Raw genomic sequence first — 143,851 nt, forward strand, 5'->3', positions numbered from 1 at the left:
TTAAAAAGAGTACTACGAACTCCACGTCGAAGCAGTCTAACAAGAGGAAGTCTAAGGCTCTAAGCTCAGAAGATGACGATGTCACCGATTCTGATGATGAATTTATTATGTCGACCTTATCAAAGAGGAGAAAAATGGCTTAATTATGCCCATCTGTGACAACATTTTTATTTTGACATGATGTTATTTAACTTGTGGAATGTTAACCAGTCTGCTTCAATACTCACATCTCAACTCTCACTCTGACACACGTCTGTGTCTTGTCTGATGTATTACTTTTTCTTTGTGGATTTGGATAGGATGAGGAAGAGAAAGATAAGGGGGGTAAATTATGCACAACTATGGTGGATAGCTGGTGGCAAACTATTCCTTCATTTCTAATTGTTTTCGCTTTTTTATTTTTGTATTTCTTTAATGTTTTTTCCTTTAGCATTCACTTGCACGCTTGGAGTTTCATTAGCAGAGAAATCGAGATCGGTGATTGCTTTTTGATGTGTAACTCTGAGGTATTCATGATTTTTTTTTGTTCTCAGAGGGCATGCATCTTAGAGAGAAATAGACTCTGATGCAAGGAGATTGAGGTTATCTGATGGTTGTTTTTTTTTTCTTTTATCTGTAGGATTTGAGGCGTTTGAGTTTAAGGATTGTGGGATGTTATCAGAGATGAGAGCTTATTATAAGAGTTTAAGGAAAGAGAAGGTTGGAGGGAATCAGAATGTTACAAGTTACATTTGCAAATTCAATTTTATTCAGGTAGCGGGTTATTACATTCTACCCGATTTGGCATTGTTTTTTTAGTTTTACATAGCCAATCGTTTCCTTTTTCATCTAGTGTTTTTTTTTTTATATGACATAGTAGATAGTAGATTTGTCATAATACGTTTTATATGCATATTTAATAGTAATTAAAATATATTTTATGATTGAAAGGACAGAAATGCATTTAATCTGAATGCCGTGGATTCTCAATTCTTTTTAAATAATAAAAAGTGTTAAACTTATCCATATACGTTAATTTTTATAAATACTGGATTCGAAATTTTGTTATACTTGAAAAAATATTAAACTAAAGTCTTTACTCAAGAATGTATAAAGAAATTAGCATAGACAAAATCGGTAACAACTGCGAATGTAAAAATCAATTTACCAAGTTCAACCTATTTACAAATAACCGAAATTTAGAAAACATAAAACAATTTCCCACTATCATAAATTTAAAAAAAAAAATTTGTGATAGTTGAAAATTTCAATTTTAGAAGTTGGATTTGAAATATTATAATAGTGAAATTATAATATTTAAGAAATATAAAAATGTAATTAATTTAATTTTATTAAATATTTGTTATTTATAAATCATGTTTTATCCATTCTATTTAGTTGCGGTCTAAATAATAGGTTTTGAAGAGTAGACTGTTTTACAAAATAATAATTACATCAAGAAAATAATATTTGAAAATAAAAACATAGATTATAATTTATATTTATTCGCATTTCAATATATTGTATATCTAAAATTAAAATTAATTTTATTAACATGTGGATATTTTAATTTTTATTCAAATAATTCATTTGATTTTTTTAAATATTTTAAAACTATATTAAAATATTTTATTGGTCTGAACGAAAAAAAAATAGTCTTTTAAAAAAGTAGTGAAGTTGTCTTTTAAGTACAATATTAATTGGATTAGAAAGAGCAAATGATGCACTTGAATAATCTAGGTCAGTGCAGTGAGAAGCTTAAAACATGTAATTCTGTTGATGGTTGAACTGCAACATTCAATATAATACATGAGTCGTGGATGTTTCCAAAAGATCAAAACAAACCTTCACACAATTATTTATGGATGTTTTCAAACAAAAATCAAGAAAAATAAGAAAAAAAATCTTATTTTTTTGGTTAAGGAGGAAAAGTTTTGCAGCGACAAAAGAAGGTAGAAGATGAAAAAAACTATCCTAAGAAGTTATAAGGTATGATTTAAGATAAAACATAATAATTACTTTGACAATAGTCATGTAGTTAATTCATATATTTGTACTAATAGATGTCTTACAGTGAATTTGTGTTTATTTAAATTATGATTTATATATGAGTATTAAAGATTTTAATAATGAAATAATAATATTATTTCAAAGATTATTAATTGAATTGTTTTTTATAAGTAAAGATGTAATTGATGATGAAACGATAATGCATGCTTTGATGGGTTAAAATCTATTTGAACTGAAATAAATATTATTTGATTACTATATAAAAGAAAAAGTGTTTTAAAAGATAAATACTTACTTTAGTTTAGTTGAAATCAATAGTTTTTATTTTTTTTGTCCATGTCGTTCAATGGATTCTTTAAGTACGGTGAGACTTCAAGTTTTAATTATAACCCAGATTACGTAGATGAAGGTATAAAGAAGGAATGAAAAATTAATAAAGATATATAATAATTGTTCAATATTGAGAGACACCATAATTTTTGTAATGGTTTTAAATAAAAATAATATTTGTAAGGATGAAGATTGTCACTTGATATCAAGGTGACATGTGGTCGTATATCTTATTCTACGGTTGAATTGATAAAATTATAAGATTGAATTAATGGAGATAAAATAATGATAAATTGTTTTAATGAAATATTTATATGATTATTTATTTATATACATTTATGAATTTCAATTAGTTTATCTTATGTTATTTGATTAATACATTGGACGATTATGTTTTTAAAACGTTACTATGTGCGGAGGAGTAATTCTATAGAAAAATTGTCCATATATTTCTATTTTGAGAACTTTTGAAAGTAATTTCTTTTATTTTAAATGTAATGTATTTAAGGAAATATATATATGTATTGCATATAATGAGTTTAAATGTTGGTATGAAATGTATATGTTGGCATGATATAGCGATCGACCTTGCATGAAATGTATAGATGTGTTTATAACTAAATTACATTAGCTTATCTTACTTTCTTGTTTTATCTTATATTGTCCGATCGATTACTTTTTCTCTTGCAATGATCATCCTGTGGATGTGAGCAGAAGGCGATGAGTGTTCGGTGGAACAAACATTGAAAGGCGAGAATCCTGCAGCTTAGATAGGACTGTTCGGTCAATAGGCTTAGCTTATCTTTTATAAACCGATCGGTTTATACAGGGTGTTGTATAACCGTTCGGTTTATGTCTATGTTTTGTATCAAACTTATGGTACTCTATAAAGTGTTTTTAGTTTTATAGTTATTTTGGATAACTGTATTGCTAAATACTTTACTAACTTTTGGAGAACTGATCTATCATATTGTTATATGTGATTAATCTATATGCTATATTTTTGGATGTTACAAAATCAAAATACAAATAAAAAATAATTTAATATATTTAGTTTTAAACAAAAAAAAACTATTATGAATGATTTTTGTAATTTTTTACATTCATATATTATCTATAACTATATATAAGAGTATTTCTTATTTTAATATCATATTTGTTTTTAATTTTATCTCTAAAATATAATTTTTTAAACTAAGAAAACCATTTTATGAATTTTATTGTTTAAATGAATGTTTCTTTATACTTTAATCATTTTTTAATTTGACTGTTTTTCTTAAAATTTAATTATTTTTAATTAAACAATTTCTATAAAATAAATAAAAAATATTTATAATAATATTATAAAAATTAACTAAGTATTTTATAATTTAGAAACTTTAACTATAAAATTATGAGAAATAGTATTATGACACACTTTTACATTCATTTTACACATAATACAAAAATAAAATCATCATAAAAGAATAAAATTTTATATTTAAAAAAAAAAAAATAAGTAAATATAATGTCAAATTAATATAAAAAATTTAGGTATATCAAAAAATACTTTTTCTAAAAGAATTTAATACACCAGTCTGTATAATTTCGCGTCCATCGAGTATTGTTAGTAACTTTTCAAAAGTTAACTAATTAAGCTACAAATCAAAGATAATGTATTATCAACTATCACAAACAAAAAAAAACACTTAATATGTTTTTACTTCTTATATTTAATCGAAATTTATTTTTTATATTCGATTCAAAAATTACTTCTTATGTTATTACTTTTTATTTTTGTGAAAAGAAATAATTTTTTATTTTGCTTTTATCTAAAAGTACTATTTACATTATTGTTTTAGCTGTTGAAAGTGTTATTTAAATTGTCTTTATATAATAACGACCTAAAAGTAGTTAGTCCAAAAGCATATTTAATACTTTAAATAAGGTCGTGTATGTTAGATATCAATATAAATTTTGACTTTCAATTATATATATATATATTTAAATTTTTTTAATTATTTATCATGACATAAAAATTAAAAAAAAATATAAAAGATAGAGATAATAAATGTTTAAAGATATATTAAATGTGGTAAAAAAAAGTATTGAGAGAAATAATATCAGTAGTCTTGTAAAGATCTGCATAAGAAAATGTGATAAGTCTTGTTTGCTAGAATGAACGGCACGACCAATGAATCCTATCGGAATGCAAAAAAGAGCGCGACCAAAAAATCACTCAAAGCAACCATAAACCCTAGTCACCTCAGTTCTTCCACACACGACACGTGTCAACCTTAAGCGCGTGCTGTGGATTTCCAAATTCCCTTTTTATTAAGCAGACGCAGAAGGAGCCTCTTTCTTCCTACCAACACAAAAACCCAAACTCTCTCTCTCTCTTTCCTATCTCTTTCTCATCCTTCTTACTCTATCTATTTCTCTCTTCATCTTTGCCCTCTGCAATGGGAATTCAAATTTAGAGGAACGCCAAACGAAGATTAGTAGGACCAGTGGAGAAAGATTACGAGGATGAAACAGAGGACTGGGTCGAGTGTCTCCTCGTATAGTACGAAGGAGAACGAAGTTGCAGAAATCCTCGTGAAGCTCCGAAGTTTAATATTGGAATTGGAGTGCGGCCACGGAATCCTTCCACAGTCGTGGGGTCGGAAGAAAAAGAGATCTGCGATTAGTGTTAATCCGAAAGCAGAGGAAGCTTCGAGTCCCGCAACCCCTCTCTCCTTCTCTCCCAGTGAATCCGATGAAAACCCAACCTCTCTCTTCAGAAGAAACGTTTCTCTCAAAAGGGTATTTTCCTTTTCCTTTTCCTTTTATTCTATCTTTCAAATCTATGTTTTTTCTTTTGTGTCTCTTTCTTTCGTCCTTGTAATTTCTGGGTTTACTTCAAAACTCACAGAAGAGAGAACACTGTCTGAAGATTATACAGGATTTGAGCAAAGACAACGATTTGCTCTCCGGGGTAACTTCTCGTTCTTTCTCTCTCTGTTTCAATTTAATCGATTGTAAGAGATAGGGTTTAGCGAGTAACCCGGGCTGTTTCCTGAGTTTCCCGTGTTTGGATTTGGACCCTCTTAAATACGAGAGTGAAATTTTGAAAAGGAAAGAAGAAATCTTGCTTAACCATAGTTGATCTGTGAAAATTCTTGACAGGAAATTAAGAACGTCAATTGTTACTTCGACAAGTTGAAAGACTACAATTTGAAGCTGAAAGCTAAAAAACAAGAGGTATTACTGCCGCTACTACTACTCCCACTAGTCTGCCAATCTTCTTTTCTTTTTGTGTTTATCCCCTTTTTTTTCCTTTTTGTTGGGTATTTCTCGTTCTAGTTATATTTATGTTGCTTTATCTTTATTTTCTGATGGTGGGTCCACTTCTTTATTTAGATTTATTAATTATTAAATTGCTATTTTTTTTACAGCTAACTCATGGCCCAAGGCAAGGTGTTGTAGTACACAAGCAACCGCAACAGCAACCGCAATTCCCCGGTGTGGCGCATCATCCACCGTTGATCTCGAATCAGTCGGCGTGTGGAGTTGCAACGACGTCGTCTGGAGTACCATCTTCGAGTAGTAACGATGTGGGTCCAATTGGAATTCCCGATCTGAACCTACCACTTGAAGAGTCCATGACTATGGAGTTTTGTGAACCGTTGGATATGAGTGTGAATGTGGCTAACAGGAATCTGAGTAGGGCCATGGCAGCTCAGGCACGTCAGAATAGGCTTCACATTTACAGGTTCAAGAATTCAATAGGAATTAGTAAACCCCGTTACTCTTGTAGATGATGATATAATTATTATAATATTAATGATAATAATAATAATAATAATATTACTATCGTTATATTAGCCAAATCCTATATTTTCATACACACAGAATTCTTTTTTCTATTCTTTCTCTCACTCTTCCTTTTAAGTTCTTACCTTCAATAATATTTTTATTATTAAGGAATTTCAAGGATGGTACTGTTCACAGACCAGAATGTATATATCGTGGAAACTCCTACACAGATTTTGTCGGAATTTTGTTTCTTGAGTCATGATAATGATAATAACGTTTCTGATTAGAGTTTAAGGCAATTTAAAAGAAATGGTGTATCAGCATTACCTTCTCACTGGTCACTGTGTCTTCTAATTACTTTTTCAAACTATCTACTTTTAAATATAAATATCTTTTTTTATGTCTCATTAACTGTTTTTTTTAGAATCATACGTTTATGTTTGGTTTTTAAACATTTTATTTAGTTGTGTTGTCATAAATGAATGCATGACAATAATGATGATGACAATGCCGTGTTTTTAAATTTATTTATTTTTGGATTGGCTTCAATCTCTCATAGAACTTGTAAAAAATGAACCAAATATTAGCTTGAGCAGAAAGGAATTGGTTGGTGAGAGAAATTGGTGTGTGTTTAACTATATTTTTTTATTCCAAAAGACTATGGAAACTATGAGTATCAATGCACGTGGGATAAGGTTGATGCACTTTAGTAACTCTAGTCTCTTGAGTAAAATAAGATTCAATTCAAAATTTTAAAAAACAAATAAAAATCTAAGTCACGCCGCCTTGTTGTGTTTTGAGTTAGGGTTTGTTTCGGCCTTGTACCTGTTCTAGATTGGGCCTGTTTTGGGCTTATGCATTGACCCCATTTTTTGGGTGTTGCTCCCTCCACCACCACCCTATACTTCCTTCACCTCTCCACATTATTTTAAATACAATTATATCCTTAAGTTAAAAAGATTTTTACTTTTATCCTATTTTAAATAATTTGAAACCCTAATTTCTTTCCCAGCACCCACCCACAGAATTCTCTTCCCCTTTCCCCGTCTCCGTTTCACCTCCCGCACTTTTATTCCTTTTTCTTTCCATTTTTTTTGTTTGAAAACTTCCATTGCCGCTGTGGTGTGAAGGAGTGTTGCCGTCGTGGTGTGGAGGAACATCGATGAGCGTCACTGCTTGCACCACGAGAGCGACACTGCACCACGGGAGGGAGACTGCTTGATAATTCTTTCCATCACCATCAACCTTTGCAACTTGTAGTAGACGAAAGAAAGAAAGAAAAAAATATAATGTTAAAATGAAAGAAAAGTATTTTACTCATCTACAGGTTATTAGTGAAATAGGTTGTGAATGGATAAAAATAAAAAATAATAATCCTAAAAATAAAATTTTACTTAGGGACAAAATAATAAAGGAGAGGTGGAGAGAGAAAGGTGTGGTGGTGGAGGGAGCAACACTCCCTTTTTTTTTTCTTTCTAAACCAAGAAAAGCCCAAATCTATTTGTAGAGAATTGTAATTAGTTTTTACAGAAATTTTGAAATTATTTATGATAAAAATTTTCTTTGGATAATTTTATTAGAAGAAATTAAGATGTTAGAAATTCATCAGATTAATTTAATTATTTATAAATGTTGAAATTCTCTTCAACCAACTAACATTTTTTATTTTCCAATTCTGAAAATGCTTCAAATATTATTTAAAACACTGGCTATTATTTAAAACCTCAGATTGGGGAGGGAATTGTTAGGTGTCATGAATAGCAATAAAACTCTTTTAAGAAAAATGTTACAACAATAGTGGTAAGTTAAATTAAAAGTAAAATAAAATATATTTCTATGGCGATAATTTTTTTTACTGTGCAAATACTAATGCAATATTAACATTATCTGACAATATAATTAATGTTTAGTGAATATAATTATGATTCGCATTCCAAAATATATTTTTATTAAGTATTAAATTAGATATTGTTGCAACACAATGTTCAATCTCACTTAAAATATGTCATTATATACCTTTGGACTCTTCATTCCTTTCCTCGTGTATAAAATATAGCTTTTTCATATAAAATATCAGAGATTTTCTTTTTAAAGATTTTAAAATTAGATTATGTGTAAGTTAATTAATACAAGTTATCTAGTATAATTTTTACAAATTTTTATTTATAAATTGAGTACAAAATAATTTAATTTATAGAAATATTAAACTATTTTTATATTTTCATTTCTTTTTTAGATCTTATTATAATAGTAAGTTTAGATTGTTACTTTATTAAGTAGAAGTGATTACTACCTAATAAATTTCAGTATAATATAATGATAAATGTTGGATGTATAATTGGTCAAAATGTTATTCATAAATGCGAATTTCCTCTAACTGTTTTTTCTTGTAAAGAGTGTACTAGTTTACAGAAATAAAGTCAACCAGTAATCATATCTTTATTTGACGGTTTAATTCAAACAATATGCTTATAATAAAAATCAATTCTTCATCTATCTTTGTAATTTCAGCTTGCATTCCATACAATTTTTAATTTCAAATATAATTTTCTATGTTTCATAAAATATTTTGGAATATAAAATGAAAAATTCATTTTGAATTGTAATATATTTTCAATTATATAGTCTCAAATATGAAAAACATATTTTAAATTATGTACTCTAAAATATAAAAAATTATATTTTGAACCTTATGTTTTGGAATATAAAATAAATGAAAAATATCTTGTAATATAAAATTTTCATTTTATATTACACAATCTGAAACATACAAATTTATGAGGGTACGGGAAAAAATACATGAAGTTCAGATAGAAATATAAAGAGGTTAAGAAAAAAAAAAAGAGAGATTCAAGAAGAAGCTCTGCATAGGAAAACATGCATAAAACATTCATGGGTCAGAATACCATAGCCAACGACTATTTGTTTTGATGACGAGATTTAGTCCAAGATAGGATTTTCTTTTTAGGGTTTTAGATACCCTACTGCTTAGTGAACTTTTGGATGCAACATTTTAAATGTAATTGAAGTTCTGTTAGTATATCAGCACAACTTAGAACAGTTAGAAAAAAAAAAGTCTTTGCTATAAAGTATGTTTGATATAACTAATTACTAAGTGTAAATCACTCTCATCAATTAAAAAAAAGTACATAAAAATATGATAACGCTAGTTTATTTAATTTTTTTGTATTACTATCTCTTATATTTTAATATATTCTTATTTTTAATGTTTCATATACATAAGATTGTTTGCTTCATTAGCTTTAGTTAATATAAAAATATATTTTTTTAAATATATTGAATAATTACTTTAATTATAGCACTACTTTTAGTATTCATTGGGTTATTTTTAATTTTTATTTAATTTAACTCTTACAAAAATTAACATTGCAAATAGAAGTAACCAAATTATGGAAAAGAAACTCATAGTAGTTTAAGATGTCAAATTCAAATATTTAAATTAAAAAAAAAATTGATTAATACCATTCAATCAGTCAGTTTAAAATTTGACCAATTAATTTAAATAAAATGAATCATTTTAATAATATATATAATTAAAAAAATAAAAATAATGAATTTAAGAACTTAGAAAATGGTTTAAGTTTGGTATTAAAGATCACACTTGATTATTTTATCCATAAAAAATTTTATATTAATTGAGTTTCATTCAATAAAATTCAATCTCTTTATATTATTTTTTTAAAGTTTTCTCTATATTCTCTCTAATTTTTTAGATTTGTCTCTCATATGTGTGACTATTAAAGGCCACTAGTAAATTCACAATGGAGTGATCTACACTTCTGATCGATTGCAATCTTAAACACATTTTAGTTTAACATTTTGAGACACACGTAGTTATAGGATTCATGCATGTGACTCAAAATAGTTCAAAGTAAATATATATTTAGTTGTAATTGTTATAATATTCTTAAATCTATAATTTGATGTTTGTAGGCAGTAGGAACATATGTGAGAACTAAAGCTTTAGGAGTAGCTAGTTGAATTATGTTTGGTGAGTGATATTATTTGCATGTTTAATTGAATTTATATTATTATTTGTTCTTATTGAATTGAAGTTGAGTATATGTGGAATTGATTAGCTATAAAAAAAATTGTTCATTTTGTTTTACTGAAAATTATTTTGAACTAAACTATGATATTTTTAACTAAGAAAGAGCTAAAATTTTCTAGATAATCAAATATGATAACTTGTTATAGCTAGTTAAGGTTTAAGCATTTATATAATGTTGGACAGAACCATAAAACAGTTTGGTGTAAAGCGAAAAATTAAAGTTAAAGAGCTTAAACTCTTGTTCACTTGAATGAATTTGGGGAATAGTGATTGAATAGATTTGGGGAATAGTGATTAAATAGATTTGAAGGTAATTTTTTTGTTGTTTATTTGAGTCGATTGTGGAAGTAAGTGAGACTGAATTTGGAAGTAAATTTTTTTAATCTGTCACATCAATCAAATTCTACACTAATTCTCACAAACTTTACTTTTAAATCCACTCTCAGTTACCTCCAAAATCCACTCAAATAAACAACAAAAAATTACCTTCAAATCCTCTCAAATCCATTCAATCACTCTTCTTCAAATCCATTCAAGTGAACAAAGTGATCTATGACATCGAGCACCAGTTAAGGACCACGCCGATCTTAAAGGATATAGGGTGCTCGGTACCCATCCACATTGTTGAGCACTCCACTATAGCGTTGACCGTCAAATGATGATGTTGGTCACCATATGGAACTAAATTCTAAGAAATTAAGGCTTAGTATGTTAGATGCTACATGTGTTCTATTGGACGTTATGTGAGGGATTTAGGTGCTTATATGATCCAAGTTTTAAATTTTAATGGGCCTCTGTGTTACTTTTGTTGAGCGAAAATGGTTGACATTGGTTACAAATATGTAAATTGACATGTTTTACATTTTATATTTATGTTATATGTGTTGGAAAATTGTTGAGAAGAGTAATGTGATGTATGATTTGTATTAGTAACATTAAATTTTTTTTTAATGTATATAAGTGATAATGTATGGTTTAAATGTGGAAAAGATTGTAATGTTAAGTATGAATTGTGTAAACAGTCTTATTAAAATGTTTTGTATTGCCTATATGTGATAATGGATGTTTAAAATATGAAAAAGATTATGTCTGGATCGTGTGAATGAGAAATATGGTTTTAAAATCTTTATAAATAATACTGTGATATAAATTATATGAAATAAGAAGGTAGTGATTTTTAAAGTAAAAATATTATAAAGTATGTTTTGATAAGTGAATTGTTGATGTATTGACGTTGAAATTTGTATTAAAATTATCCTTACACATGCACACACAAACATACAAATTTTGTTATAAAAAAAAATTGAATTTATAGTGTATTAATACATATATGTAATAATAAAATAAAGTAATTTGAACTATCACCTCCTTAACATTGTTAAAAAATATATAAGATATTTGACTGCACTCATTTGTAAGTTAGATCATCTTATTATGTATATCTTTATTGATGTATGGTTACAGTAAAATTAATTTATATTATTAAATTCATTTAAATAAAAATAGATTAAATTAAAATTTAATGTTATAAAGTGTATATTATTTAACATATGAATTAATCATAGTTATTAGTATAGTGGTTTAGAGTGTTTTTAATATTTAAGGAGTCATGAATTTAAATCTTAACAAAAGCTTACTGTATATGTTTTTTGATACAATTTATTTTTAACGAATATTCACAGACGAATAGCTTTTGTGATGATAAATGAATTAATATCATATTTTATGTTGACTTTAATTGTTATGTAATTAGTATTATTTTTGGAGAGCATAAGGTAAATTTTGATGGGAAAGTGGGCAAATGTTTTTATTATAAAAACTTAGTTTGTGAGCTATGTTATGTTTATTTTTGTACTCACATAACATGATTCTGGTGCACTAATATAATTAAAACTATGCCAATCTAAATTAGTTTGGGATTGAAAATATATTATTATTGTCACGATAGTCTCAATCCAACAACTTTCATTGTTTTCAAAATCAAATTTTCAAAAGCAGATTGTAAGTGGGGAGTTTATCAATACAAGGGGTTAGTCATTAAATAAAACCTTATTTTAAAAAATATTTGTTTATAACTTTTTATCTAGTTTAAATATTATAAAAGAAGTAGAAAAAATCTATATTCTTTAATATTTACAAGATGATATAAATTTGTTATAATTTATTTTTTTGTAAAACATATCATTTATTCATGTATCAATTTTGTCTTATTTATATAATTTTAAATTTATATTAATTTTATTACTATTTATTTTTTAAGTAATTTTTTGCTTATAATAGAAATTATTTCTATTTAATGATTAACAAAATTATTATAATTTATATTTTTAATATTTTTTGTCGTTAAAAATCAAATATAATGATCTTACAGAGAGTCCAAAAAACACCCATTAGGATGCCACATTGCTCACTTGTATATGTGAAAGCATTCAAATATAGAGTGAATGTTCATAGCATAAGTGTTAACAACAGGGCTTTATCATAGCTTAAATTGAGTTCTATTTATGTCTAAAGCTATTCTCTCAAGTCAACACTTTTTTGATTAATACAGTACAGACTTAGAAGTCTAAAAGGACGAGGTTACTTTCTAAACAATAATAACTGATGATGATTGAAAAATGATTAATAGAGTAAATGATAGACTAGAATATTACCCTTTTTCTGCACCAAACACTCTTGGGAAGAGCAAAAAGACAAAAATACAAGTGATAGAAGAAAAGTTAACTTGGGTTTTTGCTACTCTGTAGAGCTAAAACAGACAAAATAATTATTTCACCACCATTGCTAAAATTTTATCAACCAATCATTTCCGTTAGAGAGAAACCACAGCCTCAGCAAATGTGTTCAATGAAGTTAATATTCTACTTCAGAATAAAATTTTATATTCTAATTCTTTATGTTAATATTTAAACATAGTCAGTATAATTTATAGTTAATTGAATGTGTTCCAAAATATATGATATTTAAAAAAATTACAAAAGCCGATCATACCATAATTGCATGCCAATGCAAAATAAACTTCCTTGTCCATTTTAATTAAATTCTAGTAAAGTAAAAATCCACACTGAAATAAAAAATAATTAATAGTGACTTGAAGCTTTTGGATAAACAGATAGAATAATCGACTATTGTCCCACCGCGCACATTCCAAACAATTCAACAGCAGTACATTTAACAACGAAATTGGCAAAATGTAACAGATAAATGGGAATGAAAGTGAAAGTTCATAGGTTGTAGATACACGAATAGCAGCAAAGGTAGATCATGCATTGGTAGTTACCATTAGGCATAGCCTAAGTTTGATCCAGCTAATGCTCAGCATACTGGTCATCCTCAGCTTCTTCATCAAATTCTTCTTCCTCATCTGCAGTTGCATCTTGGTACTGCTGGTACTCTGCCACCAAATCATTCATATTGCTCTCTGCCTCTGTGAACTCCATCTCGTCCATTCCTTCCCCAGTGTACCAGTGCAAAAAGGCCTTGCGCCTGTACATAGCAGTGAACTGCTCACTCACCCTCCTAAACATCTCCTGGATTGATGTTGAGTTCCCAATAAAAGTAGATGACATCTTTAAATTCTTGGGAGGAATATCACACACACTCGACTTCACATTGTTGGGAATCCATTCAACAAAGTAAGACGAGTTCTTGTTCTGAACATTGATCATCTGTTCATCTACCTCTTTGGTGCTCATCTTTCCCCTGAACATAGCAGATGCAGTCAAGTATCGGCCATGCCTAGGATCAGCAGCACACATCATATTTTTGGCATCCCACATCTGCTGAGTCAGCTCTGGGACCGTAAGGGAGACATACTGCTGAGACCCACGAGAAGTGAGAGGTGCAAACCCCACCATAAAGAAGTGCAGACGGGGAAATGGAATCAGATTGACAGCCAGCTTCCTGAGGTCAGAGTTCAGTTGTCCAGGAAACCTCAGACAACATGTAACCCCACTCATGGTTGCAGAAATAAGATGGTTGAGATCGCCAACTGCAATACACCATGAGGAGATAAATCAGCATAATTTATTTGTATGCCTAATCTTAGAAAAAATGTGTCACTACAAGACAATACTTACAGCTAGGTGTGCTGAGTTTCAATGTCCTAAAGCAAATGTCATAAAGAGCTTCATTATCAAGAACCATGCACTCGTCTGCATTTTCAACCAGTTGGTGTACAGATAAAGTGGCATTGTACGGCTCCACAACTGTGTCAGAAACCTTGGGAGATGGGAAAACAGAAAAAGTGAGCATCATTCGATCTGGGTATTCCTCCCTAATCTTTGATATCAACAGTGTTCCCATGCCCGAACCTGTGCCTCCTCCAAGAGAGTGGCACACTTGAAAACCTGAGGAAATTAAATTAGCCTTATAGCATTAGTGAAACGAACTCTGATTCCCGGCTTCAGGTACCAAGTATGAGACAAATGACATTTAAGCATTTTAAACCCCATTACAAGACAATGAAAGCATACCAAACACATTCTGTTGTGGGTCATGCTCATGAAAACAGTTGCATCATTGGCACAACCCTATCCAAGACAATTGTGTTTTTTTTCTGAAAACAACTTCAAGATTCTTGCCTCCTAGATTAATATTATGAGTTGGCTATGTAATAACTCAGCTGAACATAAATAAGCAAAACTTGTTTCATGAATCTGCATTGCTAGTATGCAGGTGTTTTCCAATTGAATCTATGAATTCAGATGCAAGGGGTAAATTAATATACTGCAGTAACTTGCTCTCAGAATTAAAGATCCAATTTGAATACATACTTTCATGTAGTCTGTGCAGTGTCTGAGAACCAGCAAAAGAAAATGAGAAAAATTACATTTACACATCAAAATAACAATTTAGACAGTTGCTTAATTGAGAGAAAATACAGATAGAGAGTATCAATGTTTGATTATCATCAATGTTACTATTATTATTAAGAAATAGTCAAATATCATCACCCAAAATGTAAGTAGAAATATAACCAGATTTCAAAAATGTTCTATTTAATTAATTATTAAAAAAAAAAAGTTAAGATGGTCCCTACCTGTCATCATTGTAGACGACAGGGGTCATATTTAACAGCTCAGCCCAGTCATATTCTCCCAAAAACAAGCAATACAATTGCATAATGTCAACAAGAAAGATAAAATAAAATAAATAATTAAGATTTGAGAAAGCAATTATTGCACTAGAAAGATAGCATAAAAAAAAATTGATTCCCGATACAGTGATACAACTCCAGATCTAATATAGTATTCTTTGATTAAGATAGATCCAAAAAACAATTAAACATTATGCAAAGAGAGTGAATGTAGTACTATTATTCCCTCGCATCCAAGTAACAGGGAAGGGGAAGAGTAGATCGATGTTCAACAATTGTGTCTAATATTCAATATATAGGGTCCATTATCAAGACAAAAAACCACACATGACCAGTCCCTAAACATCAGTCACCAAATATACAACAGTGGAGCCAAAACTAACAGCAGCTTTTTATGCAGGTTGAGTTCTACTAGTACATTGGATCTCATAGAACCAAATACATAATCAATTTCAGTAAACCCATTCTTTCATTAGGATTTATCAGGCATATGCTGGATCTTAGGCTCCATTTATCATTAAGCTCAAAATCCATTATCATTCAGATCTAAATCTTCAACATCCATAAGACAGAGAGAAACACACAGATCCGGTCCATAACAGTCTACTCTAAATGAAAAACAAATTTCCGAGCAATACAGTTTTTGAAAACAAGAATCAAGGAAGTTCGAAACAATTGCAATACACGACATTAAAAGACAGAGAGATGCCTCAATAGTCAACACAGAAACTATACAGATCTGAAGATCTATCCTTGTTCGGGTATTAAGGCATTCCAAAATAGAAAGACATAAAAAGACAAATGCGGACATTACATGTGAAGGTTTGAAATGGGAAGTGAATAAATATGTGTATAAAAACATACCTTGCAAGCAATCACAGTTCTCAGCCTCTTTACGAACAACATCGAGGACGGAATCGATCAATTCAGCGCCTTCGGTATAATGACCTTTCGCCCAATTGTTACCGGCACCGGACTGTCCGAAGACAAAGTTATCGGGACGGAAGATCTTGCCGTAGGGGCCAGATCTGATGCTGTCCATGGTTCCAGGTTCGAGATCCATAAGCACAGCTCTAGGAACGTACCTTCCACCAGAGGCCTCATTGTAATAGACATTGATCCTCTCGAGTTGGATATCAGAGTTTCCAAGACCGTTGTACTTTCCGGTTGGATCTATGCCGTGCTCGTCGCAGATAACCTCCCAGAATTTGGAACCGATTTGGTTGCCGCATTGGCCTCCCTGAACGTGCAAGATCTCTCTCATGGTTCCGATGAAGAGAGGAAGAGAGAAATTTAGGATTTGGAGTTTTGTTTGACGGTGAGAGGGAAAGGGAACCAAATGCAGTGCGATGCGTTCAGGAGAGTGCAGTCATTTATGGAATTGGGAAGAGATGAGAGAGGTATATTCGGAGGTTAAGATGGTAATAATGGAGGGCGGGATATTTTGTTTTCGAGTGAGGTATCCTGTGCCGTTCATTCTTCAAGGGTGACAGCCATGTTACCGCTACCAACCATACCAGCGCATAACTTCGTTCACGTTATCTCTCAGACCCCACTTCTTCATTCTTCATTTACATTCTTACCCATCCATCATTGCCTATATTCGGTGCATTTTCTATTCAGATCAAATCCATTGCAACACCCAATCATAATTTTCTGTCCTTTTTTTCTTTAAAACTATACAAACTTAAATTCATCCTCTTTCAAGTACCCATTATTCTATTCTAATTTTAACTTTTGTGGATAAAAAAATTAATTTTACTGTTTTAGGTCCAATTAGGTTTTATGTAAGAATTTGGTTTATTTTTCAATTTTGTGTTTTGACATTATCTAACTTAACTGATTTACTGTTCTTACAGTGTATCTACCTTTTAAAATATAACTCCTTTCTAAAATTTCAAATTTACAATGTGATTTAGGATTTATAATGGATTATAGGAAGTATCCAAACATACACTTAGCTACTTATTAACATGTTGTTTAATAATAAATTATAACATATGTTACTATTAAGAATGCATTGCCATTTTTGTTGTGTAGATTAATGTACAATTCACATCTTTCTATACTTACATTTAACACCTGTTTTTATAGATACATCATATATTAAAAACACAATATTTATGTAAGTATCATTAAGGGTATTCTTCAAATAAACCTGTAATTATTATATTTGAATAAATAAATTACATCTGATTTATAAATTTATGAAAACACCTAAACAAAATCTAAAGTAAAATTATGATACTATATTAATGTTAGAACAAAATAACTTGGTTTGAACAATGTATAATAAATTGTTATAACAATTACAATTGAATATATATTATACTAGGATGTGAGAATAATTTTAGTATATATTTATGTGTATCTAAATTTTTTATTATAATAAATAAATATTTTTATCATAATTATTAAAAGAAAAGATGTATAAAATAAATTACATTTATAATTTTATTTTACCTTATCAGTTAAATTTTGAAAAATAATTATAAAATTTTAAAAAAATAATATATAATAATTATAATCATCGCACAATTAGTATACAAATAATTTACCAATGAACTCACACTAAAATTAATTAAATATTAAAATATCTTAATAAATATGTAAATATATATATATATATATATATATAAATTTATAATTTATTAAGATTATAACTTCTTTCAATATTACTTCTACTCACCATCATATATTTTTCAAGTATAATACATGTCATCACATGTAATATCAATATCACAAAAGTAAAAGATAAACTAGTGAAAATTTATAAGTAATTATCTAAAATAACATCATTATGAACTTAAAACAATTCACATTTAAAATAAGACATGTATCATACAACACAATCATCTTGACTTAACAAAACATAAACGTTTGACTAAAGTTGTGCAAGATGTGTATATGAAACAAAGTACAAGACTTTACATCTCTCATAACTCAATATGCATTTCAAGACTATAGCTAAATATATTAGGACACAAGGTCCATATCGAGTATGACAGTATTGAGTTTCTTATATAAGTGAAGTATAATCTTTTTTCAAACAAACCATTTAGTTTGTAAAAACTTATTTTGATTCTCACAACTATAAATTTTTTTTACGCAAGTTTGATACTAATAGAGTCAGAATAAACTATTCACAAGATTTTTTTTTCAACACACCACCTAACATCATTTTAACATAGTATCCCTTATAAGTCATTAGATTTTCAACATCCACACACACCACAAAACATAACACATCCTAAAACAAATTAAAAATAAATTGAAATACAATATTTTTCTCAAACAATTATTCAAATGTTTACATGTGAATTCAAAAGCATCAAAAACATTTTTAAAATTGTTGAAGCATTGTTTGGCTCAACCAAAAATCATGTTTTCCAAATTAAAGATTTTGCTTGTCCAACAAACATTTTCTAAGACAAAGCTCATCTATACAAATAAAGTGAAAGTTCCATTGAATTTAAGTTATAGTTTGTGCCTAAAAATACAAAGATAACGTACAACAACATCTAGTTCACACCAAACATTCCAAACTTATGTAACTCATTGAAAATTTATTACTCTTTAACATCTAGTGACACACCATATTTGTTAAACGACCAGAGTACTAAAAGTCGAAATCAACAAACTCACTCAATGTCGAAGCGAACCTAACAAACATATGTTTTCATTGGAAGAATGAATTTTCACTTACATCCAATGTGTCTGAGGTCTCGCTCAATAATGTTGCAAAAATTTAGAGTTTGATATGCATATTAGGTTAGTCTATTATTTCTATGAGTTACTTTACATTTTTCTTATACCAAAATGAGTCTAAATTAATTAATAATCTAATTAATAATATCAATTAATCAATTTGATACATTATACTCATGTATTAAAACTTTTACTCAGTTTTATTTTTATAAAAAAAAAACAATTCAATTTATGTATCAACAATCACTACACAAACATACTTAAGTATCACATGTATTATCATCATAAATTTGAAACAACAATATTTTAATTTTTTGTAGTCTCCCTTATCTTAAATACTCCTAAAGCTAAAGTCTCTCAATTGTTTTTATTAATATTAGTTTCTAAAAGAAAATTATAAAATAAAAAAAAAACTTGTTGTATTTTGAATTCAAATTTATGCAAGATGTTTTTCAATTCTCAATTAAACGTGGTGCATGTGGATTGTGAAATAGAAATGAAATTGAAGGAAAGAGGGAAGAAGATTTGGAAGGTGCAAAGAACAGCAGAGATAAAATGTTAAAAGTAAAATGTTAAAAATAATATAGTTGCAAAGTTTTCATTATGTAAATAAAATTTTCATTTTTAGACAAAAACAATGTATTATTATGTAATTATAATATATATTTAATTATTTTGATTATTGAGTTTGTAAGTAAAAAAAAACATACATAAAATATAATTGTAGTTTTTAAATTAATGATAAATGCTCAATCTAATAACTAATATAAAATTCAAGGTAAACACAGCTTTTCTTACCATCAATAAGAAAAATATTATTACATATGACAATGAATATCCCATAACAAAGGTAAGGTACATCATATTAAATTCAAACGATGATATTTAGACCGTTACATAATCAAATCAAATTGTAGTATTTGTAGTTTACATTTTCAAATAAAAGGAATTATAATGTTATTATTAATTATAATTTATAATTTAATAATATAGCTTATTTTAATACTAACCGAAACATTGATTAAAAAAAACAGTTTTTCACTTGAAAAAGTGAGAAGAGATTGAATGAAGAAGGAATAAGATTAAATTAACTTCTTAAAGCTATTTAATTGGAGGATCGAATAGTTTGGTTTATAAATTTAAATATAATTTGTAAACAAATATACAGATAAAGGTCTTGTATATAAATCAAAATTTTGAATGATATATAAACACTAATTTAGTTTATTTACTTTATAAATTGTGTAGTTCAATTACCTGATCTAAACTTTATTTTAGCTAGAGAACTAATTTTGAATTAAAGTACAGTTTAGAAATGGATTATAAGTGATAAAGGTGTAGTTAATGTTAGAAATAAATAAAAAATTGAATACACCGACAAACAAACGGACAAACAAGAGAGAAATATTTCCAAGAGAGAGGGAAAAAAATGACCCCCCACCCTCCCATAGATATTTATCCATGTCAATTAATATATTATTATTTTCTATTTTACTAAGGGTATTTTGTAGTTATTAAATTATAGACTAATTTCGTTTCTTGATGTTACGTGTATTGTGACGTGATACGGGATATTCTTAATATAAAATCAATATGTGCATGTTTTGGGTGTTTATTTTAAGGGATCTTATTTTTATGATTAACAGAGAGGTTTTTAAAAATAACATGAATTAAAATTTTACGATATGTTATATATATATATATATATATATATATATATATATATATATATATATATATATATATATATATATATATATTTTGCAGTTTTAATGATTTAGTTTTATTAATAAAAATTATACTCTCCTTTTTTCTTTTTTTATTGTTTTCTTTAAGATTTTGAAGTAATTCGTAAAATTTTCTTTTATTAAAAATTGCGATGTAAAAGATAATCATTTTTCTAAATTTAAGTATAAGTATGGGTTGTTCAAGAATTTGAAACTTCTAAAAAAAATTTAAAAACATTTTTATTTACTAATAAAATAATCTATATTAAAATATATCATAATTTTTTTAATTTTTTTTTTTAGTTTTCGAAGGTTTTTTTTTTCTCTTTAAGATTTAAAATAATTAGTATTAACCAAATTTTTAGATTATTTTTTTCTTGGAGACCTGAAGAATTTAGTACTAGATAAAATATTTTGAGGTATTTTTTTTCTTAAGTCTAAAACAATTAGTATTAAATATAACTTTTTTAGACTTTTTTTTAGGTCTAAAATAATGACATTGTATGTTTGAACTTGAGTCTATGTCAAACATGTTAATTTTTATAATTTAGGAATTTGCTAACTTTTAAGATTACAATAATATGTTATATATATATGTGATATCTTTGTAAATAAGCTGTAACATTTCTAATTATATATATATATATATATATATATATATATATATATATATATATATATATATATATATATATTAATGTGTTATGGGAGAGGAATGAAAGTTAATATATACACAGTTTAGTGAATTTTGGAAAATATGTTAAGTAGTTGTTATTGAAGATGATCTGAGATTAAAAACTAAAAAGATGCGAAGTTAATAGAATTTGGATAATTGTAATGTTTACTTTTTTTTACTTTTCAATTTGTTATTGATTAGATGGTAAGTAGTTGTTATTAAGTATTGAATATATACTTGAGTTTAATTGCTTTAATACCGAGATAAATAATATCATAAGCGGGTGTTTGAAGTATAGATAAGTTATATTTTTTTATGATAAAGATACTTGTGTTTGTGAATATTTATAGATAAATTTAGTCATGACTAATTGATATTTGGTGGGATTTATTATTTTTAAGTGGGTATTTTAATACTAGTTTATAAACGGTATTATTTATATTTGTAAGTATTGTTTATCTATAAAAAATAAAAATAATTTTTTTATATTATATTAAGTTTAAATTTAATTAAAATTGAAATTAAATTATTTTATTAAGATAAATTTAATAAAATTAAATTTTAATTTATATTATATTTTATATATTTTTTATAATTTTATTTAAATTTTATTTTAAAATTTTATAAAATATATATTTTTAAATATTTTGCAGGTATCTACGTATATTCGTAGTTTTAAAATATTTGTGATTGTCTTTTATATGGATATTCACACGAATAGCAGCGGATAACGAATGAAATTTTTTGTTTTCGGTCACGTAGCATATAGACACTATTTGTGTCGACTCGACTCGTTATCATCCTTAGTTATATAACTTTAAATTTGTAATTTTTTTTTCATTATTTAAATTAATTTTATTTCAATTTTGAGATATTGTGCTTATTGTTTATTTTAATTTATTAAACACATTATGATTAATAGGATAATAATTTATAATTTGGTAAGTTTTTCAAAAATTTGAGTTGTTGTATAATTGAATTTAGGTTTAATCAAGTTTCAAGTTACTAATAGATTTGGAAATATTTATAATTTATTAAGTATTTAAAAAAATTATATTTTTAATTGAGAGTGTAGTTTAATTTTTTTTTTAATTTGGTGTGGTAGTTGTTAATTGAGTCATGTAACTCTTATTTTATTTCCTTAGTTATTACCACATATTATTTTATGACATTTTGACTGTGTAATCATGTAATATTATAATTTTATAATCTTATAATTTTACAATCATATAAGTATATAATTTATTATCTTATAATCTCATAATTTATACTTTTTATAATTTTGTATGATACACTATTTTTTAATATTTTAGTTGTTGTATCAAGGAGTTTATGTGTATTGTGTTTATGGTTTATGGTTTATTTTTATCAAAAACAAATTTACTGTGCAAGCGATTGTTTTTAAGTAAAAAATAAGACAAAAATATTGCACATTTCTTTATTATTTTTTTACTCAAGTAAAAATGTATTTCATTAAGACAGAAATTATCACTAAAACTAAAATAATATATAAAATAACCATTCTTTTTTTCTCTATTAACGTGTAAGAAAATACACTTAGAAAATGTAACTTTATTAACCCAAGATGTTATTCATGTTATTTAACATACTTTTTAAAGATTTTATAGGTTCGGACATTAAGAATTAAATTCATTAAAAAATTAGAATATCCTAATTTTATCAACGGCATGAAATTCATAAAAAAAATGAAATATTTTAATTTTATTAACAACATTATTATATATCATAACTATCAAACAATCCATAATTTTTGAATAACTTCTCAAAATCAAAAATAATAAAATCAAAAGTATTTATGAGAACAATACAAGACAAAGACGATAAATGTAAAGGAAACACGCACCACAACTAGGGGTGGGCATAGTTCATCTAACTCTATTGTTTTATACTTAAAAAAACTAAACTGTTTTTACTAAAAACTAATTAAATTATTTTACAGTTTTCATCTTTCTTCGTCGGAATCTCTCTTTATCACCACTGCACCTCACACAGATTTTGCCAAGGTTCGTTGCTCTCTTCCTTCCTACCGCTGCCCATCCCGCCGTCGCTCATCCCGCCGTCGCCCATCCCGCCGTCGCCCATCCCGCCGTCGACCATCCCACTGTCGCCCATCTCCCTCTATTAGCCCTCTAGGGTTTCGTCATCGGCTCTCTTTTCGCTCCAGCGTCAATTTACATTCAATAAACACCTTTGGCTTCTTACCACAAACCACTCTCAAGGTTTCCAAACACGTTAGCTTCGATACCCCTCAAAAGCCCGACTCAGTCATCGCTTTTTTCAACAGAAATGGATTCACCCACGCTCACATCAACAACATCGTCAATAGAAATGGATTCACCCACGCTCACATGCAACGCTGACGAGAGGTTTTCGCCAAAGTTTCAATTTTTACGCTCAAAAGGTGCTTCTGTTTCTGATATCGTTCACCTTGTTAATAGGTGCCCCAGAATCCTCGTATCCAGCCTCAAGAACAACGTGATCCCCTCCTTCGAATTGGTGAGAATCGAGAAGATTGAAAGAAGACAGTGGGTAATTTGATTTGATGAATTATTAGATTGAAGAGTTTTGTGAGTTGTTTCTGCACCGCTAGTTTGAAGCATAAATTGACCATTGCATTTGTCTATTTCCATTACTGAACGTGAAAGAGAAATATATGAAGAAGAGTGTTTTTGATGCAAACTGAACTGTACTGCAGTATGAACTAAAAAAATAGTTTAGTTCAGTTATTCTGAACTATTTTTTAGTTCAGTGCAGTTTTGTTGAAATAGTTTATAATTATCTATAGATTGTAATAGTGCAGTACACTGTAGGGCAGTTTGCCCACCCCTAACCACAACAGAGTTTGGAGTTTTAAGGGCGGGCCAATGCGGTGGAGGTTAGGGTTTTAGGAAAGGTCAATGCGAAGAAGATGCACGGTAGAGTTTAGGGTTTCAAGTGATGGTCAATACAAAGGAAACAAATGTGGCGGAGGAGCACATGATAGAGGTTAAGGTTATAGGAAGGACCAATGCGATAAAGACGAACGACAAAGGCTATGGTTTTAGGTGATACAATGTGGAGGAGACGAGCGTTGTGAAAGCTATAATTTTAGAGGAGACAATGCAGATGACGAGTACGAGATAGAGAGTCATTAAAGAGGAACGCAATAATAACTTCTCTATGAATATATGCAACTGTGCGAGAAAGTTTTAGGAAAAGAGTTGAAAAAGTTTGTGAAAAAATTAAGCAAGAAAATCAAGGAGTAACCTGAGTAATCCGAGTGAAACGAGTGCAGTGGGAGAGTACGAGAAACTAGAAGAGTGAAAGTTCTTTGAATGAGTTTAGGATTCAATGAAAAATATCGAGGGATGATATGATAAAAATATTTATTCTTTTACAATTTTATGTAAAATTGATAGGTAATTTTTTTTTCAGTTACCCACTGATATTATATATTATATACGGATCTATCTTTTACAAATTTTTACTCAAACCCACAAATATTAGATACAAAAATCCGTAGATAAATTTCTTTAAAATTAAATGCAAAAAAAAATCAGTATGTAATTTTATTTTCAAAATCAGTACGTAAGAGACTATTTATCTACAAATCATAATCCGTATAATAATCAGTAAATAATTTACATTTTTTTATAATATATAAATTAATATTATGAGAAAAACAAACCAAGATTTTACACCATATTTTGATATAATAGAAATGTACCATCTTGAAATGAAACGGTTGAAAAAGTAATTTAAAATATTGTTAAGTGTTAATTTTAGTATAACATAAATAATATAAATGTTTCGTTAACATTAAATGTGAGAAAAAATATTAACATAAATAATGAATATATCAGTGGATTAAATTATATATATATATATATATATATATATATATATATATATATATATATTAAATCTATAACATTAGTGTGTCTTTGTTATAAGTATGTATTATCTTTTAATTTTTAAAATAAAATATTTATATATTAAATTATAATTATATTATAATTTTTAGAATCTCCTCCATTCCACATATATTATAATGATGTATTGACAAAGTAAAAAAAGAAGAAGCTCTCATATTGATATTTTTAGTTTTATATGTTTTTATATTATTTGAAAAGTTTAATTCAAATATTTTGCAAATCTTTTCACTATTGGATGGGCACACGAATTGATCATGAACCCTTTCATTATTATTTATAGTTTCATGTAATTCTGTTACATATTATTTTAGATACTTTAGTTCAATATTAATACAAAGTTGTAAAAATAAAGTTACTACGTGATATATGTACATCAAGGTGTGGAAACTTTTTACCATGCATGCGTAATCTTACATTTATTGTAAAGAGCTTAACACATTTATTAAAATTATCGATACATCAATGACTTGTTCATTGACTAACATAGTAGACTCAACACAAGCAACAACTTTATTTATATTTTAATTACCATCTTATTGTTAATTTTTACCAATTATGTTATTGATTTTAAAATTTGGGTCAAATTTATTTTTTAATTGCTCAATTTTATTTTTTATTTTAGCATCTCTTATTAAAAAAACTAAAAAAAATATAATTTATACATATTTCAAAAGTTTGTCTCATATTAATTAGCTTTGACTGAAACAAATATTTTATTCCACAAAAAAGGACACGACATGAGTCCACATGGTCACATTATTGTTTTTTTTATTATTCATTTTAGCTAATACCATGTGAGTCTATAAATTAAAGTTTTAGAAAAATGGAGATTCATTTCCTGTTTTTATTTATTTTGTAGATCAAGATCATGTGCATGGTTGCCATCTCCATGAATGGCATTTAGTGTGACTTTACCTATTATTCTAAAAAAAGACAATGCATGACTGAATTCACCAGAACTTAAGGTTAAAAGAAGGTGACAGATTCTTTCTGCATTTCTTTACATCTCAATCTGAACTCTTATTATAAATACGTGAAATTATCTATACATTGTTATTTTTTTCACCATCTCTTTTTTCTACAGTGATTTTTTTATTTTCTATGTTTCAATATTTATATTTCATTTTCTTCTTCTTATAGAAATGTACATTTTAGAGAATACAATTCAAAATATAAAACTTGTTTTAAAATTATATTATAAATTGTGTACTATAGAAATTTATAAATAACTTATTTTGAAATTCAAAATGAAAATTCCAAATCACAACCTAAACTGAAATTTCCAAGTATATAAGATGTCGAACGAAGTTATGAAAGTGTAAAGAGAATCCACCAAAAAAAATAATCTTAAATTGAGCTAAACAAATTTCAGTTTGAATTGTTTAATGTAGAATTTATATAAACTTAGGTTAATCTATACACTAATGGGTTCAATCGTTTTTAAAATAATAAGTGTTTTTATAAAAACTAAAAAGTATTATGATTTTATTAGTATATTTTTATTATAATTACAATATATATATATATATATATATATATATATATATATATATATATATATATTATAAAATTAAAACTCAGTCTTTTATCTATCAAAATGTAGCATGTTTTCTCCAAAAATTATTTGACTTATATAGTTAAATACAGCTAGTTAACATGTTTTCTTTTTATAAAATATACAAAATCTTTTTAAAAACTATTCTGAGAAAGGGTGAAAAGTTTGATTCACTGATTAACTTCTTTTGTCGGTGGAAAACTAAGTCCCAGTTTTTCTGAAAATTAGGTGTCTTCTCTGATTGTTTTGTTTATATGTCGACACATCATTATTTAAGATATATGTATTTAGAAAATAAAAAAAAAAAACTAAATTTTTGTTGTACAAATTTCAAAGACTTGTCTTTTGGAAGGTGGAAAATTCTATTGGATATATTATTACAAAAATTGAAATGTACCATTTTATCTCATAAGATTTACATGTATTTTTACATTTTTTTTTCTTATCTGGATAGATATTAATGAATAACATATTTTCATTTAAAAATAAAAAATAAAGTCTATGTTTGTTGTGCAAATTAAAAAAAAAAATCTATTTGATTTAAGAAAAAAAGGTAATAAATGAGATTGATTATTTCATTAAATTAAGAGATTCGAGCATGTCCTCTCCGGATTTATTTTGATTATTTGACTATATATATAGTCAATAAAAACGTGTTTATTTTTGGAAAGTAAAAAAGAAGTCTAATGTTAAAATTTGTCTTGTTTTGAGAAAGGCGAGAAATTTCGTTTTTTATGTCATTAAATTTCTGCTTATTTAATTGCAAATATTAAAGTCCTATGATGTTTTTTATATTATGAATTATATGATGTTAGAATGTGGGAGATTAAATTTTATTCGGATGAATGAGAACATGATCAAATATAAACTATTTTTTCTTCTTAAAAATATTTTATTTGAAGGAAAAATTAATTTAACTTAAGCAAGTAAACAAGTTATGTATTGAAAATTTAAAATGAGTTAGAAATTTTTATATTGAGTAAATATGAGTAAAATGAATAAATAAATAAAAATTATAAGTTTCTTATATATAAATATCTTAATATTTTATATTAGAACGCAAGTAATGATTTGTAGTTGATGTCAGTATATACACTTATTAATTGCTATTATATGTAATGTAAATAGGAGGGAAATCAAACACTTCATAAAACAAGTATTGTTTTTAGAGTTGTATGAAAATTGATAGTTTAATCAGTATTTGTAAAAAAATGTAGTTGAGTCCTATATACAATATTAAAACAAGTTTAAATATTGACAATTTCATGATACATTATCAGTGATAAAATAAATTTAAATTCTCCTTGTATGGAAAATAAAAGTGTATGAATCCAAAAGCTTTTCCAAAGTTCCACACTTAATAACACGATTACAAAAGCTAACACACTTATTGTTTTTGATAGAAAGGGTAAAATTACATAACAAATTGGTAGTCTGGTTGCTACAATTTGTTTGGATGGAAGAAAAAGTAAATAAATAAATAAAATTAAAAGTTACTGTAGATGTGAACTAATGTGATAAGATTATTTTTGGTAAGTATTTATTTAAATTTATAAGTAAAGGATTTGTATAATTTTTTTGTCCGGTGAATTATTAGTTGGACAATCAATTATTATATTAGACGGTCTAAAGTTATAATTAGTTTTGTTTGGATATGTACCGTCCGGTCCTCCCGACCCATAAATCGAGCGGTTCCAGAAGGTCGACTCTTCTAAGGTTGACCGATGGCTCCCCCAGGACCGGTCTCCCACGACAGACTCCTTTAAGGTCGTCCCAGAACCGACCATTCATAAACCGAACGGTTGCCCCAATGCCGCCCACCCAGGTCACCATCATGACCGAGCGTCCAAGCTAACGCTGTCCTTTGACCGACCATACATAGACCGAGCGATCCTCCAAGGTCGCCCATCCAGGTCGACCATCAAGACCGAGCGTCCAATATCAGCAGAACCGAGTGGCTGCCCACCCAGGTTGACATCCCTGGCCGACCACCCTTCTGACCGACCGTCTCGACCGACCCTCACTAGGTCGACTACACGGTTAAACACTAATGACTCATTAAATCCCTTAATGAAGATTAAGGTATGATTGGGCCGTTATCAGGCCCACGAAAGGTAAAAGCCCATTACAATCAGTATAAATAAAGGTTCCAGGTATGATTTCTGGACATATTGCTCACGATGCAATATATATGCATTACAGACCACTCGGTCATGTTACTGACTTAAGCGTCAGAGTGCCTTTGACATGTACCCGACCGCCCGGCTTGGAGAACGAGGAGAGAACGAAGACTACAACCAGGACTTGAAGACGAGAGAGCCCGTTCGGCCCTTCCCAGCGCGTCCAGCCCTCAGCAAAGAGGTAACTGTCCGGTTTTCGCTAGCTTCTAGTGCCCCCTAGAGACAGAGCCGCTCGATTTTCTTCAGTTCGTGGGATTCAACAACGTTTGCCCGGTCTTCGATAAACTCTTGAGTGTTTTAGCAGGGTCGAACCAGATCCGACCGAAACAGAATCATAATTAAATTGATCTTAATCTAAAACTTATCACAAATTTTATAAAGAATCCTTTAAAGTAAAGAGATAGATTACGTGCTAATTATCCTTACAATTTAAATCAAGCTAATTTTGATATCAGAAAGTAACTTAATTTTATGAACTGTTGAAGATAAATGTGTTGGACTAAAAGACTCTGACATTATTCGAAACAGAATTAAATCAGATAATAATTGGAATTTGTAAACGAAACAAACGAGGATGATGAAATTAAATAATATTATGTTACAGACATTTATATCCCTATGAGACTATATGCTGAAAGTTTTCATTTGACATTAATCCATGCGATCTCCAGATCGAATGCTCAAATTTCTCCTTGTCACCGATACGCTATCAATGTCACAGATAACAATGACGATATCGAGACAGATTCATAGATGAATGCATACGTGAATACTATGTTTTTCGGATAGTTTGAGGAAAAAAAATTGTAGGATGGAAAAACTCGTTGTATGTTGATTTCCAAGTATATTTGTTCGTGACAATAATGCTATAGGGTGACGACCAAGGGGAGTTGAATTTTCTCTTGGTAGGTTTCATTATGTTCCTGCATGTATTGGAAAAAGAGAAAGCATGCAGGTCATTTAAAAGTACTAAACCAGTCCATGGAATAATACCCAACTTTTCAACAATCATGTTACGCTTTAAGATTGTTGAATAATGATACAAAATTCATATAAACAATTACAACTGAAACCCATTGCTATTTGTTTCTTTATTGTCAACAAGCTCAATGTCAAAGCATTTGCATGCATCCACCAACCCATGGAACATTCCTTTATTTAAGTACAAATCTTGGCTGCTATTAGAAATAACAACTCAATTCAATATAATTTAACTCTATTTTTTAACATTAAATTACACATATCCACTGATTTTTGACTTAGATGGAGACAAGTAAGTTTCGTTATGATATAAGATACCATTATAAATAAATTGAGTAAAAATTTGTTAAGATAAATGGTAAGATAAGTATGATGATGTATTCACATATGTGGAGAGTCTCAAATTCAAATATCCGTAAAAGTTCTCACATTAGTGAATAAATATAAGAAAATCGAGTAATATATAACAAAAATATAATTCATAAATATTTAACCTAATATTTCATGTTGAAAATAATGTTAAGTATCTTCTTTGGTCAATTCCTACCTAAAAAGAAGAAAGACTACCTTGATGAAACAGTCATTTACAAAATCAGTAGAATTAAAATATTAAAGTGATACTGTAATTGAATAAAAAAAATCCATACGTTACAAATAAAGGTAGGACGATATGGTAGATATTATGGTATCATGTGTTGAATTAAGTGATGAAATTAAGTAATTGAGAGTGTTTAATTAATAATGTATTTTGAATTAATCTCAAAAAAGGGGTAACATAAGACGCAATTAAAGTGTTGTTGAGACACGGGAGTGTAAATTAGCACGGTGGTGGTCCACATGGTGGGCGCGACTAGGATTTGCTGTGTTTTCACGTTTAGGTGTCTGATGGGAAGAAACGTGGCTGGCATTGATGGTGGGAGTGCCACGTCGCCTCCTTTTCCCCAGAGTCAAACACTTCATTCCATTTGCGCGTTTCCTCTTTTCATTAATTGCTTACTTTTACTATTTTATTTATGATTCATTCAAATATTTCAACCATATGAATAAATGAATGAATGACACCAACAAGAACGTAATGTCTTCATTCATCTCTATCTTTCCAGGTTTTAGTCAAACTCCAGCGTCGTAAATTCGCGGCCACTTTCCCCTTTTTACACCTTCTCGCCATTCCCAATCCCAATCTTCTTCTCCATTCTCAGCACTCTCTGTAAATAGGTACGCTCCCCTTCTAAAGCTACCAATCCAACAATCCTCCTTTCTTCAACTTCAGTTACGCTCTTTATTTTTCGCGCAGGCGTTAGGTTTTCATTTCCTCTGTTCTGTTTCATTTTTTTTCTTGGTCATTGTCGAGGACAGCAATAATGGGAGCGGTTTGTTCGGCTGGCATGGTGGAGAGAAATGCTGAACTTGGAGGGAAGAGTTTCGGGTTTTCTGGTAACCTTAAGAAGGAAAATAGCTTTGTGAATCGTGGAGATGCTACTTCAGATTCCAGGTCTGATAGTGGTCAAGGTAGAAAGCAAAAGAGGCACGACTCTGGGTTTTCCTTTGAACTTGGGTTATCGACTCCTACGTCAACTGGAGGAAAGCAGGTCTGGTTTTGCTCCGCTTGCATCTTTTTTCTATGTTCTTATTGAGAAGGTTTGAAAATATGCGTATCCTTAGGGCTGTTTCTGTGGAAATTCATTGGTTGGAATGGGGGCTTTCGTGTTATTCTAGAATTGGATGTTGAGGGGTGTTACATTAGTGCCTGCAATTTCTGAATGGCCGCCAGTTGTGAATAGTTTAATATATTAGTGGTACGCCTCTGTAGTTTGTGTGTGAAATAGAGTTTCGGGATGCATCTCATGGTATGTTAGGGATCTTCTAAATTGGAATCTTAATGGTTCATGATCGACGTCATTTTTTTGATAGGTGAGCCAAAGGGGTTCTTTCCTGGGAAAAGCTGGCGAGAGGGCTGTGGGAGTTTTGGACACAATTGGAAGTGGCATGCCAAAGTTAAATACTAATAGTGGGTTTGTCTCTGGCGTGACTTCCAGAGGGAAAAAAATATCAATACTAGCATTTGAAGTAGCTAATACAATAACCAAAGGAGCAATTTTGTTTCAATCACTTTCTGAAGAAAATATCCAGATTCTTAAAAAGGATGTTTTACAATCGGAGGGGGTTCAACTCTTAGTCTCGACTGACATGAAGGAGTTAATAACTCTTGCTGAGGCTGACAAAAGGTTCTAGCTTGTTCAAATAATAGAATTTTTGTTTCTCATTGCTGGGAATTTTCTTTATGTTCTTTGTTTATGATTTTTCTGGGGAAACTTGTAGGGGAGAACTCAATGTCTTCTCACGGGAAGTAGCTAGATTTGGAAATATGTGTAAAGATCCGCAGTGGCACAACCTACACAGATATTTTTCACGGTGAGTTTCCATGTACATTGTTATTGACAATGTTAAGCTAAAAATGTCATGATTGAATTCCTAGCTGATTACAATCACACAAATTTCACTTTCAAACCTTTGACTAAAAAATTATCAGACTAGACTTAGAAGTTCTGGATGACAAACAATATCAGGCAGAGGCAGAAAAGACAATGCAGGAGTTTACCACTCTAGTTCGGAATACCGCTGTAAGCTCATTGTCATTTTAAATAAAGTTCTGCATATTTTTTAATTTTCTCAGTGAATTGATAACTGAGTAAAGCTGTTGTCATCATTTTGGTTTCTTGGTGTTTATTTATATTGGTTCACACTATTTGTTTCCTAATTCTGATGTGCTTTCTAAGCTGTTTATTGGTTATAGTTTGAGTTTCAATTGAATTATTTTAGCAGTTTCTTCCTTACGGATTTTCTCCTTGTTGTGTAGGAATTATACCATGAATTGAATGCTTATGAGCGTTTTGAACAAGATTATCTGCAAAAGATTAAGGAAATGGAGTCCTTAAATCTTCCTCTAAAAGGTTAGAAATTTCATAATATAGTTTTCCTCATATCTTTCCAAATAAATAAATAATATTTCTAGAGGACTTAGTTTCGGATGACCAGTTTGGATTTTCAGTTTGACGTAAGTACTATCTGCAGCACGCTTCAAAATGTAATTCTGCTGAAGTTAACCTATCATTGACAGCTACATTCTCTTTAAAATCGCAGGGGAGAGTATCACAATGTTTCAAAGTGAGCTAAAGCACCAAAGAAAGCTTGTGAGGAGCTTGAAGAAGAAGTCTCTTTGGTCCAGAACTTTGGAAGAGGTATGTTTCCACTCAACGAACTGTTCCTAATTTGCATTTACTATTGTTGAATTTCGTATTTCCACATGTTTACTTCTTTGAAGTGAATGTTTTATAGCCGCGGATTCATAACAACGGACTTATTTTGTTGGAACTCAATTTGATTATTGCAGATAGTTGAGAAGCTCGTTGATATTGTTACCTATATAAATCAAGCAATTTATGAGCTCCTGGGAAACCATGGTATGGGATTGTATCTCTTAAGGATAAAAACCAATGCTGTACCAAATGTAGCTAGAAAATATGCCTCCCTATTTTGCACTAGGAGCCTAGGAATTAACTAAGGGTTTGAAATCTGAACTTTCATTTAATCCTGTTATCGAGAAAAAAAAATCAAATGGAAGGCGTTCTAATTCTTGACATGATTATTTTTAGACTAAGCAGATCGTAGATGAAATTTTCCAATGTTTTCTATGCTCTTGTTTTTTATTCAGATGTAACTGGAAATAACCAGCGGCTTTTTTCTTTGTGGTTGAGCTACTTGAAATTAAAGACAATTTGTTTTTTGATAGGCCAAGATTAAATGCATATTTGCATTAGAAAGAAACAACTCTTGAAATGAAACACTTCATACAGTCTAGGGTATATTCTTGTTGCTGAATATCAATATGGAATCATGTTATGCATCCCTTACAGCAAACGTCATGTGACTTTAATAAACTAATGACATTACAACTGTTCTCCTCCTAAATCATCTGTTCCGCTTGGATTGACTTTTTGAGAAAAAGCACTTGGGAGAACTACAATACAATCAAGTGAATTTCTTCATCATTTTTAATATTTGTGTTTCAGTCATGTATTGACTCGTGGAATCTACCTTTTTTTGTGTTTTCTATTGTGTAGATTTATACCTTGTTGCCTGGTCATAATAATAAGAAACGTGAAATCGTGGATTCGTGGCAGGTACAATCACAACCAATCACTGTAAGGGTCATGAAAGACTAGGAGAAGCTGGTCTTGCGCTGCACTATGCTAACATCATCAATCAAATAAATATGATTGTAAGTATCATGCTGAACAAGATTGTAATGACCGTACAAATAGAAATATTTTTGATAAAATAACAATTGTTTATACCAGGCATCTCGTCCGACAGCACTTCCTCCAAACATGAGAGACACATTGTATCATGGTTTGCCCAACAATATTAAGACTGCTCTTCCATCCCAGTTGCAAACAGTTGCTGACATGAAAGAGGTATACTCTCCCTACGCCGAATATCCATGACCTTCCATTTTCTAGTCTATTTTATGGTGCCATTTTCTTCTCGCGAGTAATCACATTGACTTGATGGGAACAGTTTTATTTTGTTTTGGATTATGTTAATTGACATGAATTTTCTGTAGCTCTCCATCACTCAGATGAAAGCAGAAACGGAGAAGATTCTTCAGTGGCTTGTGCCGGCTGCCACAAATACTGTCAAGTAAGATGTGTAATATATTTGTTGGGATTGGCTTATACTTCCATTTTTCTCTTCTTCGTGTTGGTCTTATTTCCTTTTGTGAAAATAGGATAAAAACTCCCGGCAATTGTTTATGTATTTATTTTATCTATTGATATTCATGACAGAGCACATCAAGGTTTCGGATGGGTTGGTGAATGGGCAAACACAAGGTTTGTTGTAAACTTGGATATCTTAATATTTGTTGGAAATTACTGTCGTGTTTACATATGCAGTTAAAAGAAAAGTTCACAACACTCTCTGATATTGCAGTAATGACTTCGATGATAACACCTCCAGAGAAAGTAACCTGATTCGTCTGCAGACGCTTTATTATGCCGACAAGAGGAAGATAGATGTTTACATAATTGAATTGTTGGCATGGCTTCACCACTTGATTAGCTTTGTAAAATCTAAACAAAACACCTTGAGATCCATGCCTACGCGGTCTCCTCCCAAGGTACTTGAACTTCATTCCAAGATGCGACAATTTTTAATTCTTTCCGTGGACAGTGGAAACAAGCCATTAGGAACTCAAATTTCTCAAGAGGATAGGAAATTATTGGAGGAGGTTATTGCTAGGAGAAACAACTCAGGACTCAGCAAAAGCGAGGATCTTGGTTTGGCCAAGAAAAGACAAGTGAAGGATTTACATGGGACCAAAAGTGCTGGGAGTTCACCTGCCAAGGAAATCTTCGGTACAAGAGTTGTCATAAACCACCAAAACTATAACGTTTTGGATATTATGGATGGGTTGAGTCACTGATCACTCTATTTTTCTGCTGAAATTCTTGCTTATAGATAATACTCATCATTCATTTTTATATAGTTCTAGTTATGTACATATCTATATAAACAACTAACACCAGATCTTTATTTTTTACTCATTAATTTTGTACAGCGGGTGAGGGAAGTAGTTGAGTTCCTTCTACTGTTCAATTTATTATTTTTGTGCGAATACACCGCTTTCAAAGTTCGTTGGAAAATAATTGAATTCCTTTAAGACTTTTTTGTCTGTAAATGTGTCACTTGCAGCAGTTTCACTGTTTGGTGCTTATAGAATATTTATAGAATCTTATCTGTGACAAAAGTGTTAAAATGCAGCCTTAATAAATGAACAAAAATATTTCACATTATTTTGGATCTGCACAAGAATCAGATTGGTAAAAGGGAAATTGTCCAAGGTTGTCCTAACCACTTGCTGGTAGAAGATGAGAACCACCACCCACTCCTCATATCCTCTACACCGCCTGATGGATCATCAATCAAATCGTATGGAAATCGAATCAGTTTTCTCTAACAATTTCGCATGTGTGGGACATAACATAAGTTGTACGCAATTACGAAAGTTAAGATTAACTTGCTTCAGTTGCTTGGTCACACATCTCAATCTAACACCTATTATCTTTACAAAAGTTATTTTTTATTTAAAAACTAAGAGAAGGGAATTTTAATTTTTTAAAATAAAAATATTATCTTGAAAAATATATATTTTAAAAAATTAAAGTTTAGAGAACTACTTATATTGAAGAATAATATTTCAGAAAAATAAATTCATTAATAATATAATAATTTAGAAAAATAATTATATTAAGAACAAATTATTTTAAAAATATTATAACTTAAAAGATAATTATTTAGAAAATTAATCGTTTTAAAAACTAATTAATTCAAAAATTTTAAATGTGAAAATTTAATCTGTTAGAAAATGAACTATTTAGAGTGGTGATTATTTAGTTTTGTATTAAATTAAAAAATGTAATATTAAGTAAATGTAAATGTTAAAATGTAAAAAAAATCTATATTAAGAATTATTCTAAACTAATTTTCATTTTTTTTTATAAAATTTAATGTTTATTAAATAACTATGATGATGATAATAATATGAATAAAAAATAGAAAGTAGAAATTTTAAAAAAAATGTTTATAAACTATTGATTTATTTACGAGGCTTAAATCTCCAAAACTTCAATATCACACAATATCAAAATTATCAATTTTATGACTTAATGACAAGTGCACCAAATTGATTGTAAGAGAGTCTTCTACATAAATTTAACAAAATCGATGATTTGTTGTTCTAAATTTTTGTGTGAAAATACTGATACTAATATATATTATATAGTCTGAGTGGATGAAGTTTATAATTGAATTATCTTTTAATTTATATTAATTTTTTTTTGTAAAATAAATAAATAAATTGTAATTAAGTTAAAAATGATTTATTAATAAAATAAATTGTCTTTAACTTGAATTAAATTAAGGGTTTTTCAATAAAAAAATTTATTTAACTTATTTTTTTGCTGAAGATACGATAATAGTTCGTGTATATAAAATTCGTATCAAGTAAACGTTTATTTAAATATTATATGATAATGGACTTCGGAAGACTTTCTATTCATGACATTGAGAAACCCATTTTAGCGACAAAATGGGCCACACCGATTTGGGCCCATGAGCTTCTCCCATGCATTTTGCATTTATTTTTGAACCGATAAGAAATTTCCTTACAAAGAACTCTAAATTAAGAAAATAAAATTGTATAAAAATTTTTGGAAATAAAGTTACGAATAAATAAAAACACTAAAATTACATAGTTTGTAAAAGTTAGGATGAAAATTACATTGAAATTTAATTATAATTATATAAGAGTGCAAATTATTTTACATTATCATTGTTAGGGGTAACAAGTAGCGGAAGACGTAGGAATGAAATAGAAAACGAGTCTGCATGAAAATTAAATTTCAACCAACAGTGTTCACATATCATTTGCAAGTTGGGTAATCCACGATATTAAATTGTATGACATTTTTCAATTAAATTAAGAAAAATGATTTACTAATAATGGTGGAAGATTTGTTTATCGATTTGGGCCTTAGCATGAGGCATGCTTGCAGGACTGGCTGATAATGTTTATAGAAGATATAAGAAAGTGATGAGTTTGTCACCACTGCACACTACAAAAGCTTGCTGGTAGGAAATCTCAATCTTGCTATAAATTATTATTAGTATAAATACCAACTTCAAATTCATGCATTTTCTTTATGCATCATCTTCATGTCATCCACAGCGTTGGAAGCATGCGAGACAATGGGAGTTGCTTAAACATTCTTATCACTTCGATTCGTCTTCGATCAATTCATGGTATTTTACGAACCAAACGTGTCCGTTCCATTTGGATTATGTGAATAAGCACAAGAAAAGCTTCGGCTAATTCTTATTTTCATGTCACTCTCGTCTTCTGTTTTCAGCTCATTCCGATACTAGCCCTTCCAAGTCCTCTATTTTCAAGCATACATCAATAATTACAGAGAAATCATACGGTAGATCTTGTTTGATATTGATGTTGATTAGATATAAGATGAGTTTATAATATAAAAAAATGTAAATATTATTTTATAAGTTGATTTTATAGAGTTTAGTTAAGTTTAAAATTTACTTTTTTAACTAATTTTTTTTATCTTATTTTAGAGTTTAATAATAATTTAAAATTAAAGATTTGTTAATACTCACTAAAATAAAATATAGTTGTATTGTTTATGCTGGAAAACAAATTCGTATTAACAAAAATCAGAAAATTGAAGGGCACGAAAGCTGCTATTTTGATGTAAATGAAACTTAATCAGTATCATTAACAGTGTTCCTTGAAAGTTAACAATGTTACAAATAGAGAAATAATAAATGAATCCAGGTTAGGGATATTTGAATTGATTTGATATAAATGAGTAATATTTTATTTTTTAAATTAACTATGTAGGTAGATATGAGTAGTTATATATACTCATTCATTTTTTCAAGTCCATATATGTTCTCATATCTATTTTAAATTATTAAAAAAATTATTTTAACTTTTTTTAAACTTAATTTTGTAACTTAGGATTAAGATACACATTGTATCAATTTTACTCTTTATAGTTAATGTTGAGAATTCAAGTGTGAGAATGCTCTCTTAATAAATTTATAAAAGGCTTTCAATATAAAGAAACCTTATATATATATGATTATTCACCTCTAAGTATTATCAGAGTAAATAATTTGTTTTAGCGACTTTCAGACAAATAGAATTTAGGTTAAAAATTTTATATATGAGGACTTTTCATATAAGAAGTCTTCATAACAAAGATTTGAGATAAGAGTGTTTCTTGTTATGATAAAACATGAGTATAAAAGGTTATTATTGAGGTACTGGTGGAAAATGTTTCTACTTAAGAAGAAATGTACAGATATAAAAGCAACTCATTCTAGAAAGATGTAATAAGAGCCAAAAGGTGAGTTGGAAATATAAATACGAATATAAATCCCACATTAAATAAAAATTAAAAAATTAAAAAATATAAAATATAAGACTCATAAACGCATAATCTTTTTTTTTTTTGAATTTGAAATGATGTTAATATCTTATTTTAATTAGATAGAAGCTTTATTGGTAACGTCTCTTCCAACTAAATCTTCTCAAAAAGATCCATTTTTTTTATTCAAATGTTATGTTATTGAAACTCCTATTTAATATTATATTATTAAAATTTTTTATTAATGTTATTACAGTTTAGACCGACAACCGATCAGTCATACAAGGACGATGGAAGTGTTACTACTAAGGTTAGACCGACAACCGATCGGTCATGCAAGGACGATGGAAGTGTTACTACTGAGGAGGTTAGACCGACCGGACACGCAGGGGCGATGGAAGCGAATCATTCCTGGTCGGACACTAGAATAATTCGTGAACTCTCCATCTGTTTGCTAGAGACAATCTTTGAATGTCAATGAAATAATGATGTAACCTTTGAAGGCGGAGCATTCCCGAGTGGAAGCAGCAGGCGTTTTCCTCGTCCCATTTCAGCAGAAACAATTAATATTTTATATTTGAATATTTTTACATATAATAATTATAATATTATGTTTTATTTGTTGTGATTTTTATTTTTATTTATAAAAAAATCATTTAATTAATATTTAAAATAATAAAAGTTTGCGTAAAAGAATATATATTCCAATAAAGTGATTTTTACAAGTTATGAAGTGATCAATGACTATATCATAATTTTTACATAATTAGTACTTAGTAATATGTGTTACATAGAAATTAGCAGAGACCATAATTCTCTTGAACAAAAACCAATCCAATACCACGTGTTTGGTTTGAGATTATAGCAAATGAGATGGAGTTTGCAATCTCATACGATAAATTATTGCAGTCAATTTAATTCAGTAATAGTAAGTTAAAATGACCTATCTGAGGTGTTTTGTGAGTTTATAATATTTTTTACATGAAAGATAACTCTGGTAAAACTTAATATAAAATTCTTGCTAATGCAAAAGTTACTTTTTTGAGACCAGAACACAAAACGATCCCCCAACCATAAACACTGATTTTGAGATTTTTTTTTACATCTTATTTTTCATCTATCTCCAATGATGGTTTTATACTTAAAACTGTTTAGGATAAGATGAAAAAGAGAAATATATAAGTGAGAGGAAAACTTTAATTTACTTTTTGAGAAGACAAATAAATTCATAACTTTTAGTGAGGCTTTCAAATACTTACTTGTATCCTCATTTAATGTTAAAGTATTTTACAGAGTTAATTCTTTTTAAATTTGTATTTGATCCAATTGAAGCTCGATGATATATGAAACAAAATCAAATGAACTAATTTGTTAACGTGATATATTACTTCTACTAATATTTCGTGAAATTGTAAAATTCAAAAGAACAGTTTTAGTCGAAACATATTTTTATGGTATATATTTATTCTTTCTTTTAAAATCTAAATTAACCAAAAATAATTATAACGTATTTCATGAGAAGATAGATAAAACAAATTATTAATTAACTATTTGAAAAATAGAATAACTAAAATAAGGTAGTACGTGTTGGTTCGCACAACTCATGAAATAGAAGCATGTAAAATGTCCAGTGAGATTCTCAAAGGTAGGCATTACTTGACAATATGAGGCCATTTTTGTCTCATTGGCTAATATACTTTATATTTATTTTTTATGGTGATGATGTAATTTTATTATTAAAGGTACAAGTAAAGAACTTTTAGAAAAAAAAAAGAGAAAAAGAATGAAAGAGTGTAGGATTTGATTGAGGTGATATATTAAAAAAAATTATTTTTATTTATTTTTAAATTCATTTAAATAAATAACAAAAAATTTATTTTTAAATTTTTTTAAATTCTTTAAATCAGTTTTCTTCAAAATCGATTCAAGTAAAGAAAGTGTAAGTGTTTTTTTACGATGCAATCGATCAATTGATACGAAAGTCTAAGTAATGAAGTTGAAGACTTGCAGGAGATGGCAATTTGTTAGTAGGTAGTAATTAGTAGGAGATGTTTCACAATAAACTTTAATGATTTTATGTCCAAAAAGATTTCGTGTGTACGTGCTCCATACTTGGTTGTCCTTGAAGCTTGTGGTAATTGTGTCGTGTCTCCCATCTTTCTTCCTCTCAACTCTTTATGACGTGATTGAGTTGAATTAGACATCATTTTAATATAAACTAACTAGTACAAGTAGAAATCATAAAGAAAGAAAACATTTATTTAGACAGTGGAATGGAGGGTTGAAAAATGAATATCTTTATTAAAAAAACTTTTTTTATCCACTGAAAATATTATTTTACACTGCTATTTGTATCTAAAATTTAAGTCATTTTTTATTTAAAAGAATGTTTTTAACAAAGTTTCATTCTTTTAGAAACTAAAACAAAATTATGTGAAAGATAATTTCTCTTTCATTTTACGACATTTTGGACAGGTATTTTCTGATGAATCCTATAAAAAAGTAACACTTCTCTTTCTCAATGTTTTTCTTTTTCATTAAAATAATAGAATGTTGATATTCTTTTTTTCTATATTTCTTTTGATTATATTTATACTTCATCAAATAGAAGGTTTGGTAATCACTGTCCACGTGTTTGAATATAATAACTTAATCGTTTTGGTCATTTTTGTTGAATATTTGCTACTATCTTAATAGATATATACACTCTATATTTTAAATTAACTAGATATTTTTAATTAAGTAATCTTACACTTGAAATTTATCTATATTTTACAAAAATATAAATTACAAGTTGACTTACACTTATTTAAATGAAAAATACGGAAAGTACACTTCTAAAATTAACTTAATAGAAGAAATTAATTTAGTTGTTTGATGGTCCTAATTTATTGTATAAAAATATATTAAAGGAAACAATGAATTAATTGTTACAAGTATTAAGATATTTTTAAAGTAGCTTAATATATTAAAGCTAGGGTTCTAATTCCACCCATATACTTTTTTTTTTGTCTTAGCTCGGTTTTTATTCGATATTTCAATACTATATAAAATAATAGTTCTATACCAAATTATTGTTTTAAAAAAAAAACTTATATACCAAGCAAAATATAACATACTCCACTGGGCAAACACATGAATCTACAACCTAATTTTTGTTAGTCCTGAAGAAACAAGTTGTACCAGTAGGGATCGGGCATCCGCATAACCATAATGGTCCAATCACGTTACCTTGCCGCTCGTCATCAGGAGTGGTCAGGCAGTGATAGGTCGGACGTCCGTAGGTCCATGATTATCCAATTACGCAACCTTACCGCTTGCCATCCAGATATCGCCAATTAACCAGATTGCCTATATGGGCCGGCCGGTCGTAGGACCAAACTTCGGGAGACCGGACGACCATATCGCTAATTAACCAAATCAGGATTATGATTAAGGTAAGTAGTTGCTAAAAGCTATTGAGCTGAATTTGGGTCGTGATTAACTTTTCACTAATCCCAAGTCCATAGCAAAAACTATAAATACAAATGCAGGGTAAGTGGTAGATAGGTTGCATTTACTACACATTTATTACTGTTCTATTGAAAACGCTATTGTTCTCAAACTGACTTTGCATCAGAGAATCTTTGACAGGTCTCCCACCCGAACATAGAGGAGGAAATCGAAGAGTAAGGAGCAGGAACCGGACCACCGAGAAACGAGAAGAAAAAGACTTGGAGGTATTAGACGACTCAGCTCCTGTAACTGAAACACAAGTGTATTTTGGATTTTGAATTTTTGGTAGTTTGAATTGAATGAGATGAATTTATTACAGGAGGTATAATTGATATACTGTTAATACTTTCATTCACAATATTAAAATTTTAAAAATAAACTTCCTGTTTCTAAGATCAGCACGGTTGGTATATATTTCGTATTGTTAGAATTGACCGTTCACATGTTTCTTGTGGGAACAATTTAAAATGAATTTACAATGTTATTATGATATTTGTTCTGTGCATCACCCTTTCAATATTTCATTGTTTTCTTCTCATAACAGTCAACTAGTAATAAGTTGGGCGCGTGGTAAATATTTTTTTTTTAAACAACACTATAATATTTTTTCATACAGTTATCTAATAATAATAGACTTATATAGATATACATTTATTGACTTTCACCATAATTATGTCGAAATTAAACGAATAAAAACTCTTTATTAATTGGTAATATAGATTTATACTCAATTTTCTAGTCAACCATAATTGAAATGTGTGTTTGGCACACACGTCTTCCGAAACAAAAACGGTCATATAGAAGGTTAAAAACTTAGAAATAAAACCACAACTTACGTGAAAATTCACGTAAAAAAAGTGTATGTAAACATGCTAACTTTGTTCTAAAACTGAACTGAAAATTCACGCGTTTTTGTAACGTTATTTTAGGGGACAGATGTTCTTAATGTAATTAAAAGGAAAATGCATGTTCCAAAACGTTTTTACCCACCATGTTTACCTGTACAACGTTATGGGTCCCCTGAAAGAAAATCATTTGTTTGGAGGGAATGATAGACATTTTCTGTAGTTTTTTGTCTTTTAATAATCAGAATTCGTTTTGATAATTTTACAAAATAAGTTCTACAAACATAGTCATATTCCCCTATAAATATCCCTATCCTCGTCCGCTCCGAATTTCATTTCAGAAACACCGGAGTAGAAGCATTTTCGTAACTTTTACATTTTATTATTTCGTTCTTTAATTTTTAGCGAAGATTCAATTCTTTTAACATGGAACAGCTCAAACTATCACTTCAATTTTTACTAACACTTCATCTATTAGCATCAGGTAAATAATTCACCAACAAATTCACAAGTAACTAGATGACGGAAACTATGAAATTAAACCGTAACAAATTTTGGTGCAGGTGCAGTATCAACAACAACGTTCACCGTGGTTAACAAATGCGACTACTCGGTGTGGCCAGGCATTCTCTCAAACGCAGGAATCGCGCCGCTTCCAACAACCGGTTTCCTTCTCCAAAATGGTGAGTCCAAAACCGTAACCGCTCCAACCTCTTGGGGTGGCCGTTTATGGGGCCGCACTCTCTGCTCCCAAGACTCCGCCGGAAAATTCTTCTGCCTCACAGGCGATTGTGGCTCCGGCACGATCGAATGTGCGGGCAAGGGCGCCGTGCCGCCGGCGACCTTGGCCGAGTTCACTCTCGACGGCGACGGAGGCCTCGATTTCTTCGACGTGAGCCTCGTGGACGGTTACAACGTGCCGATGCTGGTGGCTCCCCGGGGTGGCTCCGGCGATAACTGCACCAGCACGGGGTGCGTTGGGGACCTCAACGGGGCGTGCCCTTCGGAGCTTAGGGTTACAAGCGTGGATGGAAAACAGAGCGTGGCGTGTAGGAGCGCGTGCGAGGCGTTCGGGTCCCCTCAGTATTGCTGCAAAGGCGCGTATGGGTCTCCCAACACTTGCAAGCCTACGGCATATTCGCGGATTTTCAAGAACGCTTGCCCACGCGCCTACAGCTACGCGTATGATGACAGGACCAGCACTTTTACATGTGGACACTCTGCGGATTACACCATCACCTTCTGCCCTTCCCCTAAAGATAACCCCAGGTAATTTTAGTTTTACTTTCACTTGCACTTGAACAGTTAAAAGGGTAATTGCGTCTTTCACATAAATATGAACGTTGGGTTGGGTGGTAACTGGGATTATGTTTCGCCCATTTTCTGCTGTGTTTTTTATTTTTTCATTTTGCGCTACAACTTTTCATTTGCATAATGACAGACTAGCGGCTTTTTGTATAGTGATGAAGAGAAGGACAACTAATAATGAACGACAAGCTATTTAAAATATATATATATATATATATATATATATTAATTATAATTCCTTTTATGTTGAATTCGAATTAAAATATATAAATAATGTGATTTAAAAATATGTTTGGGTTAACTGTGTGAAAATAAAAGAGCTAGTACAGAGTACATATAATTAGTTTAACTCAGGAAACTCTAAATTAAAAGATAATGAAATCTTACTCTTGTTGTCTACTTGAAGGTAACATTTTGTTGGAATAACACTTCGTTTGTCGGAAGTTGAAGTCGAAGTTGAGTTTTATAATTGAGTAGAAAATTAGTCTCAAACTATAACCATATTTCAGACAATCTACTCAGCACTAAGCAGGCAATATAACATTTGTTAGAGGGAATTACTAATAGATTTATCAAAATATTCAATTAGCATAATCAATAATTTTTTTGTTCAAACTTAAAACAGGAGAGTTTATCTCCCAAAAGAAAAATCAATGATTAACCTTTAGAGAAATTAAAATTCATTTAAGAATGTACTTTCTCCTAATCCTTTTTTCTATATTCCTTCCCTATAATTTTTTTCTCAAGGTTTTTATGTAAAAACCTTTGATGTGTTATAAATCTTAATTCTATTAAAACAAGAGTGTTGGTTCTATTTTATAGTGTATATACCGATTAAAAATTACTTAAATAGTAAGAGTATTATTATTGGTAAAAGAGTAATTACAATCGTTTTATTTTATTTTTCAAAAATATGATAAATAAAAAGGAATGGAGTGAGTAATGGATAATAGATCTTTAGATTTGATACTAAATGGTGGTACACAGATAGATGCCAGGTTCTTAAATAAATCTTAGTACTGTTAGTATTTTGGTTTCATTCAATGAATATTTTGTGTTGTGGAAAAAAAGAATTCTTTTGAGATAAATGTTAACCATTATGAACTCTTCTAACTCTGTTTAATTTTTTAATAAATATCACATTGTCTTGATTTTTAATAAATAATTGTGAGGTACCTTTTAGTGTTTAAAATAATTAAACATTGAGAGGCAGGGGACAATACTTTTATGGAAGTCGAATCTCAATGAGTTGAATTTAGCATGATATCATATAATTTAATGCACATGATGATCACTCATCTTTTGGCAAAACTCGCAAAATAAGGCAGCTCTGTCTGGTACTCAATTATTTTGGAATTACATGTTGATGAGTGTCTCGTTTTCATTTTTTATCTTCGAAATAGTGTTCACCAATTTATTTATCTCATAATCGTTATTCTGGATTTGCAGTCAGAAATCGTGGCAGGGGCAAAACCCGAAATCAGATAGCAGCAGTAGTTGTTCTTCTTCTTCTGAGTCGCCGCCAGTTAACAATGGCACAATGGTGTATATGGATGAAAGTGAATTTCCATGGTCAGTAGGTACCCATGTGACTATGAAGGAATCTCAAGCCATTGCTGGTTTTGTCAGTATCACCATTGCTCTCTGGCTCTTGTGCAACTTATAGTAACTACTTCCTCCTCCACCTTTTTTCTAAATATTACGCCCATCATCAACCCATGTTTCTATGCCTAGGAAAGTGGTCGGATCCTATCCATCACTTGTCTGGTTTAATATGTCCTCGTGGCCCACGTGAGTTGAGCAGGGCCCACAAGCAGCAACCATGATCACAACTCACAAGCATGCGGGTCATTTTAAATGCACCCCTCGATGGAACTCCACCACCTTCCAAGTTGTTTTTTTGTGCCAAAAAGAAGAATCCGATGTTGTAGCTATGGTTATTCTTGCTCAATGGTGAAGATATATAAATAGGGAGTGGGGCATTTGAATGATCTTTTTCCTTGTAGTTTTCTTGTTTAGTTAAATAGGTATACTGCATTCATTTACTGCCATCTCTACTTTCACCATGCTACTAGCGTCACAGAATTGGTGATGTTTTTTGAAGCCTGTCACCCTAACACATTCATCACTTTCAAGTACACCTTTCATTTTCGTCGTTGTTCCTCTCTCTTTCCTTATAAGATAATTTGACGTTTCATACCAAGTGTATGTTAAAGAAGTATATAAAACAAAAATAATACAAATGGTACCACGAGTTTGATTAAAATTGTCTGGCCTCAAATTATTCAAAGAAAACTAAGTGTGACGAATCTACTTTATTAAATATAATATATTATCATTAAAATTTATTAGGTGAAAATATTTAAAAATAAACAAATATTACTTGTAAGGCATGATCTGACCCACAATCTATTTATGGAGCAACCTTATTGAAATGTTTTGGTATTAGGTGTGTATACAAATAATCTTGAATCCATTAAGAAGAAAGTGGTGTGGTGGTGGCCATGGTTTGGTTTGGCATTCAGTGATGTAATCTAGCAAATCGTCTACAACCAAGCGTTTATCAATTTGATATCTCTAACAATTTGATTCTGTCATCGGATTTTTGGATCAGCAATTTACTCCTTGTGGTTGGTGCTTCTGCTATATCTTATCCCCTTTTTACATCTCAACTTCATAGGGGCTACCAAATATTTTGTTTATTGTTCATAATTTACACCTACCATCAGTTGTGAGCATTGGGGGTTCACAATAAGGACATTTAGCAAGCAAGCATTGCATACTTTATATTATCCTTTATCGTTTTAGTAAACACCATTATACAATTTTGTTTCTGCCGTCTGCAGAATATACAAAAAATAAAATATAATAATAATAATATATAGGTAGACACTTTTTATATTTATTAATATAAAAAAACTAATATTTTCTCAAATCATACAAACTTCTCATTATTAGTTTGAGTATATCTTTTGAAACTGAAGTTAATTTTCTCGTTAGTTTTTTTTTTTCAATGATTGTCTTGTCTTATTTATAAAATATATATAGACATCTTTTATTAAATAAACACCCACCTGACAAATTTATTTTAATGACATAATCATACATGTGTCAATTAAAAAAAACTTAACAAATGGTTTCTTTTTTGTTATGGATTGTTAAAATATGAAGGCTATTTATTTATATAACTCTAATAAAAAATTTAAATAGATGGTTTGACTTTTGGCACACTCAATTAATTTAGCAGTTGAAATTGGCATATCATCCATCCAAAGGGATTACACAAATGGCCATAATTGGGTTTTCTTGTTAAAATGGTCCATCCTATTGTTGGGGCACTTCTGAACCACCGTGCATATAAAAGTGAGAAGAAAAAGGCTCAAATTCCAAAGTAAAATTGTTTGGGTTTTTCGATTGGAAAATTTTCTTTTAACAATTTTTCATAACTAACATTTTAACAATTGTTTAAGTAGCAACATTTAAAATATTTTTTTTAAATATTTAAAATAAATCAATAAATTTTTGACATGTAGTTATTGTTAAAAAAATTTTAACTTTTAGTTGTTAAAATATCATATCCAAATGTTCAACATTCGTAACGTAACCCACCCTATTCTTAATGATAATGCACTCGGATTTTGATTAAGGAATTAAATTTAATTCAACTTAACTAAAGTTCAAAAAAAAATATTATAATCCTTAAAAATCAACTTGAAGTTAAGATAAATTTTTAAAATTATTTTATTGTAATTCTTAACAATTACCTTTTTTTTTCAAAAAATTGCTAAACATATTACCACATTTATGTCACTACTCCGAAGTTTGTTTTGACTTTTAAATTACACAATGTAAAAATCACAAATTGGGACGTTTGCTTTTATGTGAGTGTGCAAGAAGAAACATACGGAGGTCTATGAAGGTGCACAATATCTCGTTTGGTGAAATTGGGCCAGGCCCATTTTTAGTACTTTTAATTCAGTTTCAACACGGGCCTAAATTATTGTACGGAGAATGACGCTCCCTCCATCACCCCATCTTCTCCCTACATTAATTTTTTTAAAATTTCAAATTTATCCTTTTTACTTTTATCAATTTTACTTTTTATTTTTTAAAACCCTAATCTTAATCCCCTTTCACTTTCACAATAGCAAGTCCCCATCCCCACTATCACTTCCTCTCTTTCTCTTAATTTCCACTTCCATTAACACAACATTTTCCATTTCCTTTCAAATTCCGCGAGATTCACCGAACACTTAGTGATAAACTAAACTAACTATTTTTTCTTTTATTCACTTTTTATTTCGTACTCAACAAACATACTTCTCTTTAATTGCACCATTGTAAGCACGGATGTAATTTTAAGTATAGATTTTCAAGTTCGATTATTTAAAGACAAGGAACTCAGGAATAAATTTTTAGCATATTATATTATGGAATCATGATACTTCAAAACTCATCAGAAGTTATAAATGTTTTAAATTTATATCATGCAAAATTTGATTTTTCTATCAAATTTTGTGTTAACGGAAGTGAAAATTAAGAGAAAGAGAGAAAGTGACAGCGGGGGTGGGAGTTTGCTGCTGAGAGTGAGAGGAAAAGTGAAAGTGAGAGGAGATTGAGATTACGATTTTAAAAAGTAAAAAGTAAAATTGGTAAAAGTAGAAAGTAAAAAAGATAAATTTAAAATTTAGAAAAAATTGGAAAAATATATAGAGAAGATGGGGTGGTGGAGGGAACAACGGTGGAAAACAGCGCCTTACAAATAAATGGGCCTAATTTCAAATTGTTGAATCCTACTCATACCTACAAAAGGAAAAAGTAAATGTAACTGCACTAACAGGAATTGGGGTTTGGACATCAGCGAAAAAAAAGCTTGGTTTTATGTAAATTACAAAAATCAGCTTCAAAAACTATGATTTTAGATCAATTCACGCATTTTTTATTTTGTAATGAAAAAATATTATAAATTCAAAGATGATTTTTAGTAAAAAAAATTAAATAAACGTTGAACTAATAAAAGCATAAAGTTCAGAAAAATAAAAAATAGAAGTTATAGAACACTAAAAAATTTAAATAAACGTTGAATTTATAAAAGCATAAAATTCAGAAAATAAAATAAAACAAAACATAGAACTTATAGAAATAAAAAAAAAACATAGAACTTATAGAAATTAAAAAAAAAGCAAAAAAGTACAATTTTTGTCAGAAGTGGGATTTGAACCCACGCCCTCGTTAGAGGACCAGAACTTGAGTCTGGCGCCTTAGACCACTCGGCCATCCTGACTTGCTTGTTAAACTTTGTTTCCACTCTAATATGATTAAATATGTCTCAATATTTTATTCATTGTATTTTAAAAACCATTCTGCCTCTTATTTCTTTTATTTGGTATATAATAGATATTTTAATTATGTTAAGAGTGAGTATTGTTTGAAATTAATTTTATATCACGTCCAGAATCTTTTATGAAAAAAAACTATCGGTTCAACCTTGTAGGATATAAAAGGAAGAAAAAGATAATTGATGTGTTTAATTATATAATCCGATGAAAAAATATAAGAAAAAGAAAAAAAGTAAATATTTGTTAAATGGAGGTAGCATATTTAAGCAAATTAACAAATATATATTGTAAGTCTCTCTCTATGTATAGAGAGAGAGATTAATAATAATTGTACAGTTTTCTATTTCACCTTTTCTCCCTCCATCCCACACAATAAACATACATATATTAGTATTGAAGAGCTAAATAAATTTGCAAGTGCTTTTTAATTGATCCCTGTAACAATTGGTAACCCTATTTTTGTTTTTAGTTTTAACCGAGCTACATGATAGCATGCCTGCAAATGTTTGATTAAGATGATTACGATTAATTATTAACCTAACTGTAATAAAGCCACCTTGAGAACCAAATTTATATATTTATTAAATGTTAAGTATAAAATATAGAGATATAAATTCCAATATCAATCAATTAAAGGTATTGAAACCTATTCAACTCATTGTTTAAAGATTAGAAAACATATATATAATTAAAAGACTAACTGATGCGATGTTAAATAAAACAAAAATTAGAATTCTTCAAGCACTCTCACACGCGAAAAAAATGGAGTGATATAATTAATTAGATGGTTAGGTATTTTTCCATCAGTTGATTTTTAACAAAAATAATATTATTAAAATTAATTGGTAAATTAGGTAGCCTTTATGTTTTGTGTTAGCTGGTTTATTGACATATATTTATTGATTTGAGTATAAGTAATAGAACAGCATTGAATTAATTCGATTTCAGTGACTTTACATGTTATAGGAAGCAGTCATTCAGATACGTATTTTGTTAATTAATCACTTCATTTTTTAATTTGAGTACAATACAACATATATTTATTGATTTTAGTGAACTTAAATTCAATACAATTTTTTTCACTTTCTTGTTGGGCTTCAAGGTTACGGGCTTCAACTCTTCGAGCCCGCTATGCTGTATTTAGAATATGCCAGCTACTTGCTGCACCTATATAAATTTCTCTCAGCACCCCCACATAGAAAACTCCCTATTTTGTTTTTCAATTGTATAATATGAAAAATGACTTTCAATGTAATTCAGAATCTTTCCAAATTATGGAATTGAAAATTAAAAAATGACTTATAAACTGTACAATTCAATTTTTATTTTAAAAAGAATGGCTTATAGATTTCACCATTAAAAAATTAATACTAACTTTCATATTGTGTAATATGGAAGTCAGATTTCGGATTATACAATTAAAAAAATAACTTTCAAATTATACACTTATTTTTTATTTCTAAATTATAGTACCTAAAGTTTTCTTTTAAGAGAAAAAATAGCTTTTGTATTTCGGAAAGAATAAAATAAAAATAAAATTTATATGAGTACATGAAAAAAGTTATCGAGATGCAGAAACAAACTTTCTTAGAACAAACAACAGTCTGCCTTTAAACCCAAACCACCTTAGTTAGTTACGACGTTTAAAAACCATATCCTTTGACGAAACAGCTAATAAAAGTTTAACAAGGTTAAAACATATAGACGTCAAGTTTTTAGTTATTATAGAATGAGTTTAGCGTAAATAATCGTGTAAAACTTATGTTGTGGACCCGTTCTAAATTATTAATACCTAAAATATTTCTCTACCACACTACTCATATGAGCGTTATTTCTTTAATTAACATTTAATTTTAGATGTAATTTGTAGTTTTGGATGTTTCCATGACACGAACATTTTATAGTTCAATTTTTTTTTCATGTAAAAAGTAAAGTTTTAATATAATCATACCAACATAAGTGTATATTTCGTTAATTTAGTTTAGAAATCGTACCAACATAAAATTAAAGGTCTATAATAAAACAAAAATAAGTATAATCAAACTCACATCCAACGGTATTTTTGTTTTTGTTTTTTCTACTAATAAAGAAGATTATTAATTTATAGTTTTGCAAATTATTACTACTTATATGAGAATTATCATCGACTAGGAAAGTATTTAAGATTCAGTGATGTACAATTAACGAGACATTAATTTATTGAAAAAAAAATTGTTGATTCTTTTAAAAGAAAATAGGTATTTTGGTGCAAATAAAATAATCAGATCAGAAAAGAGTACTTTTCTAAAATTGAAATTAAAATGTTATTAGGCTAAATTAAAACTGGTTAGTTGTTTAAGTAAGGATAATGATACTTTCATAATATCTTTTTTACAATATTTTAATATCAATTATGTGTTATTATGTGATTGGTCTAAAATTATTTTATAATTAATAATAATAATCATAAATTTCAACATGAACTAATCACATAATAACACATGTAACATCCCGATTATATAATAACCAATATTACATAACAAAGACGTTAATATCCAAATATAGAGAACAGTCGGAGTATGACGTGTAATAAAATGTGAAATTACAGTCATCCAGAAATAAAAGAAACTGAAAATTTAAACTTAAACAGTTGAAAGGATTAAACACTACAAGTGTTCAATCAGGAAATTCAAAGAAGACTAATCTGCAATATCAGCAACCTCCAGCTCTTGCTCCAAGGGAATCACTTCGACAACGTCTGCTCCCATCCAAGTGGATGATCATCGCCAAAGAAACATACCCAAACAGCACATAACAAGAACAATGCAAGGGTGAGCTAGATATAAAAGCATGTTATACATATAGCATAGGTAATTCATATAATCATACTTAGATTCGTATAAAAGAACAATTAGAGCATACTCATTAAACCACAATTCACCTACTTACACGACATGCAAAAGTCATTCAAACATGGTAGACTAACATTACAATACTTGTTACTTTATAGACCGACTTGTTACTTTATAGATCGACTCGTCCGGACTAGAATGTATGTAGAGCTGGGGCGGGTTGTGCACTTGTGATGGACCCTACTGCTTTGCAAAGCCATTGCCGAGGGGTTTCACCCGACCATACACAAGGTTAGTCCGTTACCGCGGAATAGACCTCCAGTGATAGCGTCTACCCTGGGACCTCCCTCTACTCCCACCACACGCGTCAATCCTCTCTAAGTGAGAATGAAAGACCGTTGGAGTGTAGGGATAACCCCCCATATGGAAGCCTCTTACATTCATTCAATACACTAACCGATCCCACCGAGAGATCTTAATTTCCGATTTAATCCCACCATTTTAATCTCATGATATTTCTTTTGGAACCATGTACATCATAAACCACTTATAACCATACCCTTTCAACCAATCTGGATTACATGAACATGCATTCATAAATTGCAACCGAAATATTTAAATAACATAACTTACTGTTACTTTGAACCTTAACCCCAATTATGAAAAATCAGATACCACCATATTATCCCAGCAATTCCAACATATTTCATACATTCACATAATTCATGTCATAGATAATATTCCAAACATTGGTACACATAATTCAATCCAAAAGCAAAGGAACTTAAAATTCAACATATTTGTAAAATACTATTTGGACGAGCACTATTCACTGGACACTATTGGACGAACGCTCACTCAATGTTTTAAGGACGAACGCTCAACTATTCGGACGAACGCTCAACTATTTGGACGAACGCTCAACTATTTGGACGAACGCTCAACAATTTGGACGAACGCTCAACAATTCGGATGAACGCTCAACTATTTGGACGAACGCTCAACTATTTGGACGAACGCTTAACTGTTTGGACGAACGCTCAACTATTTGGACGAACGCTCAACATGTAACTTAAGGACGAACGCTCACTAGGACGAACGCTCACTGGACGAACACTCACTGGAACGAACGCTCACTGGAACGAACGCTCGCTGGGAAGGACGAACGCTCACTGGGACGAACACTATTTGGACGAACGCTCAAAAACACGGACGAACATTATTTGGACGAACGCTCAAAATAACAACGAACGCGAACGTTCGTTTCATCAAAACCGAACGCGCATAATATTTGGCCGACCACTAATTGGTCGAGCCATTTGGAACGAACGCGCGTTCTGCAGAATTCTGCAGAAACGCACCAGATTTCCAGAAAACCCAGAAAACCCCAATTTTTCATCCCCTTCTTCCCAGATTTTCTCCAACAACACAATTTTACAACCACTCATGCAGATTTACATACAACCAGGTCACTCTGAATACGAAAATTGTTCATGAACGAAGCTATATTATAGATTTCCCTAAACACATACATGATTCATACAATCTAAAGAAAAGGATCTAGCTCCCCTTACCTCTTGAAGACTTCCTTTGCAAAAACTTTGAATCTCCCTCCCACGGTCTCCTTGCAAATCCAGAGCTCTCAACCTCACCTTTCAGATTTTTGCAGTCCAAAACTCTATTTTCTCCTCTCTACAGTTTTAAAGTCATGCCTCAGCTCCCTTGTTACTCTTGGACGGTGCAGGTTGAAGGAAAGGGACCCTCTGAGTGCTGCTCCCCATTAGCAATAAAATAGAAGCCCACTTCTGATATTGGGGCGGCTGGTGCTTCTAAGCATGATGACTGCCGCCCCCCTCCAACTGAGAACGTGCGGCCTTACAACACATAGATGATATTAAAATATTGTAAAAAAAATATTATGAAATAGATGATATTAAAATATTGTAAAAAAAATATTATGAAATATCATTAAAATATATTGAGTTAAACCATAGTAAAATGATTGATCGAAAAAAGTTGGAGTGGGGAACGTAGTTTCTGAGTATCGAAAAGTGGGGAAAAGGAGGTTGGAGAAGTGGTAAAGGGACGGATGAATGATTGGTGAGATTGATAGCGTGGTGTTGAGTGTCGCTAAAAAAGCCTTTAACAGCGGTCAAATGCTCTGAATTATGTCTAAAAAGGTAAAAAGAAAGTGTCCAAAACTTTTTACGTGGCTTCTCAAGACGTTACAGATGCATGCCCCCTTATAGGGAAGTGAGAAATCTGATAAAACTGCAGTGTTCTCCCATATCATGTACTCTCTTATTATACTTTCATGAACACAATGCATGCTACATTAATGGTCTGGAACCACCTAGTTTATTTATTTATGAAAGGAAACAACAAACACCTAATTACCAATCTCACACTAATTTGTGTCTTAGATGATATCAAGTAAATTTTAATGTTAACTCAATTTTTTATAAAAAAATATTTTTATTAGTTTATATATTTTAAATTAATTTTAATTTTAATTGATGTGAAACTTTTAATATATTTTTTCAAATTAAATAATATATATCTTAAACGTGACTTAAAACATTAACAAGTAATTTGATGATAATATATGAAACAATATAAATTTAAGAGTGACTCTAATATCGTCATGTCAAGAAATTAATTTTAACTCTAACTTAATATTTATTTATATATTTTAATTTAATCTTATATTTATTTAACATAAAACCTCCAAAATTAAAATTAGGTTACCAATAATTCTTTGTCAAAAAAAATATATACGAAGACTCATAGTTTATTTAAGTCTTAAAAAATTCTATCAAATAATAATAATATGGTTTAATAAACTTTTTTCAATATTTGTAAAACTTATTTAAGGTAATTTTCTTTTATATTTTTTCTCTTTCATTTTAATTTCAATTTTATATAAAAAATTCATCGTAAATTTTTTTATTATATTTATGTTGATGTAATTGAGAAAGTATTATAAAATAAGTTTAAAAAAATAAAAAATCATTTTAAATGTTTAAAATGTCATATTACAATTTATATTTTCACGTTGTGTCATCTTAAAAATAATTAGCACAATATAAAATTTTATACGAACTGTTTTAAATAAATCATAGATATACCTATGATATTTCGATGTGTTATAATTTTTTGATGTTTGAAACTATACTATTTAACATCATATTTGAATAAATTTTCACTTGACAAATATTTACATCAAATTTTCTTGATATGACATTATAAATTAAAAATTTCAAACGTTAAAATTAAATATTTATTTACAAAAATTTCATCAAAAGTTGATTTTTTTCTATTACGAGATCAAAGTCTTTTTTGTATTAGTTATAAAGTATATATTTTATGTTAAATTATTAATGGTATAATTTTAATAATTTTTTATGTAATAGATTTTCAGTTTCAATATATTTTAAGTTAAATTTCATCCAATCACAAAGAAACTTAAATTAAAATGGTAAGATTAAATAAAGAGGCTTGATATCAAGGCACTCTTAAGAAACAAACAAACGCATGAAAATCCCAAATATTAATATATATTATTTACTTTTTAATTTTTCAATTAAAATACTGCTATTAAAACAGGTGTAAGATGAGTGTAATATTAGTGGATAAGTGTCAAATACCTTTCCCTTAAATAAAAGGAGGAGAATCATGTTATTTATGACCGCTTACCTAGCTGGTTTAACCCACCTCAATATCGTGTGTACTTATTCGTTTGTATTAAAGCCAATACACACATGCCGAATTTATACTCACTCTCAATAAATTCCCGATATCAAGTAACTTCTTTTTATTCTTTTCACGGACTTCATTTTCTATTATTTTAATTACGTAATTTTCATAATGTTAACAGTAATAGGCATAACATTTATTTAATATATATTAAAAAAGTAAAATAATTATAAAAAAATGAATTTCTGTACTTGTAAAAGAATAATGAATTTTAGTATCATTGAATACATATTGTAAGAAAAAAGAAAGAAATAAAAATAATAAATGATATCAAAATATAAAGAAATATGTATGAAAATACATAATTGAAGAAATTGAGAAGAAAACACGTGGAGGGTTATGATTGGACATGTAGGTGTTTTTGGGCATTCACAACCCAAATCTGCACCGCTGAAAAGAGAGAGTAGAGAGGGGACAGAAAGAGAGAGAGACTGAGGGACCCGTTTCGGCAACTAAAAGAGAGTAAGAGAGGTTTCAACGTTAGCACCACCATTCAGGATTCTTCCCATTAAAGCCTGCACATTCTTCAACTCTTCTCTACATGGCCATATCTGATGTGGTGGCGCGGAACCTCACCACCATCTTCCTTGCGCTAATGGCCTCTTTTGAGGCCTACGGATTTATCTGCGGCCACAGCTTCAACGGCGCTTATCTCCTCGTCGTCTCCACCGCCGCTGTCATTCTCATCCTCCTCACCACGCTCACGTGGGACGTATCGCGCAAAGCAACCTGCGCCTTTCACCGCGACCAGCGTGACAGCCGGGAGGTGTGCAAGGGAGGTATCTGCTGGCACGGCGTGGCGCCCCGATCGCCAGCTTCTCAGGTCCGTTTCAGACTCCCTCGCCAGCTTCCCTTAGCCCCTTTGTGATTGAAATCATGATAATAACACCTTCTTTTTATTTTTTTTTACTTAATAAATATATAATCCTCCTCCTCCTCGTAATAATAATAATAATAATTTGGTAAAGATAGTTTGTGTGAAAAGGACTCTCTTAATTTATCCTCTTCTTCCTTTTCTCCCTGTTTGTAAGTTGTACAGAGTGTGTTTTTGTTCTAATTGGAACTCATTTTGTATATAACCTATATGCCTGTTATTCCTTGTAATGATAGTTTATATATATAAGAATTATTGAAGTTATTTTTGTGTTTGTAGTTGAAATGAAAGAGTATAGTGGCTTGGTTGGTCGATGTTAGGGATCTGGGATAATTTGTTTTGGGGTTAGTTAATATTAAATAGAGTGTGGACAACAAAGTTTAGTGTGTCAGCTAAGTTAGGTGTGGAGAATTCATGAGACCTCAGAAATCCTGGTTTGATGTGAGATACCAACATCATTCTTATCAACTAAGCTATAGCCCCTTCACTGTCCCACCTCTCTACATGCATACATCATCAGTAAATTTATTTTAAACAGATCCAATTCCTATAAAATTGACATTTAAGAACACAAAATGTGAATACAAAATAAGAATCAGTAAGTCCACAAATAAGAAACATATATATGATTTTAATTTTTAAATAAACTATATACTTTATTTCATTTATATATGTTTCACTTTATTCATATCCCCTGCATATCTATTCTTTGTTTCTCTTTTCTCTTATTTTTCAAGATATATCAATCAGTGTTACCCGGTCCGGCAAATTTCTCCTTCAATTCTTATTTTGATTTACGTTAAATTCATCTAACGTGAATTAAATTAATATTTTTCATTATTAAATTACTTTGTATTCTTGTGTTTTTATAAATTCGTCTAAATATATTCTTATAAAGTTAAAAATAAATAACCATATTACGGGCGTGATTAAGAAGAACCATTTGGCAATAATAAGATGTAATTGTTTGGAAGTTCTCCATGAGGCAACTAAGGAAATTAGTAATGGATGAAGAGGCACTAAAGCTTATTATTTACAGAATAGAAAGTAAAAGGAAGGAGGGAGACAAGTTGGTCTGATGCAGGAAAAAAAAAAATAGAAAATCAGGTCATTGATGAAGATTCTGAGCAGGGCAAAGATATGAAGAAGAGACGCATTAATTATCTTTGTAACTTGTTTCACTATGGGTTATTTTTTAATATTATTTATTTTAATAATAATAGTAATAGTAAGTAATTAAAAAGATTATATTATTAATAAACAAAACATGTTCCCTTTATTTTTCAACTAAATAATTTTTTTATGAATTTTTTAATTAGTAATTTAGTTTTATATTTAGGTTTTTTTATCATTTTTATTTTTATATTTTTTTATTCAATTGAATTCATAATTTTTTTAAATATTCAATTGAGTCTTAAAATAAATGCAATGTTCTCTTTTCTGATAAATTGACATTAATGAAGTTTGGAAGTATAATGCGAAAATATGTTATGAATGAAAATTTGGGTCATAGAAAAGTTTCAAAATAAAATGTAACATAAATTTTGATACAATGACAAACCAATATTTTGACATATGGTATTTTTAAATTGTGAATCTTTTATAAAAATGGAAATTTAATTGAATCAAAATTATATATAAGAATCAAATCAAAAATCAAAATATAAAAAGAAAATTATTAAGAATCTCTTTGAATCTTATAAAGGATGAAGACACTTATCTTAAGTCAAGATGAATAAAAACCTTTTTTGAAAAATGAATTAAATTATTAAAGTTAAATATTTTTAATTCTTCATCCTTAATGTATTATAACATTCTGATTTTAAATTAAATGTTTTTACCATAATACATCATCATATTTCAATAAGATTTTGTTTATAAAATATAAGAAAATATCTAAGGAGATAATCCAATGTCATCATGTTTGCTTAAAACTTGTTTTCAACTCAAGAATGCACCAAATATGAGAATTAAAATATTTCTACTTTCTAGTCTCCCTAATTAAAAATTAATGTTATTTTTTCTCCTAATTAAAGATTACCGCGAGATAAAAGAGTAATCGTTACAAACGATCATACAAATAAATTTGTCTCTTTTAACTATTAGTTTTCTTTGACTTGCTGCTTTATTATTATAATCATCATCACCATCATGATTATTATTAATTAATTATAAGAGAATACTGACGGAGGACATAAAGGTGAAATAAGTGGTTTGCATCATGAACGTAATCCTAAAAAAAATGTTCTCTCGTGCACTTTTGCTATAACGATTTTTCTGGAGCTCGGTGACATAAACTGAACCCAAGCTATTTCTTCCACCCTGTGTTCCAAATGCACAAAAAAGGTTAATCATTTAGGATGTGATAAATCAAAATTGGAATTCTTGTTTAGAAAAGTGTCCATATTTAATGCTGGGTTGTTTCAAAGATAGGTTGAGTCAAAAGACAACTTAAATACAGTATAAATATATCACTCACTAACCTACCAGTGAACCACTTGAGAAGGACAACATTTTAAATGCTAATTGTATATAATTTAAAAAACAAAAAAAAAAATATTTTTCATGTCTCAAATTCAAGGTGTTCTTTTACAATTCTTATAAATTTAAAAGGTATTTATTTTAATCGGTCTCATTCTGTTAAAAATTTCACCTGTTCCACAGCATAAAGTTTTGCTTGAATAAAGAGATTATAACTATTTCTTTTCAAATTAAAGAAGCTAAAGAATTTGAAGAACCAAAATCAAACCTAATTCAAATTTAAGAAAGTAGAATACCGGTTTAAAAGTCATTTTAAAGATTATTTTTTTCATTTAAATTTGGTGAGACCGGTCTCGAAATTTGAAAATGCAAGAATAGGCTCACAATAACTGAACATGGATCAATTAACAGACACCAGCACCATTTGCCATCACCAACGTTGTGAATTGAGAAGGAGGGTGGGTTGAATCGATTCGGTCAAAATTCTAAAAGACTAAGCTAATCAATCTGTAATAAAAAAAAATGCCATTGAAGATCCGCGTAGACTTAAAAGTGAATCAATAAACCTGACTTGTCCTGTAGAAGAGGACTCACCACGAATCCTCGTATAATAATAAATTAGAAAATTTAACAGAATTAACAAAGTATTATGTAAACAGAAATATTGAACTGAGGCCATTCTAGGTCGGCGACTTCTACCTTCTTTTTGCAGGTTATTAACTTGATAATGAAAACTAACAAAATAGTGGTAACATAAGAAAGCACCACCCAGAAAATGAGACATGATACTCTGCCTATAAATTTCTTTGACATACGAAAAAAAAATACAGCTAAACGCACCAAGACTTTCTGTGCTTTGTAATGCTTTTCTATGAAGCTATAGTAAATGATAAACAACGGAAGAGAAAAAAAAATAACAATATGAAAACCCAATTTCTGCCCCCTTTAACCATTAATAGTTTGAATCATACTACATCCATCTTCCCCCAGCATTTATTGAATTTGAGATCTTCAGTCGCTAAAGGTTGCCAGTGCTCTTGAGGATAATTTCGGATAATAAAACATTAATTGGAAAGGTGTGTGTTTATGAACAATTCAGAAGAGGTGTAATAGGCTACTTCCATGGAGGTTGCGAATGTTTGTAGCTATATGGGTAGGGTTCCCAACTGCTATCTGGTTCCTTTCGTTTCCCACCAACCACTGAACTTGACGGCTGCGGCATGGTTCTTACTTGCTCCTCCACAGCCCTTCCCTGACCAGGAAAGGAAAACTGCCTGGCTGCAAATGTCTCTCTATTCCCACCCTCAATCATGAACCCAGAGTTCAGGTCAAAATTAGGACGTGAAGGCCCAAATCCATTCAAACCGAGTTGTGTACCCGTCACGTTCATAAAGAACGGTGGTGGCTGAGAGTAAGATGATGAAAGTATATTTAATGAAGGTCCACCCACTTGAGGGACAGCTGGAGCTCCTCTTGAGTCAACCATATATGGAACTGTGCCACCTGACCCGTACATGGCTGATGAAAAAGGCATTGAGGGTGCTGCTGATGCTGATGTCACTCCATTATACCCAAAAACAGATGACTGATTGAAGGAGGCAGCAGGAGCCATCCCTATAGTGCCACCGGTCCTTGACATCGTAAGATCTATTGCAGGTTCAACAGCATTTCCATTTGGCAAAAAGGATTGAGGAACACGTTCTTTTTTACCAACTTCTACCTTGGCGCCCAAAAGAGAGATAACAGGAGCATCTGGTGATTTAGAACAATCATATCCATTGGTTATATGAGAAGACTTACAGGACCCCAGGTCTACCAAATCAGTTTGAAGGCATGGCCTGTCATTCAAATCAATGTTTCTAACATAAGGCTGCATTGATGATGATGACGATGTACGTGATGGGCTCCAATAGCCATTTCTTCCAAGAAAGAGTTGTCCCTCCATCCTGTGATCTGAAGGTTGGACGTGGCCGTCATCACCAGTACTGTTCAAATCAAATCCAAGCATGCTTGAACTTTTAGAACTAAATTCAACAGTGGATTGCTCAGAACGCCTGCCTGAAGATTCGGCAATAGGTTTTGCATTTCCTTCTTCACCCTCAGCAACGTTTAGATCAATATCAAGCCAGTCCTGCCTCGGCCTTGAAGTGTCAATGTTCGTATCCGAAAGATTCCTCTCATTATCACAATATTTACGAGGAGATGCAGGGCGAAAGGCACTGGTGGCAGCTGATCCTTTCCAACCAAGTGTTCCCTCAAACTGCAAAGGGACACCAGGCAACCCAGGAGTTGGCGTAGGCCTTGAAGCAGAGACAACAGGAATGGGGGTAGATGTAGTATTTACACAAACATCCATATCGTCAGAACCAACTTCGTTGAGATCAAAGCCCCAAGGTTGTTTCTCTGAATTACCTCCTGAATCTTGAGCTGTTTCAGTCACCTCCAAGCACACCACATCAGGTCTGCATTCAGGCTCCGCCACACTATTGTCAGGAATACTTGCACGCCCATCCATTGAACATGCCTCAGTAGCAAGGCTGTGTCTGGAGGAAACCTCCTCAGGTGGGACAGGAGTGAGCTCATCCTCTTTTCTTACAGAATCTGGACTGCCTGGTTGCCTGATTCTGCCATATGAGAATTTTTCGGAAGAACTGCTGACTTCTCTATTAACTTCCTGAGCAACTTGTCGAGCAAATTCTAAAGGATCGACAATGCCACAGTCAAGTTCATTGCCAGAAACTCTCTTGTCAACTATGTTAGACCTTCTGAAATCTATTTCAGGTTTACAAGAATCAGAACCAACAGATGTAACTTCTTTGTTGTTATCAACATGACGCTTTCCTTCCTTTGATGGAGTGACATATCCGGCTCCACAGACAGACATATCTGACACCTCAGTCTTTCCCAATTTACTGTCACTGACTGATGTATCTTGTAAGGCATTAGAGCAGTCATTGTCATTCTCTGCAGCTCTGGAAACTTGTGAAGAGCCAGTTACAGTTCTAACATCATCTTCCCCACTGTTCCTACCAGATGCAGGCGTCTTCATACTAGTAGAAATAGGCAAGTTATGACAAACATCATCCTCATTGTGTTCAACATTTTGCTCCAAAGCTGGTTCTTTAACAGATTCTGGTGCTTTTACTTCACAGGAAACAACGGAAACAGACTCGGGCTCTGGCTCAGCGGACACAGAACAGATCTCCGGTGCTCCAAGTTTTTCTGGAGGGACATTAACGTTTTGCTCCTGCTTTTCCAGTTTAGCCAACTCAATTAACTGAACCATATCTGACTGTCCTTCAACCGAAGTGATCACATCTGCAGGGCATAAAGGCAGTGCTACTTGAGCAGAAGATGGAACACCAGCACCATGGTTTACTGATCCTTCTTTGATACCATCACATTGCAAACTGGAGGATGAGTGACACACATTATCAGAACTATGTACAAGCAAATTATCTGAGCTTTTCGATAGACAATTTACAGTTCCATTTAGTCCTGATGCATTATCATTATCATTGCCAGCTTCATCCACAGCAGATGGCTGGCTTTCCTCCTTGACAATCTCATTGGTTGCACAATCAACCTTAGCAAGCTCCACATCATAAGATTCAGTATCAACATTTTCAGCTCTCTTCCAGCTGTCAAACAATGCCATTGCTCTATCCTGAACCTTAGCGCTATGATGGCCAATAAGATTACTTACAGTGATGCGAATTCCAGATGAAATTGACATCTCAAAGTCTAGATGAAGCTTTTCAACTGCACGTAACATTGCAGTAATTGATTCTTCAACAAAACTGTCTTTTGCATCAACCTCAAAATTTTGGGCATCCTTTAACCATCCGTTGATGAAGCAAAGTCCATCCAATTGAATAAAAAGATCAAGGCAATCTTTATTCTCTGTAGCGGTAATAGTGCTTGCAACAGCAGCCCACTGCCTAGTCGCATCAGCAGAATTTTTAACATCGCAACTTTTTTCTTTCTGCATCACAGAGACCAGCTCCTGCACACGAGAAGGTGCTGTGAGCCCATCTTTCATCTCGGTCAAGGTAAAGAAGTCTTCAAGAGTCATATTGCTTCACAAAATCTTCCTCAGAGCATCAAGGTCATCCTTTTGGGGTGCCAGAACTTTTCCTCCCATTAAGAATTTCCAATAGAATTTCTGGAAAAAAAAGTTCACAAGCATCCACTGCAAAAACAGTAAAAAAAAAATATTCATTTTGAGGACTTATAGATTCCTACCAAGAAACAGATCACACATAAATTAAGCCCCAAGTTTACCGCAACAGTTGGTAAAATAATAAATATACCCGACATTTTTCAGTCTTAGACTAATTTTGCGACTGACTCTATTCATAGTGCCGGTCATAGATCTTATATCACTGTTGCCATAAATAAAAGCAACGACGGTTCCATAGAAGGTAGGATATATCATAACTGATTTGTTTATGAAAAGACACTTAAATAAAATATCCAAATCTTGTCAAAGGAATATCAAGTTACATGTAAAATAACTGCTTCATATACCATTGCACAAATCATTATAGATTTCAATTTTCTCAAGAAACATATAAGCAGTATTTTTTCAATCTAAGGACCGACTTGACAGGCACAAGCTTGTGCTATAACAAAATGAAAGCTGCAGTACGCTAAAATACACACGGGAAGAAATTGAATGTAACTTTTTACAACTCTTCTAAACCCAGGGTTGTCTTCACAAAACCCAGGCATTAAAAAATGATAGTTCATAACCACACTGATCACTTCCTAAATACACGTACAAAACATCAACTTCAAGAATTTTTATTGTAGTAAAACATAAAATATGAATTGCACTGTAATCAAATTTTTTTTAACAAAATCTTTTTCGTTTAAGTAGATATTTTTTAAAATCTGCCGAGGGTTGAGTAGACCTGCTGGCTTTCTGAGAAATATTTTAAACACATCAAACAAACCTGATAGCAATTACTATCAAACAGGGGGCAGATTAAGGTATTGGAATTGAATACATTAAGTACTATTTTGAGGATTCAAAATTAAAAAAAAAAAGAAATAGCAAAATGTAAAACGTAAATAAGATTACCAGTCGCTCTGACGGCTGGTTGCAACTGTCAAAAAAGAATTGTAAACTTCCAATCACGATCAGTGAACAGATTTTACTCAATCCCTGAAACGCCGAATTAAGAAATAAAATTAGAATCCCATACACACAATGCAAGCAAATTAAATACCAAAGGTATAAATTAATGATTATGCATGAACCCAACAAGCACAGGAAAGAACACTAATCCTTAATTTCCAAAAGCAGTAGCTTTTATAAAATTAAAAAAAAAAAAACACACACACACACACACACAGTATCCAAAACCCTAAAAATTGATTTAAGATATAGAAAAACCCTAAAACAAAAAACTAATACTCTATAGCTTCGACGCCCAAATTCAGTTGTATGAAAAGAGATGAATAATCCAAGAGGGGGTACCCAGCGTAACACGGCGAAAACGCGGACACACCTTACAGAGGGAAAGGAATAAGAGAAAGAAGGGGAAAAGAAGTGAGCGGAAAAAAGGGAGGGGAAGAGAATGAGAACCTGAGAGAGTGAAATTAAAACCCTAGCTGTGACAGCTTTCAGCAATTCATGAATGTTGCGCGAGAAAGGAACAGAAAGAGAGAGATGTTGGCGTTGTGCGTTTCGTTTTTATGGTGGTGCCTGCTCTGCTCTGTGCTGCGTTAACAAACTAAAAAGTGAGGGTCTGTGTGTTTGTTTGTATGCGTTTTTGTTGTTGAAAGCACACAACACAAGCACAGGTGAGAAGAGAATAAGAGAAAACGTTTTTGGCTCTTGGGATTTTTAATTGGTTTTTCTTTCACAGATTTCTGAAATTTCTGGTCGATTTTAGTTCGTAGGTTGGGCATCAACACGTGCGACGCCAGAGGCTGTTCCGGGTTAATGGGGCCACTCCCCACCACAACACAACACTCATGCCGTTCTCTTCAATTTCAATCTTTTCTGGGTTCCCACTCCACACTCCGACCCGTACTCCTTTATCTCCTTTCTACCCGACCCGTATATCATCACACCGCCCGAACCTTGTTAACAACTCCAACCAATTTAAAAATGCTATCATCTGATTCTATCATTATTGACATGCCAAAATTTTCGGAAATTATGGATTTCGAAAAATAAAATAAATTCAGTTTCTGAAATTTGGAATATTTTCTTGATTTCAAAAATATTCACTTATTTAGAATTTCAAAAGTATAATTTTAGGATGTTGAAAATAGTTTAAAAAATCACTGTAGTTCGTCAAATTTATCTTTTAGAGATTAAGAATTTATTTTTTTCAAATCTAGAAAATTATATTTCAACCGAATCTTAAACCGAAAATAAATTACAACAGACAAATATCAAGTATCCCAATCACTCTCTGATATTGTAATTATTTGTGGGTTATATGATTTAATTGCAATAATTTAAATTATCTAAGGTTATATTGATGAACAATGTGAATTAGAAATTTAAAATAATTGTCAATTACTAAGAAGAAAAAAAGGATATTGATGAAGAAATTGAAAAGAAAAATGACCGCCCTTTAAAAATCCAGAGAAATATCTATATTTAAATAATTTCTTTTAATGTTAAAATAATTATTTTGTTAATTTTGTTGTTTTATAAAATTTAATAGGTTTTTACTACTCCCAATAACTATGATCCAATTCGTTTTTTAAAATTTAATAAAATTTTACTACTTTCAATAATTATGATCAAACGCAGTTTTTTTTTTCATTGTTTTAAGTGTTTTTTAAGAATAAAATTATAGTATATAATACTCTAAAACGAATCATACCTGATATGTATATTAATTAACCTAACATATTACTTGACGAACTTAGGATAGTACCATAATATTTTTTTAATTTAACTATGGTTAAATTTAATTATCTTTTAATTATAAAACTATCTATAAAATAAATAGAAACGATTTACAATAAAATTATAAAAATTACTTATATTTAATTTCATAATTAAAACCATAATAATAATAATTTATTATTATCATAAAAAGGTGATAGATATGTTTTCATCAGTATATTAAATATGATTATTTATTTATTTATTTATTTATTTTATTATTCAAAGCGAGTAATATTGTTTTTTCAAAATATGTATATTTCAATGCTTCAACATTCACGTGTAATTAAATTAAATCCAATCTTCCCTTTAAATATTTGTTCAAAATAAATAAGATAAGTTTACTCCATCAAAATCCGTTTTTAATCTGTATAAAATTAATGAGGCGGTAATTATTATACTTGAATTCTGATAATATTTCCTCCTATCTTGATTTTTCTTAGTTTAAGAAATTTAATTAATGAGTCGTTGATCTTAAAACAGAAAAGATTTATCCTAACTGAGTATTTTTAATTAAAAAAAAAAACTCATACAAATTTGGAAAATACTTATTTTAAAAGCAAAGTTTTGACATTAAATACGCAAAAAAAAATATATAGAATTTTAATGTAATGAGTTAAATATTAAATCACGTAATAAAATATTATTATGACAATTATGAATACCAAATTTAAAATAAATAGATAATTAATAGATATATAGTTTGACTTTATTATGTTTTAAATGGATAATTGATAAATATATAGTGTGACTTTCTTGTGTTATAATAATAATTAATTAATTGAGAATATAATTTATTAATGAAATAAATTAGTTTTGGGTTAAATATTTTGTATTCGTAAATTTAGAAGTAAAATTAAATCTAAAATAATTTACACAGAAACAAATTTTAATTTTACTTTCAAATTAATTGATTAAAAATATAATTTATCTTTCTCTCTTCTGTTTTTATTATTTTTTTTCTCCTTCATACATCGTATGTTTTAAAATTTGATCACATTTCAAAGTAATTGAGAACATAAAGATAAAATTTAGTCGATCAATTACTAAAAAATTATATTAACTTTATAAATTATTTGTTTTCATAAAAGTATATCTCAAACTTGCTATGACACATACTAAAATAACATCTAAATCTAAATTTGTTTGAGTGAATTCATGTTTGAACTACATGGGGAAACAACTTCTGTCTTTAAAAAAAGTTTAGGATAAATTATTTAGAAAAGTTTGATTGTTTAGACTTGAGTGTCACTAGATTTTTCTTTTTAATTTTGTTTGATGAGCGATTATTTTGTTTTTAAGTTAGATAGTCTAATTAATATGTTGATTTACATACTAGATTATGCATGTTAGTTATATTTTTTTTTAAGTTGACTTTTGAACATGATTTAGATAAGAAGATTAAATTTCCATAACTTTCCTCATGAAAGTTTATAAAATTATATGCCACAAAACATATAAGCTAAGAAACTAAGATGTTTTCGGAATTATTCTTAAAATTTGGTCTAATTTAGTTATTGAGACTAAATTATGATAATTTCACTCAAGCAAATGACTTTTGCTTGAATGAAAATATAACATAGACCTAGACGTTGTTTTTGGTTCCATTTTCACACATAACCAAAGATTTTACACTCATGTAAAATTATAGTTGAAATTACTTTATTTTCAACTTAGTTTTTAAGCGAAAATAACATTGCAACTTAACCCATATTTTGTTCAATTTTTGCTCGAGTAAGCATATGTTATCTCGAGCTAAAAAAAATGCTAGTTTCTTTTAACTCGTTGAATGTGAATGTTTTTATTAATGAAAATGAAATATTAATTTCTATATTGATTTATGATTTTATTTAAATGAGTTATATTATATAATAATGTTTATTATAATATTGATGAAATTTGTATGTTATATGAATATGGTTATCAAGACTGAAGATAATTAAGTGAATTTATGATCACATATACCTATGATGATATGTGAATTGTTATTTGATTTAAGTATTATAATATTGACAATTATATTGTAATAGAGACGATGAGAATATGAGAGGAGTTTTTGCACATCATAACATTGTAGATATTCGATTTAGGTTATATTGAAGTTACCATAATACTTTCTTTTAGATTTTTTGTAAATATAAATAGAGTATTTGATCATATGTTAGTCTCTGGTAGGACTTACTCAATACGTGTCTTTTAGAATTGACGTATAAAACCATGTGTTGATTTATTTGGATGGAAGTGAATTGTTGTGACTAAAGGTGTCAATTTGGCAAATGGCCATGGACGAGTCGTAACCCACCTTTCATTAAGCCATTTTTTAGAGGTTTTCCTAGGATAACAATGGGTTAGGTCAAGCACAAACATTGTTTATATGCTATCTAACCCACAACAACAAAATTCACCTATTTTCCATTCTGTTATCTGTCGGATACTCGTTTAAAAAATATTGGGAAATATTTAAAAAAAACATAATTTATAAATTTTAAAATAAAATCTAATAAAATTACAAAAATATATATATATAATATAAATTAATTAAATATAAACTAAATTTTAATTTTAATTAAATTTAACTTAAAAAATATAAATTAAATTTTAATGTTAATTTCTTTACTGATAATGGAAACACATGGGTATAGGTAGTATGATACTCGCATTTTGACCCATTTAGAAACATGTATTAAAATATATGCTACTCGCTAAGTCACAAAGCCCATTATCAAGTGTAAGGTAGGTTACACTCCACTAAAAGACTTAAATTAACTCCTAAAAATAATACTTTGAGTGTAAGTCAAAGATTGAGCAGAGTAATATCAGGTTAACTTGAGTCGAAGGCAAAGAAGGATCGGCTAAATTGAAGGCCGAGACGGATCAGTCTAGGTCAAATGCAAAAACTGGTCAACTCGAATCAAAGACCTTGATGGACTTGCCCAAGTCAAAGGTCAAGACGGGTTAATCCGGATCAAAGCGAAAACATGTCAGTCAAGACAAAAGTCAAAATAAACCAACTCGAGTCGAAAGTCAAAACAGATTGACCCAAACTAAATATCAAGAATGACGATCAAAAATAAAAAATAGTTGAGATGGATTGATGTTCGAGACAATAATTTATAATTTTGTGGTTTTGAAATTAGGTTAAAAAAATATTTTTTTAAATCTTGATTAAATTGAATATATCACCTTCAATAATCCGCAAGTTAAACAAATTTAAAATAAATTGACATGCTATTTTATCAACAACAAAAATTCGCACTGAACCAAATCAATTTACAAAAAAATTCAAATTCTTCGAGGAGTAAGTCGGACCGAGCTTATTCGTACTTAAGTCAACTGACCCATATAAATTGGATTGGTCCACTTTGTAAAAAAGAAAAGAAGCTTAAAATGGTATGATTAAAATAAAATATGAATGCATGGATAATATAAGATAAAAAAACAAAAAATGATGGATGATATGAAGCAACGTTTGGAAGAGATGAAGACATTGTCCAACCTCAGAAGGAAACGTCACCTTCACGTCTCTCTCACCCATTCTATGCATCGCATCTTCCTTTCTTCACTCACTTCACACCATTTTCTCCACCAAAACCAATCATATCACCAACCTTTTATTAACAAATCAAATTATCTCCATCAAAACTATCTACCTTATTTCCTCCAGAAATATCAATTTACTTCTTTTTTTCTTTTTTAAGAAATAATTTAAAGATTGCACGACAAAATTATAGTATTTGGTTTAAGTTCAATTTTAAAACTTAAAACTTAAAACTTAAAGTGGTGTGGTGTCCTAGAGGAAGATGTAACGTTGACCTATTTTCTCAAATTTTCTTGGTAAAACCAACAACAATGACATATTACCAATAAGACATAAATAATGAGAAAACAAATCCCCCAAAATTAATAGAATAGAGGCAAAAAAAAAAATACTGACAATAGCTCTGGATTAATTTTTGAAGAACTTGTACAAACTATATTTTAAAATTATGATTACTGAAGTGATTTTTTAAAGTGTAAATTCAGTTTTTTCTTATCATGGTTTTGTGAATGTACAAGTTTGAATAATAAAATTTAAATTCATTGACTTTTTACTTTTGTTTAGTTAAAATAGTCTAATTATCATCAAATGAAAAAAATATATTATTTAAACTTTAAATATGTGTTAATAACTAAAACTAGTAATGTTGGTAATTTTTTTAGCCAATTTGAATCGATATTAATTTTCAATTAAAGTTTATAAAAAATTAAGGATATTGATATTTTTTTACTGTTATATTATAACAAAATAAAAACTTATTGACAAAGAATAAAATTACTTTAATTGATAAAAAAATTAATCATTACAAATATTGATAAAAAAAATTACAAAAGATGTTAATAGAAAAATTTAATCGGCAAAGACAAAAAAATAAGTTTATCGACATTGGTGAAGAAAACACTAACTAATGTTGAACTTAAAATAATACTAGTTTACAATGTGATTCCTGACGATAACATCAATAAAAAAAATCATACTCAACATTAAAACTAAAAACATCTTAAATAATATGGATTAAAAAGTAACTCTAACTTTGTCAAAAAATAAATTGATTTGATATTAATTAAAAGAAGTCTAATTATCTGAAAATAAACTAAGTGCACATAAATTTAAAAATAATGAGTTTGACATTAATAAAATAAGATTATTAATATTGGTTGAAAAATAACTTTGTCTAATATTTTGATGTGCGTTAAGACGAGGACAAAAAATTGTGGGTTTTCTGAATGTCTCATTCAGTGATCATAGAAACACTGTTTCTCTGCTTGTATTTCACTCACAGACATAGAAAATCTCTATTATCAATTCTGTAACCTATTTCCAGAAAACTGTGGGTACAACTTCTGTGCTTAAATAAATATTTGAAAAAGACAAACACTCACTCACGTTAGATTAGTCTTGCTTATTTTTGTAGATGGAAAAATTAGGATAAATATATTCTGAATCTTTCTAAAATTTTTTATTTAATTTTAGCTCTTCAAAACTTAAAATATATCATAGATCATTATTAACATTTGTTATAATGATTAGTATTTAATTGATTATTCACATACAATAATATATTAAATGGGTAATATTGAAAGTTATTAATGGACTTCGACCTTATCCTAGCTATAACACGTTTATGGTTTGGGAAGATATAAAAAATATAAGAAATTTTAAGAAGACGGTGAATATATTTTATCAAAACATTTAATAGAAATAAGATTTTATTAACGGTGAGTCAAATTTATAGAAATAAATAATTTATTAATAAAACAACCAGAGAGAACGCAGTAAAGTTACACGAGGATCCAAAACTGGTATCATTCAGCATAAAATGCATAGCTAATAAATTTGAAAACTTTTGAACTTGATGGCTCTTACATAGACTTATAGTTACGAACACTTAAATATAATTGTATATTAATGAAGAAACATTTAATTAAAGTAAAAGCTTTCAGAAGTGAGTTTTTTGCTTTAAAGTTATTATTCTTTTTATGATCCATTCATACTTACATGTGGGCTTTCCCTTTTTGGACAGTAAGAATTATTATACGCAGCTTCTTCCTACACAACTCCATACGTTTAGAAATTATAATTTTATTCTCTCTCTTTTTTTTCATTTTGAATTTTGGAATACAAAATCTGGAAAATTTCTGAAATACAAAACAAAAAATGTATTTTAGATTATACATTTTGAAATGTAAAATAAAAAATATAAATTTTAGATTGTACAATCTAAAATGTATATTTTATTTTACATTCTAAATTATTTTCAAAGAAGAAGGAGACGAAGGGTGGAGAAAAGTAGATAGAAAAAGAAGGTAATGAGTGGGGCCATTGAAAATGGAGGAAGGGGCTTCAATGGAGGTGGAGGAAGAAGAGACGTTGGTGGAGGTGGAGAAATAAGAAGGGAAAAAAGAATGCGTTGATGGAGAGGAAAAAGATCTTTTCACATGGTCAATGAAGGTGCAAGGATAAAGGTATGGAGGTGCAAGAAAAAGTACTCTTTGTTTCCACAAACAAAATAATACCAGTGAACAAAAAAATATTTATCTATATATATATATATATATATATATATATAATATTAAACAATTATATTATCATTATTTTCAAAAGAAAATTTACTTAGTTATTTTAAAATAAAAAAGAAGTTATTTTATTATTTATTCTATTAAATAAATAAATAAACTCTGCTTTAAAAGTTTCCTTGAATAAGCTTTATGTGAAAATTGATAATTTTTGGTTTATACTTTATACGAGGCCTTATTGAATTGAAAAAAAACAATTAATGTTAAAGGTTTAGAAACCGTCTTTTTTCTCAACTCAGCAAACAAATACGCCACGTGCTAGTCATTAGGTAATATAACTTTTCTAAGTAATAAATCAAATATTGTGTCAGGAGAAATAATCAAAGAAAAAAAAATATTTAATCATAACAAGTTAGATACGATTCGAAATATATATTTTTCCAAACCTCTTTCACATTTGAACAGTTTTTACACATAACATACTGAGCAAATATATTTATATTTTAAGATTTAACATTAATCAATATGTTCACAGTAGCATTACATTCTATAATATTGATATAGGTAAAATAAAAGTTGGTATTCCTCATATCTTCGTTCTCAGACAACTGCTGAAAAGTAAATAAACATTTCTTGAATGGCAAACCAACGATACTTCGTATATACAGTTTACCCTGTGCAGTGTAACTTAAAAGTGAAGGTTGTGATGGATACACGAGGATTTTGGTTTGTTCCTCGTTATCATCACTGTCAAAGAAAAACAAGATTACCAGCGAAAAACTAACTTTGTCAGCGGTAATTGGCTAACTGCAACTGCAAGGCAGAAGATACATTCCAGAGAGGCAAGTCGACACACTGCACAACAAGAAGTTGACATATCTATCCCTTACTCTTTTTTTTAGAAACAAAAAAGGGTTAAATGGTTAAGCTAGCGATGAAGATTGCTTTTTCTAACTTGCAACAAGTGTAGCAGAGAGATGCTTCCATTTGATCTTTGAGGTTCATGTGCAGATAACTTCCTCGTGCCCCGATTCCCCTGCAAATGCACGACAGTGTTGTGTGTTTACTCCTAATTCACTGTCCTTTCTAGGACTCTAACATAATAGTGTTGGATAAAGGTTTGTAATTTCGTGCTGTGCGCTTTAGTTGAAACTGAATTGACAAATTCAAATATTAAATTGTATGTGGTACCTTTGATTTCTCAGATTCGTCACAGAGATCAAAGGTACTCAAGTCCCTTGATAGCATGGAAGAGGAAGGCATAAGTGTCCTGAATTTGACAACCACAAAAAGAAAATTGAAAACTTCGTTAATGCTGAGGAAAAACAAAATGTACAAGGTTAGAATGTTAAACACCACTCCATACTCTTCTACCAGAAACACCACTGACCTTTTTGGCTTAGGAGGTTTGCGAGAGATATCGACACCAATCTTATCACGTGGATCCACAAGGTTGTCTATTTTAGTAGATGAAGCATCTTTGGGTGGTGACAAAGGATCCAACTTGTCATCTTCTGTCGATGATGACGAAACGAACAATTCCTAAAAGGCGAAAAAAGCAGGGAAACAAATGTCATGTAAGATTTTCATGTTGAATTAATATGAACAATGATTGTTGGATTACACGGTAGGACCACAATTTATAAACATTGGGTTTTTCATCAGTCTAGGTCAATTCTGCAGTGTCCTTTTCTTTTCATGAATTTCCATTCAAAAAAGAATAGTAGGTGAAATTAGTTCATAAAATTATTTGCACCATTTAATTTAATTTTATAATTACCAAGCGTCCATTACTTTAGTCTTTATCTTGGTAATTTCATGGAGTAAAATGATTCATTATTTGATAATTTCAGGAACAAATGCGATTTTTTTTTTTGTAATTTCTGACACCAAATTGACCGGCACCTATCATTTCAAAGGTTGATTTATCAGTCAAAAAGTGAATTAGAAAGCCATAATTGGATGAACAATAGAAACATATCTAATCCCGCCATCCCCACCCAATTTTCATTTCCCTTATATTCATATTTAGATTCCAGATAAAAAATATCACTTATAAAAGTCTAGGTTCTTTTTTAAATATATAGAAATATTCATGAAACTTTAATTAGCATTTAAACTATGATAACCACCCCTTTGTGACAAACTAATTCGTTGTTTGGTCCTTAGTGAATTAACCTAGGCCGTTTCCAATCTTTCAAATAACTGAGTAGTTAGTTATTAACAATATATTAAGAGATCAAGCTAACCTAGCATTCTCACTAGCTGAGTTTTTTTCATGTCACCCTAATTTCCTGAACTATATGCATACACATTCTGAATCCCAGTTCACCATTGAAATGAAAAATTAGAAGTCAGCTAAGGCACAATTCATCCTTCAATGAAGCAACGTATAAAATATTGACTAATACGCATTAACATAATAGAATTTCAACTTACACTTGGTATCTTGCGCACAGCCTCAATCTCTGAAGCATTATGATCCTCTGCTTTTGACAAGGAGATTGAAATTTCCCTGTAACGTCACAACAAGCAAGAAATAATGAGTAAGTATATTAGTTCACAGCCAAGAAAAAAAATGAACCAACCATTCTTCATAATACTAACCTATCCGACTTTTCACAATCTAACTGGCTACAGGAAGTACCAAGTGTAAGCTCTTCATCTGACAGGTCAAGTCTAACCTCAGACAATGACTGCGCATCAAATGATTCCTAGAAAGAATGGACAAGCAAATATTTTTAAGAAAGAACTAATGGGTGATCCTCTAAGTAAATTGTAAACTTAAGAGAATTGACTCATTTAACATATAGAATGTCAACTTACACTTGATCTCTTGCGCACAGCCTCAACCTCCAAAGTATTATGGTCCTCAGCATTTAACAAGGAGGTTGAAAGTTTCCTATAACATTACAACAAGCAAGAATGAAGGAATCAGTGTATTAGCTCAAAGCCAAGAAAAAATGCATGGGCTCATCATTCCATAATATGAACCTATCTGACATGTTGGCATCTGGCTGTGTACAGGAAGTGCCAAGTGTAGGCCGTTCATCGGAGTGGTCAAGTCTAGCATCAGACGATGACTGTGCATCAGATGATTCCTAGAAAGAACGAACAATCAAACCAATCCATACATGATTACTTCGCAATAAAAATACAGCTTGCACAAAGTTTCAAGAAAGAACTGCGGATGAACCTTCTTCCCAAATAAATACACAAAGTATGATAGCTAAGTTAATTCAAACACGAGATGAGGTACCCCAAGCAGTATAACAGTTTTCTTCTGATCTGCTGAGGCCTAATTTAACTAAAAACAAGACATTAAACCGAAAACCAAAAACTATATTTAATAAATCATTAAGCCTAATTTAGCTCATAATAGCAACAACTATATGATAGAGGAAAGTAGGATTTGGGAAACATGTTAGTTTATCAATTCAAGCTAACTTAGCTTGCCGCTGATATGATTTATTTTATGTCAGTCTCAATTCCTTAACAATATGAAGGATCAGTCTCAAGCTAAAGCACAGTTCATCGTTTAACTATCGAACCCGACATATGGAGACAATAATTCAAGCAAAATGGAAAAGTCAACTCACACTAAGTATCTTGCTCCCATCATCAACCTCCGAAGCACTATGATGCTCAGGCTTTGTCAAGGAAAAAGCCTCCCTGTATTATTATTCCAGGTAGAAATTAGGAATAAGAATATTTGTCGAAACTCCAAAGCCAAGAAAGATAACCGGGAGTTACATTTGAACGATTACACTGTTCACAACAATACTAACCTATCTGAGTTTTCAGAACATAACTGCGTACACGAAGTACTGAGCACCAGCCCATCTTCATCAGACTGGTCAACTCTAGCCAAAAATGAGGACTCTGAATGAAATGTTTCCTGGAAAGAATGGAAACCAGTTACATATAAAATTGTTATCTGACTAATGTTTGTACATATTTTTGGTGAAGAAAAAAGCTAGTGGTTGATTCATTTCATATAATATGCACAAAATATTCACATATTAGATGGGATGATTTTAGTAGTATAATTGTGTTAATCTAATCAAGCGAAGCCTAAATTAGCCCGCTAACAAAACATTAAACCATTACCTAGCAATAACCACATGTCAGAGGGAAGTAAGAATCAGCAAAACAGGTTAGCCAATTATTAGGTTCAAGGTAACACAGGTTTCCACTACATGAAATCATTTCATGTCAAACCAACTTCCTCAACTACATGAACAACACCCATTCTCAGACTAAATTTATTATTGAAACAGCAAAATCAGGAATAAATCAACAAATATGGTTCAAGCAGATTGGCACTTGCACTACGTAGTTACCAAATACTAATAAAAAATAGTCATTGCATAAAATGAAGCCAAAACATAACTAATTTCCAGAGCTGACAGCCTAGTTTCCCCTTATGCTCAGTAAGTTATTTGATACAGTAACCTTGCACCCCATCCAAAATAGCAGCTCTTGACGAACATATTTAAGGTGAACGAGCAATGAAGTTGCACCTCACTAATCTTCATACAAGGAAGCAGGAATTCAGGAAAACTGTACTCAACCTGTTGCTCTGCAATATGTGGTTGAACCAGACTGACTGACGAACAATATTCAGGATCATTTTTTATATTTCCTACTTTGCAGCAAGTACAATTTGCCTTAAACTCGTTCAACTGTGTTTCTATCTTCCAGTATTTTGTCTTTTCATTCACAATGCTTTCTTTAAGACTTTCTATTTCCATTTCTGCAACCTGATTATGAATAAATAAATACATTATGTGCTGATACATGGATTGCCAACAAACACCACAGTCACATGTAATGAACGAGAAAATAAATTAATGATCACTTTAAGCAAACATACTTCCTTTTTCTTATTACCTTCAGCTTGGAATTATATTGCTTCAGAACATTCCATATAACTTTTGCAAAATTCTGCATTATAATGTGGCTCCTCTCACTCGGGACTTGCCTATCAAACTCCGACTTTAAAGAGACAGAACTATTAACATCTAATTTGCCGAGTGCTGAAGAGTCTGCACAAAATCAAAGTTAGGACCCAGACATTAATTACCAGACCAAAGGATCGAAAAATTCTAAATTAGAACATTGTAAGAACTGCCTAGTTTTAGAATGCAAAAAATTAAATCTCACACCAATGTTTGAACATTGGGTCCTCCTTCTTGAAGGTCCAATGTTCAAATTGATATGTATAAGAAAAGGCATTGGGTTATGCTATCCTTGACCTTGTTGTGCAGCCTGCCGCTAAGGGAAAAAACAGAACAGATAAATTTAACACAGTTTTTAGATGTCCTGTACTACCTTCTGTAATGTTCTCCCTTTCTTCGGCACTGTTTTTATCATTCTGAGGGAAAAAAAAAACTTATATTCAATTAGTAAGTAAAAGTCAAATAAAAACAAAAAATTTATTCAGTCCATAATCTACAATTAAGATTTTTCCACAAATGGAACATCCTAACAACAAACACGTGTTCATACAAGTGACAAGATGATGATCATTAACAAATTTCAAAATTGGTGAAAGTGAAGGACACACAAAGTATACAGGGTATATCAACAGTCAAGAGCAAAGTTTATCATAATTAGTCACGAGCACACCATGCTAAGACCTATTTACTTTCACACAAAAACACAATGTACTTAACACAAAGATGAAGTTCTCTGACCTTTGTGTAATCTATTTAAGCCTCTCTATGCACAATGTTAATTTATTCATGTTAGTTAAACCACAAAGTATATCTAAATGTTAAACAATGACCCCCCACCATATGCTCCCATATCCCAAGTCCCAATGCTCCTTTTCTTGAATTAACATCTGATTCCCTTTCCTTTTTGTCTTCATTACATAGATGTTCTTAATTTTAAATATTCACGTCAACAAAATCCTGAATAGTTTTCATGCAGATTTCTGACAATTTATAGATGTAAATTGTCTTGTAATACCCGAGTTATAAAACCTCACTACCTATTCAAATAGAAAAATTGCTTATGCTAAGAGGCCAATGTCAATGTCATCCACTATAAAAGAATGTTTATGCTACCTATTCATATACCATTTCTTATATGTATGACCAACATATTCAAAAGCAATTTTTATGACAATCTCAACAAGATTTTCTATTTTAAAGAAGGATTCAAGCTAGGATGTAGAAGAAAACCTGCTTGGTATGTTCACTAACAAGTCTCATTCTCTTCAAATTTTCTGATAAAGGTGATAGTTTTGAATCATCCATTATTGATGAACCTTGGTAATGCCTTTTTTTTGGAACTATATTTGATGGTTCAACTTCATTGTACCTAAAAAAAACAAATATAGATACTTAGAAATCAATCAGAGGCAAACATGAAATCCAAGTAAGATCATGCAATGAAAATGAAGAGTTTCACTTGATCTGCATGTAAGGAGAAGCTTGTCTCAGTAGATAAGAAGTATCAAGATAATCTTCTTCTCCAGGTTTTGCGGTTAAAATCTATAGACAAAAGATGTAAAAGTTAACAAAAGAAACTAGTAAAATTGATGATTTTGAAAAAAAAAAATTATACCAGAAATGCATAGGATTCTCATGAACGGAAAACACCATATGGGTAAGTATAACTTTGATAAGCTTGGAGAATGAAGTTTGAAAGCAGTATATACATACCAAGGACATGCGCTTCTTGCCCTCCAAATAATCTCGCAGGTACCTGGTTAACTGCAGTAGCGTTAGACAAAGTCAAATTTGTTAAGTAGTAACCCATCCCCATTTCATTATCTAAAAGACATTCCTAAGCAGATAAAATGAATAAGCTTTTAGCCTATTTTTGTTGATATAAAATTTGCAAATGACAAACAAAGTACATAAAAAAAAAATTACCATGGAGCTCTGGAAGTGCTTCTGCAATGGTTTCTTGCGATTTTTTTGGTGCTCCAATAATGACTTAAAACAGCACAAATAATTCATAAGTAAGAAGAATGTAAACGCAGAAGAAAAAATATATTCAAAATTTTCTAAATTTATTGATAGCAGTATAATAGTAAATATAATTTATATCTACTAAAAGCACAATAAATTGGATTCATGGCTTGAAGTATAGGCTACATACTCTTAAGCATAACCCAAACACCATTAATGTGTTGTTGATAAAATTGCTTTCATGCAATCTTGCTCCCTACAACATCACAGAAAAAGGTTGAGATGGAGTAAAAATATATATACAATAGCAACCAACCATATTATTCCAGGCCAGATATAGATTCACTGCAAGGATCAACTAGCCCCACTAAAAAAATCGTAGTAAAACGTGCAAATTGGATTCAAGAAATGATGACACACTTGTTATTTGAAATTGCACACAAATATATTATAATTAAGAGGCTTTGCCTTTCTATTAGATATTAAATTGTTAAATTTTATCCAGACACTGAAGAATTTCACTCTAGTAATTAGTAAAGGCTTATACTTTTCAAAAATTATGAAAGCTCCAAAGTAAAATTGATAGAAATCAAGAGCAATTTCTTATTGGAGCACAAAAATCATGGTTCATAGAATATAAAGGCGGTAATTTCTCTAAGCTAACGGCTACAAAAGATAATAAATCTGTTATACAAGAGACAACAAAGAGGGTAATGATATGACATGTAAGAGATCATTCATATTACATTCCAGAAATGAAAACAGCACAATAGCCCCAAATAAATCCTATTTACTCAACAGTAAGGAAAGAACGAAAAGAACCTGATTCCCTGTTCTTTTTTCTCTTTCAGCCCCAGCAAGGTCAATGATAGTCAAAACAGCACTGTTTGACTTAGGATTGACCACCCCTTTACATTTTGGGGGAGCATCACAAATGTTAATAATGCACTGTGATCGGCTGCAAGTACAAAAGAGAAGAAAAATAAAAACCTTAAGATTACATTATTGGTTGCATAATCTCAAAGCTACTAGCAAGTCATTATCTTGTAACCCATCCTACAAAAATTTAACTGGACTACCACCTACTTCCAGCTCATTTATTCGGAAGAAATACTCAGTTGCACTTCAAGGTCAGTCCTTTTCTTTTCTTCCCATTTCTGGATGAAATCAACTATGGTTTAGCATCCTAAAAGGTCAATGATAGGAACTAACTGAATTCAAGTAAAACTTCAGGGATCATCAACCCTGAAAGTTGACATCTCTATCATAGCATTGCACATGAAAGTTAACATCTCGCAGCTTTCACTCTATCAAACTAACCCAATGGTAATTCTTATCTCTTTTTGATGGCTTCACTCATATACAATTATCTATTTTACACCTTAATTCAGCCTATAATAACCCTTTTCGTAGTCCAAACCTAAATAAAGCACCCATTATTAGGACTTAGGTACACGAGAGGAGTTCATCCAAGAAGATTAGTTCAATAGATAAGAAAATTTCAAGATTTAAGTACCACACCAAGCAACATTGTCACACCCCTAATACCCAAGTCCCTATAATATAATTTGAAACACTCTACTATCAGGGGTTGTGATGTTGTAGTTTTTAATACATTTTAACTTGTGATACAAAGAACATTAGAAGAGGTATTATTAGCATTCCTTTCTTTTATTTTTATATTATTTTAGAGAAAGATGAGACATTCCTACATCCCTATGTAACATCATACCTCGACTGACTGTTAGTGTTTGTCATTGCAGTAGCACGTTTAAGCGTTGCTTGTGCAATCAAGGATTCTGCCTGTTCCTTATTAGAGATGGGAACCTGTTCAGACAATCACAACAAACATAAAATCAACACCAATCATATTACACAGCAGGGAAAAGCAAATACACAGATTTAGCTCTATACCTCTTTCAATCCCTTCACAGAAGATTGCTGCATGCTTATTTCACCTCCATCTGATAACAAATCGAACAGTTTCTCTGCTTTACCTCGTTCAGAACATATCTCAAATATTGACATGTAAAAGGTTCTGCAAATTACACAATGGCAAAAAATTGACATTTTATTCAACCAAACAACAAACTGAACCAAAGTTGCATAGTGTTTTTCAAACTCTAAATCTTGACACTGTACTACCATGTTTATGTTGACAGTGATAAGAATATTGTGCTATCAATTTTACCCATTACATAAGTTTAGTGTGTGTGGGTCAGTACTGCAAATTTGATTTTGAATGAAATTGGTTTTAAAGTGAAGCAATTTATGCATGAGTAAAACCAAACTCAGAGAAAAACGAATTATAAAATCTTTTTATCAATACAAAGTCAGTTAAAGTTGCTTCTACTCAAATATTTCTGGACACAACCAAACATGTGATCATTTGCATTATATCTCATTAGCTAACATTTCAATGTAATTTAGATAACTCAATATAAAACCAAACAGGAACTTATTGCGTGTTTGATTTAGTGTTCACAGCTTTGGATCTAAGTTTAGAATCGGAAAGAATAGAAGTTATTCAAAGTAACTCCAGTTGATATGTGGATCGTGAATCTGCGTTCGATTATCCTACAGCAATTAGGTATCTATTGCGTTCAAATATCACGTTTGACATAAATTAATTGTGATTGTAATCAAATATATAAGGCATGCTATGTCCTAAGTCATAATCGAACATTGATACTTGTGCTGCTTAACTTAAGTTTATATGTAACAAGTAAATCGGAATTAATGCAATGTACCTAGATGGTTGTTTGACATGTGGCTCAGCGTCCTCAAAAATATGGCGTAGGGCAAGAGGTACCATTCCAGGATCCCTAGGGGTTCCAAACACGGTGTGAGTCTTCCCAGACCCACTAGGTCCCAATGCAGCAAGCATTCCACTTTTACCCCCAAGAAACTCCTCCACCAAAGGTTTCATCATTCTCTCGTACACTTGAAACTAAATTCTCCATCACACCGCTACTGTTAACTAAGGGAAATAAAAAGAAAAAAGAAACGCCAATGACGAAAAACTGAAAATGGAGAGAACATCACTACCTGAGATGAACCCGAAGAGAAAACGTGCGAGAAGCCTCCGTAAGTCTCCGATTTGATTCGCTTCGATTCATGCCAGCTAACGGGAGTTGATAACGTCACTGACTGCGAGTCGTTGACCGTTACACACGTGCTAGAGTTCTTGCTCTTCGAAATTTTAGCCCCCGCCGCGGGCACGTTCTTTTTCGCGGGGTTCTGAGGCCACGCACTCTTACCTCTCACGCGCGGTGCCTGAATGGGCGAAGAGGAAAGGGGTCGAATTCGGAGGAAAACCTTTAGATTTTCGTTCTCCGGTGACGTTGAGGGCTTTTGTGGCGGCAAAACGTCGTCGTTTGGAAATACCGATATTTCAGGTAAGTCGAAGCTTTTCGGCGTCATTTGGGGAGTGGCGCGAGCTCTCCGGGGAGGATTCCGACGAACGGTGATGATGCCGGGGCACGGTGGCGAAGTGTTTGAATCCATGGTATTGGTCCGTTGAACTCGAAAGAGCGGAAGTTTGAGGTTTAAATTAGGTACTTTTTAAACTTATGTTTTAGTTCATACTGAAAATTCAAAATTCAAAACTTTAATTGTCACGCCATTTTTTAAATTTTTATTATAAATTTTTTATTTGAATACAAAAACTTTTATGAACTTTCAATTTAGTATTTTTTTTAAGTAAAAACTTCTTAAATGAATAGTTATATTTAATATAAAAATAGTTTTTATTCTTAAAAAGTCAATGTTAAATCTTATATAATATCAGCGTATTTCATTACGGACAAAAATTAAAACACTCCGATGTTAAAGTTATAATTTAGATATGACTTTACAGAAAGTGTTCTTGTATGAAATATGATGGAATGTGAAAAATTAACTAATCCTATTTATAAATATTAATTTTGTATATAAACAAATACTTTTTTTCATTGGCGTTAATAGAAATGATGTAATTGTGGATATGCTTATATGTGTTTATTTTATGTTCCAATTTTATAAAAAAAAATGTCTGGAAAGTCAAACATATAAACAATTAATTATGTTATTACATTATACGCTATATAATCTATTATGGGGATTTTTTTATTGTAATAATAATAAAAGTAATGTATAATTAAAAATAATAAATAAAATTGTAAACAGCTTCAGTTTTATATTCAATTTCATTAGCAAATTACACGAGATATTCAATCTTAAATCTGATTCGAAAATTTAGTGCTTAGATAACCTTTGGGGTCTTTTTTTTCATGCACCTACATACATCTAAATTTTTAAATTTACTTATTTTATTTATTTTGAAACTTTAATATGATAACATGTTATAACTACAATTCAAACAGTCAACCATTAAACCGTGTATTATATAGTCATTTAGTTAGTTACAACTTAGATGGTTAATCGTCCATAAAAAACAAATTATTAAGATCAAATAGTTATTTAAGGACCGAACTGATAGTTTATTAGATCATATTGTTTAAATAAGAGCATAGTAGACCAATCATAAAATTGTTTTACTTCATATCAAAATAAGCCCATTCACAGTAATCAAAGTAGATCAATCCAAAATCTGTTTTATTCAAAGTCAAAACAAAATTACTCACGTTTAAATAATAATTAAACCAACTTTAATTAAAAATTTACCACAAAATTTATAAAAAAAAAGTTTGAGACAAAAAAAATATAAATTTTGTATTTCAAAATATGTTATATTTCAAATAGTATAATTTGAATATAAAATATATTTTATTTTATATAATCTAAAATATAATTTTTTATATCATATAATTTAAATTATGTTTTTTACTTTACGAATAGAATTATATAATTTATAATACAAATTTTATTTCAAATTATATAATCCAAGACATAAAATAAAAATATCTGTACAATTCAACATGTAAAATAAAAAATATATTTTAAATTACAGAATTAAAATTATATTTTTTTAAATGTAAAATAAACTCTGTCTGGAATTGTAGGAAAAATGAAGGTCTTGCTTGAATGAATTACACCCCTACTCCATGAAATGAAGGGGATACGGGAGGAAGAAAAAGACAAACTTTTCTCGTAACAAAATAAATTGTAACTTTTATTCAGGTAATAATGTTAAAATAAAACTGGCTACATTAAGATTGTTATTTTAATCTTGATTAAATATGTAAAATGAATATTACTATTTAAATATATTTCCATCAATCCTTTTAGTTATGGGTTTAAGGTTTTTGAATATTATTTTTAAAATAAACATGATTTTGACTTTTTAATTTTTAATTATCTCATCAAACGAGCTAAATGAGAGATACTTGATCATTAAGGCTTTGTTCACTTAAATGAATTCGGGGAACAGTAATTGAATAGATTTGAGAGAATTTGAAGGTAAATTTTTTGTTGTTTATTTGAATGGATTTGGAGGTAAGTGAGAGTGAATTTAGAAGTAAAATTTGTGAGAATTAGTGTAGAATTTGATAGATGTAACAGATTAAAAAAATTTACTTCTAAATTCACTCTCACTTACCTCCAAATTCACTCAAATAAGCAATAAAAAATTTATCTTCAAATTTATTCAATCACTCTTTCCGAAATCTATTTAACTAAAGAAAGTAACAACAAACTTTTGAATCTTTTTCTTTTCCTTCTATAATAATTGTTATAGCTTAAATTCGAATAAATTTTCGGTTGAAATACATTCAACTTGTCTTAAAAAAATGTTAGGTCATGAAAGAAGAACTAGTATTTTTCTATTAACTGGAAAGCTATTTTCAGAAAATTAAAATAAAATATATAGAACATCGTAAACACTGTATATTATTGTGTTGTGATTGAATGGTTTAACCTAAATTCAAAGTGCATATCGGGTGACAACGATGCCAAGAGTCAAGTAACCGACCAAGAAGAAAATCAAGACTGTTCATTATAAAGAAGTTAGTCTTTTATTAAAATTATGTATAATATCATTGTTTCTATTTCAAGAAACAGTCACACGTTTTTCATTGACCTGTTTTTCCTCTTTTTAAGTGACTTTTTTCTCTCCTTAGATCTAATTCAGGTTAAACAAAAAAACTTTATCCCAAATAATTTATAAATGAAAGTAGTGACTAATTGGCTCTTATTTATAGAATGGGTATGAATAACGTATGATATTCAATCTGAAAAAAAAAAATACATGTTACCACTTTCTTAGTGGTTAAATATTCGTTTAAAAATTTCTCACGAATATTTTAAAACTCGTTAATATTTAAAAAAATATTTTATAGATTTTTAAAATAAAATTACAAAACAAAATATAAAATATAACATAAATAAAAAGTTTATTTAAATTTAATAAAACATAAATTAAACTTTTATTTTATTTTTTTAGATAATAAATATCAATAAATACAAATAATATAATACTTATATTTAACCTATTTATAAATAAATATTAAAATATTCATGTGAATAATAAATTTTTGAAAATACTAATTATTCATACAAATATTCACACACACGTATGAATATTTTGTCCATCAAATTGCCATGGTCCACTTTTAATAAATTGCAGTAAATATTAAGAAAAATCAATTTGAGTCTTTGCTGTGGCTGTTTGCTAGACTTGGAAAATCTAATCATTGGTCGGTGAACTCACGTCATTCTTTTGCTACCCACTTCCACCAAATTATTCTCTGCACTAATCAAACAACTTATATTTACATTTTATTTAGTGAGTGAAAACTAAAGGGGATAATGAGTTATTTTAAAATTTAATCAAGGCTTCAAACCTACGTATTTTGTTATAATACAGAATAACTTTTTATAATCTATACCATAACGTAAATACTAAAGATAATATGGTAACTTTTAAAGAACAAAGTTTATTAGTCATATCAGACAGATGTTCAACAAATATTTTTTACGATATCAAAATCATTATATAGATATATATAACAAACTTTAAAATGTCAAATATATTACATTTATTAAAATTTTAATTATATATTAATTTATATATATATATAAAAAGGGGAGTGAAGACCCCTCAGCCACCAGAATGATCTGCTACTTTTGATGGTTCAACTATAACATGTTTAATTACCATTGTCTTCACAATTTTTGTAACTATTATTGTTCCATTTTATATTATGTTTATTAACTTGCCTAATTTATTAAACTTTAAAGAGTACGCAGTCGAACTATAATCTTATTAGTACAGAAAACAGGTTCATAGATGTAAATTATATAAGAGTCCCATTATACAATAAAAATATCAACATACTTTGTAATCATAAAGGTGGTATGTAGCAATAAAAGCGGTATATTTTTTATTTTAGAAAAGACATCATTTTAATTAAAGAATAAGCGAAAATATGTACGAGTATTTCACAACACATGCTTATAGAGGCTTGTATTGTCTATGTAGTTCTTATTTCATTAAGAAATAAATTTGGCTGTTGCATATCAAAACATAAATATAATTTTGAATAAAAAATTTAAATACAATATATTATTTTTTGTATTTTAATTTTAAGTGACATTTATGCATTTTACTCGTGGTTTAAAACTGCAAGAGTTGTTTTAAGTTAAAGACTTTAATCATATCAATTGAGATGTCTAGGCCTAAATAGGAATTTATAGATTATAGATTATAATATTATAATTAAAGGTTGGAGTGTTGGAAGTCTTACCTCGACTAGAGATAAAGATAATTTATATGAAGTATAAACCTCACTTTACAAGTCGGTTTTGTGAGATTGACTTTAGTTTAAACACATTTATGATATCAGAATCATGGTTAGAGTTAAGTTTAAATCCATTTACTAGGAGTTGTAGGTTTTTGAAGTTGCCTTCGGAAATTATTAAGGATCAAGGTAGCTGAAATTTTCAAAGATATTGGATTATTGCTCTGGGCCAATTGAATTGCAAGAGGTGTTCAAAACAAATTGTTAAGGTTTGACATGCAATCTGTTTTCTAAAGCTTTGTCTCCACATAGCATGGCTGACACGAATTATAACATATTTTTAGATATAATGTAACATAAAAGAGGAACAGTGATGATGTTGTTGTTGTGCTGCCGTTGGGTCCCAAAATGATTTGCGATGTTTAGACGCCTTAAGTTTTTCCAGTTTCTTTTATTTATTTTTAATTAATGTAATTAATTAATGCTTTATTTTATTCAATAAAACTTCGACACACATAGCGTTATCTGTTTACTGTGTGTGTAGAAACGAGCAAGATGTTTGTTTCAATAGTTTTGAAAGGAAATGAATGAACAAATTTACTATTCATGCAGAGATTTGCATCATCGCAAAACGAAGATATATGCGCTGAATTACTGTTCATACAACGTGATTTTACCGATTTTTTCCAATTATTAGACTACCAAAACCCTTGCTAGGAATTTACATACAAAACATGTTTGTTTATAAATTTAATTGTAAAGATTCAAAGGAGACAATTTTAAAATATTAGAGATCTAAAAGCCAAAATATCTCACAATAATCAGAACTAAAATTTTCATATTTAATAATATATATATATAATAAGATAGCGATAGCCAACTCAAAGTCCCGCAGTTTTTTTTTTTTTTTTAAAGAAGAGAATGGGAAGCACAGAGTTATTCCCGGCACATGAGGTCACGGGGCAATAAACAAATATCAAAAAGGCAGGCCCACCATATTAGCCACGTGTATGGCTAGGATTTCTCCCTTTTGGAGGACCCCGATGAAGTTATCGACATCGCTTTCTTCACCCAACGGATATATATATTTACAAAGACAGCATCCAACGGTCCTCAACGCCCCGGCGGTTGCCGCCCTTCAAACCATTCCACTGTATTCGATTACCGCAACGGTTCTCACTAATATAAGAGAAATCGTCACCAAACAAAATAACAATTATTAAAATAATTACAAATATCCTATCACCAACGTTCACTAAAAAAAAAAAAACTTTGAGCAGTTGCTGTTGCCATATATTAAAGGCATAGGAGCGTGTTTATAATCGTTTAGTGGCTCAGACCCATCTCTTCTCAAAGCCAGGGTCTCTACTCCTATTATGTTCATATGTTTTATGGTCTATGATAACTATATCATAAAGTTCTTCCTCTGATATGATTTTAAGAGATCAAGTTCTAGTAAACTAATTCAAAGGCCACTGATCGGTTTGTTTTGAAGAAGATCAACGCCTGTTTAGCTTCTTTTCTTTTCTTTATTAACTGTTTGATCCGAATTCGGTGTCGTTTTGTTTGATCCGTTAAATCTGAATGGACGCCGTTCTGACGCCTCAGCCTCCCAACAAGAATACCAGAATCAAAACCCCGAAGAAAAAAGGAGGAGGTAATTTCAATTCTTATAAACGCTCTGAGAATTTTGACGCCTATGCAGGTCTCTTGAACCCTCCTCCTTCACGCGCCATGTCATTCTCCTACTCTCAACCGCTCTCCGCTTCTTCTATCTTCAATCACCACCGCCACGCGCAACAACAACCACCTCTGCTTCCTCTTCCTCACGCTTCCGGAGGCATTCGAAGCAGAGACAAGTCTCTGACACCGAAGAAATCGAAGCCAACGAAGCGAGAGGAAGCGAAGAAGAGATCGGGCACGCAGTTTCTTATTGTGGCCTCTCAAAACCCCTGGGGTCCGGATCCCAAGGACCTTCCCAGACTGGTCCCGGGGATGGGAAACGTCAACGACGTCGTCTCGGCCGCCGTTTTTAATTTGGCTCCGCCGCCCAGTAGTTTGCCGTTACCCAACTTTTCTCTCAGATCGAAACTCGGTTGCAAAGCGGAAGCCGCTGCCGGTAGTGGCGTTGACGACGGAGCAACCAACAATCTCCGGCGACTTCTACGCCTCCGGTGACGTTGTAACCCTCTCTTTCTGTCTCTCTACCTCTCTCCCGGTTTCGTGGTCGATCGTGTGTAACATGATCGAATATGCTTGGTGTGTTGGGTCACGTTACTCGATGCTTGCACCTACTATTATCTTTCTACAGTGTTATTATGTGTAAATAAAAACATCGGCGAGGGTAAATTGCTGATGCGGGGGTGTTGGTGAATATGCTTTGTTTTGTTTTGTCGTGTGGTGTTAGTTGAAGTTGTGCACCGCCTATGGTTTTTTGAATGGGATGCACATAATGATGATTGGTAGTTCTTTGGATGTGAACTTTTGTATGTACCATCCGTTTGGGCTAAAAAGTCCGTTTCATATGTGTTTAAATTATCAGGTTATTATTATCCTTGTTATTATCTATCTAATTTCTCTCTGCATCTTTTTTCTTCTAATTAACGTGTAATCTTCTTGTTAAACAGTTAGATTAGGCTTTGTATTAGCTAGCAGCGTTAGGGAGTTGAGAGAATATATAAAATCATAGAAAGGTTGACTTGATTAAATGTAAGGTGGTGAGAGATCTGGGAAGGGTAAGAATTTTCCGTGTATGATTTAATAATTTTAGAAAAAAATTATTTACAATCAAAAGACGACACTCTTTGCTTGTTTTAATACGTCTGAAATTTTGTCAAATTATTAATTAGCCTAATTTTACATAAATGTTAAGAAAATTTTACATTGATGATTAATTTTAAGTTGGAAGAAGTTTTAAATAAAATTTTAAATAAAATTTTAAATAAAAAATTATAATAAATTTAATACTTGTTTTAGAACACTTTAGAGAAAAAGAATTTATAAGTACTCACTCCAGATTTAATCAAGTAGGTGCACCTCCTATGGTTCCAGTGTTATTCAAAATTTGTGTGTTATGCTTTTCTTTATATTATTTTTCTCTTGAGGTTGTTTTAAATTACAAAAATGAAGAGTAACTCCCTTCACATATAAAAAACACAGTTAGATTATATTTTTTTATTTACCCAGACCATGTTTAAAAACGTTGTATTAATCTAAAGTTATTTGTATGCATCAAATTTCATGTAATATACATTGCTAAAAAATATATAAGTATGAATATTTAACTACTAATATTATAATTATATATTTTGTTTTGTTTTAAAACTAAATTGCAGATACACAACCATATTACTTAAAAATTTATTTTGTATAAAATTATTATGATAATATTTGAATTTCAATTCTTCTTTTGAATTTAGTTAAAAATGATAATTTACATACCACTAATGTTGATTAATAGTTGAGATTTAAGTTTTATGGAATTACATGACTAAAAAAATGATGTAGTCGTGATCCGGCCATATTGAAGATGGAAAAATATGTTGTGATGTCCCTAGGTTTTCTTGCAGTGAAAAGTTAACTCAACTTAAAAGATAGTTTCAAAATATAAAATGGAGAGAATCTCACCTTAAAAGCATAAGAAACGCATAAAAGAAAATTACATTAATATCAAAATGAATAAATAACCATGGGTTTTTCCATATTTTTAACACAATTTAAGCATTTTACCGACAGATATACCAAGTAATTAGGGTGATAAAAAAGCACACTTTTCAATATTATTGTTGCATGCATGTGATGTTTCTTCTCTCAACATCGGGGTGTGTTTTTGTGGTGGTTGTGCACCAACTTGGTATATGAAATTTACTCATTTATCCTAGTTTCATGACAAATTAGTAACAATAAATGCACCGAAATTCACTATAAGATTAATGGAATCAACCCCTGAAAAAGTACATGCAAAACTTTGTTTTAGTAAAAGATAATATAATAATATATATATATATATATATATATATATATATATATATATATATATATATATATATATATATAATAGCATACGTGTTTTTAGTAATTAGGAATTGAGACTAGGAAACTACCGATCTTATCTGAATGCACTTTTTAGTTAGAAGACGAAGATAAAAGGTATTCCATTTTCCCTCAGTTGAGTTTTGAAGAGAGGAAGAAAACAAAAATGGCAACCGTGTTTGATTCAGAGACGAAGGTTGTTAAAAGTTAATCTCGTTCTTAATTATTAATCAGAGATGAGTAAAACTCTTTTATCAATTAAAAACTAGTTTTGACGCGTGAGAATAATAATAAAAAAACGAGAGAGTAACTTTAAAATTTAAATTATGAATAAACGACGAGAAATCCAGACAATCATTCGCCTGTCCAATAATGTTTTTTCTTTTGTAATGAATGAGGTGTGTCCACTAACCTTACGTTTGTGCCTTTTGTTGATTTGAAATTTTACTTTGACATTTTAAAATAAACAAAGGATATTGGAAATAAAATATACGAGATTCGTCGTAGATAAGATTATAATCGCTATCAGATTTATTGTTAAAGTATCAAAGGCTTTAAACTAATAATTTATAATTAAGAACATTTTTACAGTGTAATTAATAATTTACACATTCAGTGCAAAGTTTCTGTTTCTGAAGATTCTAAGGAGCAGTGAAAAACTCTCCGCTTACCTATTTTCAGAATAGAGAACAAAGTAATTTTTTAACTTTTAATTGAATAATATTAAATTATTATTTTTAATCCAAGTAATACATTGATTGAATAAATAAAACATTGGTGTGTGGTTATATGGTTAAATTATTTTATTAATTAAGTGTAGGGGTGAGGAATTATTATTTGGCAAATAGTAGGGTATGAAGAGAAGGAGGACCTAATGGTCACATGAATTATAGATAGCTGGCAAAAGGTTGTCTCTGGGTCAGTCATAGTCAGCCTTTCTTTTGAATTTCATTTCAATTTCATTTCATTTCCTCTCTCTCTCTGCACCTGCAACAACTCGTTAGGGGTTTCAAGTTCGTTGGAGCCATTGTTGTTTGTGCAGATCCTTGATCTGAAAATGAGTGCGTCCAGGTTCATAAAGTGCGTCACCGTCGGAGACGGCGCTGTCGGCAAAACCTGCTTGTTAATTTCCTACACCAGCAACACTTTTCCCACGGTTTCTTTCTTTCTTTCTTTGCCCTTTTACATTTTCCCCTTCTCAATTGTAGCTCTTTTGCTGTTGAAATTACAGATATATGCGGTGGAATTATTTGAAGTTTCCAGGTGGACTTTGACTTGGTTTCCCACTTTCCTAATATGGAGATTCACTACACTGTCGTCGTTATTTTTATTTTGAAGCATTCTTCATTAACCAATCGAGTGTTTCGATATTACTCTTACTAACAGATGCTCTTTGTTCTCTTTAGTGCTTAATCTATTGATTTTGGTTTTCTTCTTCAATGAGTTATGTAATGCATTCCGGTTTCACCGTTTGTCGTATTATGATTACAGGACTACGTGCCTACCGTTTTTGACAATTTCAGTGCTAATGTTGTTGTGGATGGAAGCACAGTAAACCTGGGATTGTGGGATACTGCTGGTAACATGGCAACCGATTCAGTTTATATTGAATTGGGTATTTTTCTTTTTTAGCATATTGTTTGTTTGTTGTGGTTAACATATTTTTTGATTTACAGGTCAGGAGGATTATAATAGACTAAGACCCTTGAGCTATCGAGGAGCTGATGTTTTTATACTTGCTTTTTCTCTCATAAGCAAGGCTAGCTATGAGAACATTGCCAAGAAGGTTTATTTCTTTACTTTTATGTGCACAATTCAATTAGGACGGTCACCATTTGAATCGATTTCTTCACTTAGTATGATATAACTGATGAGGTTGCTGTTCTCTTTTATTTCTTCTCAGTGGATTCCTGAACTAAGGCACTACGCTCCCGGTGTTCCAATAATTCTCGTTGGAACGAAGTTAGGTAAGTGTTCACTCCTTTCCTTCGTTCAATCATATGGTCCTAGGTTAACAACCAATGCAGACGATTCTGTTAGAGCTACCTGCTGAACTTTGGATACTGAAAGGGTTTTCTTGACTTCAAAACCCAGTTCTTCACATCAGTTTACTTTCTTATCCTATCAAAGCTATTCTATTTTTTTCATTTTTGTTTTTCTACAAGGTCATATGGTTCTTAATTTCTTTCATGCACACACCAACCTAGAGCGTAAAATGGTTTAAACAGCGTCTTAGACACATTGCTTTTCTCATTTTCATAAGTAGTTATTATTTCTTTTAGCTAAGGGATTATTAATGCCCTGGTGTATAATGCTTTCAGAAGTTGGTATAAAGTGTCTACCAAAAATAACATGTTCTCATTTCTCAATGCTGAGCGCTTGTTACTGAAATGAAAAGGAAAGAACTATTGAGTTTGAATCAATGTTATGGAGTTGAGAAAATCCTAGAATTTGTTTTTGTGAGAAGAAAATAGATGCAGGACACATAGTTCACAAGACTTATATCTAGATTGTGCATAACAAAAGTAGCAATTTTTTTTCTTCACCAGGACTTAGTTCACTATCAATTCTTTTTCTATGGTCAATACTGCTTAAAAACAGTTTTCGGCAAATTCAACACCTCCAATGTTGAATGGTTTATTAAGTGTAAACCCATAATCTTGTCTGCAGATCTTCGGGAAGATAAGCAATTTTTCATGGACCACCCTGGTGCAGTGCCAATAACTACAGCACAGGTACAAAGTACCATAAATTTTCTTAGCCCCTCCCCCTTTCTCTTGCTAGAGGGGAAGTTACGAGTTCTTCATTCAGAAGTTACATGGATCTTGACTTTGATATTTGTTGTGAATTTGGTTGAAGGGAGAAGAATTAAGAAAACTAATTGGTGCTCCTGCCTACATCGAGTGTAGTTCAAAAACGCAGCAGGTGCGGTTGTCACTTAACACATGCAGTGATTTTTTGTTTTCATGTTGTGTATATCACGAGTGCTAATGTACCCTTAATACCAGAATGTGAAAGCCGTGTTTGACGCTGCCATCAAAGTGGTTCTTCAACCACCAAAGCAAAAGAAAAAAAAGAGAAAAGCGCAGAAGTCTTGCTCAATATTGTGATTAAGAATCAGAGGCTTGCTGAACATTGTGGTTAAGAATCAGAAATGAGTAGGTGGTAGTGACTATTCGGCCAACCTCTGGTGCTGCCTCTCATTGGTTTGTCTTGTTTTGATCCCTATCCTATGTAGCTGAGATCAGGAAGCTGTGTATAGTTTGGACTGACTTCTTAGGCCTTTATAATCACATGATTACTGGCTTGTCTCGTTTCATACTCTGTAATTACAACTAGCTCAATTACATAACTCAGTGCCGACCTATTTCCTTCTACTACTGTTATTACTATTATTGTATGTTAGTAGCCTTCTAAAATACTGCTTGCTTTGTGAATGCGGTCATATTCATAAGGCCTTTGTGGTGTCTTATTTGGATTTATTTAATGGTTTGGACAGTTGTCGCACATTTTACGTTTTAACAATTATGGATGTGGTTCTGATTGAAGGATAAAATTCCATTTTGGACCATGGGATGTTCCATTTAAATATTTACACTGTTCTACGTGTTATTGCATATGTGGATCCAGAGCCTGGCGTGACTTTTTTAACCGCACAGATCTTAACTGTTGAAATTTCTTCATTTTGTATTCGAATAAAGGGGTAGAGGTTACTAGTCAACTATAGTGGATCTGGTTTCAAATTCAAACTAAGCTTTAACTTATTTTCTTAGCTCAAAGACTCGTCATAAAATAGGGGGTTTCTTGGAACATGATGGATATTCAACGTAAGCCCCTCCTTTTCCAATACAAATAGTATATTACACTAAAAGAATTAAAATAAGGCATAATGGCATACTAACCTATTTTTCTCTTTGGAATTGTATAAGTTTTGATATAACACACACACACACATATATATATATATATATATATATATATATATATATATATATATAAAGATTAACATGATCTTTTAAAAATTACACGGATTGCAAAAGTAGTTGAGTTTGAAAGGTAAAAAGAAACTTATTTTAAATTTGATGGATTGAAAGGGTAGTTGAGTGGAGTATTTTTGTTATTTTAAATTATACAATATAAAATAAACATTTATTTTTCACACAAAGACACCCCAGCAAAGCCTTGTAATTAATTTGATGTAGCTGTATTCTTGCTTTGGGAATACAAATATCTCATTTTCCTTCTCCAATACGTCACTTTTCGTGCAAGTGGATAGAAAGTTTATGTAACCATGTATTTCTCTGACAACAATTCAGCAGAGAAATTTATTTGGTTTTTAATGACGTCCAATTAAAATTAAAATTTCATCTTTAATAACTCATTGGACGCCATTAAAATAATGTGAACCTACAGGAGGACCACTGCAGTATCATCCATAGTTACACTCTGAAATAAATATGACGAGACGTGATATAATTATATTTACCATAAAAGGGTGGAATTGTATTCTGATTTTTTTGTCATGGATGCATATCAGAGCAATTACGGGAATCTTCAGCCTTAACAAAATCCAGAAAAAGTAATATATTTCACTATTGTTTAGCAAAGAATATCTAGAAGCTGTACACTAAAAAACAGGAGCATAATCACATTATGTAGAACAAGTTGAAATAATTTTCTTGGTATCATAGGACCTTATCTCACAACATCACCCACAATTGCTTAACCAACTACAGCAAAACATTGTTCACAGAGGACAGAATAAGTCAGAGAAGGTTGGGTTTTCTTCTGTCCTATACCATCGCTAGAAGCAGATCCCTAAGCAGAGTTTCTGCTCAAGAAACTTCCAAATCAAAAGGAAATGCAAACATGTTTTTGGTACAACCAAATGTCCAAGAATTGACGAAAACAGACGGAGAGAGTTAAACAACTTCAAACATCCTTATACTCTAAAATATGTTTTTGTCTATCAATCGTGTTTTTTACTCCCAAAATCAACTACAGATTGAGAAATTTCTTTTCTTAATACAGTATTGGAGGTTTATGGCTTTTACCTTAATACAATGAATGCTTACCTACATATGTATTCCATTTGTTGCCATTCTTTTACCGTAACAAAAAAAAAGTATAATAATAAATTATAATTAAACTTTCAGTGGAGTAAATTCTTTTTTTAAATATTTAGTTCGGCTTGAATATATGCAGTTTTTATATAAATGAAATTACTTATGAAACTTAAAATAAAATATTAAGAAATCATAAACCACAAATCTTTAAATTCAAATTTCTCTGCGTTTTTAACCTTCTAATTCAAGAGAAATAATACAAGACGGAAAGTTACACTTTTTCTTTGTGCTTTTATATTTCTTTATATTTCTAGACTGTTCCTTTATGACTTTCTTTATACCAGCTTTTGAAAAATAGAAGGGGGAAGCATAATAGTGGGCGAGCCTATATTCTTCTTATTTCATTAAAAAACACAAAAATAATTTGCAAATACCACTTTTGCTTATAAGAGGTTGCTTCATCTAATGTCGATTGAAATGTAATATTTGATATGTTAAAATTCTTACATTATTGTTATGGTTCATATTGTTAACTTTACTTGTTAACTTTTTGACAAGTATACCAAATCGTTACAAGTAATATAGAGAAAGTTTAGAGTATTGTTTTCCCAAAAGATTTGTGCAACACATGATAAATCTTTCTTTTATAACTCAATTAGATATCAAAATGCACAAAACAACACAAAAGAAACTTTTTTTTGGTATTTTATCAAACAGTTGGTGTGCAAGAAATTATATTTAAAAGAAACTTTGTTGGAATTGGGTTCTGTAAAATATATCATTATTTCATTCAAACATTCACATCAAACCATACTAGTCCTAATCCCTTAGCAACTAGTTCTAAATTTATATATCAAAATGTTAATCCCTTAGTCAATTTAACATACAATTGTATTAAGTCCGATGTTAAGAATGACCAAGTTATTGAGTCTATCCCTAGATCCCAAATCACTTAGGTGCTCTATCTATATCCATGTTCAAAGTTACTTTCCATTAATTAGAAACATTCAAATAACATTATATTTCCATATAGTAAATTCAAGAAAGAGCATATAAACGAATAACGATATATTGAACATGAAAATTACATCAGAGTGAGTTCATTACATCAAATTCCAACGAAAAGAAAAATTTAACTACTCATAATCATATAGAACGTACACATTTGACGCAATCTCTTGCGATAATGGTGTCTTAATAACTCGAAGTAGTCTCCTGAAGTTCCTCATATGTTTTTGTTTCTTTCCTGTGTCCGGAACTTCTCTCGTTCTTTCTGTCTATTTCGCACTTTAAAAGCCAATTGAAAAAATAACTAATTCGCTAAGCCCACAACTCTTTATGCGCTAAGCAAATATTCAACTGCAGCATATCTTTAATTGTCCGCTCAGCGAGTTGTGCTGGTGTGCTGAGCACTCATGTATAAATTCTTGTACAATTTATTACACAATTTCCTACTTCTAATTATAACTTTTCAATAGAAAAAACACATTATTTCATGAATAAATACAAATTTTAAGTTAATTAATAAATCTAAAAACATGTATTTTTCTTTCTTATCACATATTTCGTTTATACGAAAGCAAAGTATGCATATTGTACGTTGAAATCTTAACTTTTTAAAACACAATTTTCCTTGAAATATCGATTTTTCAAATTTGAGATTTTTTTCTTAAATATGAAAGTGTAATAATGATCGATTTCAAATACTAACTGCCAAATTGTCTTTTGTGCTGTGGTGTGGCTCAATCGCAGTAGTTATAGTCCGTGTTTACAACCTTTTATTTTCCCCCTTCTCTTTTTTCTTTATTTCTTTTGAATTTGATTCTGCAAAGTTCAGTTCAATTCAATATAATTTTCCCTCTTTTCCCTCTACGTTTGTGTTTGCAGTTGCATATAACGATTAGGGTTCATGCTACACTGACCTTGGTTTCGGTGTTTCAAGTTCAGACACATTCTTGTCTGCGTACATCATTCCTCTGAAAATGAGTGCATCCAGATTCATAAAGTGCGTCACCGTCGGTGACGGTGCTGTCGGCAAAACCTGCATGTTGATCTCCTACACCAGCAACACTTTCCCCACGGTTGCTTTCTTTCTACTTTGCTCTTTCACTCTCTCTCTGAACTGTAACTATTTGAAGTTCAAATTGGAGATATATGCGGTGGATTTGTAGTTTCCAAGTAGAGTTTGAGTTGGTCACCTACTTTCCTGATATGGAGATTCAATATACTGTCATCGTTATTGTTATTTTTAAGCATCCTTAAAAACCAATCGAGTGCTTCGCAGTTATTTAATACTGTCTGTTACTCTCATTAACATATGGTCTTTGTTCTGTTTGATGTTTATCCTTTCCAATTGATTTTAGTTTTCTTCTTCGATGAGTTATGCTATGGCTTTCTGATTTCACCGTTTTTCATATCATGATGACAGGACTACGTGCCCACCGTGTTTGACAATTTCAGTGCCAATGTTGATGTGGATGGAAGCACCGTAAACCTGGGTTTGTGGGATACTGCTGGTAACATGGCTACTAACTCAGTTTATGTAGAATTGAGTGTTGTTTTCTGCATTTTTTATTTTTTTTGGTTTAACATATTGTTTGATTTAGGTCAGGAGGATTATAATAGACTGAGACCCTTGAGCTATCGAGGAGCTGACGTTTTTATACTTGCCTTTTCTCTCATAAGCAAGGCTAGCTATGAAAATATTGCTAAGAAGGTTTGTTTCTTTTCTTTCATGTGAAAAATTCGGTTAAGATGCTTTCCCTTTAAATCAATTTGTTCACTTATTATAATATAACCGATGAAGTTGTTCTTTTTATTTCTTCTGTCAGTGGATCCCTGAACTAAGACATTACGCCCCTGGTGTTCCAATAATTCTCGTCGGAACCAAGTTAGGTAAGCATTTAACTCCACCCTTCGTTGAATGGATTGGCATAGGCTATTGTTTAACCACTGTGATCATGTTACTGTTAGAGCTTCCTGCTTAGCTTTATTTAATTAAAGGCTCTGTTAGTTTTCCTTTTTCAACGTCAAAGGACGCCTCGTATCAGTTTATTTATTACCCAATCACATCATGTATATTCTAATTTGTTGGATTTTTTGGTGACATTTGCTTCTTAGTTTCGTTATTCTTGTAACGACTTAGAGTATGAAATGTTTTTTTTTGTGTGAATTCTAATTTGATTTGTTCTGTGTGAAGAAAAGGAAATCAGTACAGTGTTCATAAAACTTTTATGTAACTTTTTTATTGATGGAACATAACAAACGTGGCAATTTCTCCTCTTGCTATGATAGTAATTCACAGTTAAATTTCTACGTGTGGTGAATGGTGCTTTTAACAGTTTTTGCCAATCCATATCTTGAGTTGGAATGATTTGACAACTAAAAATGCATGATTTGTCTGCAGATCTTCGGGATGATAAGCATTTTTTTATGGATCACCCTGGCGCTGTTCCAATCACGACAGCACAGGTAAGATATATAACAAATTTTCCTAATCCCCCATCTTTTGATAGAGGGGGAGGTACGAGTTCTTGATTCAGAAATAAGATTGATCCCCCGTTGATATTTGTTTTCACTTGGTTGAAGGGAGAAGAATTGAGAAAGCTGATTGGTGCTCCAGCCTACATTGAGTGTAGTTCAAAAACACAACAGGTGAACTTTCTATCTTTTGCTAAAATATTTTGTAGCGATTTTTTCTGTCTTAATACACAGATTGTCATGTACTCTTGGGATGGCAGAATGTGAAAGCTGTCTTTGACGCTGCCATCAAAGTGGTTCTCCAACCACCAAAGCAAAAGAAAAAGAAGAGGAAGGCTCAGAAAGCTTGCTCCATATTATGATCGAGAATCAGAAATTAATATTAGGCAGTGACTGTCTGACCAACTCTTACTGCTGCATCTCATCAATTTGTATTATTTTGTTCCTTGTCCCCCTTCTGAAGCGAGCAGGAAGACGTGTACAGTTTGAACTTGCACTGTTTGGATCATCCATCATTTCATATTCTGTAACTGAAATTAACTTAATTATATAACTGTCCATTTCCTTGTGTCATTTTTTGTTTTTTTGTAAACAAAAGGTGTTTAAGGCTTGTACTTGGGATTTAACTCTCATTTTGATTTTTGTTGCCTTGATATGCAATTTAAAGTAGTTGTACAATAGAAGAGTCGAATTCAAAACATATACGAGGGAGGAGAGTAGACCTAAGTATTACACATATTTTTAATATTTTATAGAATATATATTTAATTAATTCAGTTTTTATTTTAATTATCATATATAATTTATTTTTAAACCTAGGGAAAGTGTAACATTGTTTTTGTTGATTGTATATTTTATAATTAAAATAAAAATATGATGAATTATTCACACCAACCCAACCAAAAGAGGTGGGTTGATATAACATTTTCAATCTGAAAGTTTAAACTAACTTGATTTGTCAAACTTTGACATGCTAACTCCACGAGTCAGTTGGGCCAATTCGTTAACTCATTAGAAAAATTTGAATTGAATAATTTGACTAAAGTTTGATATAGTCCAATCAATATTTGATCCATATCAGTTGAAGTCTAATACAATTCGGCCAAAATTTGAAACAACTCAAAACAATAGCTCTTTCATATTGAAATTAGTCCATCCACCTGTTTTTATGTAAAAAATAAAATAATTCAGTTGGTTTCTATTTGATATTATATTTTCGATAATCGGACAAAAAATAGGTGAACTAATATGTTAGTTGAGATATAATGTTTAACCGATATGTTAGCTGAGATATAAAGTTTAACCGATTTTTAATTGGTGAATTAATCCGACTAAACCTACTTTTGATGGGCCAATGTCATGTTTAGCTTAAAGAGATCGAATTAACCCATTTTATCATTCCTATTTGTAATGATTTCTTTTTCAACTATTTTCTGTCCCTTGTCTTTTATTATTTTATTATTTACAATTGAAGAACAGAATTAAAAACATAATCTTAAAAATACAAGATATCAAACTAAATTTAATAAAAGAGAAGTAAGGAGTACATTAATTATTTAGCTATACAATTTTTTAACACATAATAATATTATTATTAGAGATTTTCTAATTGAAATAGAGTAATAAATACACAATTTTAAGATTTCTACAATAAATTTGTTGAAAGAGAAACTAACCATAGTTCAAATTGTTGTTAAATAGTAGTTATTTTATACTCCTCTCTATGTTTTATGATTGCTGTAAGAATAATAAGAGACTCAATCTTTACTTAAAGAGTTATAAATGTAATTATGATTTTATAATTTTAATAAGGGTTAAATATGTTTTTAGTCCCTTAAGTATCACACGATTTTGGATTTAATCCCTACTCAAAACTTTGATGGCTTTTAGTCCTCATAGTTTTGAAACTATTATAAATAGTCCTTAATTTTGGATGGCGTTAACTTTTGTTTGACGTGGCTAACGGCCAGCCCACGTCTGATGCCAGGTATGAGTTTATTCTCTGTCACGTTTTCCATTTTTTTTATTCCAAATTTGCACACAAGTCCCTAACTTCTTCAATGTTTACACTTCAGAAGGAACACTGAAATTAGGGTTGCTTAGATGGGGCGAGTTGCTACGCAAATCTCTCTTAGGTTTGGAGGTTGATGACTTGCGAGAATAGGGATAGTGGCTTCGTGATGGGTTTTTTGTGTCTCTGGCTCCTTGGTTTGATTCCTGCAGGTTTTTGGAGGTTGACGCGTTGGCTTGCACGAGGTGGTCCGATGAAGATGAAACCACCATCTGGTGGCTCTGGTTTTCTCTCTTGACGATGACGGTGCGATTTGAAGGAGATGTCGCTGGCGCTTCCACTTCACCAGGTAATGGCGGCAGCTCAAAATTCACAGCACCACCATGACTACTACACTGCTGAATTCCACCTTTTTGAATAGTCTGCATAAAGTTGAAGTCACCATAGCATATTTGGCCACCATTATTAGCCTCAGCAGAATGTGTGGATGGTTGTTCTAGATGATTCAAACACCCAGTAAGAGCAATTTCTTCAGGCAAAGTACCTGGATTAGAAACATCTGTGTTTGATAGCCTTGAATTATTCTCCAGAGAAGGATCAAAAGCCGTTCGAACTTGATCTGGATTACTGCTCTCAATCCCAAAATTGGACCTCAAAATAGAGTTGATCTGGATTACTGCTCTTATTCTGTTCAACCTCAAAATTCTTCATTGGAGTCCCTTTGATTTGGGTTTCGCCTTCTTGGACCTCATTGCGGTGTTCCTTCTGAACCCTAACAGTGTTCCTTCTAAAGTGTAAACATTGAAGAAATTAGGGACTTGTGTGTAAATTTGGAATAAAAAGAAAAAAAAACGTGGCAGAGAATAAACTCATACCTGGCATCAGACGTAGGCTGGCCGTTAGCCACGTTTAAACAAAAGTAAACGCCATCCAAAATTAAGGACTATTTATAATAGTTTCAAAACTATGAAGACTAAAAGCCATCAAAATTTCGAGTAGAAACTAAATCTAAAATCGTGTGATACTTAAAGGACTAAAAACATATTTAACCCTTTTAATAAACTATACATTAAAAAAAAGTATAATTAACGGTGACGATAGATAAAATTAGACGAGAGGGAGTATACGTATACCCCGAAAAACAAACTCCAGTTATTATAGTATAAAAATTAGACTTGACATGTTAACAATTTTTTTATAATAACATTTTGACAAGTCGAGCATGTCATTATTCTATTGGTCATTTAAATTTATTTTTAAAAAAATATTTAAAACGAATTAACTACAAATCATCACTTGTAAGTGGTCAAAATATTGTTAAAAAAATATTTTTCTAAAAATTAATGGTAGCTGTTGGAAGAATTAAAACCCTAAACCCTGAAGTTGTATGATATCGGGGCTGTAAAAGAAGTTGTCTGTCTGTGACGGTGATTTGGGTGGAAGATGAGAGGGCTGAACAGAGCAGTGCTTCTAAGCAGAGCCCTTAGAAGCAATTTCACCGCCGTGTCTAGTGCTACTGCCACCCTTCAACGAGCGGTTCCCCATGGCACGATCACCGTGAGAGGCAACAATCCTTCTGTGAATGGGTTTAGATACGTTTCGTCTTCTTCCACTTCTCTGGCTTATGATGCCCAGACCAAGGCCTTCAACCCCAAAGAACTTGTCCTATTTCAGTACCAGGCCTGTCCATTCTGCAATAAGGTTGCAGGTGAATTCCCCTTTTAATTCTCCATTTCTCCCTTTTTTTCTACTTAGATTTTCAGTCCTTAATCTTAAACACAAAATTAGAAAATTTATCTCTTTTAAATTTTAATACATTTTAATCCTCAAATTTTAAAAATAAATCAATATAGTGTTTTTAACTCAATAACCGGAACAGAATTAGTTCTTTTTCGGCTGTTAAATGGCTTTATTTGACATTTGAGATGCATCAAAAGGTTAAATAGTTTAAACGCTAGAAATAAAAATGTATGAGACATCGACAAATTCTAATGGTAAGTTAGATTTTGAGACTAAAAACATTTCAACCTTGTAATTATCAAGGGTTCAAAATTTCAGAACATAAGTTGCTATTTTATTGGTTTGGTTTTGCAGCGTTTCTGGACTATTACGATATTCCGTTCAAAGTTGTTGAGGTGAATCCCATCAACAAGAAGGAGATCAAATGGTCCGACTACAAGAAAGTGCCCATCCTCACTGTTGACGGTGAACAGATGGTTGATTCTTCAGGTTCTTAAGAAACTCTGTTATTAATGTTTTCGTTTATGTGTTCTATGCATTTTAGTAAAACCAATAAAACCAACAGTAGTTGAGACGAGTAATTCGACTCTCCAGTCTCGTAACTATTGCGTAAATTCACTATTGTGGACATTACTTCATTCTACAACCGGTCAATTTGGTGTGAGAGAGGTTAATTAAGTGTAAAAGAAAGAAAGAAGTTTCAGATACCTTATGTTGCAACAACAGAAACTGTTAACAAATGTGGTTGTAACTAAACTCGCCTTCCTTTTTTGGCAGACATAATTGATAAGTTGATCAAGAGGATACATCCAGATTATGATCTAAATGCTGAAGAAGAGAAGAAGTGGCGAGAGTATGTTTGCTATCGTCCTTCTCTGATTATTTATTCTAGATTTTTTTATTCTTTACTACATTGTTGCATTGCTATCTTAGTTCTTTGGTAACACAAGGTTACACCTCTGGTGCCCCATTTTTAGGAGTACTGTTTTATTGCATCGTAGCTATTGGTTGTCTTTTTTTGTAATATTTGATGCAAGATTAAGTACCTGTATATATAACCGACTGCTTCCATAGATATGAACATTATGTTGTGACATGTTATATAGGTGGGTGGATAATCACTTGGTGCATGTCTTGTCACCAAATATATATCGAAATGTTCCTGAAGCTCTTGAATCATTTGATTATATCACCACCCAAGGTAAGATTTTGACTAAAAGTCTGTCTGTTATAAACTATTATTTTATTTATTTCAAAACACGAAAAGGATAGTTTTACATATTAGCAAACATGATAGTGTGTTGTTTATCGTTGGTTACATCTAACAGATGAACTATAGGCTGATAATGTTTTTATGGCCGACATTGTGCTTCTCCGCATCTCTTTGAGCCATATTTCATTTCTAAAAAAAAAATGGTTGACAAATACTGACCATATTTCATTTCACCTCAATTTTTTGGTGTCATTTTCTGAATATGGAGGAAAATCATTATTGGATCCTGATAAATCTTTGTTATTTTCAGTTACTTGATGCTTATTTGATTAATCTGTATTGACCATAAAATATGTAAAATGAAATGGGTACTAACTTACCCTATTAATGCATGACAGTAAACATACCTCTTGATCCATCAACCTATTTTTCTTCTTCAAATTTAAGTATTCCTTGTTAAATTGTATCCGCATGGCTGTGAATAGTGACACTTATTTAAGGCACACCAACGGAGGGACGGAGGGGAAGCTTTAATTCAATTGCTGTTAAAATATACACTAGGTGTATGCCTTTTGTAAGCCAATGCTTATCAAACCTTTCAAGCCTTATTATTTTAATTATACCTCCTCACTGTTTGCTAACTTTCCTTCTCACTCTCTCCTATTTAACCTCAATTTCTTTTAATCCCTAAGTCTGTTGTGTGATACTATGTAAACAATTTTGTTTCCTTCTACATGCAGGAAATTTCAGTTTTTCTGAGAGGTTAGTGGCAAAGTATGGTGGGGCTGCAGCTATGTATTTTGTGTCAAAGAAATTGAAGAAGAAACACAACATCACCGATGAGCGAGCAGCACTGTATGGAGCTGCCGAACAATGGGTTGATGCTTTGAACGGCCGTAAATTTCTTGGTATGTTCAAATAACTTGATCCAAAACATGCTGGGTATGTAAGTTACCACGAGGACTCAACAAGCTCTTATATTCTTGATTTTTGCAGGTGGGTTGTATCCTAATTTAGCAGATCTTGCTGTGTTTGGTGTTCTGAGACCCATCCGCCATCTCCAGTCAGGTAGAGATATGGTAGAGCACACCAGGATTGGGAAATGGTTTTCTGAAATGGATCGTGCAGTAGGACAGTCTTCTAGGGTGAGTGAGCACAGCTAGAAAAACTGGAGGAGTAAGTTTTCAGTCAATGAATTGGTTAAGCAATCCCATACGAAGAAATGAAATTAGTTTTATTTTACTGAGTTTGTTGAGTGTTAGTAAACACGACAAACACTTATAATTCATCCTGTGGGTGTAGTGATGTGTGATCACATGCTATTCTGGTAAATCCGGGTATATGTATACAATAAATGTTTATTTGACGCTGCGGCAAGCGCAACAATATCTCTTTTTGCTTCATCTTGTTTAATCATGCAATTATTGGACTGTAAAAATTGACCTTTTTCTTCTAGTTTAGCCTAGTTAGTAAGTATCATGATGATCTACGCTCAAATATTGTTATGGAGAGTGAGATGAGAAACACACGGGTACAGCTGCATGCATACCTCCTAACAGTTAAATTGACCCGTTCTGTCATCCGTACTTACAGTGGTTTCCTTTTCATCTACTTTCTTTCACTTATCTTTTATTTCTTTACAATTCAAGCAAGAACATTAAAGAATTAATCTCAAAAATACAATATATCAACTAAATTTGATAAAAAAAAAAGTAGGGACTAAATTAATAATTTAGCTATACAATTTTTTAACACATAATAATTATAATAATATTATTATTATTAGAGATTTTGTAATTGAACGAGAGTAATACATACACAATCCTAAGATTCTACAATAAACTTGTTGAAAGCGAAACTAACCAAATGGTAGTTCAAATTCTTGTTAAACAGTAGTTATTTTATACTCCTCTCTCTGTATTATGATTGCTGCAAGAATAATAAGAGACTCAGTCTTTACTAAAAGAGTTATAACTGTTGTAAAATCTCACAATAAAACAATAAAGATCCTGAAGCGTGTAGATCATTGTCCTTAACAGGATATAACAAGAACTTCTTAGAATTTCTAAGGATATCAGCACTAGCAAGGATCTCTAAAAAGAGAATGAAATAAACCCAGAATATTAGGAAAAAAAGAAGAAGAAAAGAGAAAGAATGAAACCAAGAGAAGAAAGAATGAGAGAAGAATGATTTTTTATGATGTGTTTTTGAGTAAATGAAATGCTTTACTTATAGAGTTGGTGAACCAAGCCCAAGATCCAAAATATCAGCTAGAAAAAATGATTTTTTTAATAAATTAAAACGTTGCAACCTAAAAAGTAAAACGTTGGCAACAACATTTGCTGGGAGACTTCGGATTGTAACGTTCCAACACTTCTTGCGGAACATGCAAAATCAAACCCAAGATATTTTGCAATATCAGTATAACGGTACTCTTTTTATAACAATCCCCCACATATTGCAAAATATATATACAAACGAAAGAGAAAATAAATTATTTTGGGTTTCACAAGATGTATAGCATCAGAACTGGTATAACAAGCTATATGAACCAGTCTTAAATCAAGAAACTTAACACACAATATAGTTGGTATAGCAAGCTATATGAACCAAAGACACTTGAGTGTGTTAGAGGTTTATTAATCACAGTACATCCCCACAATCCTTGCTGTTATCGATGTGATGCGCTTACTAGGCCATGCGCGTGCCCGGTATTCATGAGTGCTCTAAAGATCATGCCAATATCTCATGCAAACAGTTCTACTTGACACTCATATAGGTGATTTCATCAAGTGCATGCTGCAAATCATATATCACCCATAAGGGATATGAAAATCATTAAAAACTTTGTTTAAGTATAAAGTTTAACCTCTCAATAATGCAATCTCTAGCACTTTCGCACACACCATACGAATGAACATATTTGATTTAAAATCAAATTATCAGAATTAACAAATGACTTGTTTTTACCCATATGAACCTTATTTATGGGATCTCCAATAACAAAGGTTGGGTTACCATCACTTGTTTGTTTGCTAGTGGCTTAAATCTCATTCCCCTCGATGTTTCTAAGGTTATATTTCTTCCCTAGAGTTTTGTCATAAGATATGCTAGATTTCGTTCTGACTTCACATAGTCAATGAAAATAGTTCCATTCTTTAACTACTGGTTCACCAAATTGTGTCTCAATCGGATATGTCTATTCTTTCCATTCTAAGGATCATGATGATCTACACTCGAATATTGTCATGGAGATTGAGATAAGAAACACACACAAACAAACACAAGGATAAAGCACCTTTGGAATTTTTTAGCTTGATTTACATTTTTATGTATATGACCCATGACTCGAATTTTTCATGGTAATATGTGACTATTATGTTACAAAAATTAAATAAAATATCGTAGCATGCAAATCTACGACTAAATGGATCGAAATGTCTATGCTAAAAATTCTTGTTTCATATTAGAAAATGAGATAATATTATACAGAAAAAACTCAATCGGTTGTATAAGAACAAATCACTCACTACTAAACTACAAAGTTTGAGATTTTTTGTTGGAGGGAAAATAAATTCTGCCTCCAAACCTAAAATAATGGAGCTTTAAACTAAACGAGCAGGACACGGGTCGGTGAAATTAAGCTGTAAACACTATGTTAAGGTTTATATATTTTATAATTAAAATATATATATATATATATATATATATATATATATATATATATATATATATATATATATATTTATTTATTTTACGTATTACAAATTGAGTAAGATATGATATAATAAAAAGTTTAATTAAGATATCAATAAAAGTGTCAAATTAAGTTATGGCCATAATTAATTCTAACTCGCCTATTTGTATAAGATCACTAAATGAAAGTGAGAAAAACAGGAGTCGAAACCCAATTGAAAATATAATTAGAAAACATTCAAATTGAAAAAAAATCATTTAAATCTTAAGAAATATTGTTTAAAGAGTGAAATTGATAAAATAATTATTTAATTTGAAATTTTTTATTTAAAAGATAAAATTAGAAAACAAATATAGAAAAAATATTTTATATATTAACACAGGTATTATATATATATATATATATATATATATATATATATATATTATATTTGTATTGTACGAGGATGGATTAAGTTAATATATAAAAATAAGTTAATATATAAGAGAAAAAATAGGATAATAAAAATTATTTGAATAATAACAATAAAAAAAGAAAAAAAATAAAATTTTTATACAAAATTTTCCAAAATAATAATAATAGTAAAAACTATAAATAGAATAATAATAAAAAAGTAACAGTTTTGTACAAAATATTTCAAAACAACAATTATTTCTAAAAAATCGTTAACAATTATATTTTTCTATAAAGTCAGTTAATAATAATATTATAAAAGAAAAATAAAAATAAAAACTGTTACACAAAGTGGTATTTATCATTTGATATAGATATAAATAAACTATCAACTCACATAAAAAAATGGTTGGACAGGTTATATTTCTCTTTAGTAAGATTGGACCAATTACTCCTATCTATCATTATATAAAAACAATTTATTTTTTTCTCTATATATTTATTTTTTATTTTAATAAATAATTATTTTTTAAACTAAAATAATTAACTTACTAATTTTATCTTTCAAATAATTATTTTTTCAATTTTATTATTTTACATGCATTTTCATTAGTATATAAGAAAAAAGTTTTTTATAGTAACACTTTGATCATGTCTGTATGTTTTTTGTATCATGGTTTTGGTCATACTATGAACAATTTTTTGTTCTAGTTTTGGTATTATAGTTCATTAGCTCGTTACTTGTCATATAATCTAAATTGGGATAAAGAATGTTAGCAACCTTCCTTTTACCTCTTTCATGTGAATGTTATTAATTTACATACTTCACACATTACTTTTTTTAGTTAGACATTTTCTGTTATTATATCAGAATATTATAGATATAGATAATGATATATTATATTTTTAAAAAGATAGGGAGTAAATAACAAATAAAGTGATAAAAATAATTTTGTATTGAGCAACAAACCCATGGAGTTGGCCCAATAATTAGTTTCCACTATTTATTTACAGTATTCCTCTCTTTCTCTTTCCCTTAGCCCAGTGAAGGACATTGCGCAGCACCCAAGTTACTTCTACAGCATCATTCAAACCACTTCACATATTCTATTCTCCTTTTCCAAACCCTTCTCAGAGAGTCTTTAGAATCGGTCAATTCAATCAATCATCGCGATTTTCTACCTCACACTTCTCAAGAACCCTAATCCCAATTTAACCAGCTGCAGTTAACGATGCAGCAAGGAGATTTCACCTCTGTTCCTCCGTATTATCAATTTTCTCATCCCCAAAACCCCATCCCCATCCCCAACCCCAATCCCAACCCTTCCGATCCGAACACCAACAACCTCTACGCTTCTGCACCTCCCTTTACCCCCAGTTACGCTCCTTCAGATTACACCAGCTATCATCCTTCTTACCCTCAAAATCCGGATCCTATTCCACCAACTGCTCCTCCTTCTTTTGCTCCCTCTTCCTCCAACCCTAATTTCAACTCGCACTTCGAATCAAACCCTTCCTACCAACAACCACAACAACAGCCCTATTTCCCACCACACGATCAGCATCAAACACATCCCAATTACGCCCCTCCCAACCCCAATCCCGCTCCCTCCCTATACAACTCTGCTCCCTACAGCTACACCGGAGGCTCCTCCGTTCCGCCTATTCCGACCTACGAACCAGCCGCCTACGAGCCTCCCGTGAGGCCTGATCACGGCGGCGGATATTTAGACGACAGTTACGGAGGCAGCTTCAACAATCGGAGTCGTTCTGAGTTGGGATCGGATTATTATGGAAAGAGCGGTGGTAATTCGAGGTACGAAGGTGGAGGAGGCGGCAGTGATGATGGCTACGGAGATGGGGTGTATGCTTATCAGGGAGGGAAGGTGGAACCCTATGGGGCACGTGGCACGGCGCCGAAATCATCGACTTGGGCGTCGTTTGATGATTACGGGAGGTCCATCAGTTTCCCCTCGCATAAGGAATCTTCTGGTGGGGGTAAGATTGTGAAAGCTGTGCCCAAGGTTGATACCCATGAAGACGTTAAAGGCGGTGGCGTGCAAAAGTTTCGGGTCAAGTTATTGGCGGAAAGTGGGGGTCAGAGCACCATGGATGTTCTCTGTCAGGTGCGAAAATTACAGCTAGAGTCATATGTTATGGTTGTGTGTTTTATTCTGTTGGTTTTTGCTTCAATATCACATATTGATCGGACTAAATCTGACTTGCTCATGTTCAATGTTCATTGAAAGTCTAATTAACTTTAATCAAACAGTTAACTAAATTGTTTCCTTTGTTCTGTTATTGTAAAAATTAGTCAGGCTTGGGGCTAGGGGTAGGCATGTGGCACAGGACATGGGTTTTGGGATAGCATTTTGCATATTTTTTTAAAGATAGCTACAATATTAAATATGTATCATTTATCTAATTGTTATAGTATTTTGTCTTTTTTTTTATGGAATTTGAAATAACAATTGCAAAATGTGGTAATGACTAAGATTGCCGTGACAGTACTTTAATGCTAAATAAAATTAAACTTTACATAAATGGTCAGATCATATATAAAAGTTCACAAAAACAAATTCGTAAGTTAAACATTTTAAAATGGCCTAATTTCTTCTAATAGTTTGTGTCGGAATAAAATACTATCACTTCAGGATCAATGAAGAGCCCAAATTCATTAATTTCAAATTCATTGACCTCTTTTTGTGACTCGAGAGTTAATGGTTTATCTGAATCTATTCAAAATAGGGTTTATGACATAAAATCATAAATTCGTAAGAGTTTAAGACTTAACTTTAGAGTTTGATAACCATAACTAGCGGTGCTTCATCTGTATTTTAATTAGGCTAATTAAGGGTCTGGATCATCTAGTTTATGACCTTGACCCAAAAGTAGTAATTTCTGTCCAAAAGGGTTTGCTGTTATATACTTTGCCAAAAGATTACTTCCTTTTCCTTTGAATATGATACCCTCTCTCTTTCTCATTGTAGATTCTCTGTTCTTTCTTTGTACTGGTCAAGAAACCAACAAATTTTTGTCATGCCTATGTATCCATAACTCTCCTCGTTTTTTACTTACTGTTACTGCAAATTTATTATTGTTAAATTCCTGCGTTTATGTGTTTGTAAAAAATGTTATTCACACTAGCTTATTGCTGCTGACCTGAACTCTGTCAACCTTTGTCTGCTCAGATTGGTTTGGATGGCATTCGTATGCTGGATCCAAATACCAGCCGGACATTGAGGATTTATCCTCTTGAAAATATAACAAGATGTGATGTGAGCTTCTTCATTTCTTAAGAAAACTTCAATACATCCATGAAATTAGTTTTGCATGTCAGTTTCATTATAATATTTTGTTAATTGTAATGTGCAGAGAGTCGATTCGTCCACCTTTGCATTTTGGTCAAAAAGCCCTGTGGATATTGAGCCAAGACGAATCAGATTGCAATCTAACAGTTATACCACCAACACACTCTTGGATACAGTGACTGCTGCAACAATACAGGTATTCAATATTTTCAACTTTCTCTTCTAATAATTGTTCATGTTTTTTATGATAAATTTGGGTAGAAAATGTTTTCTTTCAAAAAAAATTGTGGGAAGACGCTGTCTCCTTCCTTTAAAAGGTTACCTGGAGATATTTGTTTTTTTTAATTTAAAATTGCTTGCCTAGTTTGAGTTACTGTTTGATATGTCCAGAAATGACCCAGAAATGACGGAACTTGGAGAACAAGCTGAGTTATATGTACCCTACTGTAGTGTACTGCCTGAAAAAACAAATTAGGGCTTATATGTGAAAGGTAGATGAACGAGAATAGAAAGATATAGATGGCCCAATCAGCTTCTGAACTGCCTGATAAACGTTAGCTTATCGTACTTTTCATCCCCTGGTTAGTGCTGATAACATAGCAGCGCGAACAAACTGATTTCTATTGAATGAATCTAGGAAGCAGCCTTCTTGTTGAACTTATTTTAGCATTTATTTGTTTAATATAAATAGTAAATAATTTAATATACATGTAGAAATTTTGTAGTCTTATCTTCCTATCCACTGTCTCAGTATAGCAGTTCTGGAATCAGCTGCTGAACACTTCTACCTGTGATTTTGATTGTTGGCAATTAATCTATTTTTAAACTCTCTGGTTTTCTAGTTAACTAGCTGATCGCCTTGCTTTTTCTTGGTGGTTTTGGCTCCTTGTCAACAATTAAATTGTTTTAAATAGTGGGATCTGTTTTTTCTTTATGTCTTGATTGCCCTTCTTTTCTTTTTCATAATACAGTTCAAAGAAATGGGTGGAAGCCGAAGGCCTTCTGAGCCTGTGAAAACAAATGAACAGACTCAAGAAAGAAAGAAAGGTTTTGGCGATTGGATGAATCTGATTAAACCCGCCAATGAAGAAAAGGATCATTGGGTAAATGCAATCTTTTTGGTTTCTGTGTCATTATATCTCTTCCTGTCTTGAAAATTGGATTCTAAGGTTTTAGAAGAAATGTTTTCTTTCAAACACTTTTCATTTTTCCAAGGAGGCAGTGTTCTGCTAGTAGATGATTGTGATTGTTTGAACATGTTTTGTTGCTTCAATTGGTATTTTAGTGGACTTTATGTTTAAATGTTAATTTTTTTTTTCACTCCTTCAAAGTTTTGGGAATTTGATTTAATTTTAATGAAAATTAATTGACCAAACATGTTAACTTGCTTCTGTTGGATTGTGATCTTTGTTACAAAAATTTCAAAACTTGAGCTGCTCACCAGTTTTTATTTTTGTTTAGGTTCCAGATGAGGCTGTAACTAAATGTACAGCATGTGGCACTGATTTTGGGGCTTTTATTCGCAAGGTTGATTTTCCTGTTTGTGTTTCTCAACCAATGTTTTCTGTTTTGTTTGCTCTGTTGCTAATCCCATGATCCTCTGTGCTTCTAACAGCACCACTGTAGGAACTGTGGTGATATTTTCTGTGACAAATGTACACATGGTAGAATTGCTCTAACTGCTGAAGAGAATGCACAGCCTGTGCGAGTTTGTGATCGGTGCATGGTATGTGTAATATTTACTGTAAGAGATAGTAAACATAGGGATACTGTTTTGGAATATGTTCTTGTTTTGTATCTGCTGACATTGTAGCCCTATTAAATGGGATATCCAAGTAGGGACTTTACCCCTATCCCCCCACTGTCAATGGGCCTTTCCCATACCTCTTTTCTGTTACTCTTTGTCAATTAAATTAGTGCCTGAACCGTTGAAACTGAAGAAGTGATGTTGTTTAGTTAAATATAGTTCCTTTCCTGTATAGGGAGAAGTTTCTCTGCGGATAACTAGTGCTAGGGAGTCATCAAGTAAACCTACGTTGCAGAGTCATGAGGATCTTGCCAGGAAACTTCAGGTAAATCATTGGGACAATAAAACATTTGTTTTTGTGTTGTTTTTATTGCCAGTGGAAGGCTATAATTCTATGAATTTCTTGAGTAATATTGTTGGTATGTCTTGGCAGGAGGAGCTGGAGAGAAATCGAAAGACATCAGGTACTGTAATGAGTTCAATTTTGGTAGTTTGGGTTAGCCATATGTGTAACTAAACTTGGAAGGTGATATTTTGCGCTTAATTGACAAAAAGATGCAAACCAGCTCCTAGAAAAAAGGGGGTCTAAAAAGTTGGGCGTTGTAGTTGCATGTGAAAAAACTAACGAATTTGCAAATCCCGTAATTATGAGAGATAATTGTTTCCTGTCTACCTGATTACTTGTAATAAAAACAGAATGTCATCGATAAAAAGTAATTTAATGTAGACTTTCAACACTCACGCTCCGCTGGCTTGAACATGTTTTACATGGGCAGCTTGCCAATCATGTAATCAAAGTGTTTCTTCGCGAACCCCTTGCTTGCTTAGAATGCCCGCTACCTGATATGTGGTGAGAATGTCTCCTACCAGATCGAAGTGTTTCTTATAGAAGTAATTTTAGATACTTAGAGCAGAAGTTTTCCTATAGTCAATTCCATAAGCTTCGGGCAACAAACCCCTTTGTAACCAGCCTTGCCTTGTAATATAAAAAGTCCATGTGAAAAGGAAATAACGAATTTGCAAATCCTATATTGGAAAGAAATCAAACAGTTTCCTAATTGCAAAATAATCTATTTCTACCTCTGATTACTTGCAATAAAAGCAGAATATTTGCAATAAATGGAATGATATAAGTTAATTGATGTAGACTTTAAGTTAATTGAGACAATATGTCGTGTGGGCAATATAGTTTAGATGACTGTAATTTCTGTTGTTGTGACTCTTAAAATTATCTCTTGAGCTGTTAAGTGGTCTGGTTTGTAGGTTCCAAGTCTGATGGATCTGCAAGGCGGATGAAGGAAGTTGCATGTCCTATTTGCACTGTCCACCTGCAGGTTTGAATCTAGTGACCATAGCCCTATCTTTTCTCATATACGCACATCATTACATCATCTTTATATGGCGCTGTTTTGGGCGTTATTTCAGGTTCAGGTGCCCAGCTCGGGTTCAGAGACCATTGAGTGTGGAGTGTGCCAGCACCCATTTCTTGTGAGTGCTCATTGAGTTCAGATAAACATTTGTGCGGATGAAGTTGTCTATATGCTTGTCAAGTTTAAAATTCATTTGTTTCGCGGACCTATCTATTTCACGATTATAATTACTGCGGTTGCCTTTTTACTTTTTATCACTGGGTTTGTTGCATTACCTAATTTTACGTGCATCCTTTTTTTTCCTTCTTTTTGTGCTTCAACTTGGTGTGCTTTTTTAGAGTACTTCTCTCCAATTTATTTGACCCCTTGTATAAAATAGACGCTGAACGTATATATAAATGTATAGGTATGTATGGTGAATTAATTCTGGTTTATTCGTTGGTTCAGCTCTGAATATACCTTTAGACTATCAGAAGGTTAACATTGTCTGGAATGTTAAGATCAATTCATATATATTGTATATCTCTGATTAAGTGGAATCACAAATTCAATAGAAATAACTATGGGGTGAAAATGGTTTTCAATAAATCTTCCCTTATTTTCATTCCATTCCCAGTGGGGTTCTTGGGAAGAAGAAATGTTTTTAGAGGATAAGTTTATCCTCCATTACATTATATCCGTGTCACGTTTTTCCTCGAATTCACTACTCCATGTCACAACCCGTGGTTTAAATGGTTTTGATGTACGGCGAAATAAGTGTAGGATCTTTTTAAAAAATATATTAAGCAATTGTCATACTTAAACAGACTGAAGTAAATAAAATTACATTTTATATCATTACTGTGATGAAAATGCAATGATATACGTAACTGATCACAAAAATATACCCCTTGGCTGTGAATATGAATATTCAGTTCATCAAAGACTAACGCACCATCATTTTTGGGGATTCTCAAGGAGGCCTTTTTTCTTTAGGATCGAAGCATCTAAAAAGTCTTATTTTTGATTTTATATTTTAATTTTTGGAAGTAGCTTTCGTAGTGTCAAGTTTTACTTCCTGTAGTAATGAAAGAATAATTTGTTAAGGAAATTTGTTTCTGTATTGTTCTAGAAATATTTAATGACAAAAAAGTATATTTGAACAATATGCAGAAAAATTTAGGGATATGATTTGAGAGGAAATAGGGATATTTCGGGAAATCAAAATAACCAAAAGCAGAATGGTTGGGCTATTGAAATAGCATGGGCCTTCTGTTTACTGTCTTTAAGTGGGCTGAAATAGTAGTGGGCTATTATTGCCATCCAACACTTTAACCAGAAAAGGTTTTTGCTCTTTACCACTTTCTTAACTCAATGACTATACTCAAATGTATGATGTATACTATCATTAAAGCTAGTACACCTATTTAAGGTGAATGAATTTTTTTTTTTCATTTTCATATGGATTTTTCAAATCATTTTATAAATAGAACCAAAACCATTTTAAAATGAATTTTAGAAAACATTTCTATTCGTTTTCAAAATCTATACAAAATTGTGATTTTTTTAGGTTTCAATCAACATTCTTGCTATTTTATATATCGCATAACCGCAGTTTTAATTTCATCATTTTTTTTTCTTCTTTTTTGTTGTTGTCACAATGACATCTATAACAAATAATATTACTATTATTATTAGTGGTGTTCACTTTTTTTATTAGGATAACTTAAAATTTTTTAGTAGTTACTTAAATTTTTTAAAATAATAATACAAATTTATAAATAAAATAACTTATATTAATAAAGACAAAATTGGTAATAAAATCTATACATATGACAAAATATTCAAATTACTAAATTCAATTCATAATAATATAAATCTATATTATTTAAGTCTATTAAAATGGTTTTATCTTAAATTCAAATCTATATTTCTAAATTTCAAGTTCAATCCATTTAATTACATTAGAATTATTTTTAAGTTGTATAAATTTTTGGATTTTAAGAATCCTAAATTAAGGTATGTCTATATTAAGCCAAGACAAATCAAGGCTTTTCGACCTAAAGGGTTACGGGATAGCAGAGGGACGGGTGAAGAGGTTATGAAAGAGGAAATAAAGAGAATCAAAGGGAGTAAAAGACTAGTGTGTCAACACGTGGGATTACACGTGTAATAATATTGTTTGTAAGTCAACAAAATTTTAATATTGTTCTATCACAATAAATACTTTTATTCATTAATAATTTAGACATGAAAGTGATACACACAGTTTGAAACACTTTTTATAGACTAATCAATATAAGTATCTTATAATATATTAAAATCATAATTAATATTTGTAATCTTAAACTTTTAATAATCAATTTATTTTTCTTCTATTTATATATATTTTTAAAATATTTTCTATTTTTAAAATATAATAAATGTTTAAAAGTATTTAATGAGTTTTTTTTTTTTTTGCATATATGCATATTTATTACAGACAGTACTTAAGTTTGAAGAACACAAGTGTCAACAAACGTACACCTTCTCCGTTTGAATCAGCTGGCCCACTTCCAACTTTGGCCCAAAACAAAAATAACTACTCTCTTCATTACCGTAAAATACAGTTGGACGAACAGATGAGGAAATTAATATTTCTTCAATTAGTAGGTGAGAATATCAACTTAAACTTATCAATAAATTAAAATCAAAATCAATAATTCTTAATGTGAACTATTTATACCTAAAAAAAAAATCAATTTATACTATTTTTCTATTACATATTATAAATATATTACGTTTCAAAATTGGTATTTTTCTTCCGACTCTTCTATTCATTCTAGAGACGAGATTTATTTATTAATTAATTTTGTTGTTTTATTTTTCACTTTTTTATTTGACTCGAGTTTATTGAGAATACGAATTAGTTTATACTCAGAATCATCCTCCCAGACAACAGACCCTTTTATGAAAAAAAAAAAAAACTTCATTGCCAATTTAATTTTTTCATAGTTTATGAAAGAGACGTTGTAACAGAGAGAAAAAAGGACATAGTAATAGACGAGCTATTGAATGCGTAATTGGTGGAATTGAAAGTTTGAATGAAAGAGGTACTGTATAATAAGATTCAGTAGGCGAGTTAGTGAACAAGTTATATGATATAAATATGGAGTCTAAAAATTTATTTTAAGCTTATTTATTCTTTTATTAAATACAAATGATTTCATTATATTATTAAATAGACTGTTAAATTGGTATTTTTTCATTTCATTTTAGTGGATGTAAAAGTATATTTTTCTTCTTTTTATTGTCGCTGAGAATTGTAAATTCAAATCACTCACAATAAATAAAATTACGCGGGGTTGTAACAATTTTGTAAATATAAATACAAAAGAAAACAAGGTGAGTATGTTATGTTATTACACGCACACACTAAACTGAATATTTATCCATTTATAATATATAAATTAAACAAATATAAATTTTGTACCAGTAAGAACTGGGTAGCGTATAGACCGAACGTCCGTAGGGCCAATGACTACCCAATTACGTGACCGTGCCACTCGTCATCTGGAGGGACCGGGCAGCGTATAGACCGGACGTTCGTATAACCAATGACTACCCAATTACGCGACCTTGCCATTCGTCATCTGGGGAGACCGGGCAGCGTACAGACCAGACGTCAGCATGGCCAATGATTACCCAATTACGCGACCTTGCCGCTCGTCATCCGGATGAACAACAACTCATATGAGCCGGTCGACTGTAAGACCTAATATCAGGAGGCCGGCCGGCCATACTGCCAGTTGACCAGATTAGGATTAAGATTAAGGTAAGAAGCTGCTAAAAGCTATTGGGCCAAAGTTGGGCCATGATTAACTTCATAACAAAAACTATAAATACAGGTGAAAGGTGAGTGGTAAGAAGGTTGTTGCACATTTATTACTGTTCTATTGAAAACGCTATTGTTCTCAAACTGACTTTGGCATCGGAGAATCTTTGACATGTCTCCCCCACCCACAGGCAAAGGAGTGAACCGAAGTGTAGGAAGCGAGACCGGATGGCTGAGTGACTGGAAGAGACAAGCGCGGAAGTATTTGACGACTCAGCCCCCACAACCGAAACAAATTTCATAGTTTTTTTTTTTAATTTTAATGTTAGAGTAATCAATAAAATAAAATTGCACTAAAACACCACTGCAAGTATGAGTCAGTAATGCCTTGGCAGCACGGGTCTCTCTCTGTGCTGTTAAATGTTTACGATTCTTACTGTAAAGTTTTCCCTACTGAGTAGGGCACCGCTCATTTTAATATTCTTTAGTTTCTATATATAGTTTCACGATTTATTTTTGTTTTAATATTTTTTAGATTTAATTAAATCTGTATATATAGTTTATATAAAAATTGAATTATTAATTAAATTTTTTATTCGGGATGTAAAGAATCGTTGTAGTTCAAAAACTTTCTTGTGTTTAAGTCTCTTAACTATTTGTCTAAACTGTATGGTACATATAGAAGTGTCAGAGTCAAATAAAGGTTTTGCCATTTAAATATTAATAGCACAGTAAATATTATAGAATAAACTTTTATTACAACGATCCAATTATAATTCAATCGTTAATAATCATATTTTATATTAAGTTATTTAATATTAGAATTCATCATTCTGACAGTTAATAAATCGGTTAGATTCTACTATAGTCTAATGATGATGGTTTGTTTGAGCATCTTACTAATAATTGATTGTGATCCAAGGTGATTTATTTAAACCTTTTACTAATAGTTAATTGTTTGGTCTATGAGACAGTTATACAATAAAGAATAATGATAGTTTGACAACATTTTTTTATAACATTTTAGTATTATTTACGTGTTATTTTGTGATTGGTCCAAAATTACTCTACAATCAACAATAATAATCATAAACACTAACATGAACCAATCACAAAATGAAATGACACGTAAATGATGTTAAAATATTGTCAACAAAACGACATTAAATTTAAAGAAAAAACTACCATGATTCTATTTAATATAAAGAAGATTTGTTTGAATAAAAAAACAAATATATAAAACGAACAAAAAAATAATTAAATTACTAACTAGCCTTTTTTAATCTTTTTAGTTTTATATTTCAAGTGGAAAAGATTAGGCTGAGAAAAGCGTAGTGAAGTAACATCTACTCTTTTGATTATTCATTTTGAATGCATAACTAGTTTTATCGGCAAAATCTTATGTGAAGTTCTTTCCGTAAGACTCTTCCGAATCGAGTATATTTTTCCCTTTACCCCTCTATTTATGCTTTGTTCACCAACTTGCCAAAGATGATTGACACCAGCTTATTATTTAATGAACCTCTCATCAATGGAGAGAAAATCTCGACCAGAAACACGAAATTGATAATAATGTATAAACTGAGGCAGTATCAGTTAGTTAGAGATAACTGTTACTTGGCATAAGTTTTGAGGAGGGTTTTGATGTAAATAGAAAAAAATTAGAGAGAGATCATAAATGAAAGGTCCGTGCAGTCAGAAGTTAGATGAAACAATTTTTTGCGTGCAATGAATGAGCTTAAAGCAAGAGGAGATTGTTGCGTGAGACTTGTTTTGTTGTTGGTGCGACAGTCTGAGTAGTTATTTAAATGCAGTTGAAATTAGACTAAGAAGTACCACCGCCATGGATTCTTCTTTAATTCCTTCTTCACTTCTGCTCCGTCGGATGTTACTGTTGTTGATGACGGTCTTTTGCAAAACCAAAGGAGCATTGCAACTTCCACCAAATTTGAAGGTTCCTGCAGTGTTGGTGTTCGGAGATTCGATAATGGACACCGGCAACAACAACAACAACACGCATACGCTTGCAAAGTGCAATTTCCCTCCCTATGGTAGAGACTTCCAAGGAGCCATTCCGACGGGTCGATTCGGTAACGGAAAAGTTCCTTCCGATCTTATAGGTACATTATTCTTTCCTTCTCTATTTTTTTTTATTGAACATTTTCTGATATTTATACTGTTATAAAATCGAATTTATATATCTTTGAAAGTCAGATAACTAATGAATTAGTTCTTAAAGTTAGATAATTAATTAATATTTCCACAATTTCTGTTTTTATAATTAATTTCCATATATTTTAAAATATTTATCCATTTTTTATACATAAAACATTATTTATTATATTTTTCTGCGCTAATAAATATACTTTTATTATTTTAGTTTTTTTTACATAAAACGCATTTTATTTTCTTTTTAATTGTATAAGATGTGAACATGTAACTTTATTATTATTTAGACATTTTTATATTGCAATATTTTATTTGAATTATTATATTATATGTAATGTTTTATCTGGTAATGCAATTGATCATATTAATACTAATAGATGACAAATTTAATTTAATTTTAATTTTTTAAATGAGTTTTTTTACTGTGCATTTCAATTATTACAATGTTGTAGTGATTAAATATTGTAATTAGAGATATTTTATGTAACATCTTAATTTTTTTTATAGTCTTCAACTATTATAAGATTCATTATATTTCTAATAATACAAATCAATTAACTCAAAAAAACATATGATCTGCTATCACAATTATCCAAATATAATAATATATAATAGTAAAACATATACACAGTCATACACTATAAAGAAATATACTATATTGAACCAAAAACGTAATTTAATCTATACAAAACAAAAAAAAACGACAAAATGTTCGACTCTAAGCCTTAGTTTCACCACCACCTAACACATGCTCACAAGAGATATCATCCTCTACTCATACCATTAAGTTAAAAAACAACACAAATGCAAACAAAAAAAGTAGGATATAAGCTAAAGTATAAATGAACATTCATACAATTTAAATCATTAATATATCAACAATTGTTCAAATCAAACAATACAAAAATAAACTTATCAACTCTAGACTTCAATCATAATAAATATGATGTTTGACACATGGGGAGCTTGTCCAGTGTGTGGTGAAGCAAACCACCCATATCAAACTATCACACACCAAGGTTAATTCGTTAAACATTTATGGTCAATACATGATCATCAGGCTAAGGACCACCTGCTACTCTTCATACACAACCATCATTCTTTACTTGTGATTGAAAGCTACTAAGAGTGTTAGAATCATCCCCAAGTCCTGGAGTCCCTCATTCAATACATCACACTACATAACAACAATAAGGATTTCTCCTTGGAATCCCTTTCACAACATACTTAATTCACACTTCCCATTTCATTTGAATATCATCATACATATAACACATACATGAGTACTATTATCCATTTCAACTAAAAAATAATCATGCATCGAATCAATTTATACCCGTCTAAGTCAAATAAAAAATCAGAAAACATAGAAAACAAAGACTACTATGAAACAGGGAGCGTAGTAACAAGAATTAAGCATATAAATCAAACTTCAAGCAAGTATACCACAACACAACAAAATCTTAAACAAGCTGAATCTATAAATCAAACTCAATCATATACTAACTCAGATTATCAAAGCACTAAAATGATATAAAAGAAGTATTTAGCTTCTCTTACCTAATAGAAGACTAAATTGTTTTAGGAAGCCTAAAATAGTTATAAACGTACAGGATGTCCTATGTACTCCTACGAATCACAAAAACATGATCAGGGTACACCGTTATGACCACTAATTAACAAAGAGTCTTATAAAAGAGTCAAATGCTACATGAAAAACAAATAGAGCTAGCATGCAAGGAAAACAAAATTGACCAAAGAAATTAACAGAAAATCAATTTACTTTGTTTGATAAACTGATCGGCTAAACTTGAAGATCTCCTAGCGATGATTACTTAAGTGGTCTCCAATCTTTAAACAGATAAATAGGGAGCGAGAACTCTTAGAGAAAAGTTAAAAAACGATAAAAAAAAAGTGATTTCTAAAAAAATTATGTATTTTAAAATTATGAAAGTTGTTTATATGTAAACTATTCATATTAAAATTCTTTAATATTAAAATAATTCAGTCTTCCCTATTTTAAACCATTACCATTTTTAAAATATCATTTCTTAGGTTTTTATATTTTAACCATTAAACGAATTATCATAGTAAAATTGTGTCGTATTTAAAATGTTTATTTTTAATTTTAATTTTTATAAGAAAAATGTAAAATGAATTTGAAGTGACATCTTAAACATTCATCCTATTAATTAAAATTATCCTATTAAGGTTAGTGCATCATAATTAATTTCAAAACAAAAATACAGATACATGTCGTATTATTATTTTATAAAGCATTTTTAAATAACTGAATTAAATTATTTTATAAAGCACTTTTAAATAACTGAATTAATCAGTCATTTTTATAGCAATCGTTTCCTCTGAAATTTTTTTAATTTAAATATATTATTTGGTTATAAATGAGAGATACGCAAGTAATTTACTAGAAATGTTTTTCAATTTTAATTACCAAAATTTTAATCAATCTATTAGCTACACGTGAGAAAAATAGGAATAGTTTCAATTGGTAATTTGAAAGTGTGTATTGCTTTCACTTTAAATAAATCATTAGATAGAAATATTGTAAGATAAGAGATGTAAGATTAATTTATTAATAAAGTTAAGAAAGTAAAAGAGATTGTGAGTTCAACTCTCTTACTCATATTTAAGAATTATATGATTGATTTGATAGATTGATAGATTTAATAAAAGAGACGAGAAAAGTTATGATTCAACTCTTCTATTAACGAATACTAATAAAAACTTGTAAGAACTACACAATTTCATCTCAATTTGAGAATTTATCTTAACCTCATCCTAGTAGCAGGAGGTGTAGGTAAGAATGGGAGAGACTATTGAATTTCAACTTTCGAAAATTGGTTCATTGAGCGTGGCTTGTGATTTGGGAAAATATGGTGTCTTATAAGTTCTAGTTTAAGGAATATATTTTTTGTCGAATATTTGGTGAATGCATCGAAAATTAATATCGTTGAAGTTTGGTCAATGATATAAAATCTAACATTCAGTTTTAAACCCACAATAAAATAATTCAAAAGAGTTTTATTTGAAATTCCTATAGCTTAATTATGCAAAGTGGTAAACTTTATATAATACTTATCAACTGAGTTGATTTGAGTAACTTAAACGTACGAAAACTAGGACATTCATACGAAAAAGAAGTCTGAATTTTCTAATTCAAGAATTTTAAGAAAACCCAACTAAGAATTGAACTAATAAATATAATACATAAGCACTTTGCAACAATGATTAAACATTGTTCATATGAAGTTTTGTAGCAACTAAAAAATTTGTTGCCCTTAAATATGCATTGAAGTGTATTAATATCGTCAAATTTAGAAAAACCAAATTTAACATTTTATATTTGAAATGGTTGATACCAGAATTTGAGTTTTTGTTGTGCATTGTTTCATCAATTTGTTCAATGCATATTCAATAATCTCATATCTCATTACATTCTTAGTATTGCAAGTTTTATCAACTTCAAAGGTGTTTAATGCGAATGAAAATTGTTTTACTACAAGTTGCTTTTGTGGGATTGAGTTAGATTTAAAGTTCACTTTTTAACATGATATCAGAGTCATAGTTGAAACCTTTCCTAGCGAGATTTACATAGGCATTTTGTACCACTCGTTGTCGGACCACTATCGGACCACTATCGGACCACCCATTAGTTCTACTCTCACGCTCGAGATGTCTATATCTCGGCGTGAAGGGGTGTGTTGAAAGTCCCACAACGACCAGAGATAAGGCCAAATTATAATATATAAATCGGGTGCAAACTTCACCATACAAGCTGATTTTGTGGGATTGAATTAAGTTTAAAGTTCACGTCTTAACATTCATATCGTAGGTAAGCTCTTTCCTATGATTATTCTTTGTTATATGTCAATGAAAACACCAAATGTAATAGTTATCAATCATAGGAAAACAAATTCATAGAGTAAAAAAATATATTTTCATTTTATTATTAACAATTTAATTCAGTAATCGATTGATACCAACGTCCATTAAAAGGTAAAAAGCATATAGGAATGAAAAAATATTAATTTTATTCAATTCTCTCACTAATAAATATTAATAACTAATATTATCAATTAAAAAAAATATTAATTTTACGAGGTTAAAAAGATATCGGAACAGAACAAAATGTTTTTAAAGTGCTGTACAATTGTTTTCTGAGGGTGGAGAAACATAAACGGATAATAAATGAAATTCATTTATATTGAACTTGTTGACGAGAGTGATAAGATTTGTTATTGTTATATGATCACTGATCAGCTGAAGAACTAGGAATTAAGGATCTTCTACCGGCATATTTCGATCCAAATCTCCAACCTAATGATCTCCTCACTGGTGTCTGTTTTGCATCTGGTGGTTCAGGCTACGATCCTCTCACATCTAAAATGGCGGTACGGATACTTTCAGTTTCATTCTTCTCCATCAGCTCTTAAATTTTGGTTGATAACAGAAACATGTATTTTTAATGCCAGACAGCTATATCATTGTCTGGTCAAATAGACATGTTCAAAGACTACATAAGAAAGCTTGAAGGACTTGTCGGGGAGGACAGAACCAACTTCATCCTAGCCAATAGCATTGTCCTTGTGGTGGAAGGCAGCAACGACATTTCCAACACTTACTTTCTGAGTCATGCTAGAGAAGTGCAATATGATATTCCTACTTACACTGACCTAATGGTTAGCTCAGCTTCTAGTTTCTTAAAGGTATGCAGAATGTTTAACTAATCTCAGAAATTAAAGAATATATGCAATTTTTATTAATTGTGTGGGCAAAATGTACATACATTAATTATTCTCAATATAATTGAAAGGAAATATATCAATTAGGTGCTCGGAGGATAGGAGTACTCAGTGCCCCACCAATTGGATGTGTGCCATTTCAGAGAACAATTTTGGGAGGATTGCTCAGAAAATGTGCAGAAAAGTATAACGAAGCGGCCAAGTTATTCAACAGCAAACTGGCTAAGGAGTTGGCTTCTCTTAACCAGAATTTGCCTAATGCCAGGGTGGTTTACCTTGATGTTTACAACCCTCTACTTGATATCATTGTAAATTACCAAAATTATGGTAATTTCATTTTTCTCCCTTATTATAAAAGAAAATTGTGAAGTAAAAAAAATATAAGAAAAGTTGAATTTATAATTTTGTGATTGCATTGCAGGTTTTAAAGTGGGAGACAGAGGATGTTGTGGTACGGGCAAAATAGAGACTGCAGTGTTCTGCAACTCTTTGGACCCCACGTGTCAGAATGCGGGAGACTACGTTTTTTGGGATGGTTTTCATCCTTCTGAAAGTGTTTACAGAAAGCTCGTACCTCCTATTCTCCAAAAATATATGTACCAGTTCATCTGATATCACTTTCTTATTACTTTTATATATATTGTAAGACATGATAATCATTATTCATTTTAATCTATATATACTAATAATATAAAAGAAGTTCAGCACATTATGTTCGGCTTGACTAACTTTCACTTTAATTATATGTCTATTTTTGTCATTAATCTTGGAAACGAAATAAAGATAACTATCTATTTGATAAAGAAAGGCTTTATATCTTTCTCTTTAGCTTTTTTTTTAATTATGTATTTTTCTCATGTTTATATTGGTCTTTTGGATTCATTTATTTTTATGAGTAACTAATTAAATCCATAGCTCTGTGTTTAAACTATCTGTTTCTTAAGTATGTGTTGGATTTATGAATATAATTCATGTGTTCCCCTCCAATTGAGTTTGTTTCATTATTTTTGAGTGATATGTTCATTATGGGAAATTCAACACTTTCAAACCATTACTTCAGTTTTTTTTTTCATATCATTGTTGACTCTAAACAATCAGTAATACGACAAAGAAAAATATAATATTATAAAAAATTAATATATAAATCAAAATTAAATATAAAAAAGAAACAATAATTATATAAGTATAAAATAAAAATATAAAATAATATTTGAATAAAAGACAAATAGTGGTAAACAAAATAAAAATGATCGAATATATCCTATACATAAGTCACAAAGATAAAATAAAAATAATATAATTTTTTTAAATTATCTAAAAGAGACAGTTGTTGGATAATTTAAAAGGGATCGGATATAAAAAAGGCCCAGAGGAGAACGTAGATGCTTATTCTCATCCCCATATCTATATTAAATTTAAAAAATTAAATATTAATTTTACTCATATCCAAATTTTTCAATCAATGTTGAAACAAGTTTATACTAAATAATTTCATTTCACATCCCAATTCCTAATTTAGCTTCTGAAACCAAATATCTAGATTTTCCATAATTGAGTTATTATTTGTGATTCTGTCATACTCTCGAATTTCTTCTTTTTTTTTTCTTCATCTTTCGTCTCTCTCTTGAATCATATTTTAATAAATCGAACCCCATATAATTTGTTAGTGTAGTTTGTCAAGGTACGCGATACTTATATCTTTTTTCTATTTTTTTGAAAATTAAATAATCTACATTTATTTTCTAGTGTCAAATTGTTAGAAATAATTTTTATTGTTATTGATATGTCATTTGCGAAGTTTAATAATACATTAATTACTTTTATCAATTACAATACTCTCTCTGTTTTCATACATAAGAAAAAAAATAGCTTACATATATTAAAAAAAATTAGTTAGGTGCATTAAATTTTACTAATAAATTAATAGTATACCTAAAATTTATGTATTAATTGTATAACAAAAATACATATTGTAATAGTGTAAAATACATATTGTAACAAGAAAAGTGGGATTTTTTTTTTCTTGTGTGGAAATGGAGAGACAAAGAGTATAAAATGAAATAAAATTTTACAACTATTTTATTAAAATCAAGAAAAATGATTATATTTTCTAATGTGTAAAATAACCTCAAGAAACAAATAAAAATTAATGAAGACGTATATTTTATTTATTTTTTAAAATGTCATGATTACATAAAAATCAAATGGTATTATTATACGCGCTACACCTGTACCCATAATACAATTTATGGAGTAGTGTGTTATTGTTGAAGTTAATAAATTATAATTATCCAAAACATTAGTTGTTCATTTCGCATGATATGACCTTATCTTAAATTTAATGGCCAAAAAAGTCAAATTTAAATTAGATTGAGCAATTGCATTTAGGAAAAAAGCATATTTAAAGTGTTTTTTCTTAGTTTAGTTTTAAACAGTAAATTTGATAGTATGAAATAAAATAATGTTTTTGAAATTTGAAAAGTGGAAAGTGGATTGATAGATTAAAAATGTAATTAGGGTATTTGATTATTTGGCAGTTGGGAATTGGGCATTGGGATGCAGCAACTACCAAACAATGGAGGTTGGACGATTGGAATTAGGATTCATTCAGTGCATATGATATGATTTGATATTCCCCACTTTTTAAAATTTTATCTGTTATCTAACACCTAAAAAAGTTAGTTGCCATCTGCATATTAAATTTAATTTAAATGTGGTCCCAAAAATGCACGTGATTGTGATTGTCAAGAACAAGAAGGCCTTTTATAACTATATATGCTCAAAGTCCTTTCAACAATGACCAGACAAAATGAACCGGCATACTCATTAACCAAATTATAATGTATGAATGTAAAGATTAAATATGTTTTTTCTCTCTTTCACATTAGATTAAAATTTGTACTTGTTTGTGATATAGTTTAGTTTTTAAAATTTAAAAATAACATATATTTATTTTAACCTAATTATGTAAATTTAATTTTTAACATTTTAAATATTTTTCAGTAAATATTTAAATAAAAATATATCAAAAAGACGTAAACAACTTACGTGTTAACACAAAATAATTTGGACACATAAAAAAATATATTCAACCCATTATTTAATTAATTCTATATAAATTGATTTTAAAACTTTATCCGTATTTACATATAACATTTAGGTTTATATTCAATCTAAATTATTCTTTAAATAATCTTTTATTCATATGATTTTAAACTCTTAATCAAGGTTTAGTCTTAACTTTTACACAACATTATTTTTCTTAAAATTTAATATAGTTTGACTTATTATTTTAAATATATATATATATATATATATAGTTTATCTAAACTAATTGTGTTTAATACTTTTTATGTTAAACCACGTTTCAAACTCACATTTGAATTACTTATATTATTTGATATTTTCAACTCAAATATTATTTTAGAACATCAATTAATACCTTAAAAAAATTTAATTTCATTATATTAAAAAACTTGCATTCATTCATTTTTAAAATTTAAAAATTTAAATATATCAAAGTTTGAAACATATATAAATGAATAAATTTAAAGATTACGTATATATTTAATCTTTAATTTATTTTAATTCATGATAATTTAATTTTTTATATATCAATTTTCCTAGTTTAAAACATATTAAAATTTAGAACTAAATCAGTCCGTGTAGAGTTTATTACTTTTAAGGGTCAATTAGATAAAACAAAAAACAAAATATATAATATTTATCATAAATAAAATAAAATTGAATGAATGATTAGGAAATACATATGTACGTCATCACTTATGACATGACTTTCATATTAAAGAAAAGTGAAGTTATGAGCTGTGTTTAATCTCTAAGTTTGGGTCTGCAACATTTGCCTAAATCTTTTTTGTTGATCACATTCCAGATGTTGCTATGTGGATTTTGGTAGCATCATGAAATTATTAAATGAGTGTGACCAATTCAAGTTTGAATGATGTGGGGGAGTTTGAGCTGGAAGATTTATTTATTGAAAATGGCTAAAGCACTTTCAAACTTAACTTCTCTGTTTATATAATCTGTCAGTCTTCGTCCATAGATTTTGTACTTTTAATTTAATGAATTTCAACTCATTATGACATAGCTATCAAATGGAGTAGCCCACACCCACTTGCATCGTGCATGAATCAGACTTGCACATTTCTTCACGAGAACATGATACAGCTATCTCAAGCTTTTTAAATTTCTCATATATATTTATTTAATATATATTTACGACTCATTTGGTGTACGAATTAGTTTTCGAATTGAAGCACTCAAACTTTCTGGTTTTAATTATTTTATTTGGTTCGTATATCATTAAAAATTTCAAACACGCAAGTTTTTTATACTCTGGTAAACTATATTATTGCTAAAAATTTATTGTTGTTGTGTCTCAAAAGTCATATCACCGTACCTAGATTTTGATGGTGTCAGGGGTAAGTAAGTGCTTCAATTTCAAGCGCAACTATTATTGTTGGTCATTGTGGTTAAGTTGAATAAAACACATCTAATTATTATTTATCCAGAAAAAAATTTACTATTTTAACTATATATAAACTATCAATATCATTCTTTCTTCAAAATCTTAAAACAATAAATTAATAAATATTTTATTTTTATTTAGTGTTTTATTTTCTTATTTCAATCTAATGTGATATTTGAACTTATATTTAAATTTTAAATCGAAATAATAGAAATTTTTTTGTAAAATTATACAAAAGATCTATTAAATGCTATGTAATCTAATACATATGCTAATTCACTTAATTTATTTTTGTCCTCCTCGATTTTGATACTAAACTCATTAAAGGTGCTATTAGGTTATGTGAACACGTGTATTAAACAATACAATTCTAACATTAACGTATGTGTTAACAAAATTTTAAAAATTTAATTACATACTAATAAGGTGATAAAAAAAATCACATAATTGAAAATATTTTTGGAAACTAATTTGAACACATTTATGAAAGTTCAAAATTACACAAATATGATATACGAGGAAAAAAAATGTAATTAAGTCCAGTTTTATAGTTGACTTTTGATTTTTTTATATTTTATTTTCGAAAAGAGATAAAAGTTTCACAATTATTAAGAAAAAAGTTAATTTCAAACGTAGAAATGGAATTAAAACGTAAAGACCAAATGACCCCTTGTGAACGCTCCCTCCATCCATATTTTTTTTCTTAATACTTCATGTCCTAAATTATCCGTGTACTTATAATTTGTGCCAAAGTAACTCTGATATTTTCATTTTATAACGCACTTTTAGTTATTTCTTCTTCTTCATGTTACACTTAAATAAATGAATTGAATCGGAATGAAATACCATGTAAATCTTATATGAGAATAACTTAAGTGAAAATAATATATTTATTAAGAAAAAAAGAGGATATTTTAATGAAGTTGTTACTCTCAATATATAAAAAGTAATCGTAAATAGTTTAAAAAGAAGAAGATATTTTCACATAAATTTTTTTAAAATATTTTAATATAACATTTGTGTATTTTTTTTCTGATTCCTATGTATTAATGTATTTTAAATTTAATAAAAAATAATATGTACACTGTATTAAAATATTATTAAAAGAATTGAATTAATGTATGTGTGGGATGGTGGAACCTATTGAAGGTGGTCGTGGCCTTTATCTTTGACTCTATAGTGACGGCTTTGTATCGAAGATGCAGTTCAACTAATTGTTGGTGTCAGGTTAAGGTATGTCACCGAAAGCATTTTTCAATCATTATTAATAGTATCATCAACATCCTCCGAAATCCGTGATCCTCACCATCCTTTCATTACCGTTGTTGTTCCTGTCCACTTGCTCTTCTTATTTAAGCTGTCTTTCACCTATCCTTTTGTTTTCTCCATAAAAAAAATAGTATAGTTGGTTTTACTACGATAGCCTTTTTAAAGGTTCCGAAAACTTTACTTTTTCTTTTTCAAAAAGTATTAGTATGTTTAGAATTTTTGTTAATTAGATTAGAATTACTGGTGTCAAAATTAGTTGTAACCCGCGATCCAATTCGGCTCACTACGAATTTGAGTTGGATCGAGTTTGAAAAAATGTAATTTTTTTATGCGGATTAGTTTTCAATCCGAGTTACTTAAAATCCGGCTCACTGGGTTGGCTCACCAACCCACCTAATTTAATTTAATTATTTATTATTTTTTTATTTCAATATTATTAATTAATATTTTTTGTATTATATTGTAGATGGTGATAAAAAAGATGTTTCAAGAGAAAAATATTATAGATTTCAAGATTCTAACATTATAAATGGACAAGTGATACAAAAACTATCAATATTAAAAACTTATTTGTTTACCTTTTGCACATTTGGATTACGTTTGAATTGTATGATACTTTTTTTTTTTTTAATTTTGAATTGTTTTGAAGTTTAACATCATTTTAGTGTGACCTTTTTTTAGATTTGAATTAAAAAAATTGTAATTTTTTTATTTAAAAAAAACTTATAATTAAATGAGCTAGTGAGCCAATCCGTTTAATCCAGACTCACTAAGTAATCAACCCATGGTGAGTCGGGCCGGATCGAGCTGAGTTACTCATATCTAATTAGATTACATATATTAAAGTTTTTTATTTAATTATAATTTTAGACATTTAAATATAAATAAGGGTAAAATCTTGTAAAGAAGAAAGAAAGATATTAAGAGAGTTATTATTTTATTATAAAGGTAGATTAATAACGAGAAGGATTTGCATTGACATAAAGTTCATCACAAAAACATGGTGACCCATTTGCAGCGTGTCACCATATTCCCAACCAATAACAACCCATTCGTTTCCCTCCACTTCAAATCCCCATCATATCTCTCCGTTTTATTAGTAAAGAGAAACAAAACTGTTTTTTTTTTCAAAGGTTTTCCTATAAAAAAAATGTATGCATAACTAAAATAAGTATTGGCGTAAACCTATGTATAAAACATATTACATCACTAAACTACCATAGTTATTTCGGAATCAGCTGAATTCTTATTGAATACGAAAGTAGTACGTGCGTGAAAATATAATTTACATTTCTTTACATGGATTTACAGTGTTGGCCACGCTGCATGACATAATTAGTCAGCTAAATGAAAGGGCGACATAATCAAAAACGGCAAATTCATGAACATGGTAGACACAAGCTTTGTTTTACTGTAACTAATAGCTGAAGTTTGGTTATCGCCACTAAAGAGTATAACTTTGTTTTCAAATGAACCAATATTCTACAGATTATATTATTGAAAGTCTCATATTAACTAAAGATAAGATCAAATTATAATATATATAAGTGGAGTACAAACCTCACCATACAATCTGATTTTGTGAAATTAAGTTAGACTTAAAAACAACTTTCTAATATGATATCAGACTTATGATTGGAGTCTTTCCTAGCGAAAGTCTCACATCAACTAGAAATAAGACACCTCAACCATGCATATCATTGTTTGCACATTAACGTATATAAAAAATAACATTTTATAACACACAAAAAAAACTTTTACATTTACTTAACATTACATTTTCTTACTTTTTATTCTTTTCCATTTTGAAAAAAAATACAAAAATTCATTTTTTTACAATTATTTTCTCAAATATATATACTCACTCAACTTTACGAAAAAAATTCGGAAGTGTTCAATGTGACCGAAGAAAGAGGAAGAGACATATATCAAGGATCTGTGTTAAGTAATTGTGTATAAATAAATATAAATATATATATTATATATAAATAATAGGTGCAGAGGAAGGTTGCATTGTATCTTCAGGCTTAAGTAATTAACGAGGTGTACAGAGGAAGGTTCCATCTACCGTATTACGAATGTATATGATGTACCGCAGCAACGAAGCCGTAACTCATTTTATAATTCTCAATTATATCTATTCAGTCTATTATTTTCACAATTATTGACAATAAAGGTGTTGTTGATCTCTCAACCAAAACCTGTTCTCCGCGTTGAAAATACTTTTTTTATCTCTGGTCAATGCAAAATCGAAGTTGCAATCACATAAATAATTTGAATGGTTGATATTAAAGTTTAGTTAAATGGTTGATATTAATATTTCTAAATCTTATAATATCAGATGGATTTAAATTATTTATGAAAAAAAAAATTAAAACTCTTACAATTATTTGTTTCCGTAAAATGGTGTAAATTATGTTAAGAAATGTGGTTTAACTTTAAACAATTCCTCTAAAAGGATCTGCATTGGAGGTAATCTTACCTACCATGTTTTTTTCTTGGTATTAAAAAGTTGAAAAGTTAATGCATAATCAACCGCTTGATGCAATTTGCAATTAATAAGTAAAAGGACTCGTGTGTATAAATAGACGTTGATTAATGGAAGTTATTTGATTGTTTCACGGGAGAGAAGTCGTGAAGAACAATAGCCGTGGGTGGAAAAACAGCAACAGTATACATGGCTGTGTTTACGAAGTTCTTGAACTGTCGTACAACCACCTTAATGCTCCGTTTGATGTTACTGTTAGTTTTATCGTTGAGAACGAAGGGCTTGGTGAACCTGCCACCAAATATTTCAATTCCCGCAGTGATAGGTTTCGGAGATTCGATCATTGACCCGGGCAACAACAACAAGGTTAAAACGCTGGTGAAGTGTAACTTCCCTCCTTACGGTAAAGACTTCGACGGAGGAATTCCAACCGGTAGATTTTGCAACGGAAAAATTCCGTCGGATTTGATAGGTACTTACACTATATATCTTCTCTTTTCTCTCCACTTTGTTTTTCTTTAACTTTTCCAACTTCATATATGCTTCCCCAAATCAAAATGGTTAACTATACAATTACCAAGCAATTTTTTTTTTCAAAACTAAAACTAAATTTTCTATGACTGAAAAACACATACACACGCGTATTATTACTATTTATTAGGACAACTCTACGTCGAGATGGAAAACTTATGTACTTAAGCTCATTAATTACGAAAATAATAATAATACGAAGTGATTTGTTATCAAAATAGGTTGACGAGATGATTGATGAGAGAGTATATTTATGGGATTTAGTGAACATTGTTTTTGTAATTTCAAATTTGATTTAAATGAGAAAGAGTTAATTAGAGTATCTTTTCAATTTTATATTCTGAGAATATTTTACTTGTATATCATATTTTACTTTCATTGATGAACTAACTTTCAAATCTGTAATATTTTTGTTAAACTGTTTTTGAATAAAAGGTTTTCTAAATATTCGTGGTTGATTATTCATTGATTTCGTTGCCATTTAAATGGTGGCGATGCCATGGTCCCCTTGTCTTGAAAACTTTGTTTAACAACTTCAATTTGACACTTGAAAAAAAGAAAAATCTTCATGCAATCGTACAAAATATTTTATATTTGTATCCTTGGATTTTATTTTTATTTTCGCAGTCAAAAGAGCAAAGTAGTATTTATAAAAGCTATGCTGTGAGGGGATGATATGATTGATATATGATACATGAAAACAAATATTAATATTCATGGTATAGTAAGACAGGTAGCTAGTTACGTCAAGCGTCTTTAAGACCATAAAGCTGCTGTAACATAAATGAAAACGATGCTTCATCGCAAAGTACAATTGAACCCTAAATAGAAATGCGTGTCTCTTGTGAAACCTCACACTTAAGCATAATAGCATGATTCCCGAGTGTTATGAACACGTAATAAAAAAGTTTCGAATGATAATCATCTTAAAAGACGCAAAAAATTAATGATCATTATCCAAGGATACTATTAGGTGGAATTAAAAAAATAACCATAATGGTTCATTTCATTTCTTCGGTCATATTTTACATCGTTATGCATAATAAGAAAACATGTCATGAAAGGCACCTTCACAAAAACTGAAGTATGACGTTGATATATCAACAATACGAACCCTAAAAATACTTTGCATCGCATTATGAAGCTCAATAAATTTTTATACCAAAACTTATATTTACTAATTTATCGTTTATACTTTTTAATAGATATAAAAAATTACCTTTTCTTAATAACCATACGATTGTTAAGTCATTGATAGATCATATTTGAAATACTTTTTCCAACATACTTTTCATTAAACTAAAATTAATTACAAATTATAAAGTGATAAAAGAATCATTTATATATAAATTATAGAACTCACTGAATTTTATTATTTTAAGAAACTTTAACCAATAACGTGTTTAAAAGAACAATTGAGAAAGTAAATTTTAACCAATATATAACGTGTTTATATGCATAAAAACGAGGGCCCATCTAATATTAAAATGTTAGTGCTATATGATATGATAGGTTTTAAGCGTGAAATCAGTTAACACTACGTATCACCATCAATTTTTCTACTGCTAAAATCATAAATGTGTACTTTTTTTTTCTTATTTTAACTTTTCGTTTAATTTCCTCAGATACAAATACATTCTTATTTTGTTTTGGAAAATGTTTTTTAATAATTTTTTTTAATAATTTTTTTTAATAATTTTTTCACAACCATTTATATAATAATTCATGATTGATCCATTTTAAATATATGAATTAGTAAATTCTGTAAAATAATCCAGTTAAATGCCCTCTCATTTTCACGTAGCAATCAAAATAGGTTCCACGTGGCAACTAATTAATTACTCGATTGACTTTCAGTTGAAGAACTGGGTATCAAGAAGCTTTTACCAGCTTATTTGGATCCAAATCTCAAGCCAGACGACCTTCTTACCGGAGTGTGCTTTGCTTCCGGCGCTTCCGGATACGATCCTCTAACGCCAAAAATAGCGGTATATTGAAGCTCTAAATCATTCTCACTACTCTAATTAACATCAATTCATGCAAGCTTATTGTGATTGATTTTTGTAATTCATTATGATAACTGTATATTATGACGATAATCAGTCGGTGATATCAATGTCCGAACAACTAGAAATGTTCAAAGAATACGTAGAGAAGCTGAAACAAATTGTTGGACTGGATAGAACCAACTTCATCTTAGCCAACAGTTTTTTCCTTGTGGTAGCCGGAAGTGACGACATTGCAAACACCTATTTTGTCGCTCGCGCTCGTCAATTACAGTATGATATCCCTGCTTACACTGATCTCATGTGCAATTCCGCTACTGATTTCTTGAAGGTACTCTTCACTTTTTTTAATATAGTTTTTCAGTACCAAAAGCTGGAATTTCAAGGTTCACTGAATCTTATAAATATGGTAAAGGAATTATATGGACTCGGAGCACGAAGAATCGGAGTACTGAGTGCACCACCGATTGGTTGCGTTCCATCGCAAAGAACACTTGCCGGAGGCTTGGAAAGAGAATGCGCTGGGGACTACAATTACGCGGCCAAGTTATTTAACTCTAAACTCTCAAGCAAACTTGATTCTCTGAGTGAGTTGCCCGATAGTAGGATCGTTTACATTGACGTTTACAACCCCCTAATGGATATCATTGTCAACTACCAAAGCTATGGTAAATCAAGCTCGAGCAACTTTTGAAATGATTTTGTAGAATTATTTAATTGATTGAGTTAGTTGATTTATGTTGCAGGCTATGAAGTTATGGACAGAGGCTGCTGTGGCACAGGGAAATTGGAGGTTTCTGTTCTCTGCAACCGTTTGGATGCAACATGTTCCGATGCTTCTAAATATGTGTTTTGGGATAGCTATCATCCTACTGAAAAAGTATACAAACAGCTCGTAGCCCAAATCCTTCAAAACTATTTAAGTCGCTTCTTCTGAGTTTCTCAAGATTCGCCTCATGCCATACGCATGGCATTGATTATAATATTTAGAACAACACACATCATCCAGCAAGATTAACATGTTCGATCAACGTTATCAAGTTTTTAGCAGTGAGTGTGATTGTTACGTGTGCAATTGCATATCTATCATTGGAACGGCCTTCCTTTTCGTGCACTCCTATCATTTATCGTTATTTCTATTTCTTAATTTTATAAATAAGAGTGCTACACTGATTTTGATTACATTTACTTTTATTTTTTCAATAAAATAAACTCTTATTTATTAATTTTGAAAGAAAATTTCAATATCAAGGTCAGCATCTAATTTAATGCACATATAGAAAACAATGAATTAGCAAAAACATCTTTTATTCTAGTTTAGAAAAACAAAATTAAAATTACTATCCCCCGTCAATTAAAATTACATTCAAATGTCTCACGTAAATTATAAATCAAGATTATATATATATATATATATATATATATATATATATATATATATATATATATATATATATATATTTCTTAACTTTACTAAAAATTTATTAAAGTCATTATCTAAGCATCCAACTCCAAAGCTAATAATAGAACAAAATGCAATTATTCACCCTTACAATGTTATGTTAATATATTTGAAGTAACTAGAGAAAATACTATTAGTACCATTTATATAGAAAAATAAAATGTACAAGCACTTTTATATGTTTCTTGAGATTTTATTTTTGAGGACTTAAAATATAAATAAAGATAAAAATCATTATTTTATAGATTTATTATAATTAATATTATATTAGAGATTTCATAAAAGTGGAAGTTATTTGAATTTTTTATATGATTACCAGTAATGATACGTCATTAATAACTTATTGATAAAATGTTTAAATTAATCTGTAAATATATTATGCAAGAATAGATTACATTTCACTTATTAAAACAAATTTCATTTAAACGTTGGGGTTAAAATTTAAAGATTGATGCTAAAGTTATATTAGCGTCAATTTTTCATCAATGAAAGGTTTGACTGTATAATAGCTAATGCTGTGTTGGAAAACATGTCAACGTGACTTGATTTTGGCCACCAAATTCACGCTCAGATCTATATTGATTAAAAAGGTTAACAATAGTAAAATATAAATTATATACATTAAACCATTCAAACAACTATTTCAATTTAAATTAATTTACCCCTTGAATATTCGTGTATGTACACTCACGGTTTAGGTAGCGTTTTTAAAAACATAATAATTAAACACCTTCATAACTCCTTTAATAATATAATAATGCATATTTAGACTTTTATAATAAAAAAACAAATATAATTAAAATATTATTATTTTGAATTGTTAAGTGATTATTTTTTATTTAACAAGTGTCCAAATATTATGATCTTTACCGGAATGAATTAAACTATATTAATTAAATTCCTTTTACAAATATATTTCTACTCTGTAACATTTTTATAGAATAGAAAACTATTTTTAAACAAATTATAAGTTTCTAATTTTTTACTATACACCTTTTATCTTAAAATTTACCTTTTTTTTTTTAAGAAAACGACCATGATTATATATTTTTCCAACCTCTTGTTTAGTCTTTGGGTCCGAGTATAAAAGGATTTTAAAATGCTTTAATTATAAAAAAATCGTATTATTAAATCAGAATTTTCAAATATTATTATTATTTATTCAATTGCAGAAGTCACAACCTTTTTAGAATATTGAATTGATAGTTTAGAAAACAAAAAAAATGTCCTCATTCGTAATATTGAATTTTTATAATTTACTGTGACTTGTATTTTTCTGTACAAATATCTTATATATATATAAAACAGTCTTATTTAAATATTATATTTTTCATCCTTATTATGTTTTTAACAATTTTAGTGAGACAATCAAATTTTACCTTTCAATATTAAATGCCTTTATAAGTCCAATCCAAACATAGCAATTCTAAAAATATAATTATTTTATTTATGGAATCCATACATTTATTTTATTAAACTTGTCCATAAACAAGAAGACACATAAACAATAGTAAAGTGTCATTAAATGGGTTCTTAATGTATGTTTTTCTTTTTAAAAAAAAATGATAGAACTAGCAATTACACCGGATATATATAGGCTACACTCATTTACTATATTTTTACTTTATATATTTGACCATCTCCTACTGCTTAGCTCAGCTTAAAAATAACAGATTATACTGAAAGAGAACATAATAACCAATAACAAAAAAAAGTAAACTAATGATAAATTTTTAAAATTTTAAAAGACAACCATAACATATAATTGTAGATAATTCAAATTCAATTAAAATTTTGGTTTTTTTGACATTAAAAAGGGTTGATGTGATGTTTATAATATTCAAATTTCACTTTGTTCATGAGTTAAACTTCATTAACTAATGCTTATGTATTAATTGTGTGTTTGTAATTATATATATATATATATATATATATATATATATATATATATATATATATATATAATATTACAAGTAAAGACCTCGTATAATAATTATTATGGTTGTTCCTCAGATTTAAGACCTAAATTTGGTTTTTTCAAAGTTTTATTAACTAAAAGGGGTAAGGTTTATGATTTAAAAATAAGTTTGTCAGGATTTAAAAGAAATTATCATTAATGTGACATATGTTTGGTAGTAGTTGGTTATTGAATATAATCTATATGTGTTTTTCAATATGTGATGAATAAAAAAATTAGCAAAAATCATTTTGCAGACTTTGAACAAATCAGTATGTTGAATATTGCTGCGAATTTGATTAAAAAATCATCTTATTAATTTTATGTTTTTTTCATTGGATGAGTATACAAATTTATGTGACCAAAAATATGTATTAAAGAAGATTATAACTTTAAATTTATTGTTTAAGCCATAAACAAATAGAGAAAAATGAAAAACTATTATAACTTTAGATATGGACTATCGTGATTTAATTGAAAATTACTATAATGTGTTTTTGAAGTGTTTATGGTAAGAGTTGTCTTTATATTTTGTCTCAAGAAAAATATAGAAAAAAAAAATATAAATTTGTGTAGTTGGTTCAAAATTTTAACTCTATGATGAGAGTCATGAGAACGGGTGATTTAAGATATTTTTAAAAAAATTTAGAATTCTTCCTTATTTTTTCTTATAAACGAAAAATACCTCTCCTTTCCTTCATTAAAATATTTTCTGTTTCTCTATCAATTAAACATAAGGTTTAATTTAAACCAAGGAAAAGCTTAAACTAATATATTATAACTATGACTATATTCTTAAATAAATTATCCTTGAAGATGAAGTATGTGTGTTGGAGGACTGAGAAACACTTTCCTAATATGAAGGGTATGTTAATGAGTTGTTCCCTGTTTGGCAATGACCAAACCATTGGACTCTTGCAGAAGCAAGATAGCCCCCCAACTTCATTAATTAAGCCACTCAGTCCAATTTAATGCAATGTCTTCCACTCACAAAGTAATAAACAATAAATTTAAATTTTATCAATGATTAATACTTAAATGTAAAAACACTTTTAAAAGTAAAGATTATTAAAAGAAAATTTATTTATATTTTGTTTTGATGTCAACTAAAACAGTAGTATTAGAATTTTATACGTCAATAACGAATAATAAATATTTTAATATTAATTTATAAATATTAATATTATATTATTTTTATTTACGAATATGATTAACTATAAAATATTAAAATTAAAATTTAATTTATATTTTATTAAGTTAAATTTAATTAAAATTAAAAATAATTTATATTTTATTAGATAAATTTTAATTAAATTTATATTATATTTTATATTTTCTTTTATAATTATATTTATATTTATATTTTATTTTAAAAATTTATAATTTTTTTAAATATTTACATATATCTATATTCACAAGTTTTAAAATATCACCAACATTTTTAAATAGGTATATTTTTCTGTTTTGGAAATCAAATAATACAAGTTAGCACCATAGTGACAGGAACAAAATGGAGTGTGATCTAACAATGGTAGCGGTGCCAACAGTTATTATTCGAGTGACTGATGGAACATCAAATCAAATCCAGCATTGATTAAAGTAGGTACTATAATTAGTAATGCTATATAATAACTCCTTCTCCCAACCGTTATGAGTAGATGCCACATATAAATGTATAACGGAATAATTAGCTTTCAAGAAACAAATCAAATTTTGCCCTATCAAAAGTTAACGTTTAAAGCAGTTAAAATATTTATATACTTCATAAATATTATCATTTTAAAGTTACTTTTATAAAAGGTTTGTTCATTGCAAAAAATACAAGAAAATTATTTAATAAATAGTTTCCCAACCCAAAATTCACATTTATGAGTTTATTAAAAATAGAGAAGGAACCGCACCCACTTCATTAAAAGAACAGTCACCTCTAACAATAGATTTTATCTTAAAAATAAATGAGAATTAATTATGGAATAAACATATCAGTGGAGATTTTATTCATTTATTATTGATTTATTTTAGTGGCGTATACTTGTATTTTTGCCAAATAGCAACATTTTTTATACAAAGACCAAAGTATTATTGTTAGAGGACCCCATTCTCTCATTCTTTTTGAACCAATTGCAAAATTATGTCGTGTAAAAAAGTTTCTATGGTAAAAAAATATATTTATAACTTAATTTTAATTTCTATAAATTAATTTGTAAAACCTTTTTTATATATATTTATGTTTTTATTTATAATTTATGTAAAATTTAATTTTAACTCATAGAAAAATCATTTTATTTACTTATTTATATATTTCTCTTAAATATTTTTTGGAAAATCTTCCTAATATTTGCTTCACTTTTTATTTTGTAGTCTATTTCTGTAAAGGAAAAGAATGGATATTCTAGTGTCTAACACTGTTTACGAAAGAGTAGTGTTGTTCTGCAGTAACGAAAAAGATAGTAACAATTTTGTCTTTTTGGGCTATTTTACTTTTAGATAGGTCAGAGTTGATACGTGGGCCAAAAAATGTTTATATGTATTTTAGAGGAATTCTATTTGCACTCCCATTTAGTGTTACATTGTCCCTTTGGTCGTTATTTCCAAGAATACCCTGGAAAATTGCCCTCCCTTTCTTCACTATGAATAACGGTTGGTTTTCTCTTCTCAATCGATTTTAATGTGCATTTTCTCCCATTTCCCCCGTCATTTTATTTTTTAATAGACTAAAAATATCATTTATTTTATATAAATTTTTGAAATATGTTATGATAAAATATGTTGTTTGAGTAAGACTTTTTTTTAAAAATATATATAAAATTTTATAAAACTAATTGGATTATTTAAAATTAGATAATTTATATTAGACTGAAAATGAGCATGAATTGATATCTCAAGAAACATGTACTTTTTTTTTCCTCGACAAAATATATGTTTGAAAACAATACAAGTAAAAAGAGATGAATATGAATATTTTATATTAAAAACCTAAAAAAAAAATAATGATTGAATTGAATAAAATTGTATTAAAACTTGAGTGCACTAGATTTTATTTTGCATAAATTAAAAAATAGTTCAAGTAAGCTGATCTAAACTGCTTGAATTATGTTTTGGTTTAGTTAATAATATTACACATTCTTAATTTGGACTACTTTTTTTTTTGCCAAAACTATAGCAATTTATTTATATAAACTATAAATTAATTAATTTTATAAGCGAGAGTAAAGGTTTGCAGGAGAAAAGGTTGAAGTGAGCAGAAAGGGAGGTTACAGTTCTGAGAGGACAAAGGGAATGTATATTTCGGCAGTTTTTTCGAAAAAAATAATTGAAAGGGAA

At 30.2% G+C, this 143,851-nt stretch overlaps 15 protein-coding genes and 1 non-coding gene across 22 annotated transcripts in view; 12 read left to right on the forward strand and 4 right to left on the reverse strand.

Annotated features, from left to right (window-relative positions):
- Positions 1–779, forward strand: part of LOC108341964 (uncharacterized) — a 2,831-nt gene extending 2,052 nt beyond the window's left edge. Inside the window, exons 4-6 of one of the 2 annotated variants that reach the window (XR_008248300.1) lie at positions 1–355; positions 431–506; positions 620–779. The exon at positions 1–355 is cut by the window's left edge and continues 185 nt beyond it. Coding sequence is in view for 1 of the 2 variants with exons in the window: in XM_017579663.2 (XP_017435152.1) it covers positions 1–143 (143 nt within the window). In the remaining variant the exon portion in view is untranslated. Of the gene's footprint in view, positions 399–430; positions 507–619 lie in introns of those variants that run through there. The other variant, XM_017579663.2, reaches the window with a different exon arrangement.
- Positions 780–4,521: 3,742 nt separating this feature from the next.
- Positions 4,522–6,167, forward strand: LOC108342162 (uncharacterized). Of its 3 annotated transcripts, XM_017579879.2 has the most exons (4): positions 4,564–5,103; positions 5,213–5,275; positions 5,467–5,541; positions 5,736–6,167. In XM_017579879.2, exons 1-4 carry the CDS (start codon positions 4,828–4,830, stop codon positions 6,099–6,101), a joined length of 780 nt encoding a protein of 259 aa, XP_017435368.1. In that variant the 5' UTR covers positions 4,564–4,827; the 3' UTR covers positions 6,102–6,167. The 3 variants fall into 3 exon arrangements, with proteins under 3 accessions (XP_017435370.1, XP_017435369.1, XP_017435368.1); XM_017579880.2 differs by lacking the exon at positions 5,213–5,275 and having other exon boundaries at positions 4,530–5,103; XM_017579881.2 differs by lacking the exons at positions 5,213–5,275; positions 5,467–5,541 and having other exon boundaries at positions 4,522–5,103.
- A 7,066-nt stretch (positions 6,168–13,233) lies between these two features.
- On the reverse strand, positions 13,234–16,719 carry LOC108342953 (tubulin beta chain). Its single transcript, XM_017580898.2, has 3 exons — positions 16,131–16,719; positions 14,248–14,517; positions 13,234–14,159 (listed from the first exon to the last, which is right to left on the reverse strand). Exons 1-3 carry the CDS (start codon positions 16,528–16,530, stop codon positions 13,477–13,479), a joined length of 1,353 nt encoding a protein of 450 aa, XP_017436387.1. The 5' UTR covers positions 16,531–16,719; the 3' UTR covers positions 13,234–13,476.
- A 14,304-nt stretch (positions 16,720–31,023) lies between these two features.
- On the forward strand, positions 31,024–35,705 carry LOC108343455 (protein PSK SIMULATOR 2). 2 transcript variants are annotated; one of them, XM_017581758.2, is made up of 13 exons: positions 31,024–31,243; positions 31,323–31,617; positions 31,940–32,253; positions 32,348–32,440; positions 32,559–32,649; positions 32,886–32,979; positions 33,170–33,267; positions 33,420–33,489; positions 34,210–34,307; positions 34,387–34,503; positions 34,653–34,729; positions 34,876–34,920; positions 35,021–35,705. In XM_017581758.2, the coding sequence occupies exons 2-13, from the start codon at positions 31,390–31,392 to the stop codon at positions 35,511–35,513; spliced, it is 1,818 nt and encodes a 605-aa protein (XP_017437247.1). In that variant the 5' UTR covers positions 31,024–31,243; positions 31,323–31,389; the 3' UTR covers positions 35,514–35,705. The 2 variants fall into 2 exon arrangements, with proteins under 2 accessions (XP_017437247.1, XP_017437246.1); XM_017581757.2 differs by having other exon boundaries at positions 31,025–31,243; positions 31,385–31,617.
- A 7,984-nt stretch (positions 35,706–43,689) lies between these two features.
- On the forward strand, positions 43,690–46,844 carry LOC108340999 (pathogenesis-related thaumatin-like protein 3.5). Its single transcript, XM_017578592.2, has 3 exons — positions 43,690–43,860; positions 43,940–44,645; positions 46,134–46,844. Exons 1-3 carry the CDS (start codon positions 43,803–43,805, stop codon positions 46,348–46,350), a joined length of 981 nt encoding a protein of 326 aa, XP_017434081.1. The 5' UTR covers positions 43,690–43,802; the 3' UTR covers positions 46,351–46,844.
- A 3,040-nt stretch (positions 46,845–49,884) lies between these two features.
- Positions 49,885–49,968, reverse strand: TRNAL-CAA (transfer RNA leucine (anticodon CAA)). The gene has a single exon. It is a non-coding gene; the product is annotated as a tRNA-Leu (tRNA).
- Positions 49,969–57,151: 7,183 nt separating this feature from the next.
- LOC108342562 (uncharacterized) lies at positions 57,152–57,478 on the forward strand. The gene has a single exon (XM_017580353.2). The coding sequence runs from the start codon at positions 57,152–57,154 to the stop codon at positions 57,476–57,478; it is 327 nt and encodes a 108-aa protein (XP_017435842.1).
- Positions 57,479–60,732: 3,254 nt separating this feature from the next.
- LOC108343066 (uncharacterized) lies at positions 60,733–66,008 on the reverse strand. Its single transcript, XM_017581111.2, has 3 exons — positions 65,559–66,008; positions 65,052–65,135; positions 60,733–64,157 (listed from the first exon to the last, which is right to left on the reverse strand). Exon 3 carries the CDS (start codon positions 64,038–64,040, stop codon positions 61,080–61,082), a length of 2,961 nt encoding a protein of 986 aa, XP_017436600.1. The 5' UTR covers positions 64,041–64,157; positions 65,052–65,135; positions 65,559–66,008; the 3' UTR covers positions 60,733–61,079.
- Positions 66,009–73,496: 7,488 nt separating this feature from the next.
- LOC108342079 (kinesin-like protein KIN-6) lies at positions 73,497–83,387 on the reverse strand. Of its 2 annotated transcripts, none has more exons than XM_017579785.1 (23): positions 82,910–83,387; positions 82,612–82,811; positions 81,776–81,899; positions 81,594–81,688; positions 80,684–80,819; positions 80,052–80,117; positions 79,823–79,885; positions 79,610–79,660; positions 79,356–79,438; positions 79,127–79,265; positions 78,270–78,312; positions 77,829–77,983; positions 77,510–77,698; positions 76,724–76,833; positions 76,535–76,607; positions 75,939–76,036; positions 75,762–75,837; positions 75,543–75,649; positions 75,375–75,450; positions 74,326–74,477; positions 74,127–74,205; positions 73,891–73,971; positions 73,497–73,790 (listed from the first exon to the last, which is right to left on the reverse strand). In XM_017579785.1, the coding sequence occupies exons 1-23, from the start codon at positions 83,366–83,368 to the stop codon at positions 73,725–73,727; spliced, it is 2,721 nt and encodes a 906-aa protein (XP_017435274.1). In that variant the 5' UTR covers positions 83,369–83,387; the 3' UTR covers positions 73,497–73,724. The 2 variants fall into 2 exon arrangements, with proteins under 2 accessions (XP_017435274.1, XP_017435273.1); XM_017579784.1 differs by having other exon boundaries at positions 75,930–76,036.
- Positions 83,388–88,697: 5,310 nt separating this feature from the next.
- Positions 88,698–90,106, forward strand: LOC108342136 (uncharacterized). The gene has a single exon (XM_017579851.2). The coding sequence runs from the start codon at positions 89,125–89,127 to the stop codon at positions 89,716–89,718; it is 594 nt and encodes a 197-aa protein (XP_017435340.1). The 5' UTR covers positions 88,698–89,124; the 3' UTR covers positions 89,719–90,106.
- A 2,365-nt stretch (positions 90,107–92,471) lies between these two features.
- LOC108342806 (rac-like GTP-binding protein RAC1) lies at positions 92,472–94,949 on the forward strand. The gene is made up of 7 exons (XM_017580617.2): positions 92,472–92,728; positions 93,064–93,151; positions 93,249–93,358; positions 93,476–93,539; positions 94,243–94,307; positions 94,432–94,497; positions 94,581–94,949. The coding sequence occupies exons 1-7, from the start codon at positions 92,630–92,632 to the stop codon at positions 94,680–94,682; spliced, it is 594 nt and encodes a 197-aa protein (XP_017436106.1). The 5' UTR covers positions 92,472–92,629; the 3' UTR covers positions 94,683–94,949.
- A 3,401-nt stretch (positions 94,950–98,350) lies between these two features.
- On the forward strand, positions 98,351–100,760 carry LOC108342808 (rac-like GTP-binding protein RAC1). 2 transcript variants are annotated; one of them, XM_017580619.2, is made up of 8 exons: positions 98,351–98,398; positions 98,526–98,719; positions 99,067–99,154; positions 99,245–99,354; positions 99,470–99,533; positions 100,045–100,109; positions 100,227–100,292; positions 100,379–100,760. In XM_017580619.2, exons 2-8 carry the CDS (start codon positions 98,621–98,623, stop codon positions 100,478–100,480), a joined length of 594 nt encoding a protein of 197 aa, XP_017436108.1. In that variant the 5' UTR covers positions 98,351–98,398; positions 98,526–98,620; the 3' UTR covers positions 100,481–100,760. The 2 variants fall into 2 exon arrangements, with proteins under 2 accessions (XP_017436108.1, XP_017436107.1); XM_017580618.2 differs by lacking the exon at positions 98,351–98,398 and having other exon boundaries at positions 98,410–98,719.
- Positions 100,761–103,479: 2,719 nt separating this feature from the next.
- On the forward strand, positions 103,480–106,483 carry LOC108342805 (uncharacterized). Its single transcript, XM_017580616.2, has 6 exons — positions 103,480–103,837; positions 104,224–104,358; positions 104,647–104,722; positions 104,976–105,070; positions 105,823–105,990; positions 106,079–106,483. Exons 1-6 carry the CDS (start codon positions 103,573–103,575, stop codon positions 106,243–106,245), a joined length of 906 nt encoding a protein of 301 aa, XP_017436105.1. The 5' UTR covers positions 103,480–103,572; the 3' UTR covers positions 106,246–106,483.
- A 3,697-nt stretch (positions 106,484–110,180) lies between these two features.
- Positions 110,181–116,034, forward strand: LOC108342906 (protein FREE1). Its single transcript, XM_017580809.2, has 10 exons — positions 110,181–111,298; positions 112,364–112,450; positions 112,548–112,679; positions 113,455–113,586; positions 113,945–114,010; positions 114,099–114,209; positions 114,466–114,555; positions 114,664–114,694; positions 115,494–115,564; positions 115,656–116,034. Exons 1-10 carry the CDS (start codon positions 110,405–110,407, stop codon positions 115,731–115,733), a joined length of 1,692 nt encoding a protein of 563 aa, XP_017436298.1. The 5' UTR covers positions 110,181–110,404; the 3' UTR covers positions 115,734–116,034.
- A 4,887-nt stretch (positions 116,035–120,921) lies between these two features.
- On the forward strand, positions 120,922–127,026 carry LOC108342908 (GDSL esterase/lipase EXL3). The gene is made up of 5 exons (XM_017580811.2): positions 120,922–121,513; positions 125,844–125,974; positions 126,056–126,289; positions 126,397–126,652; positions 126,747–127,026. The coding sequence occupies exons 1-5, from the start codon at positions 121,237–121,239 to the stop codon at positions 126,935–126,937; spliced, it is 1,089 nt and encodes a 362-aa protein (XP_017436300.1). The 5' UTR covers positions 120,922–121,236; the 3' UTR covers positions 126,938–127,026.
- A 7,654-nt stretch (positions 127,027–134,680) lies between these two features.
- LOC108342907 (GDSL esterase/lipase EXL3) lies at positions 134,681–138,290 on the forward strand. Its single transcript, XM_017580810.2, has 5 exons — positions 134,681–135,043; positions 136,960–137,090; positions 137,206–137,439; positions 137,524–137,776; positions 137,855–138,290. Exons 1-5 carry the CDS (start codon positions 134,761–134,763, stop codon positions 138,043–138,045), a joined length of 1,092 nt encoding a protein of 363 aa, XP_017436299.1. The 5' UTR covers positions 134,681–134,760; the 3' UTR covers positions 138,046–138,290.
- Positions 138,291–143,851: the final 5,561 nt, after the last annotated feature.

The sequence above is a fragment of the Vigna angularis genome, chromosome 4, assembly GCF_016808095.1.
Source record: "Vigna angularis cultivar LongXiaoDou No.4 chromosome 4, ASM1680809v1, whole genome shotgun sequence".
Lineage (NCBI taxonomy): Eukaryota > Viridiplantae > Streptophyta > Magnoliopsida > Fabales > Fabaceae > Vigna > Vigna angularis.

Excerpts from the sequence above, each read along its gene's own strand:
- LOC108342079 (XM_017579784.1), bottom strand. The coding sequence starts at position 83,368 with ATGGATTCAAACACTTCGCCACCGTGCCCCGGCATCATCACCGTTCGT. Across the intron at positions 82,812-82,909 it reads TCTCTTCGGGTTCATCTCAG|TTTCAAGTGTACGAGAGAAT; the intron begins GTAGTGATGTTC and ends TGGAGAATTTAG. Across the intron at positions 75,650-75,761 it reads CTGTGCGCAAGAGATCAAGT|GAATCATTTGATGCGCAGTC; the intron begins GTAAGTTGACAT and ends CATTCTTTCTAG.
- LOC108342562 (XM_017580353.2), top strand. The coding sequence starts at position 57,152 with ATGGCCATATCTGATGTGGTGGCGCGGAACCTCACCACCATCTTCCTT.
- LOC108342908 (XM_017580811.2), top strand. The coding sequence starts at position 121,237 with ATGGATTCTTCTTTAATTCCTTCTTCACTTCTGCTCCGTCGGATGTTA. Across the intron at positions 125,975-126,055 it reads CTCTCACATCTAAAATGGCG|ACAGCTATATCATTGTCTGG; the intron begins GTACGGATACTT and ends TTTTAATGCCAG. Across the intron at positions 126,290-126,396 it reads CAGCTTCTAGTTTCTTAAAG|GAAATATATCAATTAGGTGC; the intron begins GTATGCAGAATG and ends TATAATTGAAAG.
- LOC108342805 (XM_017580616.2), top strand. The coding sequence starts at position 103,573 with ATGAGAGGGCTGAACAGAGCAGTGCTTCTAAGCAGAGCCCTTAGAAGC. Across the intron at positions 103,838-104,223 it reads ATTCTGCAATAAGGTTGCAG|CGTTTCTGGACTATTACGAT; the intron begins GTGAATTCCCCT and ends TTGGTTTTGCAG. Across the intron at positions 104,359-104,646 it reads ACAGATGGTTGATTCTTCAG|ACATAATTGATAAGTTGATC; the intron begins GTTCTTAAGAAA and ends CTTTTTTGGCAG.
- LOC108342806 (XM_017580617.2), top strand. The coding sequence starts at position 92,630 with ATGAGTGCGTCCAGGTTCATAAAGTGCGTCACCGTCGGAGACGGCGCT. Across the intron at positions 93,540-94,242 it reads TCTCGTTGGAACGAAGTTAG|ATCTTCGGGAAGATAAGCAA; the intron begins GTAAGTGTTCAC and ends TCTTGTCTGCAG. Across the intron at positions 94,308-94,431 it reads TGCCAATAACTACAGCACAG|GGAGAAGAATTAAGAAAACT; the intron begins GTACAAAGTACC and ends ATTTGGTTGAAG.
- LOC108343066 (XM_017581111.2), bottom strand. The coding sequence starts at position 64,040 with ATGACTCTTGAAGACTTCTTTACCTTGACCGAGATGAAAGATGGGCTC.
- LOC108342953 (XM_017580898.2), bottom strand. The coding sequence starts at position 16,530 with ATGAGAGAGATCTTGCACGTTCAGGGAGGCCAATGCGGCAACCAAATC. Across the intron at positions 14,518-16,130 it reads GAACTGTGATTGCTTGCAAG|GTTTTCAAGTGTGCCACTCT; the intron begins GTATGTTTTTAT and ends TAATTTCCTCAG. Across the intron at positions 14,160-14,247 it reads GAAACTCAGCACACCTAGCT|TTGGCGATCTCAACCATCTT; the intron begins GTAAGTATTGTC and ends GGTGTATTGCAG.
- LOC108342162 (XM_017579879.2), top strand. The coding sequence starts at position 4,828 with ATGAAACAGAGGACTGGGTCGAGTGTCTCCTCGTATAGTACGAAGGAG. Across the intron at positions 5,104-5,212 it reads GAAACGTTTCTCTCAAAAGG|AAGAGAGAACACTGTCTGAA; the intron begins GTATTTTCCTTT and ends CAAAACTCACAG. Across the intron at positions 5,276-5,466 it reads ACAACGATTTGCTCTCCGGG|GAAATTAAGAACGTCAATTG; the intron begins GTAACTTCTCGT and ends AATTCTTGACAG.
- LOC108340999 (XM_017578592.2), top strand. The coding sequence starts at position 43,803 with ATGGAACAGCTCAAACTATCACTTCAATTTTTACTAACACTTCATCTA. Across the intron at positions 43,861-43,939 it reads ACTTCATCTATTAGCATCAG|GTGCAGTATCAACAACAACG; the intron begins GTAAATAATTCA and ends ATTTTGGTGCAG. Across the intron at positions 44,646-46,133 it reads TCCCCTAAAGATAACCCCAG|TCAGAAATCGTGGCAGGGGC; the intron begins GTAATTTTAGTT and ends CTGGATTTGCAG.
- LOC108342136 (XM_017579851.2), top strand. The coding sequence starts at position 89,125 with ATGGACGCCGTTCTGACGCCTCAGCCTCCCAACAAGAATACCAGAATC.
- LOC108342907 (XM_017580810.2), top strand. The coding sequence starts at position 134,761 with ATGGCTGTGTTTACGAAGTTCTTGAACTGTCGTACAACCACCTTAATG. Across the intron at positions 137,091-137,205 it reads CTCTAACGCCAAAAATAGCG|TCGGTGATATCAATGTCCGA; the intron begins GTATATTGAAGC and ends GACGATAATCAG. Across the intron at positions 137,440-137,523 it reads CCGCTACTGATTTCTTGAAG|GAATTATATGGACTCGGAGC; the intron begins GTACTCTTCACT and ends AATATGGTAAAG.
- LOC108343455 (XM_017581758.2), top strand. The coding sequence starts at position 31,390 with ATGGGAGCGGTTTGTTCGGCTGGCATGGTGGAGAGAAATGCTGAACTT. Across the intron at positions 34,730-34,875 it reads GCTGCCACAAATACTGTCAA|AGCACATCAAGGTTTCGGAT; the intron begins GTAAGATGTGTA and ends TATTCATGACAG. Across the intron at positions 34,921-35,020 it reads GGTGAATGGGCAAACACAAG|TAATGACTTCGATGATAACA; the intron begins GTTTGTTGTAAA and ends CTGATATTGCAG.
- LOC108342906 (XM_017580809.2), top strand. The coding sequence starts at position 110,405 with ATGCAGCAAGGAGATTTCACCTCTGTTCCTCCGTATTATCAATTTTCT. Across the intron at positions 111,299-112,363 it reads CCATGGATGTTCTCTGTCAG|ATTGGTTTGGATGGCATTCG; the intron begins GTGCGAAAATTA and ends TTGTCTGCTCAG. Across the intron at positions 114,695-115,493 it reads GAGAAATCGAAAGACATCAG|GTTCCAAGTCTGATGGATCT; the intron begins GTACTGTAATGA and ends TCTGGTTTGTAG.
- LOC108342808 (XM_017580619.2), top strand. The coding sequence starts at position 98,621 with ATGAGTGCATCCAGATTCATAAAGTGCGTCACCGTCGGTGACGGTGCT. Across the intron at positions 99,355-99,469 it reads ATGAAAATATTGCTAAGAAG|TGGATCCCTGAACTAAGACA; the intron begins GTTTGTTTCTTT and ends TTCTTCTGTCAG. Across the intron at positions 99,534-100,044 it reads TCTCGTCGGAACCAAGTTAG|ATCTTCGGGATGATAAGCAT; the intron begins GTAAGCATTTAA and ends ATTTGTCTGCAG.